Source organism: Lepidochelys kempii, chromosome 2 (assembly GCF_965140285.1).
Source record: "Lepidochelys kempii isolate rLepKem1 chromosome 2, rLepKem1.hap1, whole genome shotgun sequence".
NCBI classification, from domain to species: Eukaryota; Metazoa; Chordata; order Testudines; family Cheloniidae; genus Lepidochelys; species Lepidochelys kempii.
In genome coordinates this window covers 37,146,551-37,290,729 of record NC_136381.1, presented here as the reverse complement: position 1 = coordinate 37,290,729, position 144,179 = coordinate 37,146,551, and the positions used below count along the sequence as shown (strand labels likewise).

Genomic DNA, 144,179 nt, shown 5'->3' with positions numbered 1-144,179 from the left:
AAATAAGCTTAGGGGGTTTTTCATGCAGGTCCCCACATCTGTACCCTAGAGTTCAGAGTGGGGAAGGAACCTTGACACTGTTACAAAAGTATTTCAAAGGGTGATAGCTAAAACATTCTACAAAAGGATTTTAAGGTAACAACCTTTACCTTCCATCTCTTTCATCACAGATTGGATCAGTTATTGGTTTGATACAGTGCTTGTGATTCTCATGAGTTGTTCATGGCATTGTTTTTGTTATCTTTTCTGTTTCATTGTTTAATTCATAGTACACTACAGTAAGTGGGGTTTTAGATACCTGTAAGATTTAAAAGATTTGAGTGTTAGGACCCAGCCCCACAAAATGCTGAGCCAATGGGACTAATGTGTACTGAGCACCTAGCAGGACAGCGAGAAGAGGGACCGAAAGGAGAACGTGGCACGCCAAAACAAAGCCACAGAGAGGCTCTTAAAAGTTATGGAGCGCCAAGCAGACACTCTCGAGGTAATACTAGCACTACAAGCAAGCAATTCCGTGCCCACCCTCCCCTGCAGCTGCTGTCTCAAAACTCTTTCCCATGCCCTCCCAGACCCCGCCAACACACTCTCATCAACCTCCTGGCTCCAGTCTGTACCTGCAGCATTCCACTCCTCCCCATCACAGCCCTGCAGACTCCCAGTACCCACTGCACTCAACACCCGTCCCTCTGCAGTTTAGCCCTGCTGAAGTACAGTACCCGCTGCACTGTACTCCAAAGGACAAGGCTGCATATGATACCTGGACATACACAAATCTTTAACTGTCCTGGGACCCCCACCTCCTGGGACCCTCCCTTCCCCCATTCCCCACAGTGCTGATGTGTTTTTTTGTTTGTTGTTTTTTAATAAAAGAATTGTGTTGGTTTGAAAGCAATCTTTATTCCATTAATTGAAAGCAAACAGAGCCCTGCAAAGCAACAGGCAACATTCTTAAACCTTCATAGTGCATCATCCGCACCAATCACAGTCACCTCCTAGCGTGACAAGCACTGCACTCCCGAGCATAGCAACAAATATTAGTGGCTTTCAGCTTCAAATTGCTGCCTCAAGGCATCCCTAATCCTTATGGCCCTGCACTGCGCCTCTCTAATAGCCCTGGTCTCTGGCTGTTCAAATTCAGCCTCCAGGTGCTGAGACGCAACGGTCCAGCCCTGAGTGAAGCTTTCACACTTTGCTGCACAAATATTATGGAGTGTACACCGCGCAGCTATAAGCGCAGGAATATTGTCCTCGGCCAGGTCCAACCTCCCATATAGGCAGCACCAATGAACCTTTAAACATCCAAAAGTACACTCAACAGTCATTCTGCACTTGCTCAGCCTATTATTGAACCGCTCCTTGCTTCTGTCAAGGTGCCCCATGTATGGCTTTATAAGCCATGGCATTAAGGGGCTGGCAGGGTCTCCCAGGATCACAGTGGGCATTTCAACTTCCCCTATGGTGATCTTCTGGTCCAGGAAGAAAGTCCCTGCTTGCAGCTTCCTAAACAGGCCAGTGTTCGGAAAGATGCATGCATCATGCACCTTTCCAGATAAGCCTGTGTTAATGTCCGTGAAATGCCACAAGCACCAGGAGAACCATAGAAAAATACTCCTTCTGATTAATGTACTCGGTGACTAGGTGTTCTGGTGCCAGAATTGGAATATGCGTGCCATCTGTTGCCCCTCCACAGTTAGAGAAGCCCATTTGTGCAAAGCCAGCCACAATGTCACACACGTTGCCCAGAGTCACGGTCTTTCGAAGCAGGATGCGATTAATGGCCCTGCACACTTCCGTCAACACATGTCCAACAGTCAACTTTCCCACTCCGAACTGGTTAGCGACTGATCAGTAGCAGTCTGGAGTAGCCAGCTTCCACAGTGCAATTGCCACGTGCTTCTCCAATGACAGGGCAGCTCTTGTTCTCATGTCCTTGTGCCGCAGGACTAGGGCGAGCTCATCACACAGTCCCATGAATGTGGTTTTCCTCATGCAAAAGTTCTGCAGGCACTGCTCGTCATCCCAGACGTGCATCACAATGCGATCCCACCACTCAGTGCTTGTTTCCCGAACCCAAAAGTGGCATTCCACTGTGGTCAGCATCTCCATGAATGCCACAAGCAATCTCATGTTGTAGCTACTATGCGTGGCAAGATCTATGTCAAATTCCTCTTGCCGCTGTAATTTAAGGAATAACTCCACTGCCACTCATGACATGTTAGTGACAGCGAGCAGCATACAGGTCAGCAGTTCAGAATCTATTCCTGCAGCCCCAAGAGGCAGAGTGCGTAGTACACAAACCATTGAGTGAATTTGTGGGGGGGGGGGGTGGAGGGTGAGAAAACCTGGATTTGTGCTGGAAATGGCCCACCTGATGATCACTTTAGATAAGCTATTACCAGCAGGACAGTGGGGTGGGAGGAGGTATTGGTTCATATTCTCTGTGTATATATAAAGTCTGCTGCAGTTTCCACGATATGCATCTGATGAAGTGAGCTGTAGCTCACGAAAGCTTATGCTCTAAAAAATTGGTTAGTCTCTAAGGTGCCACAAGTACTCCTTTTCTTTTTGCGAATACAGACTAACACGGCTGTTACTCTGAAACCTGTCATTGAAAGATGGTGCCAAATGCGGACGGAAGCACGTGATTGCTGGGTTGCGAAGCAATGCATCATGGGACATTGGGACAGGATGCAGAATGCCTTGCGACCCCCTCCGCCTTCCCACAACTCTTAGCAGCAGAAGAGGAAGAGATGTTCTGTGGGATAGCTGCCCAGAGTGCACCACTCCTAATACTGCTGCAAGTGCAGCAAATGTGAACACACTATTGCGCAGGCAGCTGACAGTGTGAACACACAACAGTGGTTTTCCTTCAGCGCTCTGAGCGGAGCTGTGACTGCCGGTGCTGTAACTCTACCAGTGTAGACATACCCTTAGCTGCAAAAACAAAGATTATGTGGTATAGGCCAAGAAAGGCAGTGCAAAGCCATGGCAGGCGGCTTGAATAGCCAAAACTGAGACCTCATTAAAATTAAAGCAGCAGATACTGACATGCTTTAATCCTCATTTAGATGGATACAAATGTTTTGCTGTTAGACTTTTCAACACCTCAGGCATGCCATTTGCATTCTCAGCAACCTTTTTTCATACAGATGTGATGATGGAAGGTTAAACTTACTGAGAGCTTGAAATGTCAAAATCCAGTAAGGGTTCATGGTAACTGTCTGGTGTTTCAGGGCCAGGACTGCCATACTAACATGCTTGAAAACGCTACTGTTATCATATGCACTTTTAAAGGTAATTTCAAGCAATTTTTAGAGAAACTGTAATTTCCCGGCCTTCTGCTGTGCTAAACCAGGCTACAACAATAGATGCTTCTGTATTGCTTCACCACTGAGACCATACACCAACCTGTCATAAAAGGTGAAAAGGTGAATGAGGTAGTATCTTTTATTGGACCAACTTCTGTTGGGGAGGTTTTGAGCTGCACAGAAATTCTCTTCTTCATCAAAAAGGTGTAATTTAACACACAAATTCAGCATTAAGCCAACATTTTCAGACTATCACAAAACATTAAACTTTTTTCCCTCTTCTTCTTCTTGGGGCTTGTCTACATTACCCGCTGGATCGAAGAGCAGCGATCGATCCAGTGGGGGTCGATTTATTGCATCTAGTCTAAACATGATAAATCGACCCCCGAGCGCTCTCCCATCAACTCTGATACTCCACCAGAGCGAGAAGCGGAGGCAGAGTCAATGGGAGAGCATCAGCAGTCGACTTACCACAGTGAAGACACCACGGTAAGTAGATCTAGGTACGTCGACTTCAGCTACGTTATTCACGTAGCTGAAGTTGCATAACTTAGATCGATTCCCGCCCCCACCACCACCACAGTGTAGACCAGGCCTTGGTTTCTCTTATGAAACCAGAATCCCTCTGCAGTACAATTTATGTATGTTCTGTCTGTTTGCTACCATCAGACTACATAATACTATAAAGTGGAAGGTTTGCCCCACACTCAGGAGAGTGGGTATAGTTGGATTCACAGAAATAGCATTTGCAGCTGCACTGAACATTTTTAATATTCTGTAGGAAGTCCATATTCTCATCCAAATCGCCCAGAGGTCCTATCGCAGCTGCCATTTAAAAAAATTGAAATTAATATCTTCAATCTCACAACACACATGGCCAACTGTCCCTCCTTTCCTCTCGGGGAGTTTTACTCTCTCATTCCAGGGTATGAGAATACACAACTCATCAAAATAGGTTTGATTCACCTACTAGATCCCCTGCATCTAAAAAAATACTTTATTAAAAAAAAAAAAAGAAGGCCAGTTGTCCTGCAGCTTTTTTTCCTGATGATTCATAGTAGAATCATCAGACTTGTCACCTTTATTAAACCTGGAACTTAGAGACTGTTACATCAATGAGAAAATTCACCAGCAGCAGATCAGCAACCAACTATATGTGATGTTCTCCTGTACAGAAAGATCTAAAATAATTCCTGCCATCCCATCATTTTAAAGTATATTGTTAAAATTAATTATGCATTCTATGCAGTCATGCAACACTGTTATCTAATCTATCATAGGTACCTATATGGTCCCAATCACCATAAGTTCCAACCACTTCTCTTTTTTCTTCCCAATCTGTAGGAGAAATAGCTTAATTTATTGATGGGTATTTTTGTTTTGTTTTAAGTACGAAGAGCTTGTTTCAGGGAAGTGAAACCCATGGAATGAATTTTCCATCTAGCTCTAAAAATTGTGAATTAATTTTATTTAATCTAGTAACAAGTTCTGTTTTCTAGCTCCAATGAATGTTCTCTCTCCCATGCTCACAAGTTTCCCCATACTGATTGACAGTTCCATTGTACCAGTGGAACATAGTTGTCCTGGAAGCTCTAGTTGGCACTGGAAGAGACAACCTTTCAGGTAGCTAGGGCTAGTCCCAAGGAGAGGGTTGTTTATTTGGACAGAGACTTTGAACTGGATTCTGTATTCAGTGAGGAGTCAATACAGAGCATGGAGCATGGGGATGATATGTTTGTGACGCTGGCAAACCAGGTGCCAGCTCTTGCCAAGATTGCAGGCGTTAGCTAAGAACTGACAAGCTCATAGCTGGAGATCAGGCCAGTTCACCTATATGTTAGTTTTGCTCAAATAGGAATTAGTCTCATAAGAACGTATTTAGACTCTATGAAGTGCTTGTAAGTTGCTGCATGCATTAATTTCACTTGTAATGTCTGTAAATATATAAATTTTGCTTTATAACTTTGAAAATGTTTGCTCTGAACTTGTGAACCCAGGCACAAAAATCATCTCTCCCTTCCCATTCAGAAGGATTATCATAATCAGATGGGCCATCAAAATACAAAGGATTGGTTAATGGCCCTATCACACCTGGGAAATACTATGTGCCAGGAAGCTTGTCCTGTGGACTTAGAAGCTGAGTGAAGGAAATAAAAGAAAGTCACAGGAAAATTTTCCATCTTTTTGGCTGGTTGAACCCTGACAGGGCTAGACACACTAACCTGAAGCCAGAGATCCCCAGGGACTGCCCCGTATATCCGCCCTGAAAGACTTGACAGATCCCTACAACTCTGTCTCTTAGGATTTAGATGATAGCTCATTTCTGTGTATAAGTTTGCTTGCTTTAACCTTGTAATAACTCTCTCATTTCTTTTCTTAGTTAGACTATCCTTTCCTGAACCCCCATCTTCTGGCTTTCAAATTACCTTCATCATCAGAAGCAAGTTCCCCACAAACCAAGACACAGTCACCAACTCAAAGCGGCACCAGACCCTTTCAGAACAACAGATGCAAAACTGGCTGACAAATCTTCACTGGTACAATGATCAATACCCCCCACAACACACCTTTTAAAAGGCATGTGTAGAACCCATTGATATCACAACATGTGATGTACCTCATCCAGTGCACTAAATGCCCCAATAGCAACTGTGTGGGTGAAACCAGACAAGCACTACGCTCTTGAAAGAACTCATGTAGGAAAATGATAAAAGACAAAAACACCATATCACCTGGGGGTGAACACTTTTCACAAAGCAATCATAGAATCATAGAACATAGAATCATAGAATATCAGGGTTGGAAGGGACCTCAGGAGGTCATCTAGTCCAACCCCCTGCTCAAAGCAGGACCAATCCCCAATTAAATCATCCCAGCCAGGGCTTTGTCAAGCCTAACCTTAAAAACTTCTAAGAAAGGTGTCAAGGTTCCTCCCCAACTCTGAACTCTAGGGTACAGATGTGGGGACCTGCATGAAAAACCTCCTAAGCTTATCTTTACCAGCTTAGGTCAAAACTTCCCCAAGGTACAAAATATTCCACCCGTTGTCCTTGGACTGGCCGCTACCACCACCAAACTAATACTGGTTACTGGGGAAGAGCTGTTTGGACGCGTCTTTCCCCCCAAAATACTTCCCAAAACCTTGCACCCCACTTCCTGGACAAGGTTTGGTAAAAAGCCTCACCAATTTGCCTAGGTGACTACAGACCCAGACCCTTGGATCTTAAGAACAATGAACAATCCTCCCAACACTTGCACCCCCCCTTTCCTGGGAAATGTTGGATAAAAAGCCTCACCAATTTGCATAGGTGACCACAGACCCAAACCCTTGGATCTGAGAACAATGAAAAAGCATTCAGTGTTTTACAAGAAGACTTTTAATAAAAAAATAGAAGTAAATAGAAATAAAGAAATCCCCCCTGTAAAATCAGGATGGTAGATATCTTACAGGGTAATTAGATTAAAAAACATAGAGAACCCCTCTAGGCAAAACCTTAAGTTACAAAAAAGATACACAGACAGAAATAGTTATTCTATTCAGCACAATTATTTTCTCAGCCATTTAAAGAAATCATAATCTAACACATACCTAGCTAGATTACTTACTAAAAGTTCTCAGACTCCATTCCTGGTCTAGCCCCGGTAAAGACCAGCATATAGACAGACACACAGACCCTTTGTTTCTCTCCTTCCTCCCAGCTTTTGAAAGTATCTTGTCTCCTCATTGGTCATTTTGGTCAGGTGCCAGCGAGGTTACCTTTAGCTTCTTAACCCTTTACAGGTGAGAGGAGCTTTCCCCTGGCCAGGAGGGATTTCAAAGGGGTTTACCCTTCCCTTTATATTTATGACAGAAGGAGATTCTACCACCTCCCTAGGTAACGCATTCCAGTGTTTCACACCCTCCTAGTGAAAAAGTTTTTCCTAATATCCAACCTAAACCTCCCCCACTGCAACTTGAGACCATTACTCCTTCTCCTGTCCTCTTCTACCACTGAGAATAGTCTAGAACCATCCTTTCTGGAACTACCTCTCAGGTAGTTGAAAGCAGCTATCAAATCCCCCCTCATTCTTCTCTTCTGCAGGCTAAACAATCCCAGTTCCCTCAGCCTCTCCTCATAAGTCATGTGTTCCAGACCCCTAATCATTTTTGTTGCCCTTCGCTGGACTCTCTCCAATTTATCCACATCCTTCTTGTAGTGTGGGGCCCAAAACTGGAAACAGTACTCCAGATGAGGCCTCACCAATGCCGAATAGAGGGGGACGATCACGTCCCACGATCTGCTCGCTATGCCCCTACTTATGCATCCCAAAATGCCATTGGCCTTCTTGGCAACAAGGGCACACTGCTGACTCATATCCAGCTTCTCGTCCACTGTCACCCCTAGGTCCTTTTCCGCAGAACTGCTGCCTAGCCATTCGGTTCCTAGTCTGTAGCGGTGCATTGGGTTCTTCCGTCCTAAGTGCAGGACCCTGCACTTATCCTTATTGAACCTCATCAGATTTCTTTTGGCCCAATCCTCCAATTTGTCTAGGTCCCTCTGTATCCTATCCCTGCCCTCCAGCATATCTACCACTCCTCCTAGTTTAGTATCATCCGCAAATTTGCTAAGAATGCAATCCACACCATCCACCAGATCATTTATGAAGATATTGAACAAAACCGGCCCCAGGACCGACCCCTGGGGCACTCCACTTGACACCGGCTGCCAACTAGACATGGAGCCATTGATCACTACCCGTTGACCCCAACAATCTAGCCAACTTTCTACCCACCTTATAGTGCATTCATCCAGCCCATACTTCTTTAACTTGCTGACAAGAATACCATGGGAGACCGTGTCAAAAGCTTTGCTAAAGTCAAGAAACAATACATCCACTGCTTTCCCTTCATCCACAGAACCAGTCCAATCACTCTATAGCTGACCTTTCTATCCTCATCCTAAAAAAAGGCAACCTGCTCAACACTTTCAAAAGATGTGCCTTGGCGCTTAAATTCATAATTTGGCTAGACACTAAAGATCAGGGACTGAATAGCAACACTGGATTTATGGCTTCTGTGACATTATTGACTTGAACTGGGACCATATAGATCATTGTTGCAACCAAAGTCCTGTAGTGGCACCAAATCTTATAAAAAGGGGGTCAAATGAGGTGTCTAAGATAAGGTTATGGTTTGCTGGTTATGATTATGCTATCTGTGTACGTGTATCATTTTTATAGTTGAAGTTATGAATATTGGCTCTATACTGTCTGTAGTTCAAACTTATGCTATGCTTCTGTGTGACACCCCAGACAAGTTGGTGTCAGCTCTGCCTCGCCTGCTTGATGGCCCATTAAGGACCATCAGCTATACAACTGACCCATTGAGAAAAGGCAGACACGCCTTGTGACTCAGCAAGATATGCAGGGACATGCCTATGGACAGAACTCTGGGGTGTTTCCAGGCCATGTGATGGACAGCTTGTCCTTGGGACAAAGAAAGCAGAGACCACATGGCAAGAGAATATAAAAAGCTGCTGCAGCTCCTCCATCTGGTCTTCAATCCTGCTTCTTACCTCTGGAGGAACTTTGCTACACTGAAGCTTTGAACCAAGGACTGAAAGACCCATCCCAGCTGTGGAAGTACTCCAGAGACTTGATTTGAACCTGCAGTCTATTCCATCACTGCTGCAAGCCTGAACCAAGAACTTTGCCATTACTATAGTAATTGATTCCATTTAACCAATTCTAGCTCTCATCTATATCTTTTTCCTTTTATGAATAAACCTTTAGATTTTAGATTCTAAATGATTGGCAACAGTATGATTTGTGGGTAAGATCTGATTTGTATATTGACCTGGGTCTGGGGCTTGGTCCTTTGGGATCAAGAGACCCTTTTTTCTTTTACTGGGGTATTGGTTTTCATAACCATCTGTCCCCATAACGAGTGGCACTGGTGGTGATACTGGGAAACTGGAGTGTCTAAGGGAATTGCTTGTGTGACTTGTGGTTAGCCAGTGGGGTAAAACCAAAGTCTTCTCTGTCTGGCTGGTTTGGTTTGCCTTGGTGTACACAGAAACCCCAGCCTTGGGCTGTAACTGCCCTGCTTGAAGCAATTTGTCCTGAATTGGCACTCTCAGTTGGATCCCACCAGAACCAGCATCGTTACAGCTTCTTACAACAATTTCTAAACCACTAAGGGCTTGTCTACACGGGCACTTTACAGCGCTGCAACTTTCTCGCTCAGGGGTGTGAAAAAACACCCCCTTAGTGCTGCGATTACTCCCCTCATGGAGGTGGGTTTTTAGAGCTCTCCCAGTGCTGTGCCATGACTAAACAAGCCACGTTAAAGTCCTGCCACAGCAGTGCTTTAACGTGGCCAGTGAGGACTAGCCCTATCACAGTCCCACTCTCCCCCCATCCCCAGCTGCTTCCTGCCCCCTTCCTTTCCTCCATAGGACTGGAGAGGTATTACTGGGCCACTTCACTTTGAATGGTCCCTTGAAATATATCCGATGAAGTGAGCTGTAGCTCACGAAAGCTCATGCTCGAATAAATTGGTTAGTCTCTACGGTGCCACAAGTCCTCCTTTTCTTTTTGTGAATACAGACTAACACGGCTGCTACTCTGAAACTTGAAATATATGTTAATTACTTTTATGCCAAACAATCTGTTCAAACCTTGTATTTAGCTGTGACACTCTGAGTACATTCCCTAGACCTGAAGAAGAGCTGTGTGTCAGGGCATGGCCTCACTGGCAACGTTAAAGCACTACCATGGCAGCGCTTTGATGTGGCTGTGTAGTCGCAGCACCAGAGAGCGCTCCCAGCACTGTAAAAAAACCACCTCCACGAGGGGAGTAGCTCCCAGCGCTGGGGCACTGTTTCCACTGCCACTTGACAGCACTGAAACTTGCAGCGCTCAGGGGGGTGTTTTTTCACACCCCTGAGTGAGAAAGTTGAAGTGCTATAAAGTGGCAGTGTAGATAAGGCATTAAAAAGCTATTTTTCTCTTGCCGGTTTCTTGTTTCTTAAAATATCTGAAATTCCTGCACAGAACAAATACCCAGTAGTTGCCAGTCACTTAGCAATCAATTTTGAATATCACATTAAATAAATAATGACAACTAGGTGGAATGCAGCCCAGCCAGGATTAATGAAATCAGTTTGTGAAAGGTTTTTAAAAAAAACAGACTTGATATATATTTGGTTCTACTTGTAAAGTTTCAAAAGCACTCAGGAGTCAGGTTGGTTAGACCGAAGCTTTATTTAAAAGTGCACTAACTTTCAGTTCACTTTGAGTTTGCTTAGGCTTCTGTGACTATTTAGCTGACATTGGGCACGCTCAGAGGCTTAATGGATGAAAAAAGTAAACGCACCAGAATTCTTTCCGCAAGGAAATTAGCATGTCTTTCACAGCAACACACAAGTAAAGCTAGACACAACATCAAAACAGGCTTCTGGACTTTTACTTTGATACTTTTATTACCAGTGCCATTTCATGAAATATCAGGTTTTCTAGCAAATCTAACCTCTTTATAGGTAGGGCACCAATCATTACCGTATGTAGGTACTGCAAATAGAGAAAATGGGAGGTATGAAGGTGGGCTACATTCTTGCTGTCCTGACAATTCGCAGCTTAAACATTTTAAGATTTCCTTTAATGAAAACAAAATAAAATTACGGATCAAAATATCTTCTAGAAAAAAAAATCATAGAGTCCATTAAAGAGCAAGACATTTTTCAGCAAAATGGTTTGTGGCATTTGAGTACCAGCTGTCTGACCTCATTTGACCCTGGCCACACACTCATGCTCTCACTTCCCCTTCAGGTAAACTCAGGGTTGCGGTGGAGAATAGCAGGAATGGTGGGCTTTTAATTGACTTCTGCATTCATCATTTATCCTGCCTTATGTAACTGTTTTCACTTTTCTGAGGACTTGTGAGACTGCTAAGCGATGCAAATTTCCTGGCAAAGCAGCCAGTAAGTAGCTTATTTACAGCACAAATGGCAAGGTAAGAGAGGAACCCGATGTTTCTTCATATTTTGTATACATCTAAGACCAAATCCTCCAATCGGCTCTACAGGCTGATGCCATGTCTGCACTGTGGCATCCGGCCTGGCAGCCAGAAGGAATGCTAGTTTTTGCCAAGACGTTAGATCTGGTTGGTTAAGGGAGGTTTGAAATAACACCGTTTAACTGTAAACTCCAGCAGCAACAACCTCAAGAGGATCAGGGTCCAGTGGTCTCGACTGTGAGACAGGAAGTGCTGTGTTCTAATCTTAGCTGTGTGGCTTGGGACAAATTCTTATCCCCACTGTCTCCTCATATGAAATAAAGGGATTTTAATTTATTTGTATAGCACCTATTGTTCCAGCGAATAGCTCTCCAGTCTCAAAAATTACCAGTGAGTCATCTATAAAATGGAAAAATAATGCTCCTTTCTCCTACTCTTTGTTTTGTCTAAATAGACTGATGTCTCCAGGGGAAGGACACAGTGTGTATGTTGTAAAGTATGTGGGCCCATACTGAAGTGGGTCTGGGATTACTTAACTGTTCAACGCTAAATAAAATTAAGTTTGATAGAAATGTTAAAGCAGTTTTGTGTCTTTACGTTAGAGGGTGCTGAGGTAAGCTATGGACTTGCATCGAGATGGGGCTCTCAGAGACATTTCCTTAATTTCTCGCCTAGTAACAATCATGAGTTAATATATGTGAGAATGGCTGACAAGTTGCTAATTATATTTAAATAAATGAAGTGTGCGCTCCAAGTCCATCACTCAGAGTAGAAGCCTGTTGCCAGTCCTTCCAGCAGGAGCCCCACACGTATTCTTGGAAGAGCCCCAGTCTTTAGTCACCACAGTGGATCTTGGAAGACTGAAATTTTTCGTTATGACTGAAGACCTAGAGACAGCCAAAGCCTTGGGGCCACATCAATCATATCTAGCATGCAGGGACCATCTAACTGGCCTTTGAAGATACAATGGTGGCCCCTGAGGTGAAGTGAATGGGATACTGACCCCTATAAAAATTAAAACCATGAAAATTAAATGTGCCTCTCTCAAGACATTAGCAACACCAGACGCTACATGCGCCTGTCTTCCTTTCTCCATGCCCCTTGCCCAAGCCATCCAGAGAAGATGAGGTAAAAGACCTATGCCTTTGGCCATGCCACCCTGACCAGTCTACAACCAAATGAGACTCCCCACATACACACACACCATGTGCCTGAAGGTATCTTATGAGTTCTGACAGCTGACACCTGCTTCCAGTTAACAACAATCACATGAGTTAAAGACACCAAGAAACAAAGAAGAAATGAGAACTGTAATATGGCACAAGGGACTCCTCAAATCCTCAGCACTACATCAGTGTGTGTGTGTTTGTAGGAAAACAGCTCTCTTTTAATAGCTCCCCAGAATTGAATATTAAACTGTCTGTTAGCTAATTAGTCAGAGATTTTCCTGGGTTAAAAGGGGGTGTTTAGTCTGAAGCTCCTAGTGTGTGTGGTTTAACACCATCACTGTGTAAAACCTGTTAAAAAGATGCTGTGCTATTGTGTGAAAGGGTGGGGGGGAGAGGGAGAGAAGTAAGAAAAGTGGAACAATTGTTTGTAACTACGATGAGACTAAAGGACTGAGGGTTCAAGTGGTGAATTACAAGGAAATCATTCTAAGGGCTTGTCTACAGTACAAAATTAAGTTGACCTAACTTACATCAGCATACAGCCACCGCAGTGGTTAAATCACGTTTGTGTGTCTACATTTTGCGCCTTGTGTTGGCAGTGTGCACCTTCACCAGGAATGCTTGCACTGACTTAACTGTCAGTGTGGGGCTTTGTGAGATGGCTTCAGAAAGGCTTCTGAAAGTTGATGTAAGCAACACAGTGTCTACACCAATGGTGGGCAACCTGTGGCCTGCACGGGGCCCATCAGGGTAATCCTCTGGTGGGTTGCAAGACAGTTTGTTTACATCGACTGTCCGCAGGCATGGCCGACCCGCGCTGCTTCCTGCAGCTCCCATTGGCCGGGACCAGCAAACCGCGGCCACTGGGAGCTGCGGGCAGCCATGCCTGCGGATGGTCAATGTAAACAAACTGTCTCGCGGCCCACCAGCAGATTACCCTGATGGGCCGCAGGTTGCCCACCACTGGTCTACACTGATACTACGTCGACCTAACTACATCAACATTGACTCTGTGTCTCCCATGGAGGTGGAGTTACTAAGTCATGTAGTGAGCAAGTTACACTGGCGGGAGCAATAGCTTAATGTAGGCGCTTAGAGTTAGGTCTACATAAACTGCCTCACATTGACCTAATCTGTAATGTAGACCGGGACTTAGAGTTTTACTTCCTTAAAATAATCCAAGGCAAGAACATTGTCTGCTCTGAGCAGTCTCATTTGGTTGGGGTCTCAGATCAGAGAGAAACCTGCTGCTCCTTAACTCTGGTTAACAAAATAATTCTTTCTGATGTCAGCCCCATAATTTGATTGGATTACTTGTATTAACTGGAGAAATTGATAGACTGAGCCATAGATCAATTGATTTTTATTTCAACTGTAACCTTGATCATTGCATTGTTCTATTAATTAATATAGAGAAATGATAGTAATTAGGGATATGATTGTTTAGTTTTATATTTGCTTGCTTATTCTCTTAATAAAATCCACAGAAAGTACACCAAACTGGTTTCTCTCTCAAAACTGCAACACAGCTCCTCCCACCCCGAGAACAAAGGTACTTTTAATTAAAACATAATTAATTCCTAGATGGCTCCTACAGTGAACAGAGCCTAGGCTGGGGCTTCTAGATGCAACTGAAATATAAATAATCACAAACACATAAAATATTTATCTCATCAGGAATTGTGAACATTAATTAGATGAGGCCAATCTTGAACACTGTTGAGCACCCTCAACTCCTACTGTCTTCTGTGGGCATTGAAGGCATCTGGGATCCAGAAGCTATTATTTCCATCTAACAGCTCTGCAGTGACCCATGTGAGAAAAAAGGGATGGTATCAGTTCTGTATCTAGTAAGAGAGGCATCTACATAACAAGTCACCATTGAAACTGGCACTCTTTTGGTGGTCCCAGCAGAGCTCAATGAAGATGGGCACTGCCCTGCTTTCACAGACAGAGATAGCCTCTTTACCGTATTGGATGGTTTGGATGTGGATATTTTTATAAAAAAAAAATGTATTTTTGCTGAGGGTTTTTTTTTTTTTTAAATATTTCGGTTCTACTTGGTCTCTTCCTTAAAGGCTAAGACACGAGGAAAATGATAAATGGTTTTCTCTTTAGTTTTCCCTTGCTGCTCTGTGTCACTCCAGCCAGAAATCAATAGAAAAATGATAAAAATCTTGAGAGGAAAAAATCTAAGGTTTCCCACCAAGCAACAGATTTTGGTTGCAAAATAAATGAACATCCTAAGTCATGTGTCATTCAACAATGAAATGGTGGATATTTATTGTCCAGGATTTCAGCCAAATGTTTCCTATTTTGGGTGTCTAGAGAAAGGCACTTAAATAATTGGCCTCATTTCCAAGTTTGGCTTCCATAATTAAGCTTAAAAATTACATGTGTGGAGATGTGTGTGTTAAATTCATAGATCATAGTTCTCTGTCTGCACATGCAAAAAATCACCAGTGCATGTGTTTATATTTAAAAGGCTGCATTTATAGCAAGAAATGACTGTTTAGTTGTGACATTATTGACATAAACTGTGACCGTATAGATCATTGTTGCAATCAAGGTCCTATAGTTGCACCAAATCTTGTAAAAAGGAGGTCCAGTAAGGTGTCTATGGAAAGGTTATGATTTTCTGGTTATGATTATGCTATCTGTATATGTGTATCATTTTTGTAGTTGAAGTTATGAATATTGGCTATGTACTTGTATCTCAATGTGTTTTGATCCTAAGTAGTCGCAGTGAAGCATTTAGTCAGCTTCTTGAGAAAGGACTATTCTCAGTAAGTGCCCAATCAAGAAACACTTAACTGACAATGAACTTTGGGTGACGCCAATCCACATCTGAGCTTTCCTGGGAACGTTCAAACTAACATGAAAACAATGGCATCAGTCTGTAAAGAACTGAGTAATGCACGGACATATGACTTGCCCATGTGACTCCAAACTCCATCTTGTTGCTGTGCTTTTGCACAGAAGAACCAAGGGGTTTCTGCCCACAAGAGAAAGAATATAAAAGGCCCTGGAAACCCCTCCATTTTGTTTTCAGTCCTGCTTCTAATCTCTGGAGGAACCTTGCTGCAAACTGAAGCTCTGAACAAAGGACTGAATGACCCATCCCAGATGTGGATGTACTCCAGAGACTTGATTTGAGCCTGCAGTTTATTCCATCACTGCTACAAGCCTGAACCAAGAACTTTGCTATTACTGTATGTAATTGATTCCATTTAACCAATTCTAGCTCCCATCTATATTTTTTTCTTTTATGAATAAACCTTTAGGTTTTAGATTCTAAAGGATTGGCAGCAGCATGATTTGTGGGTAAGATCTGACTTGTATATTGACCTGGGCTTGGGGCTTTGCCCTTTGGGATCAGGAGAGCCTTTTTTCTTTTACTGAGGCATTGGTTTTCATAACCATTCAAACCCAAAACAAGTGGCTCTGGTGGTGATACTGGGAAACTGGAGTGTCTAAGGGAATTGCTTGTATGACTTATGGTTAGCTTGTGGGGTGAGACTGAAGTCCTCTCTGTTTGGCTGGTTTGATGTGCCTTAGAGGTGGAGAACCACCAACCTGGGGCTGTGACTACGCTGCTCTAAGCAATTTGTCTTGAATTGACAATCCCAGTTGTGTCCCGCCAAAGGCAGCATTGTTACATTAGTACAGAAAGAAACCTTGGATTTTGGAGAAATTTGTCAGAATGCTTCCACCTCACCATACTCTGTAGAAGTCTGCTGTCCAATTTTTAGTACTACTTGGTGAGCCAAAAACTCAGCTAGTGTAAGTCAATGTAGATCCACTGAGCTGCTGTTAATCAGCATAGTTTCATTTACTTCAATGGACTTATACCAACTGAGGATTTGGCCTAATGTATTTATCTGAAAAAGAAAAACTTTACACAGTTGGAGTAAGATGTCAACCCAAACTGTCTGATAGAAGCCCCGCTCAATATCTTTGCAGGTATTAACAGCTAAAGGGTATGTATGTGTTGGAGGAAATTGTCTAGAATCTAGATTTATTAATCCACACGAAAGGCCATGAGTGTCGGTGACACAAAGACTGTATATAAATTGGATTTTGGGCAGAAGTTTCCCATTGCTACCCATCAGTTCAGCCCCACCAACAGCAACACTACAATTGTCATACACAATGCTCCAAATGGCCACTTATACTTTTCCTGTATCATGTCTTCTAATCCTGTTCAAAGCAAGGTTACACAACATAGTACTTGAAATATTAGAGGCTTCTGGCACCTTATTCACACTAGCTCACTTACTCTTGCTATCACTGTTGCTGCTCCACCATTGGTAGAAGTTTTAGCAGGAAATTTTAGCAAGAATTTCTTAGGCCATGTCTACACTACAAAGTTTTGCTGAAGCAAGTTACGTTGGCATACGCCCACCATTGTTAGCATATCGCTTTTGTGTGTGCATACTTGGCTCCTTGCATCAGCATTGCACATACTCTCCAGAAGTGCTTATGTTGGTGCACCATGGGTAGGTATCCCACAGTGCAGCCCGCCACTGTTCAGTCTTTTGGGTAGTTTTGACAATGCATGGTGGGGTGGAAATGAGTCACAAAGGGGTGACTGGGAGCAAGGGGTCAACTTCCCATGATGCAATGTTGTCCATCTATATCATCTATAGCCCATAATTTTCAAGACATAGAGACATTGTTCTTTGACTGACCAAGAAAGTAGCAGTTTTCTATGATGGCAAAATATACTGGAATTGGAAAAGATACAGAAAAGGGCAACAAAGAGGATTAGGGGTATGAAACAACTTCCATTTGGAGGAGAGATTAAGACTGGGACTTTTCAGCTTGGAAAAGGACAACTGAGGGGGGGAATCTGATAGAGGTCTATAAAATCATGACAGGTGTGGAGAAAGTAAATAAAGAAAATACTGCTTCTCATGACACAAGAACTAGGGGTTATCAAATGAAATTAATAGGCAGCAAGTTTCAAACAAACAAAAGGAAATATTTCTTCACACAGTGCACAGTCAACCTGTGGAACTCTTTACCAGAGAATGTTGTGAAGGCCAAGACTATAACTGTGTTCAAAAAAGAACTAGGTAAGTTCATGGAGGATAGTCCATCAATGGCTATTAGCCAGGATGGGTAGGGATGCAAAACCATGCTCTGAAGTGGCCCTAGCTTGTTTGCCAGAAGCTGGAATGGGCAACAGGATGGATCACTTGTTGATTACCTATTCTGTTCATTCCCTCTGGGCCACTGTCAGAAGACAGGATACTGGGCTAGATGGACCAAAGGTCTGACCCAGAATGGCTGTTCTTATGTTTTTATCTCCACATAAAAGGGTAATAGGAGCTAGTGAGGGCCAAAATTCACAGGAAAGGCTAAATTGATGCAAGACCTTCTCCTCCCCCACCACCCTTACCATTCAGATTACCATCAACCCACGACCCTTAGAGACTTACAGCCACTTAGCAACTGTAACTCCCACCACACATTTAGTACCTTTACACTGCTTGCTGGTCCAGAGTTGCTTTCTGTGGCATTCACCTTGGTGTGTGTTTAATTTTCTCTATTTCTGTAAAATTGCCAGTTAAGACTTTAGTTTGTCTTAAAGCAAACAACTGTTGGCTGTGTGCACAAAAGAGTTAAGTGCTGAGATGCTGAACATCATTGTGCCTAACTTTCAGGCATGTAAGAAAACACTGATTCACAAAGCCTGAGTTAAGCACATAGTCACTTTTGACTGCTATTCACAAAAGACATGCTAGGCAGAAAGCCACCTAAACTATCCAGGAGATGCTGACCAGAGGGCTGTGTGCTAAACCCTGCCCCTCTATAGTCATAGTTGCTTAAGTCCAGGCTGGCGCCTATCTCTGTCAGCGATTTTTCAACTGTGAACCCTCTCCTGGAGCCAGGCGCCTATGCTCTTTTAGCAAAAAGCCAGGGGCAGGGAAGGACCTCTCAACTTTTAGCCCAGTGGTTAGGTATTCAGCTGGGATGTGGGAGAACCCCAGTTCAAGTCCCTCTCTCCTTGACAGGGAGAAGGGTTTTGAACTTGGACCTGTCACATGAGCACTCTAACCACTGGGCTATGGGATATTCTGATATAGAGCTCCCTCACTCTCTCCTCTTAAAGCTGTTGTACTGTGCAACTGTGGATAAATAGTCATCGGAGCTGGGGAACTGGATCCTACTAGATTGGGCTCCGCACATGACTTAGGGGGCCAAATGCCTATCTTACCCCAGTTTGTGAATAGTTCTGGGGCTTAAGTAAGAGATAGGTATCTGGAGGCCTCGAGGGTGAAAGCAGTACACACATTGAGAGGCAGAAACATAAGTGCCTAGGGAATGTATACTGCAAAAACTTAGGCACTGAGTGAATTTAGATACTTACAGGGTTCAGAGGGAGTTTTGTGCATCGCAGTGGCCCAGAAACTGAAACAGGGACTTAGGCACCTACCTCCTTTTGTGCATCCAGTCTTTTGTACCTGACTTATGTGAGCCAGATTTTGGTTGATGCACTCTCAGAGCTGGTCTATGTGGGGAAATTTACAAACAGAAATACAATTTTACTGCTATAGTCATACCGGTATAACTCCCTACATAGACACTTATTCTGCAATAAGAGTGTCTTGGAAAAAGAGCGCACAAAAGAAGTATTCTAGAAGTAGTGTACGCTTAACTGTACATTAAATTCAAGTTAGTTTTACAAGGTTTATAAATAAGAGGGCAACTAGTCTATCACTAATCAAGACTAACGCTGATGTGTTTTGTAAGCAAATAACCCAATCAACATGCATCACACGGAGGTCTGTATTAAAATTGTTCTTTATTGTAAACAAGGTATAAAGTACGACATAAGAAGTATTGTGCAAAATTTTAAAGTAGTCATAAAAGATTACCTAGTACACTATTATCCAACTGTTTAGTTGTCTGTATTTGTGTACTCAACATAATAAGATACAATAGAAAGATGGTTAGTAAAAGTTGATGCATTATTTGTCACAAAAATCTACAGTATTAATTCAAGGCTGGTGTGTTTACTGCCTTATTTTTACTTTACAAATAACTCCTAACTTTCTAATTTAATACAGTATAGATTATATCCTCATTATATAAAGACCATTTATCTCTAATAGAAATCATCTTCAAAAGTGACCTCCACATCAAGTAGCCTAGCATAACATACTTGTTCTTGCCTTCTTAATAAACCCACTTAATTTATTATTCTTATGGTTACATTTTTATTTTTTTTAAACATACCATCTCAGTGTTTATGAAAAATGCGGTGGTATGGAATTTTGAAAGGTATAAAGGAAACCACAAGCAACTTGAAAGCAGAAGCATCATAGGATGCCTAAATATAACCAATTGTAATAATCATGAGCTTTCAAGAGGAATAGCAAAAATAGTATTAGCGTTCTATATTATAATAAATTAATGGGGATTTAGGTACTTTTGGCTCTCTCTAGCCACTCAATCTATTCCATATTTGGACAGTAATGTAAAACTGGCATGACTGACATACTTGATACAGTATTTAATGTATCAAGAGGTGCTGAGCCTCAATGCCCATCTCTCATGATTGGGCTGCAATGTAAATAGAAAAAAAAAAAGTATAAATATCCTATCAAGGAAAGGTGACAGCAGTAGGATAACTGTTTTATACTATTTCGTACAGATGCATTTCTGATCTACAAATCTGTACTATACATTGATATTTCTCTCTAGTCTGTGCTCTACTGAAAACTCATTACGTCTTTGAAAGCTGTAATTGTAGTTGGTTTCAAGAATTATCAGCCAACAGCTCTGCATGACTTATGTCTGACCACTCTATAGTACATACAAATAATCTGCATAAATTCAAAACCCTTCGCTACCTGTGCTGCTCTGCTCTCAAACCTTCAACCTCTTTCTCTTTTCACCAAGTCGAAAAGAAACCTGACATTCCATTATTAGTCACTGGTTCTCTCAGTAGCATTTCCTGTGACCAAGCACAGACTGCCTTTGCCTCTCTGCTGTAATGCCATCAACAGCTGGCACTGAAGAACTACAGACCTGGAGTAGGAGCTTTTATACATCACTGGTGGTATACCATAGTGACAACAGTTAGTTCTGGTAACTTTTCAGGAGTTCTTTCACTGTGCAGGTGTGGATGCAAGTGGCACAACAATGTCATTTAGCTTGCTCACTTCCATTTGCCAGTTTGGTAGCTTCTTAGCTGACAAATGCCGCCGTGCATGCTTTGTTAAATGGTCACTCCTCATGAACCGCCGATCACACATCGGGCAAGCAAACTTCTTCTCACCAGTATGCGTTCTGCGATGCCGAGACAGTTCATCAGATCGTGCAAATCTCCTGTCACAGCCTTTCCAACTACAGCTAAAAGGCTTTTCTCCTAAAACAAAATAGAAACATGAGCATTTATTTAGCAACAATTTTGCTTTTGACTGATAATATGTTTGACTTTTTTATAACCGATTTCTACTGTGACAATCAAGACACAAATAACCAACCAGGAAACCCAGAGACATATAATATTAAGATGGTTTTGACTGTGCTAACTCGAAGAGTCACCATCATTAGGTAGCCAGTTGTACAAAGGGTCAGTGCACTAGCGTTTCATCACTGGAAAGCAGAGTTCAGCTTGTGCTTTATGTTTCAAAACAGTTATATTCTCATCCTTATCTTCATTTATATACATTACGAAACCATGACAGCTTTGCGTGACCAGCACCCACTGCTGAAAATGACGTCTATACTAAAAACAAGAGGGATGTTACATGACAAGGCTGAAGTGCACTAGTAGAGCTGTGTAAACATACATAGCCCCTTATCCTTTACTAGTGTGATTAGATTCACTGCCAGGTTTTTTTTAAAGAACTGCCGGACACCTGAAGGAATGACTCCCTGGGGTGTTAATGTTGAAGGTGAGAATGCTAGTCACCTCTCCTTTTTGAGGCATCCTACCAAAGATTATGCCATGTATTAACACCTACTGGCAAAAGCAAGCAATAGCACTCTGGGACTACCCCACAATGCTAGATTATGTTCAGTCAAGACAAAAAAAAAAAATCTTTAGAGATGTACAATGTTAAGATAGCTTTAACTGAAGTAACTAGAAAGGTCACCATTATCAGGAAGCCAGCTGTACAAAGGATTAGTGCACTAACCTTTCACCTCTGGAAAGCAGCAAACATGAACAAAATCACAACTCACTAGAACACTGATAAATATTAGCACAAATATACATGAAAAGCTTTCTTTGAAATTCCTACTATCCACTGCTTAATGACTTACCCGTGTGTGTTCTCACATGGGCCTTCAAATGAGAGCTCTTGAAATAAGTCTTTCCACATCCTGGATAGTTGCAAATGTGGCTTCTTATTCTTGATGAGTCAATTGGTGGAGTGATTTTTGCTGCAGAAGGTGTAAAACCTGGAGCAGGAGCAATAGGAGAGAGTCTAGTGCCATTTGGACTAATGTTTGGAGCCTTTGTGTTCTGCACAACCGGCTGGGGCACAACAAACATAACGGCACCTTTAGGAACTTGAGTTCCCATGAACATCATAGGCTGGCAAAGGGTTGATTGTTGGCTCGAAGGAGTGCTGGGCACTATTGCTGTCACAACAGAGTTGTTAGTAGACAGAGGAACCATCTGGCAAATTACTGGTACAGATGAGACACCACTCGCTTGCACAGCAGGAGAAGATGCTATCATCGATGACTGCTGTACTGATCCAGGAACAGGCTGAGGTCTACTGGTTGAAGTCTGGATCAGGGACAATGGACTGACAGCTAGTGCTGTACTTGTTTTTTCTTCTAAAACTGGAAGTTTGTCACTTTTGTAAGTTGCTCTGTTTGGTGACACAATTGCACAAGGTGGATTTTGTTTTGCAGTTCCATTATTCTGTATATTTATTTCCCTTGAAGTATTGTTCTGATACTTCAACACACTAGCTGCTCTCACTGGACATGTTCTTTGATTACAAAGCTGAGCATCAGCTGTATGGCGAATAACACTTGTTGCTTGAGCTTTCATTGGTTTTGGTGCTGGAGACATTTCAGTCTCTTTAAAAGTTGCTGAAGGAACAGGCTTTGAAATATCAGACAATCTACATTGTACAGCAGATGGCGCTGCTGCTGCTGGCAGATGAATTACTTGAGACATCTCAAAATCAGAAGGGCTGTAGGGTGGAGTCAAGCACTAAAAGGGGAAAAAAGATGCAAGTAATGAGACATCTAATCAGCACGATTATTTCTCACAGTTAATGTGATCTAAAAAACTTTAATAAGGCATGTACAATAATAGAATAAAGCTTACAAATGCTGGTATTGCATGAAAGTCAGCTGCACCAGGTAGCAGGTTATCATCAGTTTCTTCTGACATATCAGATGCTGGTGTTATAGGTCTCAGTTCGGCATATTTTTTGAAGTCTGATTTCCAGTTGCAGCTCATGGACATAAGGGCTTCTACGGCTTCAAAATCACTCTTTTCAGTGGTATTGTTCCAGGAACGTCTATTATTGTTTTGCTTTTCAGTAATCATCTCTATTCCTTCCTCCTAAAAGGAAAAAAGGAATATTTTTCAGTTTACGGTTAATTTAACTATTTATCAGTTCCTTCTTTAAAGAAAAATTACAAAAATTAAATGCAACCTGTAAAACATATCATACTTCATAGAACCTATTCAATATTTTTAAAGACACTCTACATTCCTGTTTCCTCTCCTAATACAGTATATAACTTTCATTAAAAGGTTAATATGAAAGAGGGAATCAGACTATCTGATGAATATTGTGTCTGCACAGCTGTCTAGTGAAATTATTTGGAACAAAATACAAAACAGTTTTTGAAAAGCAACAGTAAGTTACTCCCTTACTGCAAGTTTTGAATGACTGAAAGAAAGCTTGTTCCTTAAACTGTCCTTTAGTTATTTTATACTTGCTGTTCCTTTATTCCATCCTGTAAGGATTTTAATTAGGGTACAATCTTAATTTTTTTGTTTGAATAAACTGAAAAGGGACAATACTGAGGCTGAGACACAAAAGTTGACTGACTTGAATTGTGACCTGATAAAGTTTGTCAGACAATATGGAAAATGTTTCTGTTGTTTCATTCTTGTTGTTTTACTCATATCATTTGAATATTAAAAACAGGTAAACACTATTTTGTGTAGCTGGAGGGTGGGGAATGTTTTGGACTCTACAGGATCATATAGCAGCCGCCATTGCTGAAGCAGTTGATTTTAGAGTGCTGATGCACAAACAGATATTTGTGTGCCTGAGCTCATTGGTGGGTGTCCTCAGTGGACAATTCACACTTCAGAAAGCTGTGGCTAACGTGCTCTTGCCAGGGCCCAAACTAGTGGAGCTTCAGCATGCATTAAGATGGAGCTGTTTGATCAAGCTTTTAACCAGCCTCTGGATCATTCTTAGGGGCAGGACAGGTAAGGTTTTATAGATGCTTTTCTAAAGGCCTATGTTTTGCAGATTTTGAATTTTATAAATAAAGAAAAGATGGAACATGTAATCCTCAGAAGATGGACCCTGAGAGGGCTAGGGAAAGGTTGTCCTCATTGGATTCTATAAGGAACTGGCCTATATTAAGAGAGACATGACCAATGAGCAAAAGCAGCAGAGGAAAAAACTGCCTTTGGCTCACAAGGGAGGCAGCAGAGGCTCCGGGAGATCCTCGCTGGCAGACGGATCCTGTGTTTGAACCACGCTCACCTCGGTGAACCTCTGTGACTCACTCTCTCCATGCCTGCACTCAAACCACGCAGTACCGCCCCCGCCTCTCGCCCATTGGTCGCCACGGTCAGGCACCACAGAAGCCGAATGGCTGGCACAGGGCCGAGGCGAGGTTGGGGCGGAGGCATGTGAACAAAGCGTGATCAGCGGCTGGTCCCAGGCACTCGCGAAACGTGGTGAACTGGGGACTGCCGCTCGGCGACCTTTCCCCTACTTGTGCGTCTCTCTCTTCCCCCGCCTCCCTCCCCAGAGGGTGGAGGCTGAGCCAGGGCCCGCCGCCAGGCAGGAAGGGAGCCCGCCTGCTGCAGCAGTGAGCAAGGCTGACAGCCAGCCCGCCGCGTGCTTCCTCGCAGCTCCCGCCAGGCCAGAGCCGCACAGAAGGGAGGGGGCGGCCTCAGTCCACCCCCGCGGCTCCCAGGAGAACAAGGCGGAGACAGCCCCTCCTCTCCAAGGGCTGGGGCCGAGAGGTTCAGCACCACCACACCCGACGCTTTCCCGCGCCGCAGCTCGGGTTACCACAGGGAGCCCTTGGAGGGGCCACGGCTGCTCCGGGGGGGCTCTCAAGGGAACGGAGACAGGGCGCTCCCTGTTCCCAGGCTGCACAAGAACCATTCGCCCAACAGGCACAAGCCCTGTCCGGAGCCTGAGCCCGCCCGACGTGCCCGGGGACTCTTGCATGGCGGGAGCTGGCCACAGACTCCCTCGCCCCGCCCGCCGCCTTCAGCCGGTCTCGTCTCATCTCACCCACCCCCGGCTGACCTCCAGCCCCCGCAGCCTCGCCCACCGGCTTGTCCCAGCCTCATCCCTCCCCGTCCCGATCCCCCTCCCTGAGCCTCGCCCACCGCCTTCCTCAGCCGCGAGGGAATCCCGCAGCGTCTCCGGCGCCCAGCCCCCACTCACCGCCCCTTTCCCTCACAGGCCCTCTCAGTCTTTTCCCGTCACCCCAGTGCAGTCCGCCCCCGACCAAACCCTCCCCACCCACCCCTCGCTCTGTCACACGCACCCACCTCCCCGCCCTCCAGGCAGGGCTCCCCAACTACCCTCATCCTAGCGGCGTGAGCCCATAGCTCCCGGTACACGCCACGTGCCCCCTCCACTCGCCACAGGCCCCCCAGCAACCTCTCCCCGCCAGCGCCCGCAGACCGATGCCCTGACATCCAGTTCCCCAGTAACCTCCCCCAAACAGCCCCCCCGACTGCCTCCCTCTCTGCCATCCCCTCTCCGCAGATCACCACAGGTTCCCCAATAACCCTCCCTAATCCCTCCCCCCTCTCTGCAGATCAGGCTCCCCAGTAACCTACCCCAACCAGCCCCCCCCCCGACTGCCTCCCTCTCTGCCATCCCCTCTCCGCAGATCACCACAGGTTCCCCAATAACCGTCCCCCAATCCCTCCCCCCTCTCTGCAGATCAGGCTCCCCAGTAACCTACCCCTGCCTCCCCCTCTGCCATCCCCTCTCCGTAGATCACCACAGGTTCCCCAAATAAACTTCCCCCGACTGCCTCCCTCTCTGCCATCCGCTCTCCGCAGATCACCACAGGTTCCCCAATAACCCACCTCCGACTGCCTCTCTCTCTGCCATCCCCTCTCCGATCACCGCAGGTTCCCCAATAACCTTCCCCTAATCCCTCCCCCCTCTCTGCAGATCAGTCTCCCCAATAACCTACCCCAGCTCCCCCCACCCACTGCCTCCCTCTCTGCCATCCCCTCTGCAAATCAGGCTCCCCAATATACCCCCCTCTCAGCCATCCCCTCTCTGCAGCCCACCAATAACCTCCCCGCAAGACCCCGATTCTCTCTCCAGATCCCACAAGCTCCCAGTAACCTCAGCCCCAGCTCGATTCCTCCTCTGCCACCACAGGATTCCCAGCAACTCCTCCCCGCAGCTCCCCAAAGGGAATCCCTTGGGGCATCGTACCCCAGACAACATCTCTCCCCCTCCATCCTCCCCGGGCCGAGCCCCTTCTCCTCGTGCCCCGCCTCAGGTGCAGCTGATGCGGGGAGGGCTCGCTGGGCACCAACCCCCCAGGACTAGGGAGCGGGAAGAGACGCACTTACAGCTGGCTGGTAGAGGGAAGCTGCAAAATTCAGCATGGCCCTGCTGGGAGGCGCCGTGGCTGGGAGCTGCTCTGATGCTGATGCTGCAGCTGCTGACAAGAGCCTTCACCCCAGGCGCTCTCTGGCCACTGCCTTGATTTTCCTCTTTTTGTTCGCAGCTGCCCATTCGGCTGCTGGTTCCACCAGCCCGGCGTAGGGGGAGACCGGAGCTGGCCGCGGCCAATCCGCGGCAAAGGTGTGTGAGGCGGCGGCCAATGGCGAGCGGGGGCACGCGTGATCAGCGGCTGCCCAGCGGCATGGAGAGCGTGTCAGCTCTGCGTGTGCACTAGCCCCGGCAGCGTGTTCCCGACGCAGCCCTTGGGTAAGTCCCGACGAGGGCTGAGTCAGTGTCACGTCTCCTCTGTCTCCCTCTCCGGATCCATGTGGGAGAGGCGCGCCCGAGCGGGGGAGGGGGCAGCAAGATACTTCCTGTCAAATGAGATCATACCGCTGGGGGAGGGGAGGGCATAGATCATGTCTCCGCATCTACCTTCTCATCCGACTAGCCGGGGCTTGTCCTTGCACCACTCCCGAGGTCTCAGGTTGGGTAGGGGGTACTTTGTCCAGATTTTTTTCGAGGGGGGATCTCCTGTGGGAGTCCAAATGGCTGTACCCAAGTGATATCAAATGGAGCAGTTTATAGTCACCAGTAATAGCTGCTATTTATTATTTTATTTATGGTCTCCATTTGAGCAAATATTAACCAGCTTTTCACTGCAACTCCACTGTGAGGTATGCAAGTATTATTATCTTCATGTTACAGATAGGGGACTGAGGCACGGAAAGATTTGTGACCCCGGGGGTGAGTGTGGCAGAGCCTGAAAGAGATCTCATACCCAGCCTTAACAGGACCATCTGATACTCTTACCATTTGAGTGGGTTGGTCAGTGTGATCCATGGAGGCTACAAGTTCCAATATTTGTTGCTCCTCTGGGGCCTTCAATGGTATCAAAGGAAACAGCTGCTCAGGCTCCTACCTGTGTGTCACCACTCTAAATCCAGCCTAGGTTTGAGTCCCAGGGACAATGAATTTGCAGTTCATAGTGTAGAACCAGGGACATCTACGTCGAACACATCACCAGCCACCGACAGTACCAGGAGTGTGAGCCGGTACAACATTGTGCATCAACTATGGGAAAGGGACTGAGAGACTTTTTCCATTGGACCATATGAACTGGAACCATAAACTCACTGAACATTAAATCCCACCAAATGAGGGTAAATCCATCCTCATCATCGTATCCACTCATACTTCACACCTGAACATAGCCATTATATGAACAACATAAACCCAAATCTCAATGTCTGTACTTTGATCTGTTAAACTTTTACCCCCAATCGGGGAGATTGCAGATTATGTATTCCTTACACCACCTGTTTCTAAACTGAATTTCGCACCCCTTGATAATCTGTACCTTATTCCCTGATAACCAGAAACTTCTATGCTTAAACTCTGTACCATTTTCTTTTTACTTCAATGTCATCTTAGTAAAATTATTAAATGTGAGTGACTTTAATCATGTGTAGAACCCAGCTAAAACCTCAGTCCTATCCTAGGCTTTAGCCTGCTACTGGAACACTCTATACTACAGATGGCAACTGTGTCAGAGGATAGCCTTGGTGTAATTAGGTTCATTCAGCTGTCTTCCTAGTGGCTTGGCCCTTAATGAACCCACATCCAAGGCAGGCTCTACTTGTCCTAGCTCCCTTACTATTATTGATACTCAAAGGGGAAGATGATAACTCAGTGTTTTTCACACATGCTTGTTGGGAGCAGGCCTTGAGAAGAGGCAACTCATGGCTTGATTTCTCCTACTGGGAAGTTGGGACAATAACTGTAAGGCCAGCCTCATCTTAATCGGAGTGGTGCAGCTTATGTGGCAGTTAGTACCTATTTTACAGGTTCTTATATTGTTACCAAAACTGTGATATCTGAGTGCCTTGCATATATTAATGTATTCTCATAACACCTGTTATTTAGGAAAGTATTATTAGTCTTTTCAGATGGACACACAAAGAGATTAAGTGACTTTGCCAAGATGGTACAGGAGGTCTGTGGCAGAACTGTGAACTGAAACTAGAGTCACAGTCTAACACCTTAACCACAGCATGTGCTGCTCTGCCTTGATCTGAGAGAACAACTCTTGCTTGGATCAAGTTGGAGTATCTCTCGGGCTAGGACCCATTGTCCCCACAGACTATCGTTATGAATCAAAGATGTAGATGAATGAGGGTCATACTGTTGCAGTCAGTGGGCTGTGTTTGATATAAGGACCAATGTATTGGTCCCTATATCTCTCAGTGATTACTCTGCTTTACTGTAACTGTTGTTAGAAAAAAAATAAAATAAAAGGGCTTAGTAGTTAAAAAATGTTTACACTCTGTTTTCCTATGGAGTTGGTTAGAAACGTGAAGAGTGAAAACATCTAAACTTTTAAATTTTACATTTGTCAAACTTCATTCCTTTCTTAGTGCTGACTGCAGCTCTTTTAATAGCACAGTTTTAAAATTAGTGTTCTACAGCATCTTTGTCCAAAACATCTTTAATAATGATGCTGTAGAAAGTACATATGGGTCTGACCCAACTTCCATTAAATTCATTGGGAGTTGGATTGGGATCAGTGGCAGTTTAGATGCTAAATAGCAAACAGGAGAGTACAAACTTTTTTCTGCATTTCATAAAAATTGTTACTGTTCCTTGAATGTTAAACTTTATTTCAGACATTATAATACTTTAAATCTCTCTAATTTCTTTCATTCTAAAGGGTTCTAAAATACTTGGTTAACTATATACATCTAACACCAATGAAATGCAAGCCTGTCTTGGGTGGAAACTGGCAGTCAGTTGACACGTATAGTAACAAGGGGTGTGGGAATTTTGGCTAAAGTCAGATTCAAGGCTCACAAAAAATTTGTCAGACCACTCTGTTTCTTAGCGAAGCGCTTTGCCAATGCACCCAGATATGTGAGCCCCCTGCAAAAGCTCAAGCTAACTTACTTATACAGATAAGCCAAAGCCAATTTAACATAAGAGACAAAAGGAAGAGAAACTGACAAATTTACATACATATCTTATTTGCATACTAACGTTTACCAATCTCCTAGCTCAGTAGGAGCTCTAAGTTAATTAGTTTGAGGACCCATTGTCTCACACTCCTTAATGTTTCTCTTCCTGACAACTATATTTCAACAAACCTTTCAAGCAGCATTTCTTTAATGAATTATAATTTAAATATAATTCATTCTACTTTCACAATCCCTCCTTTTGGTCAAGCTACGCAATGACCAACAATTACTGGGTTCCACATATCAATCATTCTTTATCTCTTTGTTCATCAGTGATATTTAAAATCATCAAATTAGCACTCTGGTTTGGGGCAGTTATCTGTGTAGCATGCCTGACACAATTTTGGATACAACAGGAAAGTAACTGAAAACATACAAAAATTATTAGGATTCCAAACAGGAGAGTTAGGGCTCCCTGAAACAACCAGTTTTCTATGCCAGAGAAATTGAAAAGGTTACTTAGCCACTTCCATAAAGAACTTGGCTCTTCGTGGGGAAGATATGTGATTTGTTCTAAGTGGCTAGCACGATCTGTTACCTCATTGGTGTTGTCTGGTATATACACACAGCAATCTTTTGCAATAAGAGCACAAGTCCCTCCTTTTGCCGCCAGCACTATGTCCAATGCCTGACGGTTTTGGAGGGCCATCTGTCAGATTGCCCCTGTTTCTTTGGCCAGGGCTCTTAAACTTTCTCCGGTTTCATTTGCCATTATTTCAGCTACTGCTTGTAACCTTAGGAGCCTTTTTGCATGGTGTATTACTCCCCCTAATGGTATTAAGGAACCGCCAATGGCCTCTTCCCAAATTAAAGGGTTTATGTTATTTACATACCATTGGGCATCTGTTAAGCCCCTTCTTTTTCACCTGAAATTGCGGAGGCGTTCTCGAGGGAAGGTTCCTAGCACTTGGAATTGTGGGAAGAGTCGGGCGGATAAACAGATTCCTGACCAATTAGCTGGTAGTGCAGTATAAGCTCTGGTCCCACACACCCAGTGATGGCCTATTAAGGCCAGGAAGGGTTGGTTGCACCCATTTGTCATATAGGTGTTTGCAAAGAAGGAGTAGTATCCCACAAAGGGTACAGGGTAATTCTCCTTACAAGGAGTGATGTTATTTGCATGACATTGAAAGATTGTATTGTTTTCACTAAGGGGGGAACATGAGATTGATTTCTGTTTGATCCCAGGTTGAGAAAAAATTCATATCTCCATACCCGGCCCGCCACTTTTTAGTTTTGTTTGAATAATCCCCTACACCACTGGCCACAATATGCTGAAGGCAACAGCTTTTCCCCAAATCCAGCACTGTCCCATTACACACCCAACACCAATGACCTTTTCCCTCCACCACACTTATCCATTTAGATGCATTTATTCCCACCGCTTCCCAAGTGTCATTGCTGTTCCATATTTTGTTAAACGGATGAGGCCCTCCAGTGAGGTCTGGGGACTTGAGTGGGATAGCCAGGACAGGAACACCAGTTTGAGAGTGGGCTGGGATGTGGCTGCAGTTAGAAATATTAAGGGTCTGAGCTATCCACACCTGCTGCTGGATAAAAGAATTGTCATCATGGTCTCCCCAGACCGTAAGATACCAGCAGCCGAGGAACAGGCAGAGGCGCATGTTGGAGGCAAGGCTCTTCTGGTTCTGACAACCTCAACTGAGGGAACCGCAGTCATGGTTTTATGCCCACCAGGCAGTAGGCACTAGGCTCGCTACTGCTTTCTTTTTTTTTTTTGTTCGTCATCTGCTTCTGGCAACCCTTACGAGAGCGTAGATTGTAAGGTATTGCAGACTGTTCCTCTATGTCTTCTTCTGGAGTCAAAATTGACTCTGCGTTGTCCTGAGGTGATGATTGGTTCTCTGGGGATGGTGCCTTCTTACACTGTGAAGCATGTATCCACGCTGCGATGCCAGATAGTTTAACAGCCATCTGTGTAGTAAGCAGTACCTGATAAGGACCCTTCCACCAGGGCTCCAAGGCGTGCTTTCGATGATGGCGCCTTACATAGACCCAATCACCTGGCTTGAGGTTGTGACAAGTGTCAGTGGTGGGTTCCATGGGCCAGGTGGCTCGAACCTGTGAATGGAAGTGACTTACAGCTTGCATTAGTCCCTTGCAATACTGAAGGAGCGTGCTGTGGGTCAAGTTCAAATCTGGAACGGGAGTAATGGTAGTCATAGCTCGCATAGGGCGTCCCATAACAGTTTCAAAGGGACTTAATTTATGCCTTTGGGATGGAGTGGATCTCATGTCAATAAGGACTAATGGTAAGGCTACTGGCCAGCTTAATCCTGTAGAGTCACAAATTTTAGCAAGCTTATTCTTAAGTACATCATTTCGTCTTTCAGCTGCACCTGTACTCTGTGGGTGGTAGGGACAGTGCAACAGGTGTTTGATATGCAATATACGGTCCAGGTGTTGAACAAGTTGTCCAGTAAAATGTGTACCCCGATCACTGGACAGAGTAGCAGGAATTCCCTTGGCAGGCATAATATGATTTAACAAACATTTGGCAACAGACAGTGAGTCAGCCTTGTGACAAGGAAAGGCTTCAATCCAACCCGAGAATAAACATACCATAACCAATATAAATTCATATTGTTGACACTTAGGCATTTGTACAAAATCAAGTTGCCAATGCAAGAACGGTGCTTGAGGCAGGCCCCGGAACCCCTGGGCCATTTTTACAGGTTTACCAATATTATGGCTTTTGCAAATGGTATAGGCTGCACAGAGGCGGGCTGCAAAAGAGCAAAAATGGGGGGCCCACCATCCTGTCTTAGTTACAGCGGAGACCATCTCCTCCTTTCCGACATGCGAAACACCGTGTAGCAGGGCGGCCAGAGACGGGTAGAGTGAAAAGGGGGTTACAAGGTGCCAGTAGGCGAGCGCCAAAGAGAATCGGGATGTAGAGAGCAACCTTGGGCAACCCAGGATTCTTTCTCGGTTTCTGGGGCAGAGTCTTGGAGCAGGGTGAGGTCAGTGAGGGACGGCGGCGGAACAGAAAGGGAACCTAGAAATGCATCTGGGGAAGGTTCTATGGCAGCAGCATGTTTAGCAGAGGCATCAGCAAATGTGTTACACTTAGCAACATCAGTATCCGCCATTGAGTGGCCAGGGCACTTAACAAGAGCTAGGGCAGACAGAAGTAAAACTGCATACAGGAAGGCAGTGATGTAGGGCCCATTTTTAATAGGGGTACCAGCAGAGGTAAGGAAACCCTGAGTTTGCCAGAGGGTACCAAAGTCATGTACAATCCCAAAAGCGTAGCGGGAGTCAGTGTAAATGGTGGCGGAGCGTCCCTCTGCCAAAAAGCAGGCACAGGTGAGGGCAACTAATTCAGCGACTTGTGCTGAGGTTACAGAAGGTAAAGGCGCAGCTTCCAGGGTTTCAGAGAGTGAAACTACAGCGTATCCTGCAAGGAGATGACCTTGGTCATCTCAAAAACAGGAACCATCAGTAAATAAAACAAGGTCAGAGTTAGGGAGAGGGACATCAGAAAGGTCAGAGCGCGGGACGGTGACAGCAGAGACAGTTGCAAGGCAGTCGTGGGGATCAGTCATTAGACAAAGGAAGGAGAGTGGCAGGGTTTAACTGAGAACAATGCTTTATGGTGATATATGAAGCTGATAGTAGTAAAAGTTCATACCTGGTAAGGCGGGCAGAGAGGTGGCCTGTGTTATTTTGTAGCAGGAGAGTTTCTACAGAGTGAGGGACCAGGAGAGTAAGAGGAGAGCGGAGAACAAGGGAATCAGACATTTCGACTAGGCGCACTGCAGCAGCCACAGCACGCAGGCAGGGGGGTAAGCCTTGGGCAACAGGGTCTAAAGTGGCAGAGAAATAAGCCACTGGGTGGTTCTTTTCTCCGTGCATCTGAGTGAGAACTCCAAGTGCACACCCAGATTGTTCGTGGCAGAAAAGGGTAAAAGGCTTAGAATAGTCAGGCAGCCCTAAGGCAGGGGCAGAAGCCAAACCCTGTTTGAGGGAAACAAAGGCAGAATTGGCCTTAGGGGGCCACGGCATGGGGTCAGGCACAGAGAATCCAGTGAGTTCCTGGAGAGATTTTGCAAGGGAGGCATATTGGGGAATCCATTGTCTGCAAAATCCAGTCATGCCTAAAAACTTCCAGACCTGGTGTGGGGAGTGGGGTCGGGGAAAGCTAAGGATAGCTTGGACGCAGGTGGGAGAAAGTGCACGGGAACCCTGGGAGAGGAGAAAGCCAAGGTATGTGACAGAAGCTTGACAGAGTTGTAGTTTAGAGCGAGAAGTTTTGTGACCCTTATTTGCTAGGGCAGTAAGGAGCACTAAAGAGTCAGTTTCAGAGGCAGACAATGAAGGGGAACAGAGGAGTAGATCATCTACATATTGGACTAGAGTGGACCTGGATGGGAAAACAACGTCAGCAAGGTCTCGGGCTAATGCTTGGGAAAAATATGATGGGCTTTCAGTATACCCCTGGGGCAGAGTGGTCCATGTGTACTGTTGCCCCTTGTAAGAAAAGGCAAACAAGAACTGGGAGTCAGGGTGAACCGGGACAGAAAAGAAAGCAGAGCACAAATCAACAACAGTAAAATGAGTTGCATCTGGTGGGACAGAAGCCAGAATCTTTGAGAGAGGCAAGTTTTGATTCTGTCCACCTATTATTTGCCTCTTCCCACCACTGCATGAAACAATCAACCTCTCCTTTTACCAATTTAGTTTTAGGTTGGCCGAGTTTATCTTTTAAGATATCTACTCAGTCTTTGTCCCAAGATCCTAACAGTGGCCACTGAATTTTGGGATTCTCCTGAGTTAGCCTAGACCATTTTTCCAGAAATTTACAGGAGTCCAGACCCTTCCTAAAATACATAAAATGAGCCAGCATTCCTTTAGGGAACTGTCCCGACTTAGATGTCTGGTTACCCATACAGGAGGACTTTACACACCAATCACACAAGAAGGAAAGTCGGGTTCGTCAGAGCGATGCCCGGTGCAACACACAAAAGGAGCCCACAGGCTACTGCCTCAATCGCCCTTGCTTTCAAACCAAGGGTTTTACCCAAGGCGCGGTGCGGCTGCGATTGTGCAGATTTCACTCACTCAGACCGTGGGGACAGGAACCCTTTGGTCAGCCGATCCCCAGACGGAGATGGCGACCAGACTCAAACACACCACAGGGAGGACGGATAGACACAGAGACAAGACAGTCCTCAGTCCGGACAAAACACAAAAATAATTACCTGACCAGATTCCTGATGTCAGATCCCGGGATCCCTACCAGAACAGAGTGGGAACCAACAGGTTCAATGGCGTAGACTTCACTGTGGTCATGCACCCTTCCGTTCTGGCGGAGGACCGTTCGGGCCAAGTGCCCAGGTGCCGGCTTGCCACGACTGTCCTAAGAACGGTCAGGAGTCACACGGTTGTCATCTCAGTGGGACCTCCAAAGTCAGATTCAAGGCTCACAGAATTTGTCAGACCACTCTGTTTATTAGCGAAGCGCTTTGCCAATGCACCCAGATATGTGAGCCCCCTGCAAAAGCTCAAGCTAACTTACTTATACAGATAAGCCAAAGCCAATTTAACATAAGAGACAAAAGGAAGAGAAACTGACAAATTTACATACATATCTTATTTGTATACTAACGTTTACCAATCTCCTAGCTCAGTAGGAGCTCTAAGTTAATTAGTTTGAGGACCCATTGTCTCACACTCCTTAATGTTTCTCTTCCTGACAACTATATTTCAACAAACCTTTCAAGCAGCATTTCTTTAATGAATTATAATTTAAATATAATTCATTCTACTTTCACAGGACCCTGGAGCAGAACCTCCTTCTTATGAAAAGTGCTATGGGATCTTTAACTTTCACACACAACAGGCAGGACGCATCCTAAAGGCTCTAACACAAGCAACTTCTTTTGTTGTCTTTGGGAGGATGAAGAATTGCAGTGCATTTTTAGATAGTACAGATATGTATTTAGAATCCAGAGGGTGCCCCCATAATATATGTAATGATTTTAAATGCATACCAAATAATGGGTTAAAATATTCACAGTGTCCTTTTAATTAACTCCAAGAACCTGATTCTCCACTTAGTTGCACCATTGTAAATCAGAAGTAACATAAAATAAATGGAATGATGTCAGTGTAAAACTAGTGTGAGAGGAGAATCAAGTCTTTTGTGCTTATTTTCCTTAGACAGAAACACATTGGTTAATCATTTGGGCTCTAGGAAATGCACACAGAGCAGTGCCAAATTCAGCATTCATTTACATTAAAGTAAATGTGGAGTCACTCCACGGAAGTTGATGGAGTAATCCATCCAGATTTACACCAGCGTACCTGAGAACAGAGTTTGAAACACAAGTTTTATGTTTCCCACCAAAATAAGAATAAATTATTTAACAATTCTCTTTCTTCCTATGTTGGAGTATTACGGATCAGGTTTCAGCAACCATCCTTCCAACCAACATGGACTGGACATGGACTCCTTTTACAGTCACCCTTAAGTCCTAATATCTTCTAGAGAGGTTATTGTTGAGAAATGAATGCCTCTTTTCCTCCTTGCCTGTCTGTGTCTTTCCTCTCTGTGTGTCCCATCCTCCTGTGCACGTTGTGCTGCATTGAAGCAGTGTAGCTGGACACAGCACTGCTTGGAATGAGTGTTGTCAGGTCTGAACTCAGCGCTTAATACAGTGCTTTCTGTTATTGGTTGACACGGGGTGCTGCATTCAGCTAAGCCATTTCAAAGTGATATGTTGTCGTCAGGACAAGCGATACCTAACTTGTGTTTTAGATAGAGGCCCCATTCTCTCTGTGGCATGGTCTTCCTCTGTCTGTTCTTTTTAACCATCTCTTTAATGGAAATGATAATACCAGGATGTATTGGGGAGCTTCTCTGAAGCCCTCAGGCCCTGGTGCTCTCTTCTCTTGCTGCTTTTTTTTTTTTTTTATTGTGGCTTCTCATTATCACGGCAAAAAATGTGCTCTTCTTTTGTGTCATGCACTCCATACAAGTTATGAGGATGAGAAGGTGGTTGAGTTTGGCAGCATCTGAAAAAGTATCACCTCCTGCAAGGCTGTTACTTCGGTGGTTCAGTGCACCATCTCATCTCTCCTGCATTGGGCCACTCCCCTCACTCCTGTTCTGCTCCTCCAATAGCAGATCACCACCTGCAGATGGGAGCTGACAGCAAGTTGGTTATATCCTGCTGTTTGCTTGTAAGCATTACATAATACTTTGCATATCTGAAGGTGAGAAGTGCCATAATAATAGTGCACAAAACACTCTGGGATATTTCAGTCTGAAGGATACAAAGTGAAAGCTGAATGCACAAATTCATTGGACAAGAATAATTTTAACAAATTCTTAAATTATTTATTTTTTTAGCTGAGAAGACACATTCTGAGGTGTTACCTTGATTCTGCAGTTGCCACTGAAATTCTGTGCATGGGGGTTCCTCTCAACACAACTGCTCATACTCATTTCCTTCCTACTGGGGTACTCCATGCCACACACCAATGGTGCCCTTCTGTCTTTCCTCTGTTCTGTTCTATTCAGGTTATTTATACTGCTTTCATCACCATGGTATCTGAGAGACCCATTATCTCTCTGAAATGGGAGAGCCTACATATTTTGCCTTTTGGTTACATTATGTAGCTTGTAGCAATATTGAGGATCTGCTACTCTTTGGCTGGTTCTTTAAGACCTCTAATCTAATTGTAAGGAGCCCAATCGGCTGAAAAGCCCTTTTCTAGATTTCTTGAAAGAGATTTAGTATACTCTGAGCCTCACTCCCTAACAGCAGCAAACGGTTGTTTATAAACTAATCCTCTGGTTCCCACAACTCAAGTTATGCTTCAGCAGGAGAAATTGTATTAACTGTTACTCTTAGGGTTTGATCTTTCTCCTGCTGAAGTCAGTGGGAGTCTTTAGTGGGAATAGATCAAGCCCTTAATGTACTGTACTTCATCAAAAGGCTCAAAAAAATCCCTTAGGCATCCTCATAAGCACAGATTCTCCTAGCTGCTACCCCAAGCCCCCACTCCCAGTTACATAAATAACTGCTGTGAGATTGAGGTAGGAGTCACACAGTGAAATTTTATGGCCTCTCTTATGCAGGAGGTCGGACTAGATGATTGTAATCGTTCCTTCTGGCCTTAAAATCGATGAAATATTTCATTTACTAGTATGCTAGAGATTAATCCAGAATAATGACAACAAATAACAATTGTCTGTGTAAATGAAATGAGTACATTGTATGAAATACTACTTCCACATTTTTTTTTTTTAAAGAGTTTGTTGACTTACCCTCTAAGGCCCACTGCAATTACAGAAAGTTGCTGGTAGGTCTACACTGCAGCTGGGAGCCAGCGCGGATTGAGCTAGCACATTACAAACAGCAGCATGGACGTTGTGGCTGGCAGCAGCTCAGGCTCTCAAGTCCACCTGACCCCCCTTGGCTTCAGAGCCCGAGCTGCTAGCTTAAGCAGAGCTAGTGTGAATGTCTACCTGGTAGCAGTATAAAGAGACCCTCAGTCATCAGTGAAAGCTAATGATATACAGTACTCTCCTAGTGGGGGGGAGGGGAAAGAAACTACTCAAAGAAATTCCATCGTTATGTTCATACATAGGTCAAAAACAGAGTATTTCTTTAGTTTATCTATATTGAGGCTTGATTCAGTGCTTACTGAAGTCAATGTGCAGACTTCCATTGATTTCAGTGGACATTGGATTAGACCCTTAAACTGTATGCACTTTGGGGCAAGGACTGTGTCTTTGTGTTTGTACAGCACCAAACATGATGGCTTGGAGTCTCTGGGCACTGCTGTAGTATAAATATTAAATCACTCACATTCTCAGGTGGCCCTTCTCAGTCAGTTTTTCCTTTTCTTCTCTTTCTTCCTCTTTTGCTCCCTTCCCCTTTTCTTTCTTCACTGCACTTCGTTATTTTCACACGTTTATTTTGGCTTCCTCTTAACGCTTTCTTTCTGACTCACACCTTTTTTTGTTGCCTCCTCAAAGGGTGACCTTCTGCTGTTGCTATACCATCTTCAGATATCCACTACTCACCCACCGCTTTCCAACTGCCACCCCCAATTAACCCCTCCTAACCTGGCCCCCCCAACTGCCATTTTCATCTGGCCCTGCCTTAATTTGCACCTGTTCCCAGATGCTCCTTCCCATCCATCATTTCCAGACTGCCTTCTCCCAGTGCACGGTGTCCCACACAACCCCCTCCCAACTGACATTCCCAACACGCCCCCTTCCAACCTGCCCTGTAACAACGGTCGTTGTCAACCCACCGCCTCCCCACTGCCCTTTTCAGTTAAATTCTCCCAACCTGTCCCTTGCCAACAGTCATTTCAAGCTGCTCTCTTCAATGGTGTTTCCCATCCTGCACCTCCCAACTGCCATTTTAAACCTACCTGCCATTCACACTTGCGTGACCTAACCTGCTTGTTGCACTCTAATTCCCAAATGAAGCTTTCCCAGCTGGTATTCTCAACTGCCCCTCCCAACTGTCATACCCACCATGACCCTTCACAACTATCATTCTCACTTACCCCCTCCCAACTGTCAGTCTTGTCTGTTCTCTCCCAGTTGTCTATTTCCAGCTGCCATGGCACCTTCAGAGTCCAGCATGCCATTCCATCTCTTGTTCAAGGGAGAGCATCCAAAACACTGTGCATGCTGCCTGAACATCAATACAGAATAGAATATCTCCCTGTCGGAATCCTGTTACGATTCTTCTTGGATCCTTTGGGCTAGATTTCAAATGAGATCTGGCCAGCAGCACAAAGGGGCTGAGTTCTAGCTGCAGTGGCCAGCAGGGAATTTCCCTGGTGTAGAGGAACTCCATGCTGGCATAAAGCTGACACCTGAGTGCTATGCCAGCTGCTCCTGAATCCTGCAGTGGGGTTACATCAAGGGGAAAGGAGGTAGGGAGGGGAAGAAGTATGGTGGAGTAGAATTTTGCTACACCTATCCTCCACTGACAGAGACTCCCTTAAGGACCCTATGCCAGTGACATAGACATGTCAGGGCTGGGATTGGTGTAGATCAGCCTTCAGAATGAGGGAGCTGTAACCAGCTCGGTGACACCACTGCCATTATCCTAAGGAAAGCTGCATCTCAAGAGACTCTGGTCCTTTCTGTGTACTCAGAACTTCCAACTGGTCTAAACTGCTGCAGGGTAGTGGGAGTGGGCTGGTGTATGTTGTACTGTCATTTCCCCCTACTCTGCATGTTTGTCCCAGGGTATTAAAGAGAGGAGGTGGGTGAGGTAGTATCTTTTATTGGACCGACTAATGTTGGTGAGAGAGAGAAGTTTGCAAGCTGCACAGAGCTCTCAGTTCAGTTCAGAGTGCTGCTCAGAAATACCATCCATGCTTCCGAGAGAGGAAAATGTGACAGCTTCATTTTCACACCTAGATCAGGGCAGTGGGTGTCGGAGGCAGAGAAGTTTGAGGGGGTGGGAAGGGAAGCACAGTGCTGAAGCAGCAGCAGAGTGTTGAGCAGTCAGGGAACAGGAGAGGAGACAAGTGGGAGGAAAGGGAACAAATTAGAAAGTGAGGAGGGGGAAGGGAAGGGAGGAGACAAAGGGGAGGTCAAAGCGGGCCAGTATGTGGCAGTTGAAGGGATAGATATATTTTTCCCCTGCCTCTAGTCTGACCTGAGGGAAAAATGAATTGAAGCAGCATTCATTTCAGAAGTCTTTTGTTGGCAGGGGCAGGTGATGAGTGGTGCAAAGGAGGGACAGTGTAATGATGTGTGGATGTTGTAACTGTGTGGTAGAGGTGGAACTTACAATTTGCACCTCTACCATGGGGGTGGATTCAAGGGAGGTGACAGCATGTGTGAGGATGAGAAAGTGGATAGTGTGCATGGACCTGAGGGAGGGAGGTAAAGTGGGGAAAGGCAACAATGTGCACATGTAGCAATACAAGGCCATGATCAGAGATGATACAGGCCCTAGCAAATGTTCGCAGTGTCCTGGTTATAGAAGTAGTTTAGTTTTTGTCTGTCAGAGAAAAGACGTAGCTTAATTGAAATGAATATAAAGGGGATTCTTTGTTAAGGCTCTGGAGACAGGCAGCTCCCTGTAGTTTCTTCTAGCAGCCTGCCTCCCAAGCTAACTAAGCACTGTTTGGCTGACTATTTTTTGTTGTTGTTGTTTCTTCCCCATGCTACATCACATAATCTATAGTCATTAAATGTAGCTACTTTGTATGTGCATTTCACAGAATACTCCTCATGGCTTAGGGCCTCCTGTCTAAAAGCACTTGTGCCTGGTCCTGAGTCATCACTGCTCTAGTTTTGCCTCTCCTGATTGGTGCCTTTCAAGGGGAGGGATCAGAAGAGGTTCATAACCATGACATTCTCACTCCTGCTGGTAGGAGACCAAGGCTGCCAGGAAGGGCAGTGACTCGGACACCAATGATGATCCTTCCTGAAGCCTAAGGAGAGCAAGAGAAACTGTTTGTGGTATCAAATAAACTGTTTTCAATAAATCTGTCGTCCCCCCCCAGTATAGTCATTGGAAGCATTTGAACGATCACAATAAGCTCAAACTTAGTTATGCTTCTCATTCACTTTACCAAACATGTTAACTACATTCATGTTTCTAAGAGAAAATTTGTGAAGATTTTACAAGTATGACTTGTTTAGCACTTGTGCCGGGGTTATCTATTTGTATATGCCTGTTGCACTGGATTGTATATCTTTTATGCTGAATTTTCCAGAAAGCCTGCAGCCAGGAAGTCCAGCCTGCAGGTCCTATTCTGTTGATGCAGAAAACTGAATTACCATGGAATTGTGACGACAAACTGAGAGAATAATTGGCAGCATGTCGGGTTTCTGGTGGGGAGTCCCCAGGATTGGGAGGGGGATCCCAGGTCCCAGCCATGCACCTCTGCACAAACATCAACACTCCCTTCTAGGTGGGTCAGAGTTAACCTGAGGAACAAGCACCTTACTTAACCATTGAACAACAGTTCTATCTATCCCAGGCAAAGCCAGGAATAGACCCATGTGAGGATCTCTAGCAGGGCTTACACAGACTCCCTTGTCTCTGACACAGCATACAGAAAAACAGCACCCCTTCTCCCTCTCCCCCCAACCTCAAATGCCTGGCTAGACACACACAAGATCTCTGCTCCACACCAATGAAATCTCCCCCTCCCCACCCCTGTCCTTGGGTCAGTACAACCTGTCTGTGCACTCTGATGCTGGCATGTGATGTGAGCTCAGAATGGTGTGTCCTGTTGTGTGGTCTCAGCTGTTCTGTCAGCTCCAGGCTAGGCATTTACAAGAATCCCCTTTTGCAAACAGCTGGCTCTCCTCCAAGCAACTCCCTCCCTGCTGTAGCTGAGGGTTTCTGCTTCCTGTGCTTGCTTCTTCCTTTGTTTCCTCTCTGAATTTTCCCAGGCTCGTCCCTGTTCGTGCATTCACTCAAACCCTGGCTGAGTTCAGAGTTAGTTCTGTGTCCTTGGTTTGGAAACCACCCCACCCCCCACAATCAGGTTTCTGCAGACTATCAGGAAGGGGAGGAGAGGAAGGAAGGGAGGAGCTTTCTGGTTAGCCCCAGACCTGCCACCATGTAACACAAATGTCACCAGGTAGTAGGCACACCCTGTAGCTTGGTCACCCTCATGACTGCTATAGCAGTCGGCTACGGGGACCCCACCCCCACCCCTGGTTTGGCCTTTGAGAACAGCAGGGTCCTCTGCCTCATTGCTCTGTTTCCTCCCCTGCGCCCGTGTCAGGCTTGGGTGCTTCCTCCCTGTTCTGCTCTTGCCCTGCCTCAAGGCCGGGACCAGGGTCTGGGTCTTCTGGTGGGGATCCCTCCCAATGTGATCCACCCCACAAGTGGGAGCACATTGACTCCTTCTGGCCCTTTCTCCGAGGTACTAGGGCTTGGATCTCTTCCCCCACACCCTCTTTTGTGACTCAGGCTCCAAGTAGTAAGGCCGGAGCATGTTGTGGTGGCCCAGGTCCTCCAGTCTATCCGCAGACTCTGCTCAGATCTTGTATCCTGGCTGTCTGGGGTATGGGATCCCACAGACAATGCATGACGTGGGGCTCCAGGCTGGATCCAGTTTGGAGCACCTCTGCTGCTTAAGTAGGACCAGATCCCCCAGCTCCAGTGGCCTGGCACCAGTCTGTCATAAAGCTGTTTCTGCCTGTCTCGGTCATGGCCTATGTTAGTGGCCACAATCTGGCCTGCCTCCCAGAGGCATTGGTGATGCTCATGGACCAATTCTGGGGCCCCTGGACCCTGGTTCCCCTAGGTGGCTGCCCAGGGTCATGTCTGTAGGCTGGTGGCCATGCCTGCTGAAAACCAGGAATTAGCAGATGTATTTTGGGGCAGAGTGCACTGCATTATTACACATGTAGGTCAGTTCTGGCAGGTAGGAAAGCCAGTGTGTCTGTTGCATTTCTGACAGGGGCCTCAGCCCTGCTAGCAGTGTCTGGCTGGCTTGTTTGCAGATGATAGGATGTCATCCTTAGCTTGTGGCTGCCATATAGAGAGCACAGTACAGTTCTTTGAACATCTGAGACTTGTAGGGTGTGCCTTTGTCTGTGAGCACCTTGGTAGGACAGCCATAGGGCTGGTCAAAGTAGTGCCGGAAGGCTTCTGTGGTTGCTCTGGATGTGATCTCTCTGAGGGGCGTGGTGACCAGGAATTTGGTATAATGATCTACCATGGTCAGGATGTAGGATGCACTGCTCTGATTTATTTCCATCTTCAAGGGGTCCAATGCCACTGATTCCAAGAGTGTGCTGGTCTCTGTTGGCTGGAGGGTTTCTCCATTCCTGGGTTTCTTCTGCTGGTGCAGACCGAGCAGTTGTCACAACACTCCTGCATGGCTTGGGCTATCCTACGGGTAGAACATCCTAAGGGTGTTTTTCTCAGACTTTTTGGGGCCAGAATGGCCCATAGCATCATGATAGGCTTGGAGCACTGTCTCAGCTGCTATCTGGGGCAGCACTGTCTGGATGATTTCTTCATTAGTCCCTGGGTCTCGGGTCTTATGTACCAGTCTGCCCTCTACCCTCACATAGATAGGCCTGCTGGTCACTTCTGGGGTCAGAGCACTCCAATCCATGGCAGAAAGTCCAATGCTTCTCTGGATAATCTCTAATAATCTCTGAATAATAGTGTTACGGTCTTGGATCTGGACCCAGAGGTCTTTGCCCTTTTCAAACTCTTCCAGGGGTGGTTCATGCAAGCCTGGACTGCTTCAGCAGAGATGGTCACAAATGGTAACATCTCTAAATCCTTGTGGTCATCTGGTGCTCTGGTTCCAGTGTTGTCAGAGCCTTGATAGGGCATCAGCATTGATGTTGCTCCGGTCAGATCAGAATTGCATGGAGAAGCTGTAATTAGCCTCTCTTGATGCCCAGTATTGATCTAGTTCTCCTGGCAGAAGGGGAGAAGGGAGGGAAGGCACTTTCTGCCCAGCCCCACAATGGCAAATCACAGCACTTTTAGCCATTCAGCTGAACCTGAACCATTTTAAATACTCCTGATTCTTATAGTGCTCTGGTATCTTTTAGACACAGGTATGTACAAGTGGGTGTCTTGCTAGTGGGTCTTGCCCACATGCTCAGGGTCTAACTGATTGCCATATTTGGGGTTGGGAAGGAATTTTCCCCTGGGTCAGATTGGCAGAGACCCAGGGCTGGGGGAGATTTGCCTTCGTCTGCAGCATGGGGCAGGGGTCACTTGTAGGTTTAAACTAGTGTAAATAGTGGATTCTCTGTAACTTGAAGTCTTTTTAACCCATGATTTCAGGATTCAGTAACTCAGCTAGAGGTTATGGGTCTATTGCAGGAGTGGATGGGTGAGTTTCTGTAGCCTGCAATGTGCAGAGGGTCAGACTAGATGATCATGATTAAGGATAAGATTATGTCATGGAGGTCACGGATTCCATGACTTTCAGAGACCTCCATGACATTTTCCAGCCCCGGCATGGCAGGCCGGAGCTGTCAGCTGGCGGTGGGCCCCTGCTCCTTGTGGGCAGTGGGCACCTGTAACAAGCGGGTGGTGTAGGTGGTGGATGCTGAACCCCTTCCGCAGTGGGGGTTCTCAGTCCCTCCCCAACCCCCCGATCAGCCCCATTTTCTCAGTTACTTTTAGTAGAAGTCAGGGACAGATCACAGGCTTCCATGAATTTTTGTTTATTGCTCATTACCTGTCTGTGGCTTTTACTAACAATAACTGACAAAATCTTAACCTTAATCATGATGGTCCTGATCTTAGTCTATGAGAAGGGCCTGCAATTAGAGCAAGAGGAATTCTAGCTCAATAAATACCTCATCCAGTGCCCAAAGTGAGAGGCTTTCCATTAGCTTCAGGTGTTGAATCAGACCCTATGTCAGCCACAGTTCCTTCTGGGGTTCTGCAGGTGTGTGTGCTGTTGCAAAAGTTCACATCCTTTTGCAGTGTGCGGTATCGGTATGTGCACCTCCTTGTGTTCAGTTGGTGTGCTGACAGGCCCTTCCTTGTCCTCCCCCTTCCTCCCCTTTTTGCAGGCTAGCCACAGTACTAACCTAGTGCAGTGGCTGCACTTTCTAGCTACTGTGCAGCTGGTATCTGAGTGGGGATGGGGCCGGGACAGGGGAAGTCTCCTTGTATTCTCTACCACCGCCTTAGTTAGCCCCTACATGAGTGTGTGAGCACAATTTGCCTTTTACTGCTCTCAGAACACTCTAGTACTATTGTCAAGGCTCCTTCCCCACTCTGAACTCTAGGGTACAGATGTGGGGACCTGTGTGAAAGACCCCCTAAGCTTATTCTTACCAGCTTAGGTTAAAAGCTTCCCCAAGGTACAAACTGTTTTACCTTTTGTCCTTTATGCTGCCACCACCAAAGTGTCTAACAAAAACAACAGGGGAAGTGTCCACTTGGAAACGTCTCCCCCCCAAAAAATATCCCCCCAAGCACTACACCTCCTTTCCTGGGGAAGGCTTGATAAAAATCCTCACCAATTTGCATAGGTGAACACAGACCCAAACCCTTGGATCTTAAGAACAATGAAAAGCAATCAGGTTCTTAAAAGAAGAATTTTAATTAAAGAAAAAGTAAAAGAATCACCTCTGTAAAATCAGGATGGTAAATACCTTACAGGGTAATTAGATTCAAAACCTAGAGAATCCCTCTAGGCAAAACCTTAAGTTACAAAAAGACACAAAAACAGGAATATATATTCCATTCAGCACAACTTATTTTATCAGCCATTTAAACAAAACAGAATCTAATGCATATCTAACTAGATTGCTTATTTACCCTTTACAGGAGTTCTGACCTGCATTCCTGCTCTGGTCCCAGCAAAAGCATCACGCAGACAGAGAGAACCTTTGTTTCTCCCCCTCCAGCTTTGAAAGTATCTTGTCTCCTCATTGATTATTTTGGTCAGGTGCCAGCGAGGTTATCCTAGCTTCTTAACCCTTTACAGGTGAAAGGGTTTTTCCTCTGGCCAGGAGGGATTTAAAGGTGTTTACCCTTCCATTTATATTTATGACAACTATCTATGCTAATTCCAGTAGATCCAGTACTTAAAATGGAGTTCTAAAAATTACTCAATGAATTTCCCTCACACTTCATAGGAAAAGTTTCTGCCTGGTTGACAGTTTATATATGCAGTACTGCAGCATTTTAGACAGAAACATACTTCTGCCAAAAGTTGAAAATCCTATACAAAAGAGATTTATTTACACCTTCACAAGAACCAGGGGTCACCCAAAGGAATTACTAGGCAGCAGGTTCAAAACAAGCATAAGGAAATACTTCTTCACACAACACACAGTCAACCTATAGAACTCTTTGCCAGGGGCTATTGTGAATGCCAAAAGTATAACTGGGGTAAAAAAAGAATAAAATAAGTTAATGAAGAATAGGTCCATCAGTGGCTACTAGCCAAGGTGGTCCGGGGCGCAACCCCATGCCTAAACCTCTGACAGCCGAAAATGTGACTGGATGACAAAGGTGGATCACTTGATGAATTGCCCTGTTCTGATCATTCCTACTGAAGCATCTGGCACCAGCCACTGTTGGAAGACCAGATACTGGGCTAGACAGACCATTGTTCTGCCCCAATATGGCTGGTTTTATGAGATCCAAACCAAAACTGCTGCCAGTCTTAATTATTACATTCACAAACAAGCTATATTATAATTTATGAATAGGGTCCTACCAAATTCACGGTCCATTTTGATCAATTTCACATGCATAGGATTTTAAAAATCATAAAATTCACAATTTCAGGTATTTAAATATGAAATTTCATAGTGTTGTAACCATGGGGGGGGTCACAAGGCTATTGTAGGTGGGTTGCAGTATTGCCCCCCCTTACTTCTGCACCGCTGCAGGCGGCAGCGCTGCCTTCAGAGCTGGGCTCCCAGCTAGCAGCTGCGGAGCTGCCTGCAACTGGGGGAGGTTCCTAGAGATGGGTCTGACCCAGCCCTGGGAGCAGCCACTGCAGGGGAAGAGGAAGTCCCGTCCCTCCTCAGTCCAGCTGGAACTAGCATCTGGAGACCAGCGCATAGTAAGAGGCCCCAGCCCTGCCCCTCCCCTACACTAGCCAGACTTCTTGGGTGAGACCAGATTTCACGGTGTGTGACACATTTTTAATGGACATGAATTTGGTAGGTCCTATTTTTGAAGTTATGCAATATAGCAGTCAGGTGGAAACCTGTGAATGCTGGTTTGTAAAGTATTGGGACGACAAAATACCAATGTTTACATGTTGACTATCATGATTAAAGTAGCCCATGTGCCTAGAATAAGAAGATCGCAGGCAAAACCAAGGGCTGCTGTGTACTGGCCCCACACAGCCTATAACTTTCCTACAGTGTTATTGGAGACATTGGGTTAGTGTGTGCTGCTTTAGTTTGTTTGTAGTCCTAACTCCTTCACATTAAGAACTGCAAGTAGTGCACACGGATTCAGAATTAGCTTTTCCTCCTCACTGCCGCCCAAATCAATGACGCTGTATTCTTGAGCTTAAGCTCTTTATAGGATGATGATAATTTGCATCTACCCCATAAATGCAAAACCTTGAGTCTTGATCTGAGATGATAGTTGCCCTGGTTTTCTTAAACCAATTGGCTGCTGCCCAAAATAGCTGCATTAGGGGCCAGCTTCAGATGCAATGTTTTAGTGAAGCAGACTTCTGCCCACACTTATGGGAAATAGCTCCTTATGTTGGTTCCATTCTGTTTGGGGTTAAAGATGAGTAGGAGTGCCTGTATATAATACAAGCACTACATCTGTTTGTAAGAATTGCTGTTTCAAATGGGTACTACAAAATGTATACCCTCTATCTTCCACAGTAGTTTTTGGTTCTTAAGCCCAGGGTTCACAATTTGGAGTATAGTCTTGGAAGTGTTCTTATGGATAAGATATACACTCTTGTTTAGACAGCCTTTTGGGTCTAACCAGCCCAGGAGAGAGATGAGGGTATATGGCATGTGGAGAATGGGCAGGAGGACACAGAACCCTTGGCAGGAGCAGAATAGGGGACCCTGGTATGAAGGTGAAGGGGGTACAGAATCCCTGGTATGGGGGGGAAGATTAAGGGAGGGGATAATGGGGGGAGGAACAGCCCCTTGTATGGGAGAGGGAGGGAGGGGGTCACCTACAGAGCCCCTGCCATGGGGAGGGGGGAATGGGGAGTACACAGAGCCCCAGGTGGGGGAAGAATTGGGGACCCTGGTACGGGAGGGGGGATGCAGGGGTACACAGCGCTCCTGGCATGAAGGAGGTGGTGGGAGAAGATGCAGGGAGTCTCTGAAATGGAGGGAGATGGGAGGGTGGCACACAAGGAAGGAGTTTGTGGGAGGAAAGAAGGGATGTGAGGAGCTCCTGATATGTGCAAGGTGCTCAGTCTACAGAAGCAACAAAGTTACAATCTTCGAGTAAAACTTGCAGATAGGAAGCTGAATCTCTCTCTGCCTCATTGCTTTGAACTCTCATTCTGGGGTATTGCCTTGCCAGGGAAATGAAGCACATATATGGGTCAACTCTTTCCTGTACCACCCTGCAAAAACTCCTGGTAAGAGCAAGGAATGTTTGTCTTCACTAAATTAATGCAGCCAACTAGAGGTAAAGGAAGACTTTGCAACCTTTGAAGGTCTAATCTAAACATTTCATCTAGTCTCCCTTCTTCAAATATTATCTGTTTAGATAAACACTTGCACTCCCACATATTTGTGGCCTTTAGGGTTCAATCACATTAGAAGTTAATTATGGATTGATTTGCTGATTCATTCTGTATAGGTAGTGTTTCAAATTTCGCCATGTTTGCATAGAAACTGAATATGGCACTGTTCTTCTAGAGCTACATTGAATAGAGTTGCCAGTTTGAGTTAGGGATACCAAAATATCACACAGAAGTAGTCTGAACTTGTGTTCATATTCTAGTCCTGGGGGAATTCTGTGCCAAAAAACTAAAAATTCTGTGCATAATATTTTAAAATTTTGCAAAATAACACTATAATAATGCCAGTTTCAATTATTTTGGTAATTTATTTCAAAATACTTATCAGCAAATATGTCTGTAGCAATATAGATTAAAAAAAAATCAGGGATTTTTTTTTTGACAAATAGATTCCTTACTAGGCATATTAATACAGAATGTTGAGTAATTCATTTAAACTACAATACAGAAATCCTGTGTGCCCTCAGAAGCATTGCGAAGGCTGGGAGGAATCAGGGGTAACAGAGGAGTGGAGGAAGAGAGAAGGAACCTGGGAATGAACCTGGAGGGTTGTTGGGTGTGGGTGGGAAAAGTATGGAACTGTTGTTTTGAGGGAGCGGGGTGGGAAGGAAGGGATTTTTAGGGAGTTGGGGAGCCTCCCCTGTGCAGACCCTGGTTGACCCCTAGCCTCTCCCATTCAGTCAAGCACATCTGCCCCCTGTCCCTGTGTGACCCTGCACCTCCTGTCTTCATGTGGCCCTGCAGCCCTTCTCCCATTCAACCCCTGGCTCAATGCTGTCACCTCACTAGCTCCTGAGCCCATGCTCCAGTCTGTCCCCGCCACTAGCCCTTCTGAACCCCAGTCTGTGACACGCCCCCCCAGCAGCTCCTTGTGCCCTGCTCTGCCCATCCCATGTCTCCTCACCTAGCCCCATTGTGAGGAACAAATCCTCTCCGGCTGGCTGCCCTCTCTTCTGGTACCAAAGCAGCCTCTGGTGGGTGAAAGGTGTAACTGCAGCACCTCTCCAGCAGAATCTATATTCTGTGGAGGAAAAAAAAGTTGGGGGGGGGGACATGATTCTGCACATGTGCGGTGGCACAGAATTCCCACAGCAGTAATATTAATTTATATCAGTGCCTTGTGTATCTTCACTGAGTATAAACTGCTAGTGGGTCTATAAATAAGACAAATAAGGGTAGGGACAATGCACAGTCTTGTCACGTTCCACATCATAATTCAACAAGTTCTAAATGTATCCCATTTAAGAATGCCTTTGGATAGTTACAGAAGCATTCGATAGATTTCATAAATTATTGGATGAAGTTAAATTACCTTTTGCAGTACTTGAAAAATCTCATAACCTAAGTTCCCTGTAAGCTGTGCAGTTGGGCGGCTGCCCAGCAAGCTATCAAGTGCCACACAGTTCAGGTGTCCCTCCCCCCACTGCCATGTGTTGCTTCTGCCTTAGAGCTGCTCCCAGGCGCCTCCTGCTTGCTGTGCAGAGTAAGGGGGAGAGGAGTGCTGATGACAGGGTGCCCCTCTCCTCCCACCCCTGTACCCCATTTCCACAGAGCGGGAATATGAGAGGGCTCAGGATCCCGGGAGCTTGCTGGCAGCTGCTGCTGTGTTTGAACTTGCTGATTTACTTAAACGGGAAGCATACTTAAAGTGGGGTCAGCATACTTAAAGGGGCAACACGCATCTCTATCTCTGTCTCACACACACACACAAACACACACTGTCTTTCACACTCACCTCCCAACACAAACATGTTGTTGTTGTTACTTCTTGATACTTCTTTCAAAGTGTGTTGTTTTAGTTTTTTGACTGCTCTATGCATTTCATAATTTTTATTTCTCTCTTATGCTTAAATTTAATTTTTTGAGTAGTGAGTTCTCAAATGCCTAACCTGTCCTGGATGGAGTAATTATCCCTATGATAACTCTTAAAAAAATATATATATATACGTTTTTGGTTTCTACTGGTGGGGCACACATCCACACATTACCTCGATATGGTGCACATAACAAAATTCATTTTGCACATGGATGGAAAAAATTAGAAGGAACACTACCCATAATACACAATCAGAATTTTTTTTTCATGGAAGGATAAAAGAAGCCTGTGTGTTGTATCTTTGGGAATGGTGTAGGACATTCAAAGGTCTCCTGCTATAATGATTTGTTGATTTGCCATATGTAAAGCCCACTTGATCAATGTGAATTAGGGCTTGATCTTGCCAACACTAATAGCTGAGCTGTCAGCCACCTTGGTTGAAATACAACAACCTTTAAGCATGACAGAATGATGGGCTTTCACTGAGCACAACACCATCTGTCTGTACTATGAAAAATAAGCAAATTTCTTGACAAAATGCTAGATGCAACTCTGTGTTTTTAACATCAAAACCACAATTTATTTGTGATATAGGTGACCTAATTACTGCTATTCTTGACAGAGCTCCTTTGATGTGATAAACTCAGGCTGTAGGAAGTGGGATTGTTTAGTGATCTAAATGTCACGATTGGCATATTGATATGGATTCAAATCCTAGCAGGGACTATTCAGCCTTTCATCCTTTTAAGGAAGATAAATATAATACTATCTAGCTACTCTGTGTGCATGTGTCTTTTGAGGCCTTAAAATGAAGGTCCTGTCTTCCCTCTTTACTCCAGTGTCCTTGATTTTCACCTCTCTGCCTTGATGTGCAGCAGACTGCAGGCCTCCACCCAGAGAGGGTTGCATATCAGTGGCATTGTGTGTATATAAGCCCTGATCTTGCAGTAGTATCACCATATGTGAACCCCTGCGCCTATGTAAAGCCCCGCTGACTTAACTGTCAGGCACCAGTGTCTGCTTCTGTGGATTCTGTTGCCCCTTTTTGACCTGAGGGGCTAGTCAAATTTTGGGGTCCTGGGGTTGTGTCAATTAGAAATAGAAATTGATGGTGTGTGGTATTTTCTTTGATGCTATCTTGTTTATTTACAAGGAATGTACAAAGTCTTGCTTTAACAAACACAAGAGGAATCAAAAGCAAAAGGAGCGGTTCTTAGCTTCCATCCCCAAGCCTCTTTAGCCAACAGCCCCAAAAGGTCTGTCTGTAGCTTTTCCCAGGGTCAGACTGAGCTTGCAGGTTACTGCTTGGCTTTCTTTCTTTTTGTTTTTCACCCTCTCTCTCTTCTTCGTTTCTGTGCATTCTCTCATATGCCCATCTGGTCACAATACCCAGTGGAACTCCTGCCCACATGGTACTAGTTTCTGGGAAGACTCTATTAGGCCTTGTTTTTGGTGTGGCCTGTTAACTATCTCTGACAACTATCTTAATTGAAGGGCACGTTCATACATCAGTTTGAATAAGGTTTTGTCTCAACACATAGCAAGGCTTAATCCATTTTACAGCAATCTATTGTGAAACTGGGGTCAGTTTGTAAAAGGTTTTGTGATTCTTATAATTTTCCAGAGATAATTTTAAAGTATAAACTGCAAAAGCTACTGGAGAAAATCAGTTAATAACAAGAATGTTTTATTAAGTCAGTTGACACCCTGCTTTGTTTGTGAGCTGTCAAAACCCCATTTGGTGAGAATACTTGTTTGATTACTTTTGTTAAATCTTCCTGGAATTAATTGTTACAAGATATATTATCTTAGCTCTCAGTATTTGCATGTATCCATTTCAGTTTATTTTTATATTTTCTTGTTTAATGGTTAGATTGTGTAAACAAATCCTAGTTTTATTAAGATATAAATGTTCAAAGTAAATGTATAGCAATATCAGTTTTTCTTTCAAATGGCTCTTTGTGTCAGTGGAATGGTGCTATCTAAATTTAACCATCTGTTTCTATAGTAATGACAGGACGAAGTGATTGTTGTGCAGAGGGCCTGATCCTGCAGTTCTGCTCAGAGGTTTTTTTGAGGAAGGGCCCTGTGGCTGAGAGTGAGCAGCAGGCAGGCAGGGCCTTGAAGGAAGAGGTGGAGTGAGGGTGAGGGCCTTGAGGGAAGAGGTAGAGTGAGGGGGAAGGGAGGCTGGTGGTTCCCCCACTTCTAGGGAGCTTTGCATCCTGCACTACGAAAGTGACAGACTGGCACACCTCCAAAGGGAAGTGACCCATGGCGTATCCGTGGCATTTGCCCTCCTGCATGGCCAGCCTTTATTTTATTTTATTTTATTTTATTTTTGGAGAGGCTTCCCCTCCCCAAGCCTCTTGTATGCGCTGCCCACACATTTGTGACACAAGCTCTTTGTTCTTAGAGTCCCTTTGTGAACTGGTTTTCTTTCAGAAAGTGCTGTCAATTTGTGCATGCGGTGCAAACGCCTGTGTGTGCAGTTGATGGTTTCTAGATAAATGGATTTTGTGCATGTTCAGTTTATAACCTGTGTTTGCAGGTACTAGTGCTAGAAAAGTGCACATGCTACTTTACACATCCAAATACAAGCAAGTGCACAAAAGGAGGATGGGTTGGAGCCCTTTGAAATTCAGACCTTTGATCTCCATTGCCCTGAGGAAGCTTTGAGGTTAGACTCAAACTCAGGTCAGTTTTGTGACAACAGAAGGCACTTTGTGCAGGGTGACATTTAGTGCTCTGGAGCAGGAAACATTAGTGAATCCTTTCCACCCAAACATGCTCTGTCTGTTTTCTCTCTTCTGTGGAACAGCAAATGCTGGTGAAGGAATCCCTGAAGTTCCAGAAGTCCATGTGAGTGCTGTTTTATGAGTGAATTTGCTGGGATTACCCATAACCTTGTGAACTGAGCTGTGTTGTGTTTGGTATGCCCAGTGGCAGATTATCCAACAGGCCCATGCTCAGGGGCCCCGGCCAATTGGGGAGCCCCAGCAGAAACCTGCCTTGGGATGGCAGAAGCCCAGAGCCATTGCAGAAGCCCCAGAATAGCCAGGGGAAGCCCCAGTGCCTTGACCCAGGGTCCCTGCAGAAGTGCCAGGTGGGCAGGGCGGGGGAAGCCCCAGCGGCTGGCTGCGGCCCCAGGACTGGAGGAGCTCTCACTCCCTGCTGTAGCCTCGGAGCAGTGGTGGGGGGACAGAGCTTCTCTGGTCTTGGGGCCGTGGCGGGGGGACACAAAAGGAGGCAACAGGTTGCGGCGCTGCAGTGTGGGAGGAGGAGTGGAATGGGGTGGGACTGTGGGTGAACTGGGGGCAGGGCTGCAGGGGAAGGGGTGGAACAGGGGTGGGATTGCAGGCAGTGGAGGATTAGCCAATGGGCCCACAGGGCCCAAGCCCAGGGGCCCTAGCCAATTGGGGGCCCCCCAGAAAATGAGTGCCCTGCCCCCAGCAGACAAGCACCAGGGTGTGGCAGGGGAAGCCCTGGACCCCGCTCCTCTCCCCGGCAGTAGTGCCAGGTGGGAAAAGCCCCCATACCCCAAACCCGCTCCCTGGCAGCAGTGCCAGGCGAATGGGATGGGGTAACGGAAGCCCCAGTGCCTGGACCCTTGCTCTGGCTCCGGGACTGGAGCTCTTGCTCCCTACTGTGGCCTCAGGGCTGGAGGACTCTCACTCCCTGCCGCAGACCATCCTCTTTTTTTTTTTCTTTTTTTTTTTTGAACACCGACTCTGGCCATCACAAACTCAATGTGCAATTTTATTATGGTCAATGCAATATTTGGCAATTCTGGCATAATGCCCCTTACTGGTTCTCTGGGCTCTACATTTTGGACAGCTTGAGAGTTCAGAAAGCCTTTAGCCAGCTCTACCCATGTAAAATGAACAATTGATATGAATTACAACCTATGAGAGGCTCTGTGGTTTAACAGTCTTCCTGGTACTGTGACCACTCAGAATTCATTTTAAAACGTATACTCAGAATTCATTTCAGTAAATATTTGTTTTTGTGTGAGACAGAAAAACAGTTCAACCATTTCTCACACAGCTGTCTCTGTGCCTTTATCTATATCACCCCTGCACATGGAAGGTAGAGTTTTCAAAGCTATTTGAAGATTTGGATGCTCAATTCCCATCCATTTTAATTGAGTATCCAGATAGGTTAAGCAGTTTTGAAAATCTGAGCCACAATGCTCTGGCTAGCCTAGTTCACCAGGAAAAAACCCTCTCCTCATTAATATCCCCTCTAAACCAGTGGTTTTCAAACTGTGGGTCATGACCCAGTACTGGGTTGCAGAATGTAAGGTACTGACTGGGTCACAGCAGCGGCTTTGGTCAGTACTTCCGACTGGGCTGTTCAAAGTCCCATCAGCGGTGCTGCCCGACTAAGGCAGGCTAGTCCCTACCTGTTCCGACACTGCGCTGCGCCCTGGAAGGGGCCAGCAGTAGGTCCGGCTCCTAGGCGGGGGCTCGGGGGGTGGGTGGGACGGGGCTCCATTTGCTGCACCAGCTCCACACTCCTGGCCAATGGGAGCTGGGGGGACGGTGCCTGCGGGCGAGAGCTGTGCAGAGCCACTTGCATGCCTCCGCCTGGGAACCAGACCTGCTGCTGGCCACTTCTGGGGCACAGCACGATCCGTTGTGCCAGGACAGGTGGGAAGCCTGCCTCTGAACCCTGGCTGCGCCACTGACTGGGAGCCACCTGAGGTAAGCCCGTGCCCCAATCCCCTGCCCCAGCCCTGAGCCCCCTCGCAACCCCAACCCCTCATTCCCAACCCCAGCCCAGAGCCCCTCTAAACCCTGAACCCCTCATTCCCGTTCCCGTCCTGAAGTCTGCACCCCAAACCTCTGCCCCAGCCCTGAGCCTCTCCCACACCTCAAACTACTCATTCCCAGCTCCGTTGGGTCGCGGGCATCAACAATTTTCTTCAGCTGGGTTGCCAGAAAATTTTTTTGAAAACCACTGCTCTAAACACTCCCATCTTCTGCACTGCCACAAAAAGTGAATGAAAATGCTTTAAAACAGATTTTAACGCCCCCCCACAACTGTTCATCCATCTAGCCCTGCTCTTTCCTGTCTATGTTAGTGGATAAGGTCTTTGAGGCAGAGTCTCTCTGAGTTCCGCGTATTATACAGCAGCAAGTCCATTGTCAGCATGCAAATCATCATAATGGACCTGTCATAAATATAAAGGGAAGGATAAACACCTTTAAATCCCTCCTGGCCAGAGGAAAAACCCTTTCACCTGTAAAGGGTTAAGGAGCTAAGACAACCTCGCTGGCACCTGACAAAATGACCAATGAGGAGACAAAGCTGGAATGGAGCGGGGGGGAATGGGGGGGGGAAACAAAGGGTTCTCTCTGTCTGTGTGTTTTTGCCAGGACCAGAGCAGGAATGCAGGTCAGAACTCCTGTAAAGGGTAAATAAGCAATCTAGTTAGATATGTGTTAGATTCTGTTTTGTTTAAATGGCTGATAAAATAAGTTGTGCTAAATGGAATAAATATTCCTATTTTTGTGTCTTTTTGTAACTTAAGGTTTTGCCTAGAGGGATTCTCTAGGTTTTGAATCTGATTACCCTGTAAGGTATTTACCATCCTGATTTTACAGAGGTGATTCTTTTACTTTTTCTTTAATTAAAATTCTTCTTTTAAGAACCTGATTACTTTTCATTGTTCTTAAGATCCAAGGGTTTGGGTCTGTGTTCACCTATGCAAATTGGTGAGGATTTTTATCAAGCCTTCCCCAGGAAAGGGGGTGTAGGGTTTGGGAGGATTTTGGGGGGAAAGACGTTTCCAAGCGGGCTCTTTCCCTGTTATATATTTGTTAGACGCTTGGTAGTGGCAGCAATTAAGTCCAGGGGCAAAAGGTAAAATAGTTTGTACCTTGGGGAAGTTTTAACCTAAGCTGGTAAAAATAAGCTTAGGGGTTTTTTCATGCAGGTCCCCTCATCTGTACCCTAGAGTTCAGAGTGGGGAAGGAACCTTGACAGTACCATTCTAAACTGACAAGGTGGGTGAGATAATATCTGTTGTTGGACCAATTTCTGTTGGTAAGCTCGAAAGCTTGTCTCTCTCTCCAACAGAAATCGGTGCAATAAAATATATTACGTCACCCACCTTGTCTCTCTAATCTCCTGGGACTAACAGCTACAACAACACTGCACACATTATAAACTGATACAGATTAAGCATCCAGAAACCATTTTTTCCCCCTGTTGATTCCTCTGCTGTACAAATACATGTCAGGCTTCTTGCCTAAATGAGAACACCACATAGCACTGCCAAATACAACTCAAGGCAGAACTATGTAGACAGAGTTATGTAGGTGAAAGGACCTGGGAGTCCTGTTTACTACACTGGCACTTATTATCCATCCTGGGATGCTACCATGTAGGATTGCCAGTTTTGTTATTGCAGCATAGCGAAGACATTGTTTACTGTAGTATTATTTGATGAGTGTGGTTTTTTTGGTAGTCTCTTGTGTCTCATAAAGGACTGTTTGAAGGATGAAATAGCTGTAACTATGAGGTCTATCTCCAGACATGCTGAGAGGAGGACCCAGGATAATGGTTCAGCCAGTCTGGTGTGGGTGAGTGAACGAACAATCACAGAGATGGACCCATCCAGCTCTGGGAAAATGGATGCAAAGGTGGATTTTTCCTAATGTTTTTTCCCTTTTCTCTTTAATTCTGGTCTAAGTGGAAGTCACCATGGTGAAGTAGATTGCTGAGCATACAACCCGTTGAATGGGAATTGAAGGTGCTCAGCACCTTGCAGGAATGGGCCCTCTGCTGGTGCTATGTGTTGCTGCTATGCTGTAGCTGTGTTTGGCCAGTGTTTCCATTTTAAACTCCATTTTTTCAAGGCAGAAATTAGCTTGGACCTTAGCATACCCAGGGCAATGCCGAGTGTGAACAATTTTAAAGTAAGGGGCCTGATTCTGATCTCCCTTACGCTGATATGACACCATTGACTACAATGACTTACTTCTGATAAAGGTAGAAGTGTTCAGTAAATATTTCTGTTCTGTATTAGAGGGGGAAAAACAGATGATATAGCCATATCATATAACAATCTGTCCATTTCACTAGCATCTGAGGAGAATGTTAAACAGTTGCTACTGAAGTTAGACTCTTAAAATCAGCAGATCTCGATAACATCCATCCAAGAGTTTTAAAAGAGCTGCTTGATGAGCTTGCTGGACATTCATATTGCTATTCAATAAATCTTGGAAACTGAGGAAATTCCAGAAGACTGGAAGAAAGCTAATGTTGTGCCGGTATTTAAAAAGGGTAACTGGGATGACCCAGATAATTATAGGCCTGTCAATCTAATATCAACCCCAGGCAAGACAATGGAGTGGCTGCTACAGGACTCAATAGTTAAAGGAGGACAATGTAATTAATGCCAATCAGCATGGGTTTACGGAAAATAAATCCTGTCAAGTTAATTTATCTTTTTTTAATGAGATTTCATGCTTGGTTGATATAATGTACTTAGACTTCTGTAAAGTGTTTGTTTGACTTGGTACCACATGACATTTTGATTGTGGGGGTGGAACTAGAATGATATAAAATTAACATGCCACATCACAGGTTAAATGGACTAAAAACTTGCTAATTGATAGGTCTCAAAATGCAACTGTAAACAGAGAATCCTCATAATCAAATGGGTGTGTTTCCAGTGGGGTCCCGACAGGATTGGTTCTTGGCCCTATGCTATATAACACCTTTATTAATGACTTGGAAGAAAACATAAAGTTTACAGATAACCCCAAAATTGGGGGAGTTGTAAATAATAAAGTGGACAGTCACTAATACAGAGTAATCTGGATCTCTTGGTAAACTAGGTGCAAGCAAATAGGTGTTTTTAATACAGCTAAATGATGAAACCACTCCTGGAATAGTGTGTCCAGTTCTGGTGTCTGCAATTCAAGAGGGATGTTGAACATTTGGAGAGGGTTCAGAGAGAAGCAAATTAAAGGATTAGAAAGCATGCATTTATAGTGATAGAGTCAGGGAGCTCCATCTACTTAGTTTAATAAAAAGGTGAAGGGGCAACTTGATTACACGTCGATAAGTACCTGTATGGGGAACAAATATTTTGATAATGGGTTCCTCAGTATAGCAGAGAAAGGTATAACATAACTGAATGGCTGGAAGCTGAAGCTTGACGAATTCAGACTGGAAATAAAGTGAATTATTTTGGTGAAGTTCCAAGGCCTGTGTTATACAGGAGGTCAGACTAGACCGGGGTGGGCAAACTTTTTGGCCCAAGGGCCACATCTGGGTATGGAAATTGCATGGTGGGCCATGAATGCTCACGAAATTTGGGGTTGGGGTGCGGGTAGGGGGGTGAGGACTCCGGCTGGTGGTGCGGGTTCTGGGGTGAGGCTAGAAATGAGGAGTCCAGAGTGGCTGGCCATCTCTTCCCCATTTTGTGATGCCCAGCGCAGCAGTTTCGGGAGCTGACCTTGTTAGTGAAAACAGAGGCAAAAAAAGCATTGAGTACATTAGCTTTTTCCACATCCTCTGTCACTAGGTTGCCTCCCTCATTCAGTAAGGGGCCCACACTTTCCTTGGCTTTCTTCTTGTTGCCAACATACCTGAAGAAACCCTTCTTGTTACTCTTAACATCTCTGGCTAGCTGCAGCTCCAGGTGCGATTTGGCCCTCCTGATATCATTCCTACATGCCCGAGCAATATTTTTATACTCTTCCCTGGTCATATGTCCAACCTTCCACTTCTTGTAAGCTTCTTTTTTATGTTTAAGATCCGCTAGGATTTCACCATTAAGCCAAGCTGGTAGCCTGCCATATTTACTATTCTTTCGACTCATTGGGATGGTTTGTCCCTGTAACCTCAACAGGGATTCCTTGAAATACAGCCAGCTCTCCTGGACTCCTTTCCCCTTCAAGTTAGTCCCCCAGGGGATCCTGGCCATCCGTTCCCTGAGGGAGTCGAAGTCTGCTTTCCTGAAGTCCAGGGTCCGTATCCTGCTGCTTACCTTTCTTCCCTGCGTCAGGATCCTGAACTCAACCAACTCATGGTCACTGCCTCCCAGATTCCCATCCACTTTTGCTTCCCCCACTAATTCTACCCGGTTTGTGAGCAGCAGGTCAAGAAAAGCTCCCCCCCAGTTGGCTCCTCTAGCACTTGCACCAGGAAATTGTCCCCTACGCTTTCCAAAAACTTCCTGGATTGTCTATGCACCGCTGTATTGCTCTCCCAGCAGATATCAGGAAAATTAAAGTCACCCATGAGAATCAGAGCACGCGATCTAGTAGCTTCCGTGAGCTGCCGGAAGAAAGCCTCATCTACCTCATCCCCCTGGTCCGGTGGTCTATAGCAGACTCCCACCACTACATCACTCTTGTTGCACACACTTCTAAACTTAATCCAGAGACACTCAGGTTTTTCTGCAGTTTCGTACCGGAGCTCTGAGCAGTCATACTGCTCCCTTACATACAGTGCTACTCCCCCACCTTTTCTGCCCTGCCTGTCCTTCCTGAACAGTTTATAACCATCCATGACAGTACTCCAGTCATGTGAGTTATCCCACCAAGTCTCTGTTATTCCGATCACGTCATAGTTCCTTGACATCACCAGGACCTCCAGTTCTCCCTGCTTGTTTCCAAGGCTTTGTGCATTTGTATATAAGCACTTGAGATAACCTGTTGATCGCCCCTCATTCCCAGTATGAGGCAGGAGCCCTCCCCTCACAGACATTTCTGCCTGTGCTTCCTCCTGGTATCCCGCTTTCCCACTTACCTCAGGGCTTTGGTCTCCTTCCCCCGGTGAACCTAGTTTAAAGCCCTCCTCACTAGGTTAGCCAGCCTGCTTGCAAAGATGCTCTTCCCTCTCTTCGTAAGATGGAGCCCGTCTCTGCCCAGCACTCCTCCTTCATGGAACACCATCCCATGGTCAAAGAATCCAAAGCCTTCTCTCTGACACCACCTGCGTAGCCATTCGTTGACTTCCACGATTCGACGGTCCCTACCTAGGCCTTTTCCTTCCACGGGGAGGATGGACGAGAACACCACTTGCGCCTCCAACTCCTTTATCCTTCTTCCTAGAGCCACATAGTCCGCAGTGATCCGCTCAAGGTCATTCTTGGCAGTATCATTGGTGCCCACATGGAGAAGCAGGAAGGGGTAGCGATCCGAGGGCTTGATGAGTCTCAGCAGTCTCTCCGTCACATCGCGAATCTTAGCCCCTGGCAAGCAACAGACTTCTCGGTTTTCCCAGTCAGGGCGGCAGATAGATGACTCAGTCCCCCCGGAGGAGAGAGTGCCCGACCACCACCACCCGCCTTCTCCTCTTGGGAGTGGTGGTCGTGGAACCCCCAACCTCAGGACATAGCATCTCATGCCTTCCAACCAGCGGAGTCTCCTTCTGCTTTCTCGCCCCAGACATATCATCTGGTCCACTCTCTGCAACGATACCTGTGGAGAGAACATGAAAGCGGTTAGTTACCTGTGTCTGTGATACTGGAACCCGGACATTCCGCTTACCTCTTCTGGAGGTCACATGTTGCCAAGCTTCTTCACTGGCCTCTTGGCTTCTCTGTGCAACCTGCTCTATATCTTTAGAGCTTTGTGCCCCTAGAAGCATATCCTGAGTTTTGTCCAGAAAATCCTCAGTTTCTCGTATGCAACGCAGGGTTGTTATCTGTTGCTCCAGACCTTCAATCTTCTCTTCCAATATGGAGACCAGCTTGCACTTTGTACAGACAAAGTCGCTTCTGTCCTGTCTAACTTCAGGCACATGTTTTTTAACTTGTGGCACTAACATGGCTCAGGCCAGCCAAGTTTTAGACAGGCAGAGAGCCCTGCCTCTGGCACTTCTGTCTGTACCAGCTCTGTATGTATAGATTTCCCCTCCCTGACTTTCCCTGCCAGACTCAGCACTCAGTTCCCCACAGCACATCCCTCTTATTACTACTGTACCCAATTCAATTCCAGTTGTTGTCAATGGCAAACCTCCCATTGACTTCAGTGTTGCAGGATCAGGCCCATAGGATGCTGGGGGGATATTAACTAACTCCCCAGAGTTGGCCCTGCCCTAGAAATCCCTGCATACCCACAGGTAATTAGGGTCCTTCCTGTAGCCAAAGGAGATGGTTAACCTTGGGACTGCACCTATACATCCTATCACAGGACTCTTCTGAGGAGCAGATCACTGTATGGATCCTAATGAAATGCAGGGCAGGTGCCAGTCTTAGGTCATTTTGTCTGAGAAGAATTTCACACCTTTCACTCCTTTTTATTATTCACACAATAAGTTACTTCAGCTACTGCTGATGGAGCAAGAGACAGAAATGGACAGTGTCACTGAGCTCTCTTACATATGCTCACAAATGCAGATTTATTCTTTCAGATCCCAACTACAGAAAGACATCAGGGACACCTACAAATTCCTCCCTTCTTACTGGGTGGCAGTGACTCTCTTGCTCCTTGCTCTCTGTTTATACAACAGTTAGCATGTCATAAGGTATGTAAGGAATCAATCGCAGACAACCTAGTGACCATTGGTAAAAATAAATTTCTTATATTTGTTTGTCTTTACTAACCATTCTGTGATACAGACTGCATGAAAACTACACACAAGATTAATCCGATTCCGATTCAAAGTGTGGGCCTTTACTCAGATGCTAAATACTACAACTTTGATGTTTCCTCTTTTTGGCTTGCTAAATGGATGGACAAAATCCAAAATCATAAAGCTGGGTATCTTTATTTGTGTGAATTAATAACCAATATTCCAAGAATAGCAGTTCTCAAACGTAACTGAACCGCAATCCCCTTCTGACAATTACTTCACAATCCCATGAGGATGGACTGAAGCCTGAGCCCGCCTAAGCCCCACCACTCTAGACAGGGGAGCCAAGCTGAAGCCCAAGGGCTTCAGACCCTAGTCAGGGGGCCTGCAACCCGACCCCTGCCACCCAGGGCTGTAGCCCTCGGGCTTTGACTTTGGCCCTGGGCCCCAGCAAGTCTAAACCAGCCCTTGTGACCCCATTTTGACCCCATTTCAAGAACTGCTGTGCTAGATCTTGAGACAAAGCTCTGTTGCTTTCTATCAGAGGTTTTAGCCATTTTGATCTTAGCTCATTATAAAATGAGTTCCTTAATATAGAGTGGCACATACCCTCAACTTTACCCTTCCCACATGGGCTTAATCTCAAATCAAACTCTCTAGCCTGGGGTCCGCAATTATTTTGTTCAAAAAAGAAAATAACACCGATAATTCTGCATCTTGCTTTAACATGGGAAGGATGAGCGTCCTATGTGAGATTCTACAGGTGAACCAGTGACTTTATGGGGAAATGTCTTAAAAGAATTTTGGCAGTCTTGAATACCCCTGTCATGAGAAAACAAGGAGATGCAAAGTGAAGTTTTACATGTAAAAACAAAACACCTCATGAAAGTGATTCAAACAACTGGGAGTTATACTCTACCAGCATATGTGCTGGCATGCTGCCTAGATTAATTCTGTTAAGGGCTTCAGGGAGTTTGAATTCTGGGGCTGGAGGCAACATGAGCCAGATCCTGGGGTGCTACATGGCCACTTTGCATCACATTGCAGTCAGGTTCTTTTCCTAAAGTTGGTATAACTGACCATGGGAGGATCACCCAGTGTAGGGGGATCACTGAATGTGATATAGGAGCTGCTGTCTCATCCCCTAGCTCCCTGCTGTTGGCACAGAGGGCATGATTAGAGCTTTCCTGTGTCCTCCTGAGCCCTGGCTGTTGTGTTGGCCCTTTGGGCTCAGAGGTATGCTGTGGGGAAATGGCCAGGCACACAGGCAGTTTTGAATCAAGAGAGCAGAAAGGCCACCTTCTCCCCATTTCTGAGCTGCCATGGGTGCTGCTTGGCTGTAGCTGAGGAATCAGGATTTGAGCTTTTCAATCCTGTATGTTTGCATTCTTCCACAACTGGCTTGTGAGCGCCAGATGTTCTGCTGAGGACATTAAATCTTGCATAATTGCACTGACACATTTGGCAAGTAAGCCGGAATTATTCAGCAACGACGTCAGGTGAATTTTAACATCTTAAATTGCTAACCCCAAAACTGTTCACTTCTTGAAAGGGCTTTCAGAAGTCCCAACGCTGTAGGGGAACTTGCCCTGGCCTTGCATGGGAGGAGGGCAGGAGGAGCTGAGAGTGCAAAGAAGAGGTGGAGCATAGTTGGGCCCAGAGACAGCTAACATTTTGGCTGATACTAGGAGCTAAAGAGAGACCTTCACAGCAGACAGCATGAGATTCTACAGCTTGAGCTGAGCTGAAGAGCCAGCCTGTATAGCTGGGGCTGTAAGAGAGTCATCTCCTCTGTGGATCAAGCACAGAGGGGCACATGTAACCCATACCAACCAGTGGGTTCTATTGCTCCCCCGGTGTGTTGAGGTGCTCAAGGAAGGATTGTGCCCCCTGAACACTTCCTGATGCTCTGCCCCTCACAGAGGCCAGTGATGAAATGCAATACTTGGGCCCTGAATTGTTTTGACTGGTTGTGTGGGGATCGATCAAAGCTGCAGCCATGTGCCCATATAGCTCAGTGTATCTGTTGAATCGCAGACATGTGTGACTACAAGTGGGGTGTGTCAGGTAATGCACATTATGCAAGCTGCACTAATAGTGTGCACAGGATGGTGTGCTCTCTGTCAGTGTGTATACACATGAGGGAGGCTTGCTGCTTACTAAGGGCATGCCATTCTTGGAGGTATTGCATTGTCCTTTGCTGCTGAGCAGTGTGCATTCTGGGATTTCTCACTGTGCATGTGGGATGCAAAGCAGAAGCCAGATGTGTTTAATTTTTAAAAAACAAACAAACCCCAGAACACCTATGTTTCCTCTGTCTCCACTCTGTCCTTCCGTTTTGGGTGGCCTAGCACCATTTCTGAATTGCTGTCAGCTAGCACAGACCCAACAATGCTCTGCACTGCTATGCTGGCAACCATGAATGTGCAGAAGCTGTTTGGGCTGTCTTAGAGCTCTCAATGCTGGATAAATTTGGCTTTGGACTCCACCCACCACCCACTGAGCACGTGATGTGGCGGCAGCTCCTCAGTAGTAGGAAATTCAGGGGCAGAAGAAGCAGGACAAGGATGAAGAAGAAGAGGAGGATGCTAATCAACTGGTTCCTGGAGCAGCTTCATGCTGTGCAGGGCTGTTTCTGTGCTTGGGGAAACCAGTGTGGACTGGACATTCTGCAGACCTGGAACAAATAGCAGTGGGGAGAGAATTTCAGGATGGGAAAGGCAACCTTTTTGGAGATATTTGCTGAACTAACCCCTAAGCTGCAGCAGCAGCGAACCAATATGAGCTGACCCATACCTGTGATCAGTCAGGTTGTCCTTCCCATCTGGAAACCAGCCACCCCCAAATGCTTCTGGTTCATAGCTAACCAATTCAGCATGGGGAGGGGCCATTGTCATACAGGTGTGTGATGCCATGGAAAAGGTGCTACTGAACTGGGTTATAAAGCTCAGTAATGTTCAGGAAGTTATTGATGACTTAGCACACAGGGGCTTCCAACATTGTACTGGGATAATTGATGGGACCCATGCACCTATTTATTTGCCCACAAACCTCCCTCCTCCATCAGGGATCAGAATTTAAAACCAGAGATGGTCATTTCTCCATGGTGCTCCAAGGGCTTACAGAACACCCTGGGCAGATCTAAGGTCACACATACTGGCTGATCTTTCAGAACTCCGCTCTGTATACCTTAGTGGTGAAAGGATTGCTTGCCACCAGGAATGCTATGAACCTTCATGGTGTGGACACTGCTCATTATCCTGGGAGACACGGCTTGTCCTCTCGTTTCCCTGGCTAATGAAGCCATTCACTTGTTGAACTACTGTCTCAGTAGTTTCAGAATGACAGGGGAGCATGCATTTGGCTGTTTGTAAGGAACGTGGTGCTGTTTGTGGAATAGGTTGGAGGCAGCAGGAAAAAAGTGCCCAAGATCATAGCAGCATGCTGTGCTTTGCACAATGTTTGTGAGAGAAAGAGAGAGAGCCTTAGTGATGAGTGGGAGGCTGAGGCGCAGACACTTGCTCAGCAGTTTGAGCAGCCAGCAAGATGTCCAAGAGAAAATGGAAACAGACAGGACAATATTGTCAGGGATGCCTATTGCTCCTACTTTGAGTCTCAAGCCTAAACCTGTGCAGCTGTAGATCCAGCTGTTAACCCGCAGGGAGGTCTGGATGGATTGTGAGCAGTTTCATGGCGTTTATGGGCAATGGAGGTGTAATGTTGTGGCAGTCCTTATTTACCTCATGTCTTTGCCTAGTACTCTTGTAAAATGGTATGAGTTATATAAAACTTAATAAATTTCAGTATTAAGTGCCTTGACCCCTCATGAATGTTTCTTTGAATTTCTCAGTGGTTTTGTTATTAATCTATTACGTAATAAACAAAAAATAAACCTATAAATGAAACCATAATGAAACAATGTATTGTCAAACAACTACAAAGCAACCTCTAATTAAAACAATAGTCAAAACATTAAAGTGCAACAGCACAATGCATGGTTTAAAGTCACAGACAAGCTTTACGTCTTGCCTCTGCCTCTTCTTATTCATGGGTCTTATGGTGTTGAATGGTGAGGCTTAAAGTTACCAGGGCAATAGAGGTTTCTAAAGAGCTGGGCCAGCAGGTACAACTGTTCTCAGTGCCCTGAGCTTGGCCCAACCAGGGGAATGGCCTCTGGGAGCTCTCCTGTGGGGTACAGAAGGGAGGAGTTGCTGGTGCTCCCACTATCCTGTATTGCCCAGGAGCTGCAGAACGTGACTGGCTCCTGGTTTACAACAGTGCAGGGCCTGCTGCCCGAACCGCAACATATGTTAGAGTGCAGCATTTTGGCTGTGTGCTGTATTCAGGAGCTGCCTCTGCATCTCCCTTGTCTTTGATGAGGTCTTTGGCCACAGCAATGCTGTCTCCGGCACCTGCAATGCTTTGAATCCCACAATGTCATTGGCCATTCCCGCAATCTCCGAAGAGTTCCCTGTCGGTTTCCCTCTCCATCCTCAACAACTACCTCCACCACTGCGGAGGTTTTTTTGGGTTGGGGGAGGGGGGATAGGGATGAGGAGGAATTGGATGGTGGTGGGTTTTTTTGGTTTGGACTTTGCGGTGATGGCCATGAAGATTTCATCATGAGTTAGCCAGCTGGTCAGTCACTGATAAAGGCCCTGTCCTTGCGGGTCTGGCCAGTGCAGGTGCTGTGTCACTATTTAGAAGAGAGGAAAAAATTAATAAGTGATTACTGTTCATATTCTAGGGAAGCTGTGATAGAAATGCATGCTAAAAATGCTGACTTTACCTCCCTGAGAGTCTTCCCATCCTTGGGGGAGCCAGTTGAGTGGTGTGTGCTTTGGGATTTTTGTCTTTGCTGTTGTGCATTGGAGGTGGGGACATAGGCTGAGTTGGGAATGATGTTCCCAGTCTGGGGGTGGTCGGGAATTATGTTCTCAATCTGGGCTTTGCAGTTTTGGTGTAACTTGGAGGTGCCTGTATGCTATCAGAAGGGACACTTCCAGGAGCAAACTGCATAGTAATCCCTTCTATGTCCCCTTTAGGCTGTCCTGACTCTGGATGACATTACACTGAGGCAGGAAAGCAGGAGGCAGAGAATGGCCTTATTCAAAAAGGCAAAGAATAGACCAGTGAGGTACACTGAAGTTATTCACCAAGATGGTCCCTCCCAGAAGCGTTGCAGGCGTGGAAGGGAGTTGTGAGCTATACCATGCAGCTATTCCTCAAAATATCCGGACAAAACCTGAGAAATTTCTCAGTCTTAGATTTTGCTTTATCTGCCCTGCAGCCATGGTGAAAGTTCAGAGAAAAATAGAGTTCTGAAACGATGGACACATTCACTGTTCCCAGTTTTTCTCTGTGTAAGCCTGTGAAAAGTCACTAAGATCTTTGCTGTCCCTACAGTAAAGCTTTTGTACTGTAACATGTTATGGAGCTTTTATATCTCAGCTGGGGGCTGCAGTCTTTGTAACTTTATTGGCATGCAATGTCCATGTCTACCTCATGCAAACAGAGAATGCTAACCAAACTTCTTTTCCTGTAATCACTGTCTCAATAAATCAATAAATTTTGCACAAAATAATATTTTCATTATTCTAGTCAGCTGCAGGAGAGGGGGCTAAGAGAGGCTGTTGCTGGCTGCCGTCTCGAGCTGGGGAATAGGGTTGTGGGCAGACTGGTGTGGTAGGCTGGGCAGATCAGGGAAGGGGAAAGGAAAGGAAACCAGAGAAACTGAGGCATGCCTAGGAGTCATATTACAGAAAACTCCCACTTTGTCAAAGCTACACCCCATTTTTGTACAGCTATAACTATTTCTGAGAGAGTATGATTTATTTTGGGGTTTTCATTTTTTTCTTTTTAACTGACATAGTTCTACCAGTATAACCTCTCGTGTGGGCACAGTTATACTGGTAAAAAGGCACCTTTATACCAGTAACACATATTCCCCTTCCCCTACAGGAATAGCTATGCTTGTATAAGCAGTTATACAGAGTAACTGTATCCACCCTAGGGCGTCTACCAATATTGTTAAAACAGTAGAACATCTGTGAATAGACAGGGCCTTGTGTATTACCTTGGAATCAGTTGCAGAACAATTTACCTTGAGCTGACAGCTTTTTTTTTGGCTCCGTCTCCTGCTGATGACAGTTACTATGGAAAATGAGGGTGATTTAGAGGGTTTATGAACATCAGGTTCAAGGCAAATTGGAAAAGGAGACATATTAGCTTCTAATCCTTGTCCTCACTTTATTTGATGCCTGTCTCTTTTTACCGTCACCCCCATATCTCCTTAGTCTCCACACCTCCTTCCCAGCTGGGGCTGTGTTATCGTCAGATGTCAGCTTTTAAACAAAAAATCAAGGTCCATCAGCAGTGTATGGAAATGCTACAGAGATGAGCTGTTCAGGGACAAGGGAACTCTGCCAGTCAGCAGCCAGTCCACTAGCCAACTAAAGGTTACTATTGTCAGGCTTGGAAGGGGGAGAGTCCTGTCTGGGCTAGCTAGCTCCAGATGGAGCAATGGTGGCCATGATTTGATTTGTAAAGCAAAAGGAAAATTGTGGGGAGATCCTCAAGACTGCATCAAGGCAGGAGATAACCAAGGAATGGAGATGCTTCTTAGCTGTAGGGGCAGAAAGGAAGGTTTGGAACTTCCGTATGTTGTGGAGGAAGAAATGTCAGGATTTGATGACATCCTGGATGTGTGAAACATGACACCAAGGGCTAGATTTACAAAGGGGACTTAGATTCAGTGTAGCAAGGCCTAATGTTTAGATGCCCTGCCACCTAGCATAACTCTCAGCCTTTTGTCAGGTGCCCAGGCTCCCTACACACTGGATGGCGGGAGAGAGGTGAATGAGAATGGGATCCACAAAAGCCAGCACACTAAGTGGAGGGCTACCTAAGCTAGCCAATAGGACATGCTGAGGAGAGGGGTCTGGCCTAAGCCCTGCTCTTGAAAGGGATTTAGGTGCCTAACACCAAGTCAGAGGAAGGTGCCTGTATCTAGTTGGGATTCGGAGAGATGAACCCCTTCCTTGAGTTAGGCTTACCTGACTTTTAGGCACCTTTCTCACAAAAACTGGTGGTAGTGATGACTTTTCCCCATAGTCCAGTGGATGTGGAGAAAGGTCTTGACCCTGACTTGCCCTCATTGTACATGAGAGCCCTAACTACTGGGCACAGAGTCAGCCTCAGTCTCTCTCTCCCCCACTGGCAGAAATTTAGGCACCTACAGGGGTAGGTGACAGCTGAGCAGAAGTTTTGAGGATCTACATTTTGGATGTAGGCACCTAAATCCCTTTGTGGCTCTAGCCTCAAGGTTGCAATCTGGATGAACAGGAAGATAGTGGTGAAGGGAGGGAGAAGAGAGGTGAGAAGGTCAGTGAAGGTCATGTTGAAGCTGAACTGGAGGCTGAACATCCAGCATCATAGGTAGTAGGATAGTTGGAGGAGGGCAGCTGGACTGCAGGGGAAGGTTAGGGTGGAGAGAGAGAGATTTCAGAGTCGTTGACATAGATGGCAGCTGCAACAGAGTAAGCAGATTAGGTCACCCAGTAACAGGGTATAGAGGGTGTCAAGGTTCCTTCCCCACTCTGAACTCTAGGGTACAGATGTGGGGACCTGCATGAAAGACCCTCTAAGCTTATTCTTACCAGCTTAGGTTAAAAACTTCCTCAAGGTACAAACTTTGCCTTTTCCTTGAACCCTATGCTGCCACCACCAAGTGTGTTAAACAAAGAACAGGGAGAGAACCAACTTGGAGACATCTTCCCCCAAAAATATCCCCCCAAGTCATACACCCCCTTTCCTGGAGAAGGCTTGATAAAAATCCTCACCAATTTGTACAGGTGAACACAGACCCAAATCCTTGGACCTTAAGAACAATGAAAAATAATCAGGCTTTTAAAAGAAGTATTTCAATTAAAGTAAAAGAATCACCTCTGTAAAATCAGGATGGTAAATACCTTACAGGGTAATCAGATTCAAAACATAGAGAATCCCTCTAGGCAAAACCTTAAGTTACAAAAAGACACAAAAACAGGAATATACATTCCATTCAGCACAGTCTATTTTACCAGCTATTAAACAAAAGGCAATCTAACGCATTTCTAGCTAGATTACTTACTAACTTTCTACAGGAGTTCTGAGCTGCATTCCTGATCTGTTCCCGGCAAGAGCATCACGCAGACAGACAGACCCTTTGTTTCCCCCCCCTCCAGCTTTGAAAGTATCTTGTCTCCTCATGGGTCATTTTGGTCAGGTGCCAGTGAGGTTATCCTAGCTTCTTAACCCTTTACAGGTGAAAGGGTTTTTCCTCTGGCCAGGAGGGCTTTAAAGGTGTTTACCCTTCCCTTTATATTTATGACAGAGGGAAAAGAGGATAAGACCCAAGAACAGAGTTTGGAGAGGTAACAATACAGGGAGGGAGGAGCAAGAACAGAAGGGTTCCTGGAAGTAGCAGATGGGGGAAAACTAGGAAATCCTTACAAAGTTCTCCATGAATGCTATCCACAAGCTTTCCCTCAGCCACTATTCTTCGATCTCTTTCCCCAGCCCCTGAATCCTGCTCCTGAGGGTTCACTGACCTCAGCCTCTTCTTTCTGCTGTAGCTGCTCTTACCACTGGCTCAGTGCATGCCTGCTTTGCTAAGTCAGTCAGCTCAGTGCTGTGCTTGACAGGAGGCTGTTTCTTCAGGACTGAGTAACAGAGTGGGGACTCATGGAGAATTACATTCAGGACGCTCTTCAAGTAATGGTTTGTCAAGTTATGGAAGGATATATTCCCTTAATTATACCCCTGCCTCTGATATAAATAATTATGAAATAAAACAGGAATGGAATAAGAGTAAACCAGACGGATCAGTTCAAGTACCTGGGTGGCCGAGTTACAGAAGATGGCGAGTTTGAACATGAAATACAGTCCAGACTGGGGAGCGCTGGAAGAGTGTGGGATAACTTCTCAGGAGGTGTGTATGCCCCTGAGACTGAAGGCCCACTGTACAGAGCAATGGTTCTGAAGCATGGGCAGTGAAGAGACTGCAGGTTGAGTGCCTACAGGGGGTTGCGATTAAGTCTTCACGCAATAAAAAGAATTGTGCCAGGACAAGATTTTGAAATGAAAGCATTAGGATGGGGAGCTAGCGAACAGGGGAGTTTGTAGGAGGGAGTTGTAATACAGTCGCTATGGTTAGGAAGGGCCACATCGCCAGTGCCAACGCCGCTGCTGTCTCCTCCACCTGCGCCTGTATCCACACAGACAACCTCACCACAGATGCCTCTGCCCAGATCCTGGTGTGGATTTGCAGCGACTGTGGCCTGCATTTCCCACTCTTAGAAAGCCAGGCTAGGGGGACCATCCAGTGTGAAAGGTGCCTGCTGGTGGAATCTCTCAGGAAGCAGGTGGGAGAGCTACAGGAGGAGGTGGCTAGACTGAGGAGCATCCTTACCCGAGAGGAGTTCCTCAAGAATATTTATATGGAGACATCCAAGGTTGAGGAAGCTATCCAGCTACAGAGGGTTGCTGTCACACCACTGGGGGAGAAGGATATGGGTCTGTCACAGGGAGGGCACTGGCAGCAGGCAGTACTCCACCCCTACTCCCAATCCACCCACCCACCATGGTGATGGAAAACTGATATGCTGCCCTAGCAATGACCAATCCTGCCCGCCCCCCCACAAGAGAAAGAGGAGAAGCCATGTACCCCCAAGGCTGGGAGGATCACCAATCTCCAGGAGGATGGATCCAGGAGGAGGATCCAGGACGAAATGTAGGGTAGTGGTGATTGGTGACTCTCTTCTGAGGGGGATGGAGGCACCCCTCTGTCGACCTGACATGGCATCCTGGGAGTTATGCTGCCTGCCAGGGGCCTGTATGCAAGACGTTATGGAGGGATTGTCGAGGATTATCCAGCTCTCTGACTACTACTACCCCATGTTACTCATCCATGTGGGCACTAATGATACTGTGAGGTATGACCCTCAGCACATCAGAAGTGACTACAGGGCTCTGGGAGTAAAGGTGAGGGAGTTGGGAGAGCAGGTGGTGTTCTCTTTGATCCTTCTGGTCAAGGGTAGGGGCCCAGGCAGAGACAGATGCATCCTGGAGGTGAATGCCTGGCTGTGAGGATGGTGTCGCCAGGAGTGCTTTGATTTCCTTGACCACAGACTACTGTTCCAGGAAGGACTGCTAAGCAGAGATGGGATCCACCTATTGAGGATGGGGAAGAGCATATTTGGATACAGACTGGCGAACCTAGAGAGGAGGGCTTTAAACTAGGTTCAAAGGGGGCAGGTGACCAAAGCCCACAGGTAAATCAAGAACATGGAGACCTGGGAGAAGGTTTGGAACTTGGATGGGAGCACAGGCTGTTATAGCAGGGATAAAGGAGAGACCAGACAGAATTGGCAGGGGAGCGGGGGGATCAAATCAGTATTTTAGATGTCTGTATATTAATGCAATAAGTATGGGGAATAAGCAGGAAGAACTCAAAATGCTAGTGAATAAACAGAACTATGACACAGCTGGCATCACAGAGACCTGATGGGATAATACGCATAATTGGAATATTGGTATAGAAGGATATAGCTTGCTCAGGAAGGACAGGTAGGGGAAAAAAGGGAGGAGGTGTTGCCTTATATATTTAAAAATGTATAACACGTGGATTGAGGTTGAGAGGAAATAGGAGACGGACTTGTTGCAAGTTTCTGGGCAAGGATAAAAGGAGTAAAAAACAAGGCTGATGTTATGGTAGGGGTCTACTACAGACTACCTAACCAGGAAGAAGAGGTGTGTGAGGCTTTTTTAAACAACTAACAAAATCATCCAAAGCACAGGACTTGGTGGTGATGAGGGATTTCAACTACCCAGACATCTGTTGGGAAAATAACACAGCAGGGTACAGATTATCTAATAAGTTCTTGGAATGTATTGGAGACAATTTTTTATTTCAGAAGGTGGTGACAGCTACTAGGGAAGAGGCTGATTTTGACAAATAGGGAGGAACTGGTTGAAAATTTGAAAGTGGAAGGCAGCTTGGGTGAAAGTGATCATGAAATGATAGAGTTCTAAGGAATGATAGGAGGGAGAACAGCAAAATAAAGACACTGGATTTCAAGAAAGCAGACTTTAGCAAACTCAGGGACTTGGTAGGTAAGATCCCATGGGAAACAAGTCTAAGGGGAAAAACAATAGAAGACAGGTGGCAGTTTTTCAAAGAGACATTATTAAGGGCACAAGAGCAAACTATCCCACAGTGTAGGAAAGATAAGAAATATGGCAAGAGACCACCCTGGCTTACCCAGGAGATCTTCAATCAAGAAGAGTCCTGCAAAAAGTGGAAACTAGGTCAATTTACAAAGCATGAATATAAACAAATAACACAGACATGTAGGGACAAAATTAGAAAGGCCAAGGCACAAAATGAGATCAAACTAGCTAGAAACATAAAGGGTAACAAGAAAATATTCTACAAATATATTAGAAGCAAGAGGAAGACCAAGGACAGGGTAGGCCCATTACTCAAGGGGTGGGGGGAGGAAATAATAACAGAAAATGTGGAAATGGTAGAAGTGCTTAATGACTACTTTGTTTTGGTTTTCACCAAAAAGGTTGGTGGTGATTGGATGTCTAACATAGTGAATGCCAGTGAAAATGAGGTAGTAACAGAAGAGGCTAAAAAATAGAGAAAGAACAAGTTAAAAATTACTTGGACAAATTAGATGTCTTCAAGTCACCAGGGCCTGATGACATGCATCCTTGAATATTCAAGGAGCTGACTGAGGAGATATCTGAGCCATTAGCAATTATCTTTGAAAAGTCATGGAAGACAGGAGACTGGAAAATGGCACTGTATTTGCCCATCTATAAAAAGGGAAATAAGGACAACCCAGGGAATTACAGACCAGTCAGCTTAACTTCTGTACCCGGAAAGATAATGGAGCAAATAATTGAGCAATCAATTTGCAAACATCTAGAAGATAATAAGGTGATAAGTAACAGCATGGATTTGTCAAGAAAAAACCATGTCAAACCAACCTGATAGCTTTCTTTGACAGGGTAACAAGCCTTGTGGAAGTGGTAGAGGTGGTATATCTTGACTATAGTAAAGCTTTTGATATGATCTCGCAAGACCTTCTCATAAACAAACTAGAGAAATGCAACTGAGATGGAGCTCCTATAAGGTGGGTGCATAACTGGTTGGAAAACAGTTCCCAGAGAGTAGTTATCAGCGGTTCACAGTCATGGTGGAAAGGCATAACAAGTGGGGTCCTACAGGGATCAGTTCAGGGTCCAGTTTTGTTCAATATCTTCATCAGTAATTTAGATAATGGCACAGAGAGTACACTTATAAAGTTTGTGGACAATACCAAGCTGGGAGGGGTTTCAAGTCCTTTGGAGGATAGGATTAAAATTCAAAATGATCTGGAGAAATGGTCTGAAGTAAATAGGATGAAATTCAATAAGGACAAATGCAAAGTATTCCGTTTAGGAAGGAATAATCTGTTGCACACATACAAAATGGGAAATGACTGCCTAGGAAGGAGTACTGCGGAAAGCAATTTGGGGGTCATAGTGGACCACAAGCTAAATGAGTCAACAGTGGAATGCTGTTGCAAAAAAAAAAAAAAAAAAAAAAAAAGCAAACATCCTTCTGGGATATATTAGCAGGAGCATTGTAAGCAAGACACGAGAAGTAATTCTTCTGCTCTACTCACTCTGTGCTGATTAGGCCTCGACTGGAGTATTGTGTCCAGTTCTGGGCACCACATTTCAGGAAGGATGTGGACAAACTGGAGAGAGTCCAGAGAAGAGTGACAAAAATGATTAAAGATCTGTAAAATATGACCTATGAAGGAAGATGGGGGGAAAAAAAATTGGTTTGTTTAGTCTGGAAAAGAGAAGACTGAGGTGGGGGACATAACAATTTTCAAGTATGTAAAAGGTTGTTACAAGGAAGAGGAAGAAAAATTGTTTTTCTTAACCTCTGAGGTTAGGACAAGAAGCAATGGGCTTAAATTGTGGCAAGGGAGGTTTAGGTTGCACAGTAGGAAAAACTTCCTAACTGTCAAGGTGGTTAAGCACTGGAATAAATTGCTTAGGGAGGTTGTGGAATCTCCATCATTGGAAATTTTTAAGAGCAGGTTAGACAAGCACCTGTCAGGAATGCTCTAGATAATATAGTCCTGCCTTGAGTGCAGGGGACTGGACTAGATGACCTCTCAAGGTCCCTTCCAGTTCTATGATTTTATGATGGAAGTCAAAGTCCGTGATGTGGCTGACAAATCTAGGAAGCGCAGCTTTGCTGGTTTGGTTATGTACAAAGGATGAATGAAGAGGACTTGGTGAAGATAGCAAGGCAAGAGAGGGTGGTAAGAAAGAGACCATGAGGAAAGCTGAGGAAGCAATGGATGGATTGTATCAAAGAAGGTGGTAAGCAGGTGGACATTAGTGCCAGCTCAGGCAGGTGAAGATGGCAGAAGCACAATGACCTGACCCCAGATAATGGGATAAGACGAAGGAGGAGGAGAAGAATAGGAATAAAGAGCTGGACAAAAAGGTGAAGTCTAGACAGAAACATAGGATGGGGAGAATGGGATGAGACAAAAACTCATTCCTCTTCGGCTTCAGCTGCACTTTCAATCCATCCTGGACCATGCCTTCCAAATGAAGCCCTTCTTTCAGGGACTGGCAGGAAAGGAGACCATGCACTGATGCAGCATGTTGATGGTCAGCTAGACTAGTCCAAATTTACTGGAAAACTGTAGAAAATCAACAATGGAGACCAGTGCATGGTTTCTGAACATCTTTGGAAGCCAGTAAGGCTTTGCCTCTGGTATAGATCCTTAGGAGGAGGAGGACTCACAATGTATCATCCAAACAGATGCTCTAGGCTGCAACTGGCATTGACACCATTTCAGATACATCTGAATAAGCCTGGAGAGGCTTGTGGCTAAGAGACAAGCACGCTAGAGACCATGTCCTCAACTGGGAAAGAAAAGGACCAAAAAGTGTTAGCATTTTGGTTTTGTTGCAAAAGTAAGTCTCAGGGAAAGTGTGTCTGATTCAGAGAATGAATTTCTACCCTAACGGAGTGGCCTGATTGTGAGAGGTGCCGCGGACCTGCATCTCCCAGTGATTTAAAAGGGACTTGTGCTGATAATCTGCACTTCTTAGGTTGAGGCCCTAACAAAGCAACTGTGATGGAGGGAGGGGTTTAAAATAAAGAGCAGGGAAGGGTGGAGGGGAAGGGAGAATTTTCTCTCTAAGGTTCTAGCAGCGAACTTGACATGATTACATCAATTTTGTTTGACTGTAGCTTTGACCAGATGTATAGAAATTATGTTCTCGGAACTGTGTGTAGGGAGGAATTAGCTTTTTATTTCAATCTGCTGAGAAGAAAGGGGTACTATGATCAAATTACTAGGACACTGAGCCTGAGGCACTGGCTTCTGTTCCTGGCTCTGCCATTGACACACTGTTACCTGGGGCAAGTTACTTAATCTCTGTGCTACAGTTTCCCCATAACTCACATGGGGACGACAATGGGTACCCATTGTTGTAAAGAACTTTAAGATCTACAAATGGAAATTTATCATGTAAGTCCTAAGTGTTGTTTGTTAATAATCGTTTAATGACACTTTAACTACAAATAAAACAACAAATCTTTGTCACTAGAATGTTACTTAAGCCAAAGATGGGTTTTTTTGTTTGTTTGTAACGTACAATCTGTCTGCCTACATAAAGTTAAAGAGCCAGTGATTCAGGCAGTGCCTTTAGTGCTACAAGGACATTTGTGTTTGAATAAACCAGCAATCCAGTTTGGGGGAAAAGGTTTCTTTGGGAGAAGGAGACAGTCTGTCTGTGACATGCAGATGGGCTGGTCCCTGAATTCTGTGCCGGTTCTTTCTACTGCAACAAACCAAGTATTTCACCCTGCAACTGTCAGTACTGCTATGATGCATCACAAGTGTGCACTGATAATACTCTAGGAAAAGGAATAGCTACTGTCAAGAAAGCCGGAGATCTCATCCAAATGGCGGGAGAAGGGAGTGCTGGTGCCAGACTAGTGACAGGGCTCGTGCAATGTGTGTGGTTAAGAACAAAACACATCCCACTTTCATATACCTGACTTGACTGTCACTTTCACTTTCACTGCCAAATCCCAGAAACATCCTCAGGTCTGAGCTTTTCAAGGAAAGTCCTGCCCATAGAAGCGAAAGTCGTAATAGTCACTTTAGAAGGCAAGACCCATTTCTGTAATCAATGTGTCTGGGTGGGGAAATTGAGAAGTTAACTCTTGCTGTGGAAGTCAAGGATTGGAGTTGTTCACATTATAGTCATTGTGATAAATACAATATGGTTATTTTACGGACTGTTCATCACATCAAGTGTTACACAATGCTTTACACTCATAAGCTAGAGACAGAAGATACATTCTAATGCAAGATTTAAAGCAATCTACTCGCTGGCTCTTGAGGACACTAAGTCCCAGTCAGATGGAGTAATACAAGTAAAGCTGTGACCCCTAGTGGAGAGTGATAGTAGGACACTAAGAGGAGGCTAATGCTGGAGGAGGGGAGTGAGCTGGTAAAAAGTGATGAGGTACCACCAACAGACAACCCTTCCTGGTTTGTCTGTTTCACTAAAGAAGTATTTGATTAAGACAGCCCATGCACTGTCTTATCAAGCCTGTAAGATTGTATTGAACAAGTCCATAGACATAACTGTTTGAGCTGTGTAGGAAATGATACATCCCCTTTTCACCCATCACGTACATTTTCAAATCTCAGAAGTGTTAATGTAGAACATTATTCTGATGGAGCCTCTGGTTTTCTCATATCTGGGTTTGGGATGATGGTGACTGATTTCTATCATCCTTTCCTGAAAGGTCAAAACAGGTATTTTATGTGTATTACCATCTCAAAACAGGTATGTGCAGACCTGAACACAATGCAAGATTATATTACAAATAATCAGAGACTGGTTTAAGTAGCTTATCCCCATCACTATTCTATTGAGTGCCTGCCAGCTACTCAAAAGTAAATGTAACGATCTCTCCTTCTCCTTTTTCAACGTGTAGAAGAAACACCTTGGTTAGGTCTTGTGTGGGTGTAAAGACTTTAGTGAAGGAAAGCCAAGTCTAAGGGATGAGCTTTGCATTTAGTTCTGAGAATGCTGATAGCTGTGGTCACTCTTACCTGTTGCAGGAGCGAGTTCCATAGTTTCTGTCTACCTCTTGTGGAGGTTTTGTCTTCCACGTTGACAAACTTCTCGGTTATTGGTCACAAGTTTGATCCAGTGAAACCCACGGTGTCACGGGAGATCACTGTGCTGGAGAGAAAGGCAGTGGCTCAGGTAACTAGATAATTCACACAAAGAGCTTTAGATATCAGGATAGAGATGCTGAACTGGATTCTCTTATTAGTGGAGGCAGAACACTGGAGGGGAGTTCTAGGAGACATTTGGGAAGCAGACAGGCTGCTGTGTGTTGTACCATTTAGACCCTTTTCAGGGTTGCAGGGATCTCAAACTCAAATGACCACGAGGACCACATGAGGACGAGTGCATTGGCCCGAGGGCTGCATCACTGACACCCCACATCGCTGCCCCTGGCTCCACCCCCACTCCACCCCTTCCATGAGGCCCTGCCTCTTCCCACCCCTTCCCTGTCCCCATTCCAACCCCTTCCCCGAAGTCCCCACCCCAACTCTGCTCCCTCCCTGCCCCCAAAGGGTGCAGGAGGTATGCAGGGTACAGCAGGGGGCTCAGGGCAGGGAGTTGGGGTGAGGGGTGCAGCAGGGGGTTGGGGTGCAGGGTGCGGCAGGGGGCTTGAGGTGCAGCAGGGGGCTCAGGGCAGTGAGTTGGAGTGTGGGGTGCAGCAGGGGGTCATGGTGCAGGGTACGGCAGGGGGCTCAGGGCAGGGGGTTTGGGTGCAGGAGAGGTGCAAGGTGCGGCATGTGGTGGGGGCTCAGGACAGGGAGTTAGGGTGCAGGCAGGGCCAGCTCCAGGCACCAGCAAACCAAGCAGGTGCCTGGGGCGGCAAATATAAAGAGGCGGCAGGAGGTTGGGCTCTGGGGCAGCAATCCACCCTTGGCAGCGGTGGGAATTTGGCGGCTGCTCCGTCACAGCGCGTTTCGCGCTCGGTGGCGGGGACACGACTCGTGTTTGGTCACCGGAGGCAATTCAGTGGCTGCACCGTCACTCCCCCTCCGTGTTTGGCGGCAAGGTTTTTTGTTTGTTTGCTGCTTGGGGTGGCAAAAACACTGGAGCCGGCCCTGGGTGCAGGATGCAGCAGGGGGCTCAGGGCAGGGAGTTGGGGTGCAGGAGGGGTTCAGGGTGTAGGCTCCGGCCCGGTGCCACTTACCTAGAGCGGCTCCAGGGTGGCAGCAGCGCGCACCGGGGCCAGGGCGGGAGGGGGCTCCGCGTTGCTCTTGCTTCCAGGTACCTTCCCTGAAGCTCCTATTGGCTGCGGTTACCCGTTCCCGGCCAATGGGAGCTGCAGTTGGCGGCGCCTGGAAAAGAGAGAGCAATGCATGGAGTCATCTGTGTGTCGTCCCGTCCCGTCCCCCCCCCCCCCCCAGGGCTGCAGGGACATGGTTCTGCGCACCATGGGGGGGCGATCCCATGCCTGGATTTGGCCCGCAGGCTGTAGTTTGCCCACCCCTGGCCTAGAGATAGGCAGAGAGTTGTGGGGGGATATGGAGGGCACAGGGAGCTTGGCAGGCCACACAAAAGAACCCTGCGGGATGTGTGTTTGAGACCCCTGGTTTATGGCTTCTTTCCTAGGCATGAGTTGCAATAACAAAGCCCCCAGGTCACACAGATACGGCCAGTTATCTATGTATGAGTCTAATAGGATAGGGCTTTATCTTCTGACCAGACACAGATTCGTAAGTTCCAAGGAAGAAGGCACCATTGTGAGCTGACCTCCTGTACAACATAGGTCATAGAACTTCCCCAAAATAATTCCTAGATCATATCTTTTAGAAAAACACATAATCTGGATTGAAAAATGGCCTGTGACTGAGAATCCATCATGACGTGGTAAATTGTTCCAATTATTAATTACCCTCCCTGTTAAAAATATGCCTTATTTCTAGTCTGAATTTATCTAGCTTCTTGCTAGATTGAAGATTTTATTACATTCGTTCCTCTCATATGTACCTGCAGAAGTAATCAAGTCACCCCTTCATCTTTTTCTAATGTTAAATAGTTTGAGCTCCTTGAGTTTGTCACTATAAAGCATGTTTTCTAATCCTTTAATCATTCTCATGGCTCTTCTCTGAACTCTGTCAATCCCCACCCCCCCAACCGTTCTTGAATTGTGGACACCAGAACCCAGTATTTTAGCAGTGGTTGTACTCATGTCAAATTCAGAGGTAAACTATCCTCTCTGCTCCTACTCAAGATTTCAGTTTATGCATCCAAGGATTGCATTAGCCCTTTGGGTCACGGGATTGCACAGTGAGCTCATGTTCACCTGATGATCAACCCCAATGCCTAAATCTTTTTCAAAGTCACTGTTTCCTATGCAAGTATGGTTTACATTTTGTTCCTAAAGGTATCCATTTACACTTACATATTGTTTGCTTGCACTCAGTTTACTATTTTAATATAACTAAGTGATCTAGATCACTCTGTATTAGTGACCAGTCCTCTTCATTATTTACCACTTCCCCCAATTTTTGTGTAATCTGCAAACTTTCTCAGTGATTTTGTTTTCTTTCAGGCCACTGACAGAAATGTTACAGCATAGGGCCAAGAACTGATCTATGTGGGATCCTGCTAGAAACACACATTTTCAGACCTCAGTGCACGTTTTCTGCATCATAGCTATTCATGCCCTCAGTAGAATTGAGGGCCTTGTTGGGAGTCGATTAGCTACAAACAGCTTGAGGGCAAGTAACCTCAGTGGGAGGATGATGTACAGTAAACTTAAACTTTTATAGGATAGGAAATGTCTTCTCATTCTAAATCTCAAGGTTGACGAAAATAGGACCTAATCAGCCCTTCAACAATGTAAGCTTTAAATTAAAAACAAAACAAAACAAAACAAAAAACAGAAGACAGTGTCAATTTCCAGACTTTGGAATGGCTGCAGTATAGCAATCAAGAGAATGTCAGTATAGAGATTGTTACATTCAGAGGCAGCCAAGGAATAACAACCAACTTGACTTCAGAGAAAAATGACTATTTTTGTAATAACCGCATTGCTCTGTCTTAATCTGACAAATAGGAGCACTCGGGACAGAACAGAAATTAATCTGTTAGTGCTGTTACTGTCTTACAGCAAGTTTCCCTTCTGGCAGCTAGCTCATACTGTCAAGCACAATTGGCTTTGTTCTACAGCAATTCGCTGGGTAATCCTATTAAAACACCTAATTCAAATTAGACTATACAGAGGCAAGGAGATTAAAATGTAATGTGAAAAGGTGGCTTTGTTTAGCTTGAAGGTTACAGTATTGTTTAATATTGGGTTCTATATTCTACTCAGCCTGTGACCATTTCCACGGCAGCTAGTTTTACAACAGTCAAACCCTCCTCTTCTTCAGAGGCTCTTTTGCCACAGGTAATTTTGTCATGCCAGCCATTCTTCCACTGGAGGATCCAATACTATTGTATTATACAAAGAAGCTACAGGGTAGCTGTACTAGGATCCAAACACAAATTCCCTTATGGGGTAGCAGTATTGCCAATCTCAACCATTCAAAGATCATGAGTCAGATTAATTTAAAAAAATTTTTTTTAAAAAATAGGGGGGGTTTACTTGCCTTCTTATTCTGAGCCTGCAGCATGCATTCCAGTTCACGTTTCCATGCTTTTCTCTGCAATCATGAGGTCTAAAAACTTACTTAAAAATAAAAAGCCGATCCATATCGCTTCTCTCCAGGAGATTTGGGGGCAGAGGGAGGCAACACTGCAGTAGTAAAGGGTATGCCTGTATGACCACCATCTATAGCTTCCCCATCTTCTTAAGAATGGTTTTAATAAAAGATGTGTTTATGGCTATTTGCATTTTACCATGGAAACTCTCAGGATGCAGATTCTAGTTGGCGTCAGGTAGGAAAGGAGATGATCTAAAACAATGAGTTTAGGCTATTCTTTGTGTGAACTGAAGGGCTGAATACTTAAAGCCTTGGTTGTTCACAGGCAGGAATGGATTAAGACTATCAAAGGCCACTGGCATGCCATAGCCTGCCCCCCACCCTGCCCAGCACCTGAAGTGGCTGTGGGCCTACCTTCCTTCCCAGAGAGGTGGCAGCAGGTACCCTTGTCTACTCCCTGAGCAACAAAAGTCAGGGTCTACCACTTGTGGGTCCCATCTCCCTTGCAGGGGTGACCATATCTTCTAGGATAAGTACTGGGGCCTTACAACTATTTATCTTAAGAACTGGTGAGGGGGAGCCTCTTACATTCCCCTACTGCCACACACCGAGGTCCATGCTAGGGTGCTGTTGGTAGGGCCTACTAAAGCAGCAGTGGATCTTGGTCTTTATAGCCAAGGCACCTCATGTCTCAGCACTGCTGTTTGACTCTACAAACTCAGGCAGACCTCTCTCTAACTATGCTCAGTTTACATTTTCATATTTTTGTTTTAATGAAAGCTGAGATGTCACAACCTCATCATATGCCTCTCAGAGTTGGTGCCTAGGCCTGTGCCTAATTACAGGGAATCAATAGCAAACCAAAATGCAAGATTAAGTTTTAGACTAGCACGCCCTAGTCTATCAAATTCTAGCAATTTATTTAGCAGGTATCTTCTGAGGGAAGTAGGGACAGTAATTAAATCTAGTTTGTTTTCCTAAATATACAATGAAATGGTTTTTCATAACTTTCCCTGTTCTCTCAAGCCTGGATCAAGTCTCATGTACAGCCCATTAAGAGTATTAAATCTCTTTGGTGTTCCCTGTAATGTGGGGGAGTGTTTTCATTAAAAGTAATGAGATGGGGAATGGAATTTACCCACCTCTGACACAGGACTCACCTTAGCTAGGTGACAACCCTCAGCTCAAGGTAAATTTTATATTTAGGTTGACTGGGTAGCAGCAATGGATTTACTAAATCACATTTATGTGACTGGTTGCTTGGATAGAGCAGAAGCAGCTGCAAAGTGTCTTTCCCTACTGAAAGATAACTGACAGAGCTTGAGTAGTTTGGTTATACCAAATAAAGAGGGACCATTGCCTCAAGTTGTGGTGCCTAATTAAAGGGTGGTGATGAACGCTTGGGAAATGCCAAAACATATATACAAATTGTCAAATGTATTGATGTAGTACTTCAGAAGAAGTATTAATAGTTTTGTGAACATAGGTATGGTGTAACACTGAGCCTGTTTGGGATATACATGATTATTCCAGTGTACTGGAAACAGCACTTAGATATTAACATCATGGAAATTAATGGTTTAAAATCCCCACTGTATTCATACCAAGGTCCACAAGAGTAGTTTTCTGAGCGAGAAATTGTAGATGTGTATTCAGCATGACAAAGCTACATTACAGTTCAATTACTATATAGAAATCATTCAGGTTTATATTTTAACTTCTGAACTGAGATTACAATATTGTAAACAAATGATGGTAACAATTTTTAGCATCAAATTGAAATACATACTGGGTTCAAACTTTTTTATGGCAAACTGTCTTCATATACAATAGGTATGTCTGAACTGACCACCATATTATTTACAATGGAATTATTTGCAACTGAGCTGTAAGTTTAACATAAAACAATTCTCTTTAAAGCTCCACAGCAGAATCCTGCAACATGATCTCAGATAACCCTAGGTGATGTTTTGTATTTGTTTAGGATTTCAACCAAACCTGCCACTGGAGGACTAGAGTACATGGACTCTTTCAAACCTAGAGAAATTTGGGCTGATGGCTAGATTTTCCAGACGAAACTAACTCCCAAAGTATTAACCCCCATAAATAATTATTATAAAACATGACCATCTTCAACCTGTCCCTTCAACAGACAGGAACAATTCATTAACTCAAAAAGCACAAGACAGTTAAGCCCAGAGGTGCAAAGGTATTTAAGCACTTAACAGCCACTGATTTCAATGGTACTTAGATACCTAAATACTTCTGAGGTTTTGGGCCTTAGTGCTTCCCTTAGGACTGGCCTGCACCATTCTATCAATTGAGAAACAACATGGTACAATTCCCTATTGTGATTGTAGATACAGGTATAAAACTGTGTGTAGGCAAGCCCTTGGTGCTGGAAGTCCAAGGTGAAAGGATCATTCCATGATAAACTCACCTTCTTTCCACCTTTAAAGATATACAATATTATGTATTCTTAGCCTTTCTGAACTGCAAACTTGGGTTTCCTGCCAGTTGGCACTAATGTACAAATGCATTTGTACATGTAAGGTGGAAATTTCACACCCCCAGGTAAGGAGCTAAAAAATCATCTCCATTTTCTAATTAATGCTTTTGATTCAGAGATCCAGGATTTAGCACAATAGCCATGAGTATTTAAAAATCCTGACTCCTAACAGTTTCAGGTTAGCAAGAAAAATAAGTTAAAATGAAAAAGCAAGTGGAGGACTGGAGAAAAGAATCAAGAGACTTTAATAACAGAACAAGTAATTCCACTGAACAGCTTCAGTTATTAAGATTAGTTGGCATATATAGTTGGTGTGCTTTGCTGTTATTTAAATACACAAAGTACAGTGCAAAAGAGCATCAAGGTTTCTGAAGACATGTAGCCCTTCTATTACAAAGACAATGCTGTACAGGACTAGTTGAAGGTTTTCTATAAAGCTAGTTCAAAAAAGGGAACTGACATTTCTATTTAACATTCAGTACAGCTGTAATTCATATTTCTACATGGGTACTACATGCATTCTAGCTACAGCTACCTCTCTCCTAGGTACTGCTATTCACTACTGTTGCCTTGAATGTTTGATATTTTTGGTGTTAGAAATGTTAATATAATTTAGTTTATGTTGAAGCAACACCACAAACTGCATTTCAGCTTGCCAGGAACTTATCATCTGAACTTCCCCTCACACGAGCTCACCAAACTTAATTTACTTAAATTAATTATTCATCATTTAATGTTCTGCCAACCTAAACCTGAAATAATAGGCTGGAAGAAAAAAAAAATCTTTTCAAAACAATCATCTACATATCCATTTCACTGCTATCTAGTCCCTCTCACAAAGAGAGCCTGAAAAAAAAAATCTACACAAAGTTTTATTGCAATCATACATGGGTTACGTCAAGGGTCAAATACAACAAATACTATGATGCAATTTTACATTTATTGAACTACAGTTCAAAGCACAAATTTACACACTAAATACACTGAACATCTCTAATGAAGTCACACTAGTCTCCCACTGACATTTGATATATCTGGGTGAAAGACAATAACTTTACAAGACTTTCTAACAGGAATCCTTAGTATAAAAACTGTGTACTTGTATGTAAACTGTTTAACTGAGAACCCAAGTGATGGGTTTCCATCTCGACTAAGTCATCCATTTTGTTGCATATTTTATTTAAACGCTCAGGGGTTGAACAAACTGGCAAGTTTAAATCTGCACACTATTATCTAACCCTCCCACCCCAGTGAATTGTAGTTGTAGCTGGTTTTGCCTGGTCCCAATTAGCTATTACTAATTTTCAAGTTTTGAAGAGAATGAGTTGAATTCAAGATTGTTCCATTTTAATTCCACAGTGGAATGTTGACCAGACAAACTACAGGCTTGCAACTGCAAGTCTACATGAAGCGTTACTGCCTGTTTAAGCTGCAGTGGAAAAGCTGTCTTCTGGGCTCAGCTGAATGCAAGAAGGCACAAAGAAGAAGTTCTTCATCAATGTGTCTGAAGTAATTCCAGCATCTTGCATCTCATACCTACAGCAGAAAGTATAACAGAGGTATGTTCAGGAAGCATAGACCTGAGAGTTTTAAAGTTCTCATGGCGGCTTAACATTGGAAACCAGCATTAAGTTCAGTATTCAGTCTAAACAAAAAAATGATTTGGCAGACTTAAAGATTAAGTTAACCTTTTCCACCTTAGTAATACGTGCATTACGGTATTTACTGGTGAATATATGTTATATAGGCTGTGCTTATCACAACACTTCCTTTTAACACATTGGACAGCTGCACAGAGACTCATCAGCCAGCAAAGCAATACCTACAATTGTATGCATTCTACCATTGTCTTAAATGAAAGACTTGTCTACACCACACCACAGGGTAGACTATGGGATTGTGAATTGCAGAGCACTCCAAACCATTGTGCTCTAACTGTCCTGCATGGACACTATTGGTGAGAATACCTAGTTCATGTTAATGTAGTCCTGTTTGAAAGGTGAAACAGTGTGGTAGTATTTTAAAAAAGAAACATGAACTAATTGTCTAAGTTGATTTTTTTTAAAAAATAAATCTTCCTATATCAATCACCATGCATCCAACTGTAAGATTATGACTAAATGTTTTCAGGGGGGAAAAAGGCTGAGTGCAACTACCACAGCAAATATTGAAAACATCATCTTACCAGTCATTGAAAGACATCATGTAGTAAATTGGTGGTCTCTGAAAATCATTAAAGGCAGACTGTTGACCCAAGGTACCAGAACCCATATTATCAAAGATCAGCCAGTCTCCGACACTCAACTCAGGAAGAAGACAGTTTTCCACAATTTGATCAAGCTCATCACAGGATGGACCCCAAAGGCTGCTGGCAAACAGAGGCTCATCTTCCTTGTATTTCTACAAAAACAATCCAGTCAAGTCAGGCTTTAGTTTAAGGCAAAAGGAAGTTTTATAGACGCATTAGAAAAAGAACATTGATATTAAGTCATCTGAAAAATTCCTTTCTTCTAGGAAAAAAGTCCACAGATCCATTACAATGGGTCTCACGCCTGCTTGCAGCTTCTTGGGGCAGAAAAGACTTGTCAATCAGGCAGTCTGGGAGAGGCCATACCCCTAAAGACCTAGCCAGTTCGGAATACTTCCGAAGCTGTTTTGTAGTGCAAAGTCCTTTAAAGGTTAATTCACAGGTTAACAGACAAGATTCATAAACATTTTCCGCTGCAGAGTAACTTGAAATTCCACTCCAATTATATTATTATGTCCCTAACTTCAAATTTCACCCCAAAGAAATATATATTGTGTCCCCAAAGAAAATGGAGGCTAGTGTGATGGTTTAAGCCTTCCTCAGACCACAATCCTTGTACTGAGTTGGATCTGTGGACTTTTATGACTGGAAGAAAGAAAATTTTTGAGAAAAGATATGGTAGGTTTCCCTATTCTTTTTCACAGGGAAAGTCCACAGAGCCATTACAACAGGGTGTCTAAAAGCAGTGCATTTCCGTGAAGGGAAAACAGGAAGAATGAGATGAGTGGCTCTGAATGAATGAGCACCAGCTTTTTTGGTGGGGGGCATGCTTTGCCTGTTCCATGCAGGCCAATAATGTAACATGACACACACAGACCAAGCCCTTGAAGATGTCCTGTTTGTAAAAATACTTTTTCAAGGCTAAAGAAGTGTTAACACATCTGACTATCCTATTTTAATTATACCTCTCACATAATGTAGTTAAGATTTGATTTTCTGGACTTGGGTACAAAATTTTGTCCTTGGGAGCAGATTCTTTTTGTAGAGGAGACATAGCTGAGTGGTGGTGGACACCTGAATTCTACATGAGACCTAGAATTTCCCTTGACAGCATGGAGGCCATCATGGCTCACTTCTGCCTTGTTCGTTTGTCCTGGAGATCCTGGAGAATACTGTGATCAGAAAAAGAAAGTCAGGCTTTTGGCCCTGGAAGAAAGGTGCATAATCATGCCTGCAGCCTATTAATTTCTTCATCAGAAAAGAGACTCATCTTTGCTGGGTTCTGGCTACAGATATGTCCATTGACACACAGGTGACTCAGGGCTGACTCTGCACTCAAAGACCTTAGGCTGTAGACTCTGCTCTTCTGGATTTTTCCTTTACTTTAACCACCTCCTATATTTATTTATTCTATATGTAGTGCTTGAATATACAGAAGATTTTTTTTTGCTCTTTTCAAAATATGCAGCCAGGAACAGCGAAGATTAGATGCTCATCCAGGTTGAGGGCCTGGTACCTCTGTCCTTGTTTAAAGCTATTGCTGAAGTGTTGTAAGGGATCACTGCTACATCTTGGCTGATCAGGACTGCTCTTAAGGCCTAATTATTTTGATCCCCTTGATACTGTGTTAGAAGTCTGTTCTTGCATTAACTTTGGATGCAATTTGTTCCCTGAATGAGGTTTCCTGCTTTTGAAGCTGCTATAGATTATCTCCACCAATCCTCTCATTGCAACATACCCTCTCTTCCAAGTACCCCTGGCAATGGCACAAAAAAGACAGTCCTACATGCCCAAGAAATGTATGGAGAAAAACCATGTGGAGTCTTACAACAGTATGTTGTTCCTAGAGACCCCTGTTCTTATCCAAGACAACAGAGCCCTGACAGATGTGACTGGAGAACAGAGGACACTGTGCCTCCTGACCACTGGCTTGGAGTGGAGGTTGATAGTAACAGTGCCAATATGATCTCATTTAGATGTTTGTGATACTGACAAACTAGGTTGTTCCAGGAAAGAATATGAACTGTATGGTATCCCTTTTGTGTGGGCATTTTCCAGGAACAGTGCTCTGATGAGCAAGTCATCTTAGCACATGTATACAAGAACCCTGTTCTGCTTGTGGAGAAACAATGTTAACTAGCACCTTGGAGGACAGCCTGAGAAAGGCAGGTAGGCCACAGAATAAAGGGTATATGGGTAATGTAGTCTGTTGCACATGATGCTGGTATCTCCTCCAGCACGATTGCATAACATGTAGATAGGTGTTCACATCAATTAATGATGAAAATTTGGTGCAGTGGTAGAACTTGGTCTCCATCTTGTGACTTTAGAGTTGAAGTTATGAATATTGGCTCTATACTGTCTGTATTTCAAACTTATGCTATGCTTCTGGGTGACACCCCAAACAAGTTGGTGTCAGCTCTGCCTAGCCTGCTTGATGGTCTATTAAGGACCATCAGCTATACAACCGACACATTGAAAGAAGGCAGATACACCTTGTAACTCAGCAAGGTATGCAGGGACATGACTATGACCAGAACTCTGAGGTTTTTCCATGCCATGTGATGGACAGCTTGTCTTTGGTACAAAGAAAGCAGAGACCACATGGCAAGAGACTATAAAAAGCTACTGCAGCTCCTCCACCTTGTCTTCAATCCTGCTTCTTACCTCTGGAGGGACTTTGCTACAAATGGAAGCTCTACACAAAGAACTGATGACCCATCCTAGATGTGGATGTACTCCAGAGACTTGATTTGAACTTGCAGTTTATTCCATCACTGCTACAAGCCTGAATTAAGAACTTTGCCATTACTGTATGTAATGGATTCCATTTAACCAATTCTTGCTCTCATCTATATCTTTTTTCCTTTTATGAATAAATCTTTAGACTTTAGATTCTAAAGGATTGGCAACAGCGTGATTTGTGAGTAAGGTCTGATTTGTATATTGACCTGGGTCTGGGGCTTGGTCCTTTGGGATCGGGAGAACCTTTTTCCTTTTACTGGGGTATTGGTTTTTATAACCATTTATCCCCATAAATAGTGGCACTGGTGGTGATTCTGGGAAACTGGAGTGTCTAAGGGAATTGCTTGTGTGACTTGTGGTTAGCCAGTGGGATAAAACCGAAGTCCTCTCTGGCTGGCTGGTTTGGTTTGCCTTAGAGGTGGAAAAACCCCAGTATTGGGCTGTAACTGCCCTGCTTTAAGCAATTTATCCTGAACTGGCACTCTCAGTTGGGTCCCACCAGAACCAGCATCATTACACCCTCCTCTAAGTCTCAGCTGGATCAAAGAGTGCCAAGACCCATAGAAGAGTCTTTCTCCTTTTGAGTTATCAGAGCTCCTTAGATGATTAATATATTTTAAAATTATTTTATGTAAGCAGGTTTCCAAGGCAGGTTTGTTTATAGTCACTAAAGTGTGTGCCCCCTGTGCTACTCAGCAGTAACCAGTACCTACTTGGCCTGAGGATTGGACTTCCACAGCCTCAGGCAGAGCTGGTGCTGTGACTAAGCTGAGCTTATTGCTCTTACTGTAAATCTCAGGCTGTTTTGATGAGGGACGGCTAAGGAAATCTTTCTCAACAAGGCTGCTGGCCTGAAGGTTCTTAATGATACAATGGGCAAGAGGTAGTCTGGCCATGTATGTCTGGTTCTAGTCCGATATGTGGAGGCACAAAAGACTGCTGAGCTGGCTCAGGGGTTGTTTTGGTTTTTAAATTATATTCTTTTAAATAAAGATCATCTGTTTCTTTAACATGAGGACTGAATCAACATTGGGAGTACAAATTATCACAAATTTGCTTGTGGATGAACTAATTCCCCTTTCCTCACAATCCCCATGTTTCCTTTTGCAGGGGCTTATCTGGAGGCATACAGAGTCCCCACCAAATACTCCTGAGAATGGTTTCTGATTACTCCTCAAAAGAAAAAAAACTGAGTTCTTCCTGTATTGTGGTGACCTACAAGTGGAAGGAAGTCAAAGGAGACTTCGACTCCCTCAGGGAACAAATGGCCAGGATCCCCTGGGGGACCAACTTGAAGGGGAAAGGAGTCCAGGAGAGCTGGCTGTATTTCAAGGAATCCCTGTTGAGGTTACAGGGACAAACCATCCCGATGAGTCGAAAGAATAGTAAATATGGCAGGCGACCAGCTTGGCTTAATGGTGAAATCCTAGCGGATCTTAAACATAAAAAAGAAGCTTACAAGAAGTGGAAGGTTGGACATATGACCAGGGAAGAGTATAAAAATATTGCTCGGGCATGTAGAAATGATATCAGGAGGGCCAAATCGCACCTGGAGCTGCAGCTAGCCAGAGATGTTAAGAGTAACAAGAAGGGTTTCTTCAGGTATGTTGGCAACAAGAAGAAAGCCAAGGAAAGTGTGGGCCCCTTACTGAATGAGGGAGGCAACCTAGTGACAGAGGATGTGGAAAAAGCTAATGTACTCAATGCTTTTTTTGCCTCTGTTTTCACTAACAAGGTCAGCTCCCAGACTGCTGCACTGGCCATCACAAAATGGGGAAGAGATGGCCAGCCCTCTGTGGAGATAGAGGTGGTTAGGGACTATTTAGAAAAGCTGGACGTGCACAAGTCCATGGGGCCGGACGAGTTGCATCCGAGAGTGCTGAAGGAATTGGCGGCTGTGATTGCAGAGCCATTGGCCATTATCTTTGAAAACTCGTGGCGAACCGGGGAAGTCCCGGAAGACTGGAAAAAGGCTAATGTAGTGCCAATCTTTAAAAAAGGGAAGAAGGAGGATCCTGGGAACTACAGGCCAGTCAGCCTCACCTCAGTCCCTGGAAAAATCATGGAGCAGGTCCTCAAAGAATCAATCCTGAAGCACTTGCATGAGAGGAAAGTGATCAGGAACAGCCAGCATGGATTCACCAAGGGAAGGTCATGCCTGACTAATCTAATCGCCTTTTATGATGAGATTACTGGTTCTGTGGATGAAGGGAAAGCAGTGGATGTATTGTTTCTTGACTTTAGCAAAGCTTTTGACACGGTCTCCCACAGTATTCTTGTCAGCAAGTTAAAGAAGTATGGGCTGGATGAATGCACTATAAGGTGGGTAGAAAGCTGGCTAGATTGTCGGGCTCAACGGGTAGTGATCAATGGCTCCATGTCTAGTTGGCAGCCGGTATCAAGTGGAGTGCCCCAAGGGTCGGTCCTGGGGCCGGTTTTGTTCAATATCTTCATAAAGGATCTGGAGGATGGTGTGGATTGCACTCTCAGCAAATTTGCGGATGATACTAAACTGGGAGGAGTGGTAGATACGCTGGAGGGGAGGGATAGGATACAGAAGGACCTAGACAAATTGGAGGATTGGGCCAAAAGAAATCTGATGAGGTTCAATAAGGATAAGTGCAGGGTCCTGCACTTAGGACGGAAGAACCCAATGCACCGCTACAGACTAGGGACCGAATGGCTAGGCAGCAGTTCTGCGGAAAAGGACCTAGGGGTGACAGTGGACGAGAAGCTGGATATGAGTCAGCAGTGTGCCCTTGTTGCCAAGAAGGCCAATGGTATTTTGGGATATATAAGTAGGGGCATAGCAAGCAGATCGAGGGACGTGATCGTTCCCCTCTATTCGACATTGGTGAGGCCTCATCTGGAGTACTGTGTCCAGTTTTGGGCCCCACACTTCAAGAAGGATGTGGATAAATTGGAGAGAGTCCAGTGAAGGGCAACAAAAATTATTAGGGGTCTGGAACACATGAGTTATGAGGAGAGGCTGAGGGAGCTGGGATTGTTTAGCCTGCAGAAGAGAAGAATGAGGGGGGATTTGATAGCTGCTTTCAACTACCTGAAAGGGGGTTCCAAAGAGGATGGCTCTAGACTGTTCTCAATGGTAGCAGATGACAGAACGAGGAGTAATGGTCTCAAGTTGCAGTGGGGGAGGTTTAGATTGGATATTAGGAAAAACTTTTTCACTAAGAGGGTGGTGAAACACTGGAATGCGTTACCTAGGGAGGTGGTAGAATCTCCTTCCTTAGAGGTTTTTAAGGTCAGGCTTGACAAAGCCCTGGCTGGGATGATTTAACTGGGAATTGGTCCTGCTTCGAGCAGGGGGTTGGACTAGATGACCTTCTGGGGTCCCTTCCAACCCTGATATTCTATGATTCTAAGTCCCTGCACCTTTTTCTCCTCCTTTTGACTAGGAAAAAATCAAGCTTTAGAAATTTCCTCTGTGGAGGAGTGACACCTGCAATTAGAGTCCATAGTGTGCCTTTTATGTCCCTCTCAGCTTCTGTATTCTGTGGTAATAGAATATCAACAGAGGGGGTCAGGAGAAAGCATAGCAGGTGTGGTTCTACAGAAATAATGTTCTTTTGAGATGAGCCCTTGAATTTTATAGAAGCTCCTTAAATCCCTGCCTGTGGAAGGAGCAGGGAAAACAATCACATGACACAGCCCTTTTGTCTCACTAAATCCCCTGGTGGGCCCTGTAGTGCTACACAACAGTTAACACCCATGTTGTCTCACTGAATCCTAGGGTGGGCAAGGCAGGCTTCCATAAGGGATGATTCCCACCTTGTTAAAGAGGGTGAAGTAAATTAGAAACAAGTAGTGGGCCAAGACACCCTTTACTGCTGCTTGTTCCTCCACCTCTGGGCTGCTCTCTACCTCAGCCCTCCAAGACTAGCAGTCTGGGGCATGGCTGACCTGCAAAGAGCAGAGACCCATTAGTCAGGCAGGTAGCACATGGCTGACTGGCAAAACAAGCTGAGTTCAGCTGGCCAGACATTTTTGCGCCCTTTTCGTCCAACTTCTCTATTCCTCCAATTGCCTTGAAGCTGTTCCAACAGAGCGGCATGTCCAGACAGGTTAAAACGGAAACTTCTGCAGCCAGCAACCCTGGTATCAAAACGGGGTGGGGGGAAGGTGTTTCAGCAAGCCTGCTACAGAGCACAACTCCTCCACTCACCCACACCCCTTCCAAGGCAAAATAAAAAGCCAGTTCAAACTAGCTAGAAGTGGCTGGGTCTTCAGGGGTGTGGCCATTTGCGCCTGAGTGGCAGGTCTGGTTACTGCCCCAAAGAAGCTGCAAACAGGAATAAGATCCATTGTAATGGATCTGCAGAATTTCCCCACAAAAGAATAATCCTTTGTAAATTCTGTAAGAATATGATATAGACTCACCTTGTGAACCTCTGGGATGGTATTAAATTTTTCAAACAATTTACTTGCAAAAGAACCATAAACACCATCGTTCATGTAGTACATAAAGATTGGCTCATCATCACTCCTGGTTTGCTCCACTGGAAGAAAAATGGTTACAGAGGATTGCGAATTAAATGTTGTTATAAAAATATGTAACAGTTAATCCCCACCCCCCAGAGTATGTAAAACATGCACTGGGATAAGAATGTTGGGGAAAGAGTGTAATTATGAGACTACAATATCCATTCAAGCCTCCCGCTAAAGGCTATGCTTAAGGACACATTTTGTATATTAATATTTCAGTCATTACTCAAAACATCCAAAAAATTCCATTTTAGTAAAAGAGGGACAATAGTAACTCCATTGCATGTTCTTTCATCTTCCCCTAATACAGCTGTAATTATATGCTGATAGCATGCCTGAAGATCATAGATGAGTCACATCCATAAACCAGTGAGGAAAAAAGCAATGCCAAACAAACACAGAAAACAGAAAATTAACAGAGGTACAGATTAACCAGGCTTGGAAGGATTAGATTTTTATCGGTAAATGTCTTTCATTGTATACACACCAACTGATGAAAAAATATTTCCACCAATGATAACAAAATATACATATAGGCAAAGAAAGAAAAATGCTGCTTGAGAATTTATTAGAATTTGATTAATGATATTCATTTTATATATTTTGACATGATGTTGATAATTTGTTTTAACAGTTATAAAAAATTTGGACTTTTTGAAACTCAACATCTACTATAACGAAGTAAGTATTGTCTGACCATGCCACATAATATCCTGCAAAGGTGAAAATTTAAAATATATAAAAATGAAAAAAATATGCTTCAAAACAATCATCAATTATTTTTTAAAAAATCAACACTTAATTCTGCCAAACCTAAGATTAACATAGGGACAGAACCTTAAAAAATAGACAGACTCAAGTATGAGCCATATATTGAACAGAATATTTTAAAAGCATAATTCATGATCTGCACATAAAATGGAGCTATGCTGACAAAAATGGAGACTTATTTGTACTGATTCACACATGTACAAAACAAATATATTGCTTACTTCCAGAGGGAAGAAATTTATCGTATTCAACAGCTTTCTTTGCAATGATGTTAACTGCTAGAGTAAATGCAGATGAAACATAATAGCATCCAGGCTCTGCAATCACATTAACACCGGATTCTTCAGGAAAGTAGACATCCAACAATGGACTGATGACATGATTAACCTAGGAAATTGAAGTCATAGCTAATGTTTAGATTGCTCATCTGATTTATTTTGAAGTTTATTTATAGTTCTTGTGAAAGGTGCTGGATTGATAGATCAGACACAGAAGTCCTCTGTCACAAATTCCCAGCCAACAATTTACAGTGCTGGTGAGTTGGCCATAAGCTGATTTTTACTATCCATATTGGGCCTTTGCTGAATCAAGTCTCAGACATCACAGTTAAGATTTACAAAAATAAAATGGGTGTTACTTTTGGGATACTGATGCCATACCTAGGCACCTAATAATAATTGCTAGCTCTTATATAGTGCTTTTCATCAGTAGATCTCAAAGCGCTTTACAAAAGGAGTTAAGTATCATTATCTTCAGTCTCCAGTAAAGCCCAAGTCATCCAAATGACTGAATCACCCATTTAAGTAATTTCATAGTGGTTGTAGTACAACAGATGTTGTAAAATTATTTATGAATCCATGAAATGCATCAGGGTTGCGTTTAAAAACAAAAAAGCAATTTGGTCCACTACCCTCAATAGTTGTACATCTTGACAAATAAAGAAACAGATGGTATTCACTGAATTTACCCAACATTAATCTGATTTTTAACTTCAGTATTAATGCCATAGTCTTGCATGACTTGTCCACAACTACTTGATAAGGCAAACACTAAGTAGACAATTTTCAAAGTTCTATTAACGATTTTAGCTGTTTGAACCTATTCATTTCAGCACCCCAGGCTTTGGGAGTTTATCTTTAAGAGTACGCAAAATACAGTGATCAGTCTAAATCTCCATTATTCACTAGTGACCAGGTCATAACACCAAACCAGAGATCAAACGAGGCTCTGTCTACACTTAAAATGCTTCAATGTAAACACTTACTAAAGCAACAGGAGGGGTTCTGTCATAGCTAGTAGGTAATCCACCTCCCTGAGAGGTGGAGCTAGGTCAATGGAAGAATTTATCTGTTGACCTAGCACTGTCCACACTATGGGTTAGATTGGCTTAACTGTGTCTCTCAGGGCCATAGATTTTTGACATCCCTAAAAAATGTAGCTATGCCACTTTAACTTTTCAGCGTCAATCTGCTCTAAAAGTAAAAATCTTAAAGCTCTTTAAAGCAAATGTCCAGCTGATGCATTGTGTCTTCAGTTCTAAACCAAAATACTGAAAATTCCAGCTGCAGCAGCAGGTCAGTATTCATCCACTATGAACACAGTAAAAAGAACTGCCTCCAGAAGAAAGGGCTAAAATCTTCATGGTAAGGGTACAAGGGTAACCGAGGCTTTGGTTTGCTGTCAATTTAGAATGGTTACTGTTTCTCTCATTTGTAAATCCTTAGCACCTGAGGGACAATTTTGTGAATAATTTATGTAATATTAGTTGAATCAGAGTTGAGAAACTAGCAGGACTTCATGGACCTGTACTAATTCTCTGCTAATGACTCCACAGTGCAATTGTGGCATATAATCCAGTCCATCCCCATGGTTTTAAATCTGTCAATCCAGATTTTAACTATCAATATTAGTTGGAAACTGACATGTCAAAAAACTCCAAACCTACAAATGAAAGGCAAGCTAGTTCTAACTTCCACTGAGTTGCATACCTCTTCCAGCTGAAGTTCTGAACCTGTGAAGCCCCCACCAATGTCCAACATGTTCATCTTAAAGCCAAATTCTTCCTAAAAGGAAGTATAGACAGGCCTTTAAGTATGCAGACAATAGAAATTAAAGTTTTTATTGAAGAGCTCTCCAATCTCATTCAATATTGTATGCTCATGATTTTAAACATGAAATTGTGACATCTTAAATACAGTTGAATATTCCAGTGAACAATTCACTCCTGTTATACCTAGTATTACTCTTCATTAAACATTACTGCAATATTAGTAAAGAGAATGAATAAATTAAGCAATTCCAAAGTAAAGCAACCTTAATTTGGCCTTTGTTGAGTATGCAGTAGAAGTGTCTTTTCCTCACAAAACTGGACAGTGCAACACACTGTCCAGCAAATACTTTACTACAGTATAGTGGGAAAGAATTACATGTTTATAACATTAGATGCACATAACAGTATGTATAATATAAATGGATGCATGGTATGATAATGTAATTCAAGCCCCTCTTGTAATGCATATGCACAAGGAGGAAAGAGTTAAACTGCTGTGGGAACTTCAACTGTCTTCCTTGTATAATTAATCACATCAATAATTTTGCAATAATCACAGCAAGGTCATTATCTTTGATTTTTCTGAAGTAAAACTTAAGCTTTTCTTTCTCACTTAAAACGAACAGAAATATTTTCAATACAAAAATCTGTTTAATTAACACAAGAAGTATACATTTATAGCCTAAAACAACAAATTAATTTACCAGTGTCAACAAGTCAGTTCCTCTTTGCCAAGAGGATCATTCAGAGTTCTGTTCCTCCCCACCGCAAAACCCAATGACATAATTATACAAGGAAACATACGGAAGGCAGCCACATGCATTGTTCAGTTGGTAGTGATTTCATCTCATGCAGAAAAACAAAACCTGTTCACTGGTCTTGGTAGATAAACATTTTAGTTTACTTTTAAGATGTATTCTTAACTTAGAAAGCTACAAATATATTCTGCTCGAGTTGAGATCTGGGACTTTTAAAAAAAAAAAAGCAGTTGGCCTTTAATGAAAATTTTAAAATACAATCAAAGGATGTTTTAGTGCAAGATTTTATTTGTCTCACATTAAATACTAAGTAAGGTCTATAATTTACTGCTCAGTTGTGTGTAATCAATTCCTTTATTTGAAGGGTCTTTACAGCAATTATCTTTCCTACCCTTATCAGACTAGCAAGACACATTTTAGGAAACAATTTTTCTTATCTCCATTAGCGAGAATATAGTTGGATGATGACTCTGTTAAATCATATGTTACCATAATTACTTACAGCCATGTCAAACACACACCGAGCATCAGATATAGCATGAATGTACACTTGAGGTTCCTTGCAAGAACTTGAAATGTGAAATCTAAAAGAAATGAAATATAATAATAAATACACAAACCTACAACCTGCATTAACAACAGACCACTGATATATCTAGACCAATAGGGACGTACAGCAGATCACTCAAGGAAATTTGACAAAGGAAGTATTGTTTTGACAGTACACACGTATTTATAGTAGTTGAAATGCATGTATATTCCATGCATAGGTGATTAAGGTTTTATTTGTTTAAAAGAAATGTATGCAATATATACAGGACTATAGGAAGAGACCTCAAAACATCTTTGCTTTCCTTCTAGCTCATTAATTTTGCCCACAAAACAAATTTGTACAGCACAATTTAAGAATGGCTAACAATGGCTTCATTCTAATCTTTTTTAAAAAGGAAATGTCAGTGTTCTCAAGATATGACAATTAAAGTTGCCTAATGGCAAGTCCATAGAAATAGTTTATTGAAATACGTTTATAAAGAAAAATAGGCTCAGTAGTGAGATAGCATCTGAGAACCAGTTACCGAAAATACTCTAAAACACAGTCCTAGCACCTCCCTACCCACAGTGTCCATATCAGTTTTGATTTTTTTTAAACAGAATTTTAGGCTTTGGAGAATTAAAACTATTGTAATGCAGGTTTATAGAACTGTACAAATGACCAGAGGGACACAGTAAAACAATAGATGTTATAACAACTGGGAACAGTAGTTATTCCCAATTATCCTCTTTATGATTATTTTCCGAATAGACCAGATTGTGGACTAGACACATTGATTGCACAGATGAGATGGGGTAATTCAAAACAGGTGAACAGAAAACATTAGCTAGAAAACGAGAGGCTAAGAACAGATGAGACAAACCAGCCATTTTCTCATATCTAAAACGACAGACATGAAAGGAATAGAGCACAGTTTCAGCCAGCAGTCTGGTCTCGAAATCTAAGATTACTATCTTACTATGACAGAAGACGACACAAAAAAAATAAACATTTTCATCACGGAAACTTAAAATATTGTGACACCATATTTATTCACAAAAATTGTTCCTTGTGCCCACTCACTAGCACCGGGCCTTTTAAAAGAGACCTAGTACTTATGAACTTTGTTGTTCTGACAGTCCAGAAGAATGATGATGTCTTATTTATGTACAGAACATAAAAATATAAATACAACTGTGAAGATATAAATTTCCTTTATAAAAATGTATCCATATTGACACTGGAGAGATGAGAAGATAATTCAGCTTCCATGGTTATACAGTCTACTAGACCACTCTGCTCAGGCTGCCAACAAGGTGCCAATTAAGAGGGTGACTCTTGTCCAAGGGAACTAGATGAAGACTACAGTTCATTTTATACCTTTTATGTTTCATGCCCCTATAATATAAAGCTTCAGTGCTTGTGAAAAACACTAACTCTACATCATATAGAGTAAAGGTCACAAAAGCCATTGGTTGCTTCTGATCACTACTAACTTGGGTAAGAACCAAAGCAGCAATCTAGAGGGGAAAGGCTCTGTATCCCATTATCAATCCCCTTGAGCCATTCAACCTCTAACATGCATACTTTGATATGTAACATGTATTCACTCAATATTCTATAAGCTGTTTTATAAATAAAAAATGGTACAAAATGCAAAACAGATGACCCGTAGTTAGAAGAAAAGGCTCAGCACAACCAAATGATGGGAAGGAGAAAGAGTAGAATGTAAGTTTGAACTACAATGGATAGAGTATTTTAACATATTTTAGAGCCCAATCCTGCACTGCCAGGATGGACTAAGCGTTCTTTTCCAAATTATTTGGCCAAACATCTGAAAGAGGGAAGGAGACAATGAAGAATGTGACAAAACCAGACACGAACTCAGAACCAGCTATATTTTCTGCCTCTTTTTGGAGCCTTGTGAACCATGTGGCCCCACTGATTTTCATTTCTAGAATTAAGTTAGAACAGTTTTAGACATACTGATTTAACCCTGTATGCTGACAATTTGTATTCTCTTCTCATCCTTAGCGCTAAGTAAGCTCAGCCACAACATGACTGTTACTGAAGTGACAAAAATTAGACAGATTAAGCTACTGATACCTCATCCAGAGTCTAAGTCTTCATTGTGACAGACATGACAGATCAATTTAAATCAATTTTCATCCTGTTTTGCATTTGTACATTTTAGTTACTTTTCTAAAGAAAGGGTGATTTGCATTGATTGGTTAAATTTGGTACTTCTTTTTGCTAACCAGGAGGATACATTATCTATAAACAATATTTCAAAGCAATTCTATAGCTTAACATATAATAAAATGCAAAAATCTGAATAAATGTGATAGAAAATGCTGAATGATGCAGTTCTAGATGATTTTCTAGATTAATATTTTTACTTGTGATGTTTGTCAAACTACGTTTCAATCAAAACTGGAATTCAATTAAAAATGCACAAAGCTTTTTAAAATTAGTGAAAAATACCTTAAATGTGCCGAATACATAAAGTTTATCAAAACATATTTTGCATTTAAAACGGATTTATAAACAAAGGAAGTATCTGCAGTTAGTGAACTCAACTAATTGTTTCTGGTCATGTCTTTCAGGATTTATAAGTAGTTCATCTCATCCTCAGACACCTCATTTTTGTATATTGGAAGAGCTGAAGAAGCTTCTCTGCTTTTTCAGCTCCCAACTGGTTTCTCAAATTTGAATGAATTAGTCATTAAACTGAACTAACTGAATAAACTGAAATGAAGAAAATATTCTCTCTGTACTTGCAGAAGCAGCTAATGCTGTCAAAAGCTGGTTTAGCATTTCAACACACACTGGTTCCAGGTGCTTAGCCAATGACTTCCATTAGTTCAGTGCTTTGACTTTCTTTAAAACTTTGCCAGCAAACATATACTGCTTGATTTTTTTTAAATTTAATTTTAATACTTTAAGTTTAGGCATTAACATACATTACTAACTTCAATTTTAAATAGGTTAATTTATTAAATAATAAAAATGTATTTAATTTAAAAAATCCAATTTGTTTAGGTTAAAAAAATAGATTTTTTTTAACCCACCCCCAGTGACTGATAAAGGAATATTCCTCTTACTTTGACTGTTTCCTTAATCTATCAAACACATTCATTAGTGTTCCACAAGTTTTTTCAGCAGTTGAAAGAGTACAGACAATTTGTGCATCGATTTTTGATCAGTGTGATATGAGAATTTTTCATCTTTGTGTATCTAGCTTACTCTAGATTTAAGAGCCACAGGTCACTCAGTTTAGGAAGACTAAAAACACTTCAAGAAGATCCTCTGCCATCTACAGGTCAAAAACTAAAATTACTAGAACTCTGAATTTGAAGTGATTACTATGGACATCACTAAAAACTTTCCATAGTTAAATCTTACAGCATTATCTCACCTAGTATCTGTACTGATTTTCCCACACTTAACTACTGGCTTTTATCAGTTCAACTGTTTATTTTTCTATGCAGAGTTAGACAGATAAAAGCTAATCACTGGAAAGCACAACAGCAAGAGTAGGGAAGTCAGTGGATGAAATGCTCTAGCAGTTTTTCTGACTACAGCAGAAGGGATTTCACATTCCCACTATGGATTGCATTAAATTCACTTTATGTAGCTCAAATGCAATTACTTTTCTGTTTCATACTGATTTGAATGCTTAAGTGTCACCAAAAATTCTGAAATGATACAACTGGATTTTATATTGTTCCCTATAAGGAAAGGAGAATAAATTGGCACAATAAAAAATAATTTGAGTTAAATCTAAGTTTGAATATTTAATATTACACATAAAGGGAAAATGAAAAAGCTACTCACTTAACACCAACTATTTGGACTTCAAGCTCCTTAGCACATTCCATGAGGTGCCTACAGCTCTTCAGCATGGTGCCAAATTTCATGTTCATCTCCTCAGCTCCACTAATGTCTTCTGTGGCAATACGTAGTAAGAGCCTAAGAGAAGGGGAAGATGATTGGGGCACAGTTGGTTTACATCATCATCAGCACATGTGAAGCCTGAAGACTGTCAGAAGTATGTTGATTATGTTGTCAGTACTCCAGCTCCATCGATGGATGAGTCAAGTGAACCTAATAAAAACAATCCTGTACAGAGAAAAAACTAGCAATTAGGGGCTAAAACATTGAGCCAACAAGGAAAAGGGATTTGGAAATGCAGCAACTAAGACTCTGTTGTAGCAGCAAGAGTCTGTTGGGTGCTGTAATAAAGAAAGGGTTACCGTCTCATAAGGAGTGCTTGCTCAAAAGCTGCTCTTTAGTGACAATGGGATTGCTTCTCTCCAGCCCTTTCCTCCTGGCTGGCAGGAGGAAGAGTGCCCTGGGATTCCCTTTGGAGCCTGCTGTGTTTCTCTTCTTACATCAGCCTTGTCTGGTAGAAGTCTGATCCATGTAGAGACCCCTCCCATCCCCCCATCTCCACTGGCAGTTGGACTGGGTGCAAGGGGTGTTCCATTCCCTCCCCCATTATTTCCTGGTTGCCTGTGAGAAGGAGGCTGCTGTCTGAGTGCCATTTCTCCTCCTCCAATGGGTCTCACATATCATAGCTAGAAGACCTATTAACTCAGTCTTTGGCTAGAGCATAGGTGGCTAATTTCTTGTAGCTTCGTGAGCTGAGTCTCATTAGTTGATATTTAATCAGTCTTGTTATGATTTAATTGCTGTGGAGTGGTAATTTGATAAGACATGCCTATCAAAACCAGAGAATGTACAAACACAAGATTATATTAATACAAACTCACTCAACGTCAGCTAAAAGGGTCAATGATTCCATTTTCAATCCCAAGTGAGAAACACCATCAAACATAAAAAGCCGCATTTTGCACTAGCTGAAGGTTGGCTGGTGAAGTCCAAGCACCCCATGCAGAGTGAACTGCAGTAATCCAATCTGGAGATGAAAAAGGCATGGATAACTGGCAAGTTCTACATCTGAAAGGAAAGATCACAGTCTCCTTGCCAAGCAAAGATAAGCACACTATTGGCTACTACCAGCGATGTGATAATCTAACGGCTGCCAAAAATTTAATGGAACCCTCAAATTGCAAACATTTACAGGTTTAAAGGTATATGCCGGGGGGGTAGGGGGAATCATCTAACTTCCATTTCTTCCATGTGTGCCCTTCAGCATCCTTGCTCGTCATTTATGCCATTTGTTACTGCTGGCATTTCACTCATTTTGGATAATTAAAGTAGACTGGCCAGTTTCATTTCCTGGTTCTCTTTTACCAACACAAACACTTCAGAGGAATTTTTTAAAAATCATTTATCAAAATTAAACAATTTTAGTTATACAGTATTCCGTAATAACATTTGGACAAACCTATATATTCGGCCTAGTTATTTAATCAAAAATCAAATCCTTTGAATTCATCATATGAAAACTCCAAAAATATATCTATTTTTGCACACTACAGCTTAAGTAGCACCAAGGTTAGTCTGAAAACATTTGTTAACCAAGACTACATATGCCATACTGAACTGACAAGTTTTCATGACAGCATTATAAAGCATCAGTAAAGATTTTCTAGCGAAAACAACTGTACAAGATAAAAAGAGAAAACTACTTTACCTTGTAATTCTGCTCTTCTCAAAATATCTTGCAGGATTCTCACACCTGGGTCTCAGCTGGCTAAAGTGAGGCTGGAGGAAATCCAAGATCTTGGTGCTTTTTGGCCCTTAAAGGCAATGGTAGTGGGTAGCAGCATGAGCCATTCTTTCCCTACCAGAGGTCACATGACACCCTGAGCTTAATTAGTGCCTTTGGATTCTTTCAGTCAATTCCACATTTTAGCAAAATGTGAAGGCTCCGCAAAGAAAAATTAGCCAATCACAAAACAAAATGATTAGAAGAAAAGAATGCTTCAGAAGGCTGAATAGTAAAAGCATCAAAATCTGAGAAACCAACACTTCAAAAAGGTTCCTCTTCAAACATCGACAGAGATGGATGAAAATCTTCAGAGAAGAAGTACAATTTTCTGTGCAGGATTCTCTCCAGGAATGCAAGTAACTAAAGTCACATGATTGGAACAGGCAGCAAAGGCAAGTCAATGCAAAAATATGAAATTATTTCTGAAGTACACAAAGAAGGTATAAGATAACTCCCAAAAGGAAAACCAGGCTTATCACTTCAGACTGTAGGACAAACACAACGACTTCAAAAGTTTAGCCAACTCAGGTGAAATCCAGAAAGAAATAAAACTATATAGTAAGAGAATTTGGACTCACAAGTTGTACAGGATTTATACTCCAAAATGGGATTTCTTCCTGTAAGCTGAATCTAAGCAACTGCTTTGTACATGCATGGAGCAAGCATCATGTAGCCGTCTTGTACACTGCTAGAAACATCCACGAGGAAGACAGCACAAGCCACTTTGATTGAATGATCCTTTAACAGGGTCTTTAGCTTATAAAGGCTTTCACATACACCTGCTAGCTACCATCACCCACATCAAAGGCTGTCTGTACCAGATGCCAGCCCAGGTCCATGCCCTCCTGCACTAAGATTAGTTATGTACCTTAAAGAGTCCTGGCATTTTGTCCAAAAAGACTGACTGAACCAGGGCAGAGGCCTTTTTTCAAAAGTCAGTCTGTCCTTTGACCGTGAAGAACTGATATTTCACCATGCTAAAGGAGCCAACTGTGCACTAGTAAACCTTTGTCCAAAAGAATCTTAGCACTGAAGATCAGGATCACAATGAACAGTCTGTTCCAGCCATGGTCACCTCAACCACAAGCTCATGTGGGGATGGGGCAGGGCAGAGAGAGGGGAAACTTAGCTGAAATACTTCTTGACTGTCTGACAGGGACAACAGTCTGGGCAGCCTGATACTTCTTCACCAGCTGGACCCAAAGAGGGTGCAATGGTACCACAAGCCTACTGGATGGAGGTGAAAGTCTTGATTATAGCCTTTGAAGATTCCTGAACTGGCACTAACTCAAACTAGCCAACTTAGCCAGTTTTTCAAGAAACTGGAGGAAGCCAGTTCCTCCCACAGTCTTGCTAACCTGCTGCTGCTCTGCAATGGAAATGTATTTGCCATTAGTTGGTGGTCAGCTTATCTGATTCCCAATAGAAGCCATGTCATCCTGATCACCACCCTGCTCCCACTATAGTGATCTATCTAACACGCTAATGGAGCATACACAATACCACAGAAGTCATCTACACTGCTTTTCTTAAGACCCTTCAATTGCATGAGGTACCTATGTCAAAGCCAATGCTTCATGCACCAGCTCAGTGTGAGTGTAGTCTCTGTGCAGACGGTGCTCTGATTGTGTGAAGCGCCACCAGGTCTCAAAGCAGGGTGGGAGATAAGCACTGAAGGGAGTACTGTAGCCTTTGGGACAGCCTGAGAGATAACCAGGAGGGATGTGGCAAGATCCCAAACACGTACCATCACAGAATCTCCCCACATCCATCTCCAAGATGTGAACCTGAACAGAGTCAGGTGCTTTGGTAGTGATATGTCAGGGCAACTTGTTTCTTGGTGTTTCCTGTTGAAATTTACGTGGAAGCAATGCCTTGTTCACCAATGTGAAGCACAGTACTGTTCACTTAAAGTACTAACTTGCAGTGTCTTGGGAGGCTCGGACCATAGGCGACCCCCAAGCTATGAATGGGAATGATGCAAGATGCTTTGAGGGGAAGCTCTCTCGCACTGGGTCTGGAGGGAAGTGGAATCTGTACCAATGTGGGTGGCACTAACGGAACTCCAGCCCTCAGCAGCTGAAGCAGACTCAGGTTTATGATTGAGTGATTTCTCTTTTGAAGTACTCTGAGCCATGGCTGGGGTATCTCAAGAAGGGACTGAAGGCAATACCCATTACTCTTAATTCGCTTGTGACATCTGCAGGTGTATCTGACACCACTACACAGCACACCCAAATCCCAGGCAGAAGATTCAGTGTATGTGGTCATTTGTTGACAATTGAAGCTGTTGGGAGTCAAGTAAATGGATGACATCCTGAAATAAAACACTGAAGCCATGCAAAGCAAGATTACTTGTAGATGAAGAGAAGCTGAGGCCTCAAGGCAGGTGCCAACGTACTGAAATTAAACTGCCAGAATACTGAAGTGAAAGTTGGGCCCCCAAAGCCAAAGTTCCCCCCAGGTTCTCCTGAGCATAGGAAGTTCCACCTGTTATGCTAGGAAGCTGAGACCCAGAAGAGAAAATCCTGCAACAAAATATCTTTAGAGAAACACTGCTACACCAGAGCCAAGGTTGGACAAAATACATGCAAGTAAACTGCACTAAAAAACCCACATGCTTCTCTTGCTTCCAGGTAAACAGACAAACCATACCACAGCCAAAGTTAAATTCCCACAACAATAAGAAAAACTAAGATTTCTCTCTCTTTTCAATGCAACACTTACTTAGCACTTGGATGGTTACGTGCAATTTTCTTTAATTCACTTTCATTGTCACAAGTCATGATGTTTACCCCAGCTTTCGCTGCATATTTTATCTGAGAAGCTTGCTTGCAAGGATTTGTATATATAATGTTTTCAGGAGCAATGCCCAAGTCTTGTACCAATGCCATTTCAGACTGAAAAACAAGACAGTATTAAAGTGTTAAACACAAGTCAAATGAGTTTCAGTAGCGAATTTATCTTCAATTTATGTGGGGATATATAGCTCAAATAAGGTTTTCTTCTAATTAAACTGTATATTATAAGCTGCTTCAAGAGTACAAAATGGAATTGCTATACTAAATCATAATGAAGGGTTTACAGTTTAAGGCAAAGAATGTGTCCGCATGGTAACTAACACCAAGAGCATAAGTTTTATACAGGACAAATTTAATGAACTCCAGGATAGAGAGAGGGTAATTTGACAGGCAAACAGGATATATAGAACAAACACTCACTTTACTAGAACATGCAAACCCAATTCCAAGAGCTGCCAAAATCTCAAGTACACCTGGAGTGGAATTGCATTTTACAGTGTAAAATGGTTTTACTGGTGCCATCACATTCTGCCATTGGTTGTGTTTCTTCAGAAGCTTTCCAAGATCACCAACAAAAAATGCATTTTTTCCAGTCTATAAACAAAGGACAGTAGAAAAATAAAAATCACGTATCTATAATGGTGGACCTGAAGTCAAAGCAAAAATATCCTAGGACGCACAAATATCTCATGTTTATTAGGTCAAAGAATGACTGGGAATCATAGGTTATATATTTTTTATTCTGCCATTTGCTTAATGTATGACCGTGGACAATTCATTTGACTTCTGTGCCACAATTTACCCAAATTTAAAATGAAGGCAATACCTATTCCTTCGAGGAAGTTGTTAAAATTATTTACATAATACTTTAAAATTCCTTGGATGAAAGGCCCTACCTTAAATGCCTAGTATTATGGCTTTTGCAAGAACTATATTTAAGGTAACAAAATATTTCCATTACAAGCACTTCTTTATAAAAAAAAAAAAAAAGTCCTCAACTTTCTTGAGCAGGGCCAGGGCCATAGCATCACAGAAATGTAGGACTGGAAGGCACATCGATAGGTCATCTAGTCCAGTCCCCTGCACTGAGGCAGGATTAAGTATTTATCATGACTAGGGCTCCGTGTCTGTCACGGAGATCATGGAAGTCACGGATTCAGTGACTTTCTGTGACTTCTGCAAGGGCCAGTGTGGCTGACCCCAGAGCAGCCGACTCTGGGGACAGCTACTCAGGTGGCCCCCAGGACAGCCACACCAGCTGCTGCGGTCCGTTGACCCCTGGATGCCTTGCCTCAGCCACCCCCCTGGATGCTTCCCCCCCAGCAACACCCCCCCCCCGCACCCCCTAGCCTCAGCCACACCCCCCAGATGTCCCCCAGCAGCGCCCGCCCCAGATTTAGTCACAGGTATTTTTAGTAAAAGCCACGGACAGGTCACAGACCGTGAATTTTTGTTTATTGCCCGTGACCTGTACATAACTTTTACTAAAAATAACTGTGACTGTATCGTAGCCTTAATCATGACCATCCCCGGCAGATCTTTATCTATCCTTATCTTTAAAACATCTAGTGGAGATTCCACAACTTTCCTAGGTAATTGGTTCCAGTGCTTAACTACCCTCAAAATTTGAAAAATTTTTCCTAATGTCTAATATAAGTCTGCCTTGCTGCAATTTAAGCCCATTACTTCTTGTCCTGTCCTCAGTGGATAAGGAGAACAATTTATCACCCTCTTCTTTGTAACAACCTTTTATGTACTTGAAAACTTTTATGTCCCCCCTCAGTCTTCTCTTGACTAAACCCAATTTTTTCAACCTTTCCTTGTAGGTCAAGTTTTCTAGACCTTCAATAATTTTTGTCATTCTCCTCTGGACTTTCTCCATATCTTTCCTGTGGAGGCCTTTGCTGGGCAATTTAGTGCTGAGCAGTGTACTCCAATTGAGACCATAGCGCTGAGCAGAGTGGAAGAATTACTTCTCACGTCCTGCTTACAACACTCCTGCTGCTATGTCCAAGAGTGATGTTCACTTTTTTGGTAACAATATTACAGTGTTGACTCATATTTAGTTTGTGATCCACTATAACCCCCAGATCTTTTTCTGCAGTACTTCTTCCTAGGCAGCTGTTTCCCATTTTGTATTTGTGCAATTGATTATTCCTTCCCAAGTGTAGTACTTTGCACTTGTCCTTACTGAATTTCATCCTATTTCTTTCAGACCATTTCTTCAATTTGTCCAGATCATTTTGAATTCTAATCCTATCCTCCAAAGTGCTTGCAACCCCTCCCAACTTGGCATCATCTGCAAACTTTATAAGTGTACTCTCTATGCCACTAGGCAAATTTATGAAGATATTGACTAGAACTGAACCCAGGACAGATCTCTACTGCAACCCATTTGATATGCCTTTCCAGTTTGACTATGAACCATTGATAGCTACTCTCAGAGTACGATTTTCCAACCAGTTGTGCACCCACCTTATAGCAGATTCATCTCTAGGCTAAATTTCCCTAGTTTGCTTATGAAGAGATCATGTGAGACAGTATCAAAAGTCTTACTAAAGTTGAGATATGACATCTACTGCTTTCCCCCCTCCACAAGCCTTGTTACCCTGTCAGAGAAGGATATTAGGTTGGTTTGACGTGATTTGAGGTTCTTTCCCCCATCTATCTGAGGCATCAAGATTATAATTACAATTCTATACAAGAATCTATACTAAAAGTACATTAAGGTTCTAAAGTCAAGCACTCAAAAGTTAGGAAAATGCCAGGTCACCTGTGCAACCTGGTTAACTCTTAGGTATGGCATATTAAAGAACAGGGTTCTATTCTGAGCTCTGCCACAGATGGCCTTGTGCAACACTTCCATTACCCCTTTATGCTGTCTGCCTGCTTCTTAACTTTGGGGTGTGAGACCTTGCTCAATAAAAAAAGTCTATGACATCACAGAATTAATAAAACTAGTCAGTAGAAGATCCAAGACTAGAACTCACTGTCTCTTCCTGGCTCCCAGTGCAGCATACCTTCCTCTAGGCTGAAGGAGGAGCTGCTGCTGTTGTTACCCCACCCCTCTGTTCCTAGCATGTAGGAGGTTCGTTGGGAACGGGGAGCATATACAGTGCACTTACCATATGCGGTAAGTGCACTTACCAAGGGCTCTGTGGGACTGCTCAGTGCAGATGGAATATAGAAATTTTTAACAGGAAGACCCAAACAATCTCTGAGCATGTGCAAATGATTATTTTCAGAGGCTTATGAATCAGCCAAATCTGGGCAAATTTTCATGGGGGCAATAAAAGTCACTTCTCTAACCCCAGCACTAAATACTGGCCAAACTTCAGGTCGCTGCTCCAAATCCCATAGCTAAGCTCTTCATAGGAACAGCTGGAGAATTTTATTTATTTAACACTGGCAAAGCTATTTTCCCCACAACCTCATTCTTGGAAGTGGCTGACCAGGTTTTGCTCAAACTTTGCCAACAAAATTCAGCCTGAGGCAGAGAGCAAACATGGAAAATTTCAGCCCAAATGGTTAAAATTCAGCAAAGTTATAAGCAATTGGAAAGGGGTTTATAATTAAACAGGTTAGGCAAACTTAACTGTATGCGTCATTGCCATCTTGCCTACAATACACTTGCTAGTCAAACAATTTGAAACTAGGAACTGAAAAATTTAAGTACTAGAAAATTATACATGAAAATTAATTCAGTTAAATTAGAAGGCGTGGGTATCAAATACTTACAAGTGTATGTTCATAAACATAGTTGTCAATAACATCTCCAAGAGTTGCTCCTTCATCCAGCAAGCCAATAGAATAGTTTGCATCCTCAAGAAATCCTTTCATCTCAGCCGTATTCCGCAAAGCCGACAGTCATAAACCAAGAAACACAAGGGACAGGCCGCCAAGCCTTAGATCCGGGTCCTTAAATTATGCAACAAACTGCACAACAGAAAAAGAAAAGGAAAAAAAAAGGTAAAATAAACCAGCTGATAGCAAACAGCACACATCAGCCCCGAAGGCTTCTATTTAAATTTACAACAGACCTTCCATTTTCGGTGTGCTGCAAATGATAAGACACTTATTAAATGAAACTTTCTGCTCTGCTCCCTTCACTTACCATGGATGAAGAGAACATGGGTCCTGCACAAAGATACTCTGAGAATTAGTAAAATTGTGTAAAATAAAATAAAACTGCCTTAAACTGATGCTAAACTTTGAGATGAGTCAGCTTTCATATTTTCTACTAGAAAGGCACTATTCTTACCTCTGTTCAAATGGCTGAAATAGTTCCTATGAAAGTCCTGTTCTTGGAAGGGTCTCAGGCTGGACACACATTTATTTGTGTTTCGCGACAGGAATTCAAAATGTACTGCTCTGGATTATAAACAAATTATTAAAAATACTCGTAGATAAACCGTAAAACCAAAACATGGGTGGGTGGAAGCTTGTTTTCAGTGTTGGTCCCAGGATATTAGAGTCAAGTTGGGTAAGGTAATCTCTTTTATTGGGCCAACTTCTGATGGTGAAAAAGACAAGCTTTTGATCTGTACAGAGCTGTGTGTGGCTTGAAAGTATGTCTCTTTCATCAACAGAAGTTGGTCCAATAAAATATATTACCTCATCCACCTTGTGTGTGGAAGCATAGTTCAATGTCCAGAGTGTCATCAGCACTGGATGTGCTTTATCATCTTAACAGCTGCAACCCCTTCTGTGTTATTCCTTACGTTTGGAGACGGATGTGTATACAAGGCTTTCAATAGTATGCTTCTTGCTGAGGCCTGGTCTACACGAGAAAATCAGGTTGGTATAACTACACAGCTCACGGGTGTGAAAAATCCACACTCCTGAGCAACGCAGTTAAACCGACCTAACCACCGGTGTAGAAAACGCTAGGTCGATGGGAGAATCCTGGCAGCTGCCTCTTGGGGCAGTACCTACGCTGACAGAAGAACTCCTCCCATCAGCCTAGGTAGTGTCCTCTCTGAAGTGCTACAGCAGTGCCACTGCCGTGGTTTAAGTGTAGACAACCCATATTCATGGAGGCCCTATCCGCAAGGAACCCTGGAGTCTACTGGAAACATGCTCGCACTGAGATTTGTTAGGCTGTTCCTATATTTTCCGTTCACAGTTTTGTTTTGAATTTAGAAAATACAAATGCATACCCATTTTATGTGGATATTAAATCCAGGATGGGAAAAAAAACTTGACTTTGTGCCATTCTAACTTTATCTACGGTCTTTGACATCTCTATTTCAGAAGAGCTAAAGATATCAATAGAATGGAAATAAGATCAGTGAAAAGCAGTTATTTAAGAAGCTTTGAAATTGTATAAGAACTATAACTGCATGTTGTTTTAAAACTCATTTGTTGTGTTTGCTATGTTGCGATCAATAGTGACAGACTTCAAAATAAAATCACTGATGTAAGAAACATGCATTCGTTTTGTCTTTTGTTTAATAATAAAGTCTGTATTGACAGTTAAAAAATTTTTCTGAACAAAGTGCATCAATTCAATTTAACAAAGTGACAATTTGGGTCAAGAAGGGCCCTGAATAACTAAAAAATATTTTTTTATTAAATATATGCAATGTATTAATATGGGGTATGTGAGATAAGGCCAAGTAATTTCATGTAAAACTGTGCACATGGCTGAGAACTACCAATTGCTCACTGGATTATCCCATCAGTCTTACTTGCTTAATAGGCTGAACTAGTTTAATCCTGCTTAAAACAGTCTGTTAGAACCCTTTGAGATTTTAAAGATTAACTGTCCAGCTTTCCATTTTTTCAGATCCCAGACTGGAGCTTATAAAAATTGTCTGGCTACCACTTTTATGTGAACATTGTGGATATTCCCCAAAATCTCTGGTTGAAAATGTCACACTGATTAGGAAAAAGAAAGAGAGTACTTGTGGCACCTTAGAGACTAACCAATTTATTTGAGCATAAGCTTTTGTGAGCTACAGCTCACTTCATCGGATGCATTTAGTGGAAAATACAGTGGGGAGATTTATATAAACAGAGAACATGAAACAATGGGTGTTACCATACACACTGTAACGAGAGTGATCAGGTAAGGTAAGCTATTACAAGCATTCTTACAACTACAATACCCACCTGCTGAAGTGAAGAAACAGACTGACAGAGCCAGAAGAGTACCCAGAAGTTACCTACTACAGGAACGGCCCAACGAAGAAAATAACAGAACGCCACTAGCCATCAGCTTCAGCCCCCAACTAAAACCTCTCCAACGCATCATCAAGCATATACAACCTATCCTGAAGGACGACCCAACACTCTCACAGATCTTGGGAGACAGGCCAGTCCTTGCTTACAGACAGCCCCCCAACCTGAAGCAAATACTCACCAGCAACCACACAACAGAACCACTAACCCAGGAACCTATCCTTGCAACAAAGCCCGTTGCCAACTGTGTCCACATATCTATTCAGGGGACACCATCAGAGGACCTAATCACATCAGCCACACTATCAGAAGCTCGTTCACCTGCACATCTACCAATGTGATATATGCCACCATGTGCCAGCAATGCCCCTCTGCCACATACATTGGTCAAACTGGACAGTCTCTATGTAAAAGAACAAATGGACACAAATCAGACGTCAAGAATTATAACATTCATAAACCAGTCGGAGAACACTTCAATCTCTTTGGTCACTCGATTACAGACCTAAAAGTGGCTATTCTTCAACAAAAATCTTCAAAAACAGATTCCAACGAGAGACTGCTGAATTGGAATTAATTTGCAAACTGGATACAATTAACTTAGGCTTGAATAAAGACTGGCAGTGGATGGGTCATTATACAAAGTAAAACTATTTCCCCATGTTTATTCTCCCCCCCCCCCCTTCCTCAAATGTCCTTGTCAACTGCTGGAAATGGCCCATCTTGATTATCACTACAAAACCCCCCCCCCCACCTCTCCTGCTAGTAATAGCTCACCTTACCTGATAACTCTCGTTACAGTATTTATGGTAACACCCATTGTTTCATGTTCTCTGTGCATACAAATCTCCCCACTGTATTTTCCGCTGAATGCATCTGATGAAGTGAGCTGTAACTCACAAAAGCTTATGCTCAAATAAATCTGTTAGTCTGTAAGGTGCCACAAGTACTCCTTTTCTTTTTGTGGATACAGACTAACATGGCTACTACTCTGAAAACTGATTAGGAAAAAGCTGAGAGCTTTCTGGAAAGATATGCTACTTTGCTTTGAAATAAAAGCTTTTTGTAGATTTTAATAACAGTTCTGGGAACAATTGTACAGAAGCTGCAATAACCAAATGAAAAGAACCCATTGTTTCAAATGTCAGCATTTTCCTATATTTGGGGTCCTAAGTAAAGCACTAAAAGCTATATTTCTACCAAGGGGTTAAAAACAAAAAACAAAAAACCAAAACCACCACAAAACATGGTTGATCTGTTTCCAAAAGTTAGTAAGATAACTATGACTTCAGATGGCTTGAAGACCACTGTACTATTCCTGGGGGAATTCTTCACCACTGCACATGAGCAGAATTAATTTCCCCACAGATTTCTTTGCTTCCCCGCTGAAAAATGACTCTCTGATGGGGAAGCAAAGGGAATCTGCAAAAGTCGTCATGTGCCACTCCCCAGCAGCGCGGGTGCGTTGTTTTGGGTGCCCAGAGCAGCCATCTGAGAGGTAAATCGGGGGGGAGGGGGCAGGGCGGGGCTGGGGATGCTCCAGCCAGTGGCTCCTACCCTGTGCCAGGCTCAGCTGTTAATCCTGGCTGGGCTGGGCCTTCCTCTTCTCCTGCAAGGAGCAGCCAGGGCTGGGTCAGACCCATCCCCAGAAACCTTCCCTCCCCCTGCTTCCTGCCCACATTGCGCCTCAGTCAAGGGGGGTGAGGAGTCACTGTATAAGGAGCTGCTCCCCCATCTGCCCAACCCTCATACATCTGGGACCTCCCCCCATATACAGATCCCCCACACAGAACCCCCTGCACCCAAGCCCCACCCTCCCAGCATCTGGACCCTCACCCCTGCACCCAAACTGTCCCTGCTCTCATACCCCCACTCTGACAAACTCCACCCCAGATCTCCATCCAGACTGCCCCTGGCACCCAGACCCCCCACCAAGCAACCTGCACCCAGATTTCCCCATACAGAACCTCTCACCCCACACCTGGATCCCCTCCCACTTGCACCCAGCTGGGCTGAGCCTTCCTTCCTATTCCTAGTGTACGTGGCATGGAGGTGCAGGGCCCCGGGGTGTTTCTGGGGCAGGCCTAGCCCTTGTGCCATTTCAGGGATGGGTGCAGCCTCACCACTGAGTCCGTGTCCCAGGGAGGAGGGGACAGGGCTGCAGGGTGATCTCCCATCTCCGTGCTTGCATTGGGGAGCACAGGCTACTACCATGTTGGAGCCATCACATTTATTTATTGACAAATAAAGTTTGCAGAATTTTAAAATACTGGGTGCAGAATTTTTTTTGGGGGGGGCACAGTATTATATCAGGAGTACACTGTACTAGCCCCTTCACCCTTTCCCCAAAAAGGATACTGTGAAATGAAATGTAAAACCAATTTCACTAATCCTGCTTAGTAAGGTTACGAAAACAACACTGCTAGTATCTCAGGCCATCTTTGAGAAGGACAACTTCTATATGCAGTTCAACTTCTTAGCATTTTAATCTGGTGTATGGAAACAAATCATGGGGCCTTGATTTACATGCTTTCTATTTGGACTCATTTTAAAACTATATGGTCAGAAAAGTGCCTTGAAAAAAAAAAACCTGTACCTTCTTATCTGGCATACCTGCCCTGGTACATATAGCTTATCTGAGATTTCTACTTTTGTGAGCCCTGCAGGGCCAAAACAACTACAGGAGAGTGAGATGGATCCCCTGATTAGCATCAACAGAATTATTTACTAAGTTCTCAGCTGTAGAAACCTCGATACAGGTAATGTGAGCCAGAAAGATAGTGGAAATGTCTATCAGATCAGGTTGAGTTTGGCAATTAAAAATTTACTTTTAACTTCAGCACATTTGATTTGGAATCAATGACACCAACATGGAACACCAGAATACTGTTTACATAGCTACTATGCACAATGCAGTAGCATTTTAAACACCCCAGCAATATCGTGGTCTTGACAGCTAGCCAGTGTCCTAGGCAGGAGCCCATGAACCCATTTTCAGACCACAGGCAGAAGTTACAAGAAAACAACACTGGGAAGACTCTAGCTCAAATCTTCATTTTATTAAATTTGGTTAAGTTCTGGAATCTATTCAAGGACTGATGGAGAGAGGAAAAGCTATAAAAGGAGTTAAAATCACTTCCTTTGCCATTTCTCAACACTACAATTTAAGGCAAAACTAGTATTTGACTGTTCTTTGAGATGTGTCCCTCTGTATGTGTTCCACTGTAAGTAACTTCACAGCAGTATCCCTCCTGGATGGCTGGGACTTTGGAGTGGAGTCTGTTACTACAGAGTACTGCGGAGTCGAAGATGGCATTGAAGGCCAAATCTCCAGTGATTGCATACTGTTCTGTGAAAGTGTGGACAGAGATCTAAGTCCCAGCTCTGCAGATTTCCAAGATAGGGGACATCTTTAAGGAATGCAACCAAGGTAGAAATTGTGGAGTGCATAAAGATTCCAGACAGAGGCAACAGTTTGCACCCAATAACAGTGATTAATGTAACACGAGACCCATTTGGATAGTCTTTGAGCCAATATGCACATTAGAAACTATACACATAAAATGATGGGATCTAAATTAGCTGTTATTGTAGAACTGATCAATGAAATAGTTTTTAATTGTTCACTTTATTAATATAACTTCATAAGCAAAGTTTTATGAATGAAACCTGGAGAAATGGTCTGAAGTAAATTGGATGAAATTCAATAAGGACATATGCAAAAGTACTCCACTTAGGAGGAACAATCAGTTGCACACATACAAAATGGGAAATGACTGCCTAGGAAGGAATACTGCGGAAAGGGATCTGGGGGTCATAGTGGATCACAAGCTAAATATGAGTCAACAGTGTAACGCTGTTGCAAAAAAACCAAACGTCATTCTGGGATATATTAGCAGGAGTATTGTAAACAAAACACAAGAAGTAATTCTTCCGCTCTACTCCACTCTGATTAGGCCTCAACTGGAGCACTGTGTCCACTTCTGGGCGCCACATTTCAGGAAAGATGTGGACAAATTGGAGAAAGTCCAGAGAAGAGCAAGGAAAATGATTAAAGGTCTAGAAAACATGACCTATGAGGGAAGATTGAAAAAATTAGGTTTGTTTAGTCTGGAGAAGAGAAGACTGAGGGGGGACATGATAACAGTTTTCAAGTACATAAAAGGTTGTTATAAGGTGGAGGGAGAAAAACTGTTGTTCTTAACCTCGGAGGATAGGACAAGAAGCAATGGGCTTAAATTGCAGCAAGGGCAGTTTAGGTTGGACATTAGGAAAAACGTCTTAACTATCAGAGCAGTTAAGCACTAGAATAAATTGCCTAGGGAGGTGGTGGAATCTCCATCATTGGGTATTTTAAGAGCAGGCTGGACAAACACTTGTCAGGGATGGTCTAGACAATACTTAGTCCCGCCTTGAGTGTAGGGATCTGGACTAGACGACCTCTCGAGGTCCCTTCCAGGTCCATGATTCCTATGGTATGCCCATATCTTGAATACTGCGTGCAGATGTGGTCGTCCCCATCTTAAAAAAGGTATACTGGAATTGGAAAAGGTTCAGAAAATGGCAACAAAAATTATTAGGGGTATGGAACAGCTTTCATATGGAGGAGAGATTAAGACTGGGAAATTAAGACTGCAGAAGAGATTAAGACTGTTTTCAGCTTGGAAAACAGACAACTAAGGGGGAGGAATATGATTGAAGTCTATAAAATCATGACTGTTGTAGAGAAGTAAATAAGGAAGTGTTATTTACTCATAACACAAGAACTAAGGGTTACCAAATGAAATTAATAGGCAGCAGGTTTAAAACAAACAAAAGGAAGTATTTTTTCATACAACTCACAGTCAACCTGTGGAACTCCTTGCCAGAGGATGTTGTGCAGGCCAAGACTATAACAGTGTTCAAAAAAAGAAAAGGAGTACTTGTGGCACCTTGGAGACTAACCAATTTATTTGAGCATGAGCTTTCGTGAGCTACAGCTCACTTCATCGGATGAAGTGAGCTGTAGCTCACGAAAGCTCATGCTCAAATAAATTGGTTAGTCTCTAAGGTGCCACAAGTACTCCTTTTCTTTTTGCGAATACAGACTAACACGGCTGTTACTCTGAAAAGTGTTCAAAAAAGAACTAGATATGTTCATGGAGGATAGGTCCATCAATGGCTATTAGCCAGGATGGGCAGGGATAGCGTCCTTAGCCTCTGTTCCCAGAAGCTGGGAATGGGTAACAGGGGACGGATCACTTGATGATTACCTATTCTGTTCATTCCCTCTGGGGCACCTGGCATTGGCCACTGTCAGAAGACAGGATCCTGGGCTAGATGGACATTTGGTCTGACCCAGTATGGCCGCTCTTATGGTATTGCAGAGCCTTTGGATCTTTCCGCAAGTGAAAGGAAGAGTTTAAAGGACCTCCTGAAGTCCTTAATTCTGTCAAAGTAGAATGCTAGTGCTCTTCTAAAATCTAGCGTATTCAGAATGGCCTCCTTGTTGTCATAATGTGGTTTTAGGGAAAAAACAGGAAGACAGATCTGCTGATTCATATGGAAAGTCAAGGCAACTTTAGGGAGAAACTTGGGATGCAGACTTAAAGTTACTTTGTCTTTTTAAAAAAGACCATGTATGGTAAGTGTGCTATTAGGGCTGCTATTTCTTCTATGCACCTAGTTGAGGTGGTGATGGCCATTAGAAATGCAGTCTTCATGTACAGGTGTTGAGAGAGCAAGTTGCCATGGGCTCAAACGGAGGTCTGGTCAAAGCTCTGAGAACTAGGTTACGATCCCAGGTTGGAGCAGGTGGGTCTCACTGCCATGGAGACCAAGTGGGCCACTGAATTAGCTGCATCCGGCGCCATCTGTAGTGCTGTTCTGGCTACTAACTGACCATCTCTGACAATGTCCTGCTCCTTGTGTGTGTCTGGTAAAATGTCCAGAAACACTGAAAGAAAAGGAGTACTAGTGGCACCTTAGAGACTAACAAATTTATTTGCCTCTCACGAAAGCTTATGCTCAAATAAATTTGTTAGTCTCCAAGGTGCCACTAGTACTCCTTTTCTTTTTGCGAATACAGACTAACACAGCTGCTACTCTGAAACCTGTCAGAAACACTGAGTTTCCCATAATTAATACGATAATATTTAGCCATGATAGCTCAGTAGTTTGCGACTCTAAACTGCCATGTTGCCAATAAATATGCCTTCCTCCCAAAGAGATCTAGCTTTTTCTGATCCTCACTGTATGGGGTCTACTTGGTATGCTGTTGCTTGCCTCGTGCATACCGCACCCACTATGATGGAGCTGGGTTATGGATGCTGAAACAGGAACTCTGCCTCTTTGGGAGGGATGTAGTATTTTTGTCAGCTCTTGTAGGTTAGTGCAATGGAGATTAGTGTTCACCAGATGACTTTGGCAGGAACTAGAATTGCTTCATTAATTGGGAGGGCAATTTTGGATGAGGAGGTGGTGTGCTGAATATCTACCAGCTTGTGATGTGTATCTGGCACCTACTGTAGAGGAATCTGCAGCTCATCCGCCACCCTCTTAGTAAGGTCTTGGAAGTTCATGAAATCATGAGCTAATGATGGGGGGGAGGCACATCACAGCCTCATCTGTTGAGGACTAGGAGAAGTAGCTTCCCCTTCGAGCCCTCCTCCTCTGGTTCAGGGGTTCTGGACAGTGACACTGTAGGAGACCATCTGGCAGACTCTCTCTGAGACACTAGTCACCTGCAGAGTATGGGATCTGTACATCGCTCAAGGATCCCAATACGGCCATGCGTTGGGGAAAGGACATAGGTGGTGGGAGGGCCCAAGGGGGCCCAAACCAAGAACACAGGTCAGCTCAATGAAACTGAAGAGGATCCTTGAATTGTGACGGGAGGCCAGGGAAATTATATCCTCCTGGTCACTGTCTGACTCTTTACTGGGTAAGGATGGTGCTGACTGTGGTAATGGTGGTACACAGTCCAGTGCTGAGGGAGATTCCAGGCAGCGGGATGTGCTCAGTACCAGGGACTAGTAACAAGTAATGGGGATTGTTGTTCCTCCCCAACTGTCAGGTCTCTAGGGTACCGGAACTCTTGTGGTACCGTTGGCTCACTCAGAACCACAGAGGAGTGTCCACAGTATGTTGTCAGTACCAATTGTTTGGAAGGTGCATAGCGCTCCCTAGACCAAAGGTTTTCTCAGTGCTGCTCCTTTAGAGGCAATATGGTTTTTTTTTTTTTTTGTTTTGTTTTTGGTCCTTAGAGGGGGGTAATGCTGCCTCAGAGACTCTAGGTGGTGTGGCAGAGCTCACAGCAGAGGCACCCTGATGTTTTTGGATACTGTGCTTTGGAGCCACTGGTACCGGGGTGGTTGATCACACTAGGGAACCCTGCTGGCTGGCCAACTCAGTTTGCAGATTTGGAGCCCTTTTTTTCCCCACAAACCTTTTGGGGGGAATCTGCTGTTTCCCCCCACACACAATTCTACCGCCTCTGAAGTTGAAAGCTCCAGAGATGATCCATGGTCAGCACCAGAGCCCTCTGGAGGGTGAAGTGCCTTCTCCATAAGGAGGAGTTCTAACTTCAGCACCTGGTTCTTGCAAGACCACAACTTTAGCTGATGGCAGAGGGAGCACTTCTGAGCGATATAGGACTCTCCCAGTCACCAGACACAGTGAGAGTGTCCGTTACAGGAATCAACTCCTTGCAGGAGAGGCACCTCTTGCAGCCAAGGATAGGAGAGGGGAAACGATCCTACTCTCGCATCGAGGAATGCAGAAGAAAGTTGTCTCCCCGCACCTTCCTTTTAAAGTGGAAGAACTTAGAGAGGGTCTTCTAAATACCCAAAGGGAGGGTGGGTAGGGAGAGAAATAGTCCCGGACAGGGAAACAAGCTAAAGTTCTTTTTCCTCCCCCCCCCCCTTTTTTTTTTTTTAAATCCCAAGGGAGTAAAAAAGGAAACACTAACTATTAAGAACAAAATCAACTACTACTTATGCCAACACAGATAAGAAAGGGATAACTGTTCACTGAGGCCAAAGACAGTCAAGAAGGAAGGGGGGGGGGGGTGTCATCTAGGCAGCGCTAGGTAACCTTGAGGCAGACCATGAGGGAGGCAGGGCGCATGTGGGGGCTGAACTGACACTGCAACCTAAAATCTCCGATAAGAGGAGCAGGGGTGCAGATATACCTATAATGGAGCACCCACAGGGACACTACTTGAAAAAGAAGCTGCATGTTTAAACAACTGATGAAGTTGAGCACAAATAAGAGAAAGAGGGCTTTTATTCATTCTCAGGTTATTACATTAATTGCTCAAATTACCCATAGTTCTTCTAAATTAGTGTCTAATACTACAAAATGGGCTAGTTTAAAAAAAATGCAGGCCAGGTTTTATAAGACACTATGTATTTTTTTCTTTCAATTAAGAACATCTGATATGCTGAAGGTTATAGTGTATCATCTCAGCTTTAAGTTATGCTTGAGTAAGACCACTGAATTCTGAAAATGAAAACCAATTACTGTAAAGTCAGGAGGCAAAAAATAAAGGGACTTTGAGGAATGAACAGTTAACATTTTATATACAATAGGCATTTAAAGTGTATGTAAAGAAAAAATTAAATCACTGAACAGCAAATCCATCTCCCCTCCTTCACAGGTGCAGAGGCTCCCCAGGCAGCAGAACAGATGTAGATTTGTTTGGAAAAGGGGCAAGTTTCCAGGAGCTGCTCACTACTTATTTTGCATCTGGCTTTGCAGCAGCTCCTACACAGCAGACAGTCAAGTGGATTCTCTGCTGCACTGATCCTTCTGTGGATGACTGTTAGCGAGAACACAGCTTCAACTATTGGGTTTCAGTAGCCGCGGAAGAACAGATCTGTCCAACACTCAAGCTGGCTCTTCATTTTAGGATTTATCCCTTAATTAGCTTTTAGGGAAAAAAAGCTCAGAGATTTTGTCAAGAGTTATTGTTCATGTGTGTTTTCTAAAGCTCTCAGTCTTGGTCCAACTCTGCTCTCATTGAAGTCAACCATTGGGAGAGCAGAGTTAGGCTAACTGCTTCATACTTTGACAATACAGGCTGGGATTTTTAAATTTAATCAAGCTGGTGGCGCTGTTTAGTAGTACAAACTAAGCTCAGTGGAGAGATTTCTTCAAATCCCCTTCTCCTCCCCCCCCCCCCCCCCACCAACACAATTAGATGGAATCAAAGATGACAAGATAGCTGGGAGGGAGGGAGGATGGCAAAAATGACAAACAGAAGGAGGAAACAGGGGTTTAGCTCTTAATTTTAATCTTTTTCTGCACCTCACTCTGAACAAACTATGAAGTGAAAGTTTTGCTTGGAATGTTGAATTACCATAAAAGTCACATAAATGTAATGTGTTGGCAGTAACAATACCCTCTTTACCCCACAAGTGTCACTCTTCAGACAATAAGAAAAGGAGTACTTGTGGCACCTTAGAAACTAACCAATTTATTTGAGCATAAGCTTTCGTGAGCTACAGCTCACTTCACGAAAGCTTATGCTCAAATAAATTGGTTAGTCTCTAAGGTGCCACAAGTACTCCTTTTCTTTTTGCGAATACAGACTAACACGGCTGTTGCTTTGAAACTCTTCAGACAATATCGTTTAAGGCAGACCCAACTACCATCAACTGAGCACTATAAAAAAGACAGCCACATAGCCATGTAATTGCTACCTTTGATGTAGGTGTTAAATGATGAAGAGCCTGGGGATGTAAGAGAGTGGATCTCTAGATTAAAAACTTTCAATTATTGATACATTAAAAATTTATCTTAATGTAAAATACTTAAATACTGCTGTTAAAGTACAAATATCCGAAAGCCAAAAAAAAGTTAAAATTCAGTTTTACTTTGAAAAGCAATTCAAACCAAATATCTGTTTATTGTATCTGAGTGTCCATAAAAACTGTAAACTAAGACATTTGTTATTTATTTAAACTGACAGCACTGGATACGCAGCCTATGCTCTGAAACAAGTTAAGGTGGTTTCCTTCTTTGATATATATCACCTGAAAGCTAGCTAGAAAATAGAAATCACTTCCCACCAACCCCCCCACCCCCCCACCCAAACCCATGGGGTTGGTTTTTTGTCTGTTTGTGGGTTTTGGTGGGTTTTTTTTGGGGGGGGGTGTCAGATCTTGAACCAAAACAAAATGGTCAAAAAATGCAAAAAAAATTCACAGGAAGATGTTTCAAGAAAAAGAATCCATTTGGGGAGAACTAAACTGGAATTTTTCAGCTTCCTAACAAATGAAATTGCAAAGCGCTTACAGCCAGGCTGCCAAAGACGCAGAGAGCCGGGGCATAGAGCCTCCCCTCTAGCTCCAGGGCTAGAGAGGCAAAGGTCAGTCTCTGCCACAGCTGTGAGAGAGGGGGGAGTCTGAGAGACCAAGTCAGGGTGCTCAGCCTTGGCACCTGTTCTGGAAACCTTTTATCAATTTCACTCACAGAATAGATGAACCCCTGTGCTATGACAGTCATTAATATAAACAGGATGATACACATGCACTTGGAGTTGTGCAGACAGATGGATTCAGCTCTGCAGATTCAGAGAGCTTTGGATGAAGCGGAAATACAGCTAAAAGAGGAGGACGACGACTAAATCAAGCAGTTACTTCTGCACAGCATTTATACAGAGCAGCTTTATTTGGTGGAGTGCTGTTTCTAGTTTCAGCCAACTCACTTGGTGGGATGAAATACTGATGCAGAACTCAGATGACCAGCAGTGGCTGCAGAACTTCACAGTGAGAAAGGCCACTTTCCTAAAGATCTGTACAGAGCTTGCTTCAGAGCTGCGAGAGCAGCAGAACACCAATATTAAGAGCTCCCCTCACTGTGAAGAAGCATGTGGCCATCACCTTCTGGAAGCTCACCACCCCTGATTGCTAACAGGTCAGTAGTTAACCAGTTTGATGTTGGCAGATCAACTGTTGGGGCTATTCTGATCAGGTTTCCAATGCTGTGAGGGTGCTGCTGTGCTATGTAATGAATCTTGGCAAGGCACAGGAGTTTGATGACTTTTCATGGATGGAGCTCCTGAATTGCATATGGGCTATAAATGGGATCCACCTGCCTATTTTTTGCCCCTCCCACACTGAAACAAAGACTATCAACAGGAAGAGGCATTTCTCCATGCTGCTGCAAGACATGGTTGGTCACCATGGAAGATCCATCAATATTCATGTGCAGTGGGTTGGAGGTCCATAATGCCAGGATATTTAGAAATTCAGGCCTCCTTGCAGGAATAGGCAATGTAATATTTGCTCCACAACCACTACAGACATTCACGGAGTTATGGCTCCTCCTGTCATTCCGGGAGACCAAGCTTATCCTCTACTTCTGTGGCTCAAAGCCTTTTGCTGTACACTTGGCTAAGAAAAAGGAGCAGTTTGATTTTGGCAGTAGGAGGTACAGAATGCCAATGGAGTGTGAGTCTGGAAGGAAAGATAGGTGGGTGGTGCCTTATGAAGAGGCTGGAAGTTTATCATTAAGTGCCTCATCATAAGCACCTGCTATATTTTGTACATCTGTAAGAACAAAGGAGAGCCTGGAGGATGGGTGGGAGCAGGCTGTGGAGAGACTTTTGAACCAGGCAGAAAGGGTGCTGCTGAACATGCCCCAAGTGGCCAAGGAAACAAGGTGAGGCATGCACTATGCTCCTACTTCAAGGCCAGAAGCTGTTAGGGGTGATAAGTCACCGTAACCAAGAAACAAACCAAGGTGTGTTTCATTTTATTAAGAGGTGACAGGGAGGAATATTATGCCATTTATGGACTGTGCTGTACCTCACTAAGATTTTTCAGCCAAGCTGTACCAAAACGAAGGTACTAAATTAACAAAGCCATCACTCCGACATTGCTTCTTTAATGAAACCAAAAACAATTAACCAAGACTATAGTACAAACTTAAGATGAATAGACTTGAGGCACAGCCAACCTAAGGTGTGCTCAAACACTCCTGTAGGTAATTCACTTGATATGGAAGAAAAGTGTGCAAATGTCCTGTAAGTGAAAGGGTAGGTCCAGTAAGGTGTTCTGTATTTTGCAGGACCACTGGAAGGTTAGGATGCAATGTTTGACCTCTCTAAGAAAAAGGACTCTAGCAGCTGTTCGTCTCTATATCATATCCCATTGCAGGACTATATGCTCCATTTTGATCTTTGGACAATCCTCCAGAAGCCACCCCTCTGCCTTCAGGGCACTCTGGTGGGAGCTCTCTCTCTCTAAATCTAAAGCAAAAAAGCACAAGTAATTATTGCACACCTAATCTCCACCTCTAAAAATGTTTCTTTCCCCACAATCTGGAAATGGCATTCCCTTCTCTTCCCCCTCGGAAGTGCCCTTTGACTTTTCCAAGTTATTGCTACATAGAAAGGGCCTTCTGTGCAAAAGCTGGTATTGGGGTGGCTGCAGGGCTGTAAGATGGGTATGAGAGGCTATAGGCTTTCAGGTGGGTAGGGGACAGATTAGTAATTGCACATGCAGACTCCTCGGTTGGAGGAGGTTACTCAGAGGATCTTATTCAAAAAGGCAATAGGGCAAACTCTGAATGGATGTAGAACTGCTAATTGCCAAGACAGCACCACCTTCCCACTCCCAAACTGGTACAAGAGAAGGGGGGGGGGGAACACCACATTAGCTCGATATGCAGTCCCAAGAAATCTGCTTTACTTTGGCATGTTCACGAGTACTATTTTTGGCTTCAGTTCTTACGGCACTTACAAATCAGCCGCACAGATACAAAATTTATAGAATTCTGCAAGAATTGTTCTAAAGCCAAATGCCTTATAGAGCCTTCAAGTCTCTATACAGCCTCTGCAGACCGGTTTGGGTAATTTATTTAATGAAATCTCAGAGTGCATTATGACTCTGTGAACCAATCTACATTTTCTCTCAGTCTGCCACTACAACAAACATACTTACCTTTCAATGTGTGTCTTACCCCCAGGGTGCCAACATCTTGAGAGGGGAAGGTTTGTGGGGGAGGAAGGAGGATACCAAGAGAAAGCAGCTTGGCAAAGGGGATCGGGCACCCATATTGGATCATATTAAAGAAGTTCTGTATTAAAATCACAAATGAGTTTGATTCCCCATAGTTTAAATTCCAGGGTATTACTAATTAAGAGGTCTCTTGGTTTTTGGTACTGTTTCTCTCCCTCTGTGTGAAACTTGCAAGCTGCTAATTGCGTTAGCACATTTTAAGACAGAGTCTGTTCTCAAAGCAATTCTTTGCAACAACTACTCACACAGAGAGAGACTCAAAGCAATACTCTAACAACAGAAATAGCACCCAGAGACTCTCCGCCCTTTTGTTGTATTCATCTCGCTTTGTTAACAATTGTGATTAAAATAGAGATAGAGGATGTATGCTTGGTGTGGATAATAACTGAATGATCAGCTGAACTGAATGATCAGCCTGAGGTGCCAGCCTAACAATCTAGTGTCCATTGGCTGAAGAAGGCGTCAAGTGGAAACAACCAGAGGACCCCCGGAGGGCAGACTGGAATCCACCCAACAGCCTCAAGAATGGGAGAACCAAAGAACAAGATAACATCTGGCAGCATGGAGCTGTCAGGAATGTGCCATCTGCTGATTGATTCAGCAACAGCATGATGAAGCAATTCCCATAGCCTGGCATAGGAAGAAATTCCTATAAAATGGACTCTAGAAAGAGAGAACTTTGGGGTCTGATTCTGCAAACCAACTTCCAGGAGCATCAGATGTGCATCTGACAAGGCCCTGTTCCCTCATGTCCAGGCCACCTGGCCAGTGGGCAAACATGAGCAACTCATGCTGGTAACTATGATAACCTGGCAGAATGTGTGTGTGTGAGAGAATGAATAAATATGAAATTGAATGGAATGTTATAGCTATAACTGCTTACTAGGATTCTTTCTGTATTCACAATAAATGTGGTATTTTGCCTTTTCCCCTTTAATAAGATCCTGCTGGTTTTTATTTTATTGGTATAACATTTTGGAGGAGAATTACGAAAGGGGGAATATTGGTAAAAAACCTCAGTTGTTGTAAATATTGGTGTGCACAGCGCCAGCCCTACTGAGCTAGGCATTTTTATTAGGTTAACCAGACCTGCTGGCCTCCAGGAAGGTAGCAGGGGAAAGTGTATAAATTAAGCTAAGATTACAGAATCCAATTCCTATTGTTCACTGAAGTATCAGGGGCAACAAGAAGGCCTAAGGGCCAGGCAGTGCTGCTCGCTGGAACAAGGAGCAGCAGGATCAGAGAATCTAGGCTGTGTCACTTGATGACCTGTGCCAGGTATGACGAGGAAATTTGATAAGTTACGATTTCAGAATCTAGGCTGTGTTACTCACTAAGTAATACCAGGAGTGACAAAGATTGAAATACCTGTGTTAAGACATTTAAAAGAAAACTAGGTAAGCCAGTACCAGAGGGAGGAATGGAGTGAGAAGGAACTCCAACCTCACCCTTTGTTTAAAAAAATTACCTTTTAAACAAATCCTTCAAAAATTTGAGCACAGTCCTTGGACTAAACAAGCCCTAGCTGATGTCTGCACTATTTCGGACCTAGAGGATAGATTGGCTCAGTATATCCTCATATACAAACCTTCTAGTGCTGCCAAAAGAGATGCAGCAGCAATTTGGCTGTTGTGGGAAGCATGTAAGGATTCTTACCTCCGCTTGTCTTCATGTATAGAGGAAAAGGCACAAACGGAAAAGGGAGCAGACAATTGGAAGGTGCTGGCTACAAATACCCAAAGTCAGCTGAAAATAGTGAGAGGCACTCCAGGAATGCAAAGAGAAAGATTCCTGGCAGACCAAGCTAAAGCCTCTGAGAAAATTGAAAGAATCATGTGCTCCAAGGTATGGTAAAGAAATTAACCTTGAAGCAGGGCAGAGCACCTGCAAATCATAGTCATCGTGAATCACTAATTAAGAATCTGAGACAAAAATTGGGCTTTGCCTCTAAACAGGTAGCAGCCATTACAGCAGGTGAAGGGGGAGAAGGTCCTATGTACAGCACCTCCAAGCATAATTACAAAGAGAAAAGAGTGAAAAAGTTACCTCTGCAGAGGCTGGAGGGAATTAAGCAGCTAAACTTTGTGAAAATGTTAAAAAGAAAAAAGTGTTAGAGGAAAATAATTCTTGGTTTCTTTTGAGGATGAAGGAAGTTCGGAAAGGGAGAAGAGAAGACAAACTAAAAAATAAACCCTTTCCCACATGAAGACTGGTGGTGCTAGATTTCCTCTTACAGAGAAAGGTAAAAATTTAGGCACAAGGTATTTCAGTTTTAAAGAACTTAAAATCCTTTCAGCTTCCCTCAAGTTTGCCAGGTCATCTTGCTACAGGAGTCGTGTCACAGGAGGCAGCAAACAGACCTGAAAACATGAGTCTGAGGGAGGGTGTACGGATTATTTTTTCCTTCTTCTTGATAGGAGCTTAGGAGGGAAGGCTGTGACAGCTACAGAAGCAGCAGAGGTAGTGATTTAAAGATGAATGGATGTGGAAGCTGCAGAGAGAATACCTGAAAGATGCTTTGTATGTATGAAGTAGCACCTGACTGATCTGATGGAAGAGAAGATCCAAGGTTTGGAGCTGCAGATAGAAACTATGGTTGAGGTTCTATGGGAATTTGAGCGGATAGTGGAGGAAGGAGAGATGAGGCTGAAGACTTGCAGATGCATACTGGATCAGAGAACTGTGAGGATAGACTGCTGGATGAGAAGGGTGGCCAGTGGAAGCACAGCACTACAAGGAAGAGGAAGAGACTGGCTAGCAAAGGAGAAACAGAGCCGAGAAAAGGTTTGCAGAGTTGGAAAATGAAGGGGAGAGGCAGGCAGTAACAGAAGATTAGAGAGCAAGGAAGAATAGCAGAGCAAGTCCTACAAGAAGTAGGGAAGAGACAATGAGATACAGAGTTCAGCGTCCCAGGAGACCAGATGATTACTCAGAAGATTGCAAGTGAGAACAGAGGACAAGACAACTTGCAGCCGGAAAGAAAAGGAGGAAGTCCAGAGAACCACACCAACACCAGTAAGAGGCAGATCTGTTTGGGGATTCCTTACTAAGAACAGACACTCCAGTCACTAGAGTGGATCTGGAGACTAGAAGGGTGTGCTCTCTGCCAAGGGCTAAGATATGCGATGTGGACTGAGGCTGAAGGAGGTGCTAGTGGGAGCAGGAAAGAATCCACTGATTGTCCTTCACATGGGAAGGAATGATAGAGCAAGATTCTTGTTGGGACACATCAAAGGAGACTATGCCAGGCTGGGGAAAATGCTTAAAGAAACAGAGGCTCAGGTGACAGTCATTGGGATTCTACATGTTGCTAGAGGAGGTCAGAAAGGGAGAGACAAGGTTATGAAGATCAACAGTGGCTCAGGCAATGGTGCTAAAAGGAGGGATTTTGGTCTTCAACCACAGAGGCATTCATGGACAGAAGACTGTTCGCATGGGAAGCACTCCACCAGAGTAGGGCAGGAAATAGACTTCTGGGATGGAGGTTGACAACCGAGCTTTAAACCAGGAATTCAGAAGAGATAATTGGAGATGGTCATGTAATCACTACACCTGATTAAAATACTGAGTGAGGAAAATCAAGTAAAAAACACAGCAATTTAGAAAGAAAGAGGATAGGAGAATGGACAACAAAATAAAAAGATAGTGCCAGTACCAATGACAGTAACAGGCAGGTAGGCGATACTGGCAGTAAAACTACTACTAAATCAGGTTAGAAATCTGGGTTATGCCAAACAAACAATTAAGATATCTGTACACCAATGCAAGGAGCCTGGGTAACAAAATGGAGGAGCTAGAACTACTGATGAGGAAGTTATTATATGGATAATGGAAACCATGGTGGAATAATAGTCATGACTGGATTACAGGTATGAAGTATATGTACAGTTAAGGAAAGACAGAAAAAAGTAAAGGTGGTGGCGTGGCATGGATTAACGATGAGGTGGATTATACATAAGTGATGGAACAGATAAAAAACAAAATCTGTTCAGGTCCAAGTCACTTTGGGGAAGAAAGACGACTCCGCTAACACTTGGTTTGCTACAGACTCCAGGATCTGATCTGGATATGGACAGAGACCTAATATTTTTCACCGATATTCCTGGATGTGATAGCGGACATTTTTTTTCTACCAAATAGTCACTGAACTAAGAAAAGGTGATGCCATTTTAAATTTAGTAAGCAGCAAGGACCTCATAGAAGAGATGGTTGTAGAGGACAACCTTGGTTTGAGTGATTCATGAGTTAATTCAGTTTAAACAAAAAGGAAGGATAAACAGGTGTGCAACTAGGGCCCTTGACAAAAAAAACAATGAAGGCAATTAGTTAGGGAAGTGGACTGAACTGAAGAAATCAAGGATTTGAATGTGGAAGAGCCTTCGAATTACTTAAGCAAAGTTGAAGATAGTATCTGGAGCCTGCATCCCAAGCAAGGGGAAAAATTCATAAGGCAGGGTTGCAGACCAAACTGGATGAACAAGCACCAGATTATTGAGAAAGCAAAAAGCCTACAGAATGGAAAAAGGGATGGATCAGCAAGGAAAGCTACCTCTTGGAGATCAGAAAGTGTAGAGAGAAAAAAAGTGAGAACTGCCAAAAGTCAAGCAAAGTTGGACTTTGCAAAAAGTATTAAAGCCAGTAGTAAAAGGTTATTTTAGCCATATAAAGAAAACAATGAAAAAAGTAGGACCAGTAAGCACTGAGGGATGGGGTGGAGATTAAAAGTAATGTAGGTATGGTCAACCACTTAAATATTTTGCCTCTGTTTTTAAGAATAATAATGAGGCACCTGGGGACAGTGGCAGAGTGGTTAATGGGAATGAGGATACAGATGTAGAAATTACCACAGATAGAAGCCAAACTGAAACAGTTCAATGGGACAAAATTGGGCAGGCCAGATAATCTCCATCCAATGCTATTAGAAGAAGTGGCACATGAAATTGCAAGCCTAATAGCAAGGATTTTAAATGAATCCATAAACTTGTACCCTATGACTGGAAGAACTGCAAATACAATGCCTACATTTAAGAAAGGGAAAAAAGTGATCTGGGAAACTGCATACAGTTGGAGTTAAATAGGCCTGTAAGGTCTTAGAACAATTTTTGAAAGAGTAATTAAAGACAGAAACAAATATTAATTGGGATGAAATACAACATGGTTTAAAAAGGTAAATCATGCCAGACAAAATTCTCTTTAAAATAAGATTTTCTAGACAAAGGAAATGCAGTAGATCTAATCTATCTAGATTTCAGTAAAGGATTAGATACAGTTCCACCTGGGAAATTAGTTATATTGAAGAAGACTGAGATTAACACAAGAATCAAAAGGTGGCTAGGGAACTGGTTAAACGGGAGACTACAATGGATCATGCGGAAAAGTGAAATGTCAAGCTGGAGGGAGGTTACTAGTGGAGTTCCTCAAGGAACTGTTTTGGGACTAATCCTATAACATTTTAATTAATGTCCTTGCAACAAATAGTGGGAGTGCACGAATAAAATTTGCGGATGCCACAGTTGGGAGGTATTGCCAACATAGAGGAAAACTGGAATATCATACAGGATGATTTGGATAATCTTGAAAACTGGAGTAATAGAAAAGGGGTGATATTTAATAGTGCAAAGTCATGCACTTATGGCTAACAACAAGAATTTTTGCTATAAGATGGGGACATATCAGTCAGAAGAGACAGGAGGACGAGGAGAATCACAGTATCGGTCAGTCACAGGATGACTACGAGCCATCAATGTGATGTAGCTGTGAAAAAAACTAATACGCTCCTAGAATGCATTAGGAGAGGTATTTCCAGAGGAGTCAGGAAAGTGTTATTATACAAGGCACTGATGAGACCTAATCTGAAATACTGTGTGCAAATCTGGTCTCCCATGTTTAAGGAAGATTAATTCAAACTGGAACAGGTACAGAAAAGGACTACTAGGATGACCACAGGAATGAAGAATCTACTTCATAATAGGAGACTTAGGCTAAACAAGCTATGTCCCTTAACAAAATGAAGGCTGAGAAGAGATGATTGCTTTCTATAAATACATCAGAGGGATAAACATCAGCAAGGGAGAAGAGTTATTTAAGTTAAGGCTCAATGTTGACACAAGAACAGATAGATATAAACTGGCCATCAACAAGTTTAGGATTGAAATTAGACCAAGATTTCCAATGAGCAGAGGACTGCAGTTCCAGAACAGCTTTCCAAGAGGAGCAGTGGGGGCAAAAAACCTAACTTATTTCAATACTAAGATTGCTAAGTTTATGAAGGGAATGGTAAGATGAAGCTGCCCCACAATGGCACTTGGCCCATCCAAGACTGCTAGTAGCAAATATCTCCACTGGCCGGAGATGGGACATTAGATGGCAACAGCTCTGAATAACAAGAGAGAATTCTTTCCTAAGTATCTGGCTGGGGGGTCTCATACACATGCTCAGGATCTTATGATCACCATATTCAGGGACAGGAAGGAATCCCCCACATCCCTAGTCACACTAGCAGAGACCTGGGGGTTGGGTATGTGTCTGATGGGGGTGGGGGGGTTTCCTTCCTCTGCAGCATGGGGCACAGGTCACTTGCTGGTTTGAACTAGATTAAATAGTGGATTTTCTGTAACTTGAAGTCTTTAAATCAAGATGTGACAAACTGGAGTGGATGGGTGAGGTTCTGTGGCGTGTGATGTGCAGGTCAGGTTAGATAATCATGACGGTCACTTCTGGTCTATAGGAATACACCACTCTGGGATATCACCAATATCAAAAATCAGAGCTTAATAGAAACCACTGGTCCCACTGGTTTATGGAAAGTTATGAAAGTCTGTGATCCGCCCCTCCTTACAACATCTACTGACAAAGTTACTCCCTGACTGCCCTTTCGTCAGTAGTCTAATCAGTGGGAACACTGAGCTGATGTGTTTATGTTTAGCTCAGCTCGTTTTCTGGTTTTGCAGTTGAACTGTAGCTCTACAACTGGGTATGTGAGGAGTGGAGCCGAAAATAATGTTACTACTGATCAGTTCTTATGGACCGTACATATAGTAAAACTTATACTCACCTAATAAATCATAAGTGAATACATCCATTAGGCATCATTATACGAGAAAAAAGTTGACCGCAAGAACTTAAAGGAATAAACTCGTTAAGCGGCTTCAGCTCTGCTCACTAGGCAAAACTATAAACAGGATTTAAAGTTAATATCTGCACAGGGACTTCTGAACAGTAACTGAAGAATCCAAGACTTTCAAATATGCAAAGCTTAGGATAAATCAATTGTTTATGTTTTGCCCAAGTTTCTTCCATAGTTCTTTGGCCACTAAATTTACTGAAGATTGTGAGGTGCTTGGATACTACAGTAATGGGTACATGAGATATATATGTACATGAGATAGACCTTTTAAATTTAACCAAGTGCACTCAGTTATTATGCATTACTACAACATGTGTTATTTAGCCTAAGTAGTATCCATTGAAAGCCTTTAGTCTAGGGTTAAAAATGCAATTCTAAGGTTGCTTTTTTAAAAGATTACAAAAATGGCTTGGATGAAAGCTGCAGTCTGAGTGGGAGAAGAGACTTCAAACATGTAATTTTCTCCCAATGAATTCACATCAGGACTACAAAGTTTCTTCAACAAGATTGCTGTAATAGCCAAGCACTTTTAAAACTTATTCAATTTAAATCTTAAATTTTCATCTGAATAATCTTTAATTTTAAATTATCTTATAAAAAAGTGGATGATGGGATTAGAGAAGGCAAGAGCTGTAAAATTCAGACAGCTCTGAACCACTACTTCTTTCACCTGACAGAGATGGGTCTGGCTAAAAGTTAAATGGCTTCCCCACTGCCTACTACTTCCCCTTCATCTCTCCATTCAGTGGGATCTGGCAGCAAACAAAGCAGATTTTCTAAAGTAGATCAAACCACATTTGCAAGCCCAGATATGCTGATCAGCAGGAGCAGGGCTTGAAAGAGCAAGGCAGAGCTAAGCAAGAGAATGGGATCATAGTAGTTTAAAAGGAAAACAGCTCAAGCAGTTCCTCCTTTGCCACCATCAGCTGGAAGAGAAGGAAGAAAAATGGGAGGGAAGCAGGTTTAATGGGAATATAAACACATCCTCAGACATAAGCAGATTTTTATGAGTGTCTGTATGAAACAGATTAATAATTATGCTTAAACGCTTAATTGACTTTTTCCTCAATAAACCATTTTATAAGTGGAACAAACTCCCTAGGTGCACATTAATCAGCTAATTTAAGCACATCTTGGCTGTGTTTGAGGGACTGCTGTGCTTCAGCACACCCAATATGTGCGTGTATTGGCTGATTAACAGTTGTGTGCTGTGGCTTTATACATCACTAGAAAATTAAGATTTAATCTCCTTAAACTCATATCACACTATTTGAGGAGTAACAGTTCCTACCACAAAACAGAAAACCAGAATGTCTTAAGACATCGTTACAAACAATATATCCAGCTCTACGATAAACCAATTTTCACTATTTCCTATGGCATGTCTGCTAATTCACCAGTAAAAAAAGAAAATGAATTAGGAGGCTTTAACATTAGAACATTGTCTAGTAGCTTTTGTAACTAATCAACTTAGAGATTTGTATCTAGCCAGTTTTCAAAACGAATTTAAAATTGTTTTCGATTGTACACTACACCCGCCTCTCTGACAATTCTTCTGATTCTGCAATGACATTTTCCTATCATTTTAAATGTATTTCCTTTATCCCCTATTTCTGTGAAAGACCCATCTGTCAAGGAGAACTGACCATGTAAAAAGTGCAGTGAAACTCAAAGTGGGAAAAAGGAAAAAAACCTGAAAAAGAAACATCTATTACAGTAATCATAGGTGTTATTTGCAAAACAGCAAGCAAGAGATTTTCAGGCAGTTTTCAATTTGAGAAACATTCTCTCAGAAGGTAAGCATAAAAGTAAGCATATTTAGATTAATTCAAAACAATTTTCTCATAAGCTTGAAGAAAAATAACCCCGACAAAACGAAGCTACAAGTCATGATCAGCCAAGTTGTTCCCCAACCTCTCCCACCAAAGTGTTTTCTAATATAGGATTCCATCTGTATTAGATACCTTATAAATACCAGTCACTTTGGCATCTCATTTAACTCTGAAGGGTCATTTCAAAAGCACATGAGTGTTCCTGGAAATCTCACCCCGAAGTTTTTAAGTAAGAGTTATACAGCAATTAGCAAATAAACCGACACAGCATATTACTTTGAGCCAAACTGAGAAAAAAGGTACCATGTATAGAGTATCAAGCCATCTTAACTTTTAGGGTTACACTTAAACAGTAAGACTTATGATAGCCATCTTAAGCAATTGTTTTACAATATTATACAAAAGGAGACTACACAAGTGCAAAATACGGAGCAAGATCTTGCAAGTTAAAAGAGGCCATTGGAAAAAAAACCAAATTGATTCAAAAATGACTGGCATGAGTTCTGGATTTCCAAGAAATTAGGTTTTTCAACTTTAAGAAAATTACAATAACTAATACCTGAACATTTAGTCACTAATACACTTAAGTCATCAGAAGTGCAAGTCTTATGGTATTGGAAGATCTGGTATGGATATTCGTTATCAGAGAGCAAAGTCGTTGCTTTCTTTCGTAGCCTGCCACTGTAATTTTAAGTCTGTTTATAATTTGTACATAATGTCAGTCCAGCACAGAATTCAAGATTCTACTCTAATTGAACTATAACTATTTGTGGAAGTAGCAAGGTAATTAGCAAATAATGCAGACAGGCTTTTGGGGAGGCTCACCCTTCTAGAGCAGTATTCATACTGACTGTTTACAAGAGCAGATTTAACTATTTAGATATAAAACATTAAAAACATATAGTGCTGTGCCAAACATGATTCAATAGTCTAAATAGCTATGATCTCCAACTTAGCACAATGGAACTACAATTGTCAAACAGATTAGAAATAAATATAGCATTTTATTTCAAAAATTTCTGTAGCCTGTAGCTGTGATTCAGGAAAGCATTTCAGCATCTGACTTCAATGGGACTTAAACACATGCTTAAGCACCCTTCCTGAATAGGGAGAGACTTCAGCACAAATTTAAGTGCATTCCTGATTTGTAGCCCAAGATTCCACACATTTCCCCACCTATTAAGAACTCTTGTAACGAAGTAAATTAAATATTTATCAAGATGTCTGGATCTATAAAAGAGAATAGATGTGTCCTACACATTTCTTTAAGTTGTTTCCTTGCTTGCGTAGCCATAAAAAAAAAAAACAGACTTACATGGACAAGTTAGGAGATGGAACCCTACTATCATCAGCTAGGTTCCCAAGGTGGCTCGGCGTTGAAGTCGAACTGTTCTCTATAAAGCACTTCTCCTAGGCCTTCTGGATAGTTGTAAACCTGATCAGAGAGTTTGCCCTGTAGGAAAAATACATAGATAAATAAAATTTATAACTTAGGAGTAAACACCACTTTACCTTCAAATATGCAACTTCTGTTCTTAACTGCACTTTTAATATGGACTGCTGTCTCCTTTTATAGTAATTTACAACAACTTACAAAGCCTGTTTTTCAAAGGTGAGTGCACACACAAATGAGCATAAGCAAGACAAACTGTCAACAGTGACATGTTTAACTATCAATAGATGTTATCCACCTTATGGCCTCTTGATATTTATGCCCTCCTAGAACCTCCTCCCCTTATTGTCTCAGATAGCAACTATGAAAATTCAGGACAGCAGGTGCCTATATAGGAGCACAGGAGGTCAAAGCTATGTGCAACGATTGAAAATGGGACTACAGGCAGTGGATACAAGGACAAAATATAACAATCCGCGGGTGAGGGAGACAGTGGGAAGTACACAGGAGAATTAAGCTTGAGTATGGAGTGACATCAGGGGGTATGGGACTGTAATTGTCATCAGGTGGTACACATGGAATTTAATAGTCATCTTTGAGGGGATTAACAGAGTCAGAAGTGGTGCAAAGAGCACGACTGTTCTGATGGCCCACCAATGATGAACTACAGGTTTGTTAGAACAGATCCTCTTTGAAGAACTTCCCATAGTTCATGGGCCTGCAGTCCCTCTCTCAAGGACCACATTTAATTAATCCAAGTCAAGATGCTGCATGCACCACGAGTCCCCTCAGAGTCAAACACGTATTTCCCCAATTCCTACCCAGCTCTAATTAGCCCCCACCCCCAAGTGGGTACATATCTTCTAGGACCTCCTACAGTGCTCCTACTTCCTCCCCACCCACCCCCTTAACAGAGAATGGTTGGGAATGTATTCTAGGGGAAAAGTCAGGGGCCTTGAGCTATGGGGAGGCCAGAGTCTGTGCATCAAGAAACTGGCAGTTCAATGGGCCCTTAAGGGCCAAGCTATTAAATACAGATGCAAAAGTCAAACTAAAGTCTTGTCTACAGAGGGACAGCAAAGAAAATTAATTCAAATTAATTAAAGGTGTGAATTCAAAGTGGCATAGTTAAATTGCATTAAATCACTACATGAAAACATTCATTCTGAATTAAAGTGGCCTTAATTTGGTTTATTTCAATTCACTCTGGAAGTTAATTTAATCCTGTTTAGTTCCAAAGTGAACTGAAATAAACCAAACTAAGGCCACTTCCATTCTGAGTAACAGCGTCCACACAGGAATTTAATGCAGTTTTTCTAATACACTTCAAATTCACACCTCTAATTTTCTTAGCTGTCCCTATGTAGACAGCCCCTTAGGTGTTAAAATATGAGGTTTATACACCTGAGTTCAATTACAATAGTCATTTCAAAAAGTACCATAATAGGTCACAGTGGAGTTTAAACCAACCCTGCTTACACAAACTGAATTCTTCACAGGTACAAACTCAGTGTCTGTCACATTTTAAAATAATTGAAATAACCAGTGTAAGCAAACTGGTCATCTTGAAACCTGGGACATGCTGAGATTAAAAAGTGTGTGATAATCCATGGTATAAAAAACAGAATACTACCAATATTTAATAAAAGTAAATCTACATTAAACTTAAAAATCTGAATACATATGGGCTATCAAAAATGACCGATAGCAATCTAAACTAGTCTGTTACAGATCCTTTATCACATCTTTATCTTTTCAGCCATAGCAGTTGCTTATGTATGTATTGGCAAGGATAAGTGAGCAAACACAGGAGAATTAGGCTAGTTCACATTCCATAATTTGCACTCCAAACGTATCCTCTTTCTCTCCATCCCAACAAAGGCATAATAGCAGTGCTGTAGTGGAATCTCATTAATAAAATGTCATTTTTACAATACAAAACTATAGAACATTTACTAATACAGTTATGACTATTAAAACTGAACTACACTTGTTAAAAATGAATTGGGATTCTTTACTTCTAGCTGACGAAGTTACTTTTCATGTTCAGTTAACTTTAATTTTTCCACTGGAATTCTTTAAATTAAAGCTAAGCCAATAACATATTGGCATAAGAAATATGTTTTAAAATCAAGTGTTAATATCACAAAAGCAAAATGTTTAAATATCTACACTATTTTTGGATGCTGTTCAAAAAATGAACATCTGTATGCGGCTTTCAAACTGAGAGCACTTTTACAGCAAGCTAAGTCTCTTAAAAACAGGTGTTGCAAGCAGAAAAGATTACCTTTACTAGAGTACATAAAAGGCCACACTACAAGCAAATATGATCTGCACTACAGTCAAAATAAATTTTGCCACATGCCGCAAGGAGAGAGAGAGAGCACGCGCGAGCACGAGAGCAAGTTTCCTTGGAGTTGGAATAAAAATTGACAATTTTCCCTAGTGATAACTTCGTTGTGTTGTGTTTTAGAGGAATGCACTGGAATTTTAAACATACTTAGCATTTGAAGTCCTAAACTCAGGATTTCCCCCCACACTCTCCCCTTATTAGTGATCTCTACTAATGTATAGAAAGTACAATTCACTTCTCATGCATGAATATTTAACTCTCAAATATCCATAAAGGATAGAACAGCATTAATGAAGTCTGACTTTTGAAAAAAGAACAGGAGTACTTGTGGCACCTTAGAGACTAACCAATTTATTTGAGCATAAACTTTCGTGAGCTATAGCTCACTTCATCAGATGCATTCAGTGGAAAATACAGTGGGGAGAATTATATACATAGAGAACATGAAACAATGGGTGTTACCATTGTTACACACTGTAAGGAGAGTACTCACTTAAGGTGAGCTATTACCAGCGCGGGGGGGGCGGGCGACACGGGGGACCGACGGACCTTTTGTAGTGATAATCAAGGTGGGCCATTTCCAGCAGTTGACAAGAAAGTCTGAGGAAAGAATTTTATTCTAAGAGGTAAAGAATTTAACTAATGAAAACGTTCAGTTTCCAGATCAAAACAGGACAGTGCTAAAATGTAAAGTACTACATGCTAACATTTCACACAGGGTTGCCACATGTCCCTAATTCATCTGGGCAGCACAGATTTTAAAGGAATTGCCTCATGTCCAAACTGAAATGCTTGATTTTTCCCTATTTTGACTGAAAGTCTCAAAGGTGGCAATAAAAATTGTTCTTTACCAAGAGAAGTTTTCAGATGAGGATTTTTTTTAAACTAAATGCCTAGTAGCTGTACTTTGCCTTACAACACTTATAAAATCATTCATTGTCCATACCATTTTACAAACAGGAAAAACTCAAGGCACTAAACTCAAATATCCAGGGCCCAAACGCCTACAATCCAGAATCGCATGACTCACAGGTTTACAATGGTTGGCACACTTAGAGGCAGCATGAAGTGCATGGGTCATGGAAACTGAACTATCCCAATATGGTCCCTAGCTCCCTTCAAGATCACTGTCGAGGCATGCGGGTAGGACAGTATGTGTGAGAAGCTTGCCTTCCCTGCCGCCCTGCAGATCACAATGGCTTCTGTTGCCAGAGTATCCATCTGACCCCTTTCACCAGCACTAAATCTATAATTACTTTTAAACTGAAGCTTATGGTTTATGTAAATTAGCTCATTACATTATTTTCATTAAGTGTTTATGTGACTAAATGTCCCTAATTCCCCCCCCCCCCAAGAAGGTGAGACTCCTAATTCCCCTCTATTGTAAGAATGGTACAATTTATTACACAGAATATTCACATCAGCATCAAGCCCACTAAGGAAAATACTTGAGACTCAAAACTAGACAAGGTACACAGTCCCCTTTCAATTTTACAGCATAGGCTGGGGCAGCCAGAGGTACAGCTCACTGTAGCTCAGTTTCTCTAACACAGAAGGATTTCCCCTACCCCTCCCCCCCAGAGAAATATTTACATTACTATGTTACTACCAAACCCTATCCTAGCCTCAGAAGCAGCCACAATCCCCTCCTCCCCACAGACTTGGAATTCAGTGCTGCCTGTCTGCCACCTGGCTAGGGAATAGAGAGAGAAGGCAGGCAGAAGAGCGTGCCTGCTGGAGCTGCTTTGGAGAGAATTACTGTTCAGCGTATATGAGGCAGAGCAGGGAGGGGGCATCCACTCTTGCACTCACTGCAGTCAGACACATGGGGTGGGGGGATGCAGTGTCGCAAGCAGCCGCGACGGCAACGGCAGCAGCATTGTTCGCATGGTGACAGGAAGGAAAGAACCAGACTGGACCAGTCCAGACTGGAACAAACCCCTCCTCCCCTTCCACCACCATTATTCAGGCTGAAATGCTGTTGTCTTTCACATTCACCAAGGGAAGAACAGCAAGCAAGTGCATTATCTCTAAAGCTGGCAACCCTCACAAACTCGGTGAGGAAGAAGAATTGGGGCAACACTTCAGCTCACTCACACATAAGCATGAGTGTAAAAGAACAAGTTCTGAGTAGGGGCCCAGAGAAAGGAAAGCCAGAGCTAATCCATTTTGTAATTGTTATACAGCCGCTTCCCACAGTGACTGACACAATGCAGCTGTATTCCACTGGGGCTACCCAAACAAGCTATGCTGAGCCACCAGAGACTGCTGTAGACAGGGTCTGAATTGCAGCAAGCAGAGAATTGCAGTAACAGTACTTTTGCTCCTGTGTACTGTCACTTCTTGGTTGTGCAGGATGTTGCATAGCAGAAGATACATACCAAAAAGGACTGAAAGAGATTTAGTCTTGCTTTCCTCTGATACCCACAATTTGGATCCACCCTTATTGCAGTTACACATTTGTTCTGACTCCAAGCTTACATTTTATATGGATGGCATCGTGCTAAGTGTGAGAACATGAGTCTTCCAAACCCTATCACCTCATACACATGTGCATACACACTTGAAAACATACTACAGTCCCCACCTTGTTGCGTCTATATGGATGTATAAAAAGCCCTACAGTTCCCTCACAAGCTCCCCTTTGTATACTCACCCCCCCCCCCCAATTCACAACAATATACCTGGCTCTTCTTTCTCCTAGCACCCCCTTCCAATGAAGCAGGTGTTGGGACCATGACACAAACATACCCAGCTGACACCACTCTGAGAATACACTGACAGCCAGACCCGCTTTGTACACATTCTACCAGAAGCTGAGTAGTGACTCAATCCTCCTTCATACACTTTCCACAGGCCACCACTGTGACTGAGGAGGACATAAATAATCAGACCAAAAGGACTCCCAAGGCAGCCAAAACAGTGAAAATGGGCTTAATTGAGACAATTCCAAAAGAACTGGTGGGCAGCAGCAACCCAGTTACTGTTAGCCTGACAGACTGGTGGTGGGGAGGGGAGAATATTTGTGTGTGTGTCCGTCCTTGAGGCAAAAAGGGAAGGAGAGATTGTGTCTGAGGTTGAGGGTGTTTGCTAAGCAGGATAGAGGGGGTACAGAAGAGCATTCCTTACCCATTGGCATATCAGCATTAAGTTAATGTGCCCAAGACATTAAGACCCCTGGGAGAGGGCTACAGTAAGCCACTTGTGCAGTATCCTCAACCCCTACACCTCCCACTGCTGCCACATGAGCTTCACACATGCCCCTGTCATGAACCCCAGTAACAAAGGCAGAGCATGAAGATATCATTGGGGTTACCACCTGCCAGCACCCACAACATGGCTCAAGTGGTGGGGATAAGAAAAGAGGTGTGTGACACCACAACAGAACCCGGATGGATAGTCACAGTCACACAACATGGCCTCTGAGAAGCGAGAGGAGTCTCTGCCATGCTACGAACCCCTCTTCTGCTCCCTTGCCCTCCTCCCCTGTCTAGTCAGGCCTTCTTTACTGATCAAAACATCTAGTTACAAACCTATTTCCCTACACCCCCCAAAATGGCATTCTGAGTGTCAGTTTACTAGAGACAGGTTTCAGAGGAACAGCCGTGTTAGTCTGTATTCGCAAAAAGAAAAGGAGTACTTGTGGCACCTTAGAGACTAACCAATTTATTTGAGCATGAGCTTTCGTGAGCTACAGCTCACTTCATCAGATGTTTACCGTGGAAACGGTAAACATCTGATGAAGTGAGCTGTAGCTCACGAAAGCTCATGCTCAAATAAATTGGTTAGTCTCTAAGGTGCCACAAGTACTCCTTTTCAGTTTACTAGAGAGAAAGAGAATCAGCAAAGATCCATATGGGAGGGAAACAACACTACCCCTTGTCAGAGCTGCCCTGACTCAGAAGTGATGATGAAACAGCTCCTGCTACAAGGACTATTCCTGGGGGAGAGGGGTCTCCTTTCACTGTTATTAAGTAGCCAAGTCAAGAGACTCCCCTCTCCTCCCCCAGCCCCAAAAAAAGGGCATCGAGCAATGCAGAAGCAGCTGGAGGAGGAGTCTGCTATTACTGCTAACTGACCCACTTCAGACTGAGACACATCACACATAGCCACCCAACCCCCTCCACAGGAATCCGCCATGTTGGAGCAGCTGCTGAGCCCCCCCTTACATAGGCACATTTGGGTCTGTGGCTCGTCTCCTCTCCTCCCCCCAGTGAACGGATACATCAGCCACGGCACAGCAGCCCCCAGATCCCCGCTCTCTCTCTCACACACACACACGGGTGTCCGCCATGTTTGAGGAGCAGCTGCTGAGCACCCTCCACACACACATTCCGTTGTTAAATGTGCAACAGCACCTCACTTCTGCCCCGCTCAGTGAGGACACGCCAGCCCCGCATTAAGCGGCAGAGATCCGCAGCAATGCGTACTAGGGGAGGGCGCAAATCTGTGACTCGTCCTCTTCTTCCCAGCGACCGCTGCTGGAAAGGGGGGTGCTGCCCGCGGCTCCCCCAGCCCGCCACGGCTGCCAAGGACCTGCAGCTCACGCCTCCCACAGCCGCTGCTCGGGGCAGGGGTGGCCGAAGGTCTGCAGATCCCTCCCGAGGATGGAAGCGGTGCTTGGATCCCCCGCCCTCTCGTCATGTGGGGAAGGGGACAAACATCCTCCGCTCTTTCCGGGGGGCCGGAGCCTGCCAAGCCCTAGGAACTTGCCCTCCCCCAGCCGGGAGGTCTGGGGCCAAAAGCCCGCAGAGCCCAGCTGTGCCCGTACCTCCCGCCAACAAGCCCCAGGCTTGGGAGGGCGTCTGCTTCGCAGCTGCCAGCGTTGGAGGCGTGGGGGGGGGGGGTCTCTGCCTCGCCCCAGCCCCCGGGATTTGGGGCCTTCGCTTTCCACCCCACCCCCCTCCCCGGCCATACTGAAAAGGGATGTGCCAGCATTTGGGGGGGGGGGTCTCCCCCCGCCTCCTCCACCGGCCCCTGCGCAGCAATACGCAGTGCCGGAGGGCAGGGGGTCGGCCTGCCCCCACCCCACGCCCAGTGTCCCCGGGGGTGGGGGGTCTCCCTCCGCCCTGCCCCCAGCCCGGGTACTCACGTGGGACAACGGCCCGAAAGATTTGGTAAATCGTCTTCGCTTTTTAGGCGGAATTTTTAAAGAGGGATGTGGGAACCTACAGCAGAAATACAGGCGGCGGCAGCGGCGCCCTCCAGGGCCATAGGCTGCGGGGGCGGCCGGCAGGGGGAGCGCAGGGCAGCGCTGGGACGGCGGGGCACGGGCGCGGAGAGACGGGCAGGCCGGGAGCGCGAGGGGAGCGAGCCGGGCAGAGCGGGGTGGTGGTGGCGGCGGCGGGCGGCCAGGCAGGGACACGCGCAACGACGCCGAGCAGGCAGGAAAGAAGAGAAGGGGGCGCCGCAGCCCGGCACTTATAGGAGGAGCGGGGGGCGGTGCCACGCGTCACAAGCATGGGGGAGAGGGCGGTGCCTGCAGAAAGCAAAGCCGGTAACCCGCCGCCTCCCGCCTCCGCTACCCAGGGCGCAGCGCACCACCCTGGACAGGCCTGGGGCGCATGCGCCGGCAGGGAGCCGCCCCCTGCCCTTTGCTCCTCAGCTGCCGGCTGGGCGAGGCAGCGGGAGCTCCCAGCCCGCAGGTGGGAAACGTGACGTAATCCAGCCCCGGAGCTGCAGCCGGGCCCGGGCCCGGCCGCCGTGTTTCCCCCAGGAATTGAAATTGGAACGGGGGGGGGCGGGAGGATGTTGGAATATGGGCGGGGCGACCAGGGTTGAGACCGTGGCGGCGAAGGTCGGCTGTATGGCACCTTAGTAAGAACTGAAAAATGTTTCAGGACCCCTTTTTTAGGTTGAACTCGTGTTTTAAAATCATCACAAAAATTAAAGTTGGCTACTCCAAGCTTACTGTGAAGCG

General features: G+C 43.8%; 2 protein-coding genes and 1 long non-coding RNA gene across 9 annotated transcripts; all 3 read right to left on the bottom strand.

Moving 5' to 3' along the window:
- Positions 1-19,306: 19,306 nt before the first annotated feature.
- Positions 19,307-34,617, bottom strand: KLF10 (KLF transcription factor 10). Of its 2 annotated transcripts, none has more exons than XM_073330412.2 (4): positions 34,596-34,617; positions 22,780-23,019; positions 21,756-22,662; positions 19,307-20,853 (listed from the first exon to the last, which is right to left on the bottom strand). In XM_073330412.2, the coding sequence occupies exons 2-4, from the start codon at positions 23,002-23,004 to the stop codon at positions 20,594-20,596; spliced, it is 1,392 nt and encodes a 463-aa protein (XP_073186513.1). In that variant the 5' UTR covers positions 23,005-23,019; positions 34,596-34,617; the 3' UTR covers positions 19,307-20,593. The 2 variants fall into 2 exon arrangements, with proteins under 2 accessions (XP_073186513.1, XP_073186512.1); XM_073330411.2 differs by lacking the exon at positions 34,596-34,617 and adding an exon at positions 26,266-26,670.
- Positions 34,618-59,987: 25,370 nt separating this feature from the next.
- Positions 59,988-79,519, bottom strand: LOC144930192 (uncharacterized). The gene is made up of 3 exons (XR_013635287.1): positions 79,308-79,519; positions 78,142-78,274; positions 59,988-60,843 (listed from the first exon to the last, which is right to left on the bottom strand). It is a non-coding gene; the product is annotated as an uncharacterized LOC144930192 (long non-coding RNA).
- A 3,931-nt stretch (positions 79,520-83,450) lies between these two features.
- Positions 83,451-143,740, bottom strand: AZIN1 (antizyme inhibitor 1). Of its 6 annotated transcripts, none has more exons than XM_073330405.2 (12): positions 143,352-143,740; positions 135,829-135,966; positions 110,104-110,301; positions 106,786-106,959; positions 106,292-106,464; positions 101,722-101,856; positions 97,855-97,936; positions 96,533-96,607; positions 94,766-94,931; positions 93,669-93,787; positions 86,463-86,677; positions 83,451-85,813 (listed from the first exon to the last, which is right to left on the bottom strand). In XM_073330405.2, the coding sequence occupies exons 3-12, from the start codon at positions 110,203-110,205 to the stop codon at positions 85,702-85,704; spliced, it is 1,353 nt and encodes a 450-aa protein (XP_073186506.1). In that variant the 5' UTR covers positions 110,206-110,301; positions 135,829-135,966; positions 143,352-143,740; the 3' UTR covers positions 83,451-85,701. The 6 variants fall into 6 exon arrangements, with proteins under 6 accessions (XP_073186506.1, XP_073186507.1, XP_073186508.1 ...); XM_073330406.2 differs by having other exon boundaries at positions 143,432-143,740; XM_073330407.1 differs by lacking the exons at positions 106,786-106,959; positions 110,104-110,301; positions 135,829-135,966; positions 143,352-143,740 and adding an exon at positions 102,660-102,805 and having other exon boundaries at positions 106,292-106,378.
- Positions 143,741-144,179: the final 439 nt, after the last annotated feature.

Coding starts and splice junctions, on each gene's coding strand:
- KLF10 (XM_073330411.2), bottom strand. CDS start 26,301: ATGCTGAATTTTGCAGCTTCCCTCTACCAGCCAGCT. Junction 23,020..26,265: donor CTTCCCTCTACCAGCCAGCT/GTAAGTGCGTCT, acceptor TTTTCCTTTTAG/GAGGAAGGAATAGAGATGAT. Junction 20,854..21,755: donor CCATGTGAGAACACACACGG/GTAAGTCATTAA, acceptor ATTTTGTTTTAG/GAGAAAAGCCTTTTAGCTGT.
- AZIN1 (XM_073330405.2), bottom strand. CDS start 110,205: ATGAAAGGATTTCTTGAGGATGCAAACTATTCTATTGGCTTGCTGGAT. Junction 96,608..97,854: donor GGTGTGTGTTTGACATGGCT/GTAAGTAATTAT, acceptor ACTTCCTTTTAG/GAAGAATTTGGCTTTAAGAT. Junction 86,678..93,668: donor CCATCCCAGAGGTTCACAAG/GTGAGTCTATAT, acceptor TTGTTTTTGTAG/AAATACAAGGAAGATGAGCC.